Source organism: Pleurodeles waltl, chromosome 8 (genome assembly GCF_031143425.1).
Source record: "Pleurodeles waltl isolate 20211129_DDA chromosome 8, aPleWal1.hap1.20221129, whole genome shotgun sequence".
Taxonomy (NCBI): Eukaryota; Metazoa; Chordata; class Amphibia; order Caudata; family Salamandridae; genus Pleurodeles; species Pleurodeles waltl.
Window position 1 is genome coordinate 59,120,204 of NC_090447.1, and position 144,179 is coordinate 59,264,382.

At 46.1% G+C, this 144,179-nt stretch overlaps 1 protein-coding gene across 1 annotated transcript; it reads right to left on the reverse strand.

Annotated features, from left to right (window-relative positions):
• Positions 1–106,592: 106,592 nt before the first annotated feature.
• On the reverse strand, positions 106,593–107,546 carry LOC138249422 (olfactory receptor 52D1-like). The gene has a single exon (XM_069203382.1). The coding sequence runs from the start codon at positions 107,544–107,546 to the stop codon at positions 106,593–106,595; it is 954 nt and encodes a 317-aa protein (XP_069059483.1).
• Between the last annotated feature and the right edge of the window lie 36,633 nt (positions 107,547–144,179).

Genomic DNA, 144,179 nt, shown 5'->3' on the forward strand with positions numbered 1-144,179 from the left:
TGCCCCCCTACATGCCACTATGCCCAATGACCATGCCCAGGGGACATAAGTCCCCTGGGCATGGCCATTGGGCAAGGGGGCCTCCTGTCTTTGCTAAGACAGGAGTCATTTCTATGGGGGTTGGGAGTGAAAAAAAAATGGCGCAAATCGGGTTGAGGTGAAAAAATTGCCTCAACCTGACTTGCCCCATTTCTTGACGCCCAAGCCCCATTTCCCCCTACGCTGGCGCTGCCTGGTGTACGTCGTTTTTTTTAACGCACACCAGACGGCGCCGCCGGCTAACACCGGCTAACGTCATTCAATAAATACGGCGCCCGCATGGTGCTTCAGAATGGCGTTAGCCGGCGCTAATTTTTTTGACGCAAAACTGCGTTAGCGCAGTTTTGCGTCAAAAAGTATAAATATGGGCCATAGTGAATAATGTGTTGTCAAATTCACCGTTGTTGCATTTTTTCACAATTTTTCTTGTGGGGGGGTTGGGAGGAAATAATTTCCCAAGCACCATTGTGGTCAGGCTCACTATGCACTCAATGGTGGCTGGTCTGACTAAATTTGCCAGGGCTGCTGTAGACGAATAACTAATTGTCTCACTCCATTGGGCGTCTTTTTCACCCTCATTACCTTTAAGCCTCAGTACTGGCCCATGTTTCTGCTCACCTACATTAGTCCTTTATTACTGTTGGGCCAACAATAGAATGGATATCTGCTCCTGTAGTTTCTTTCTCTTCACATGTCCAGCGCTTCTTGACTTGCATCACAAGCATTCCTCTATCATTATTTCTACTTTTTTATGAAGGTAAACGCTCACCACTTCCCACAACACAGCATCTTCTTGCTCAAAGAAAACAAACACACTGATTCCCAAATGCTCCTGCTACTCTGTTTCTCAAGCCGACTTGGCAACAAACAATAATAGATGGTAAATGGCAAATTATACAGGAACAATATCAATGAAAAATCAAATCTTCTGTGCCTTATTTTGCACTTTAATATCCATTATGTATGTAATATCTAAGTGACACATTTAGTTTAATACAATCTATTGTCTCCCCACCCAGGGTGTCCACCAATTAAATGGAAAGATTGGATTGAAACTTTTGAAAACTATTTACAGGCTCCATATGTTTTAGATTTTCCACCAATCAGGAAAAAGGCACTTCTTCTGGGATCTCTAGGTAAAGAGGGACAACATGTCTTTAAATACTTACCGCCGATGGTTGATGAACTTTGAAACAACATTTTAGATGATTACAAGGAATCTTTTTCCTGTGATACAGAATCCCCAAATAGCAGAGGTTAGAGGGTTGGTCCTGTCTTACATGCACCTGGCTCAGACGGGTTAAGAAAGGTCAAGTGCTACCTTTAGTTGATGTCAGGAGGACTTTAGGACTAGAAGTCCTCTGTGTGCATGTACCGCACTGCAGGATCAAGTACTGCTTTTAAGCGCTACAGTGGTGCTAATTGAAGATCCCCTGCCTCTGCTGGGATGAAACAGTGAGGAGCTCCTCCGGCACGGATGCAACTAGGAAGATATTAGCCAGCACGTCAGTTATGTTGGACAAACTGGAGATGAGGAGAGAATGGTCCTGACGAGGGAAGGAATTGGTCAACTTTGCGCCTTGGGATTAAGTTTCACACATAATATAGAAATATTGCATTTGACTGACCTGAGTGAGCCTAAGGGGAAGATGAGCGTAAGAAGATGGCCGATGGTTCCAACAGAAAGTATCAGATGGGTTGTGTAGGAGTTGTGGCCATTAATAGGTATAAAACACTACCTCTTGAGGGTGAATGTCAAAGCTGTGTGGATGAAAGGAGTGTCTACATGTATATCATTTAAAGGGATATAGTCCTAACACCACAACCTTGCCCCGTGTCCACAGCTAGTGTGGTAGGTAAAACCAAAAAGGGGACCAATGCATTGGCCATTGGTCGCTTAATCAGCGGCACGATCTGGAGGCCAGGGACTCAACTGATGGAAAAGAGGGATTACTAATAAAGTCTGGCCTCCAAATATCAAGAAGAAAGAGCTCCTCATGGAAAATATGTCTAGGTTATCCCCGGGGAGCAAGGAGGATACTGATTCACTAAAAAACAAAGTGATGTATTAGAAAAGGCACTACTGACATTGTTATTCATTTATAAGATCAGAGCTCCATGCTGTTAAGCATTGTTCACTATCTAATGAGCAATTTGATTATAAAGCATTGAAACTGGCCAAAGAGGATCTTGTAAATGGTTTGGTGAGTTAGGACCAATACTCCTCCAAAGGGCTCATTGATTCAATTTAAGTTTAACCTCCCTCGATTGAAGTATTTAGGTAGTGGATCTGAGAAGAGTTGTAGGGATCAGGAGATTATTGATAAGGGGAAGAACATTCATACTATCCTGAAGATAAGCCCTGGTTCAAATTGTGTCAGGGATGATCGACTTGACGATGGGTTGAAAACAACAAGTGGAGAGGGCTACTGAAATTAGGTTCAAAACACTCCACAATTGTTGTGGGAAGTGCTAAAGAAGAAAACAAATGGGGTGATATAGAAGGGCAGGATCGAGAAAGTGATAACCTCATGTTAAACCATGATGTCATGCTTCAAATTAAATTGCACACATGGAATGTGGTGGATTTAAGATCTTAATTGAGTGATCCAGAGTGAGGGGCCATTATTGATAGTTAAGATTTATGGGTGTTGCAGTAAACATGGTCAGTGGACCTTATTCATAGGTCAGGCTACATTAACTATAGTGTAGAAGCCAGACTTTCAGCAACAGGCTGACCTTTGTGTGGTTTAACAATGTGGCTAAAGACTTAACTTGTCTGCAAGGTCAAAAGACTGAACATTAAAACGGGTGCTATACTGGAGATAAACATTACTTCATTTGCAAGGACCTTTGCAATAATGTTATTTAATGTATACAATCGTTTTTTTTTTACTAGACAGAATTGTGAGTCACCTACCTTACTTGCTCTAGATGAACATCAAACTATTATTGATAGTCATTACATTTTAGCCTGGGATTTTAATGTAGCATTCAAGGCACTAGATTTTATTCAAGCCCTCATTGACTAGGAGGATGAGGAAAGGGAAGTTCCGAGATAAATCACATCTCTCCTAAAGAAGTTGTCTAAAGTATCATTACGAATCAAATCTCTTACATTATCTTATGGTCTCTGCTTTTAAAGGCTGTTCGACATCTCACAAGGAAGCTGCTTATACTTTCAAAAGAAAGCTGTCTTGAAGCAGAATACACTACTTACCACTGGACCTGAATTTTTGGCCAAATATGAAAGATATGGTGATAGTCAACAGAAATGTTAATGGCCATAATGCTCTGCCTCTATAATTAAGGAATATCCATTTATTTATCAGTTTGTATTTGAGCTCATCGTGTGAAGCATCAATCTTCCATTCGATTAAAATAAAAAGGAATAAAGGGCCCTTGGTAATGACCAATACAGATACACTTGCACATATGTATTAATTAGTTTACAATGCCATATGTTTACTTGAGGATTCTGTTCAAGAAGAGGATCCCATAATGAACATTTTTACACCTCTACTTGATTCCATCAAAGTGTATTTTTAGAAAACAGTGAAAGTACCACCACACAGATAAAAGGAAACACTCTGTTAAAAAAATAATATAGGCTGGCCAAAAGAAAATGAGTGGATGATACAAAAAAGAATAGATTAAAAGTTTATAGCTGTGGGAAGGAAATATTATAGATGCACACAGTTAGCTGCCAGGAAGAGATGGGAGGAAGAAAATAGGTGGAATATGTTTTATGGTTGCAGCTCTCAATCAGATAGACTGCAAAGCTTTTTGGCATATTCTTGCATGTGGAAATACTTATACCACTCAACATTAAGATTGTTATATCCAGCCTCACATCTGGACACATTATTTTAATTTATACACTATCCAGAATAAGAGATAGGATCCAGACATGAACAGAGAGCAGGTGAACATATTGTTTGCCTCACAGTATACTCATACAGACTATTGTTCAATTGAATTTTCCATGGAAGAGACTGTAGTAGCCATAGATAGCATGAAAACTTAGAAAACCCCACCACTGGACAAGAGCCTGGGAATCTCTATCAGTTAGAACCAGTTGTATGGGGCTTTATATTGAATGTTTTATCAAATGCCATAGCCAGGGAAGCATAGATGCTGGAGTCCTGGAGCAGATTAGAAATAATCCTGATCAAACGGAAGCTAAAGATAATCCAGCTAACTACAAACCAATTAGCCTGATAGATAATGGTCATAAAATATTTAGTAGACAACTACTGTTAAAATTCAAACAAGAATGGAGGAAATTCAGATGTTGTCACACCTTCAAGTAGCCTTTCAGTCCTATACGAGCATTATGTAGTGTTTGTGGACCCAAGAGCAGCCTTTGATCTGATATCTTGGGCAAAATTAAGGGTTGCACTCAGATTATTGGGCTACCAGCTAATATGCTTGACCTAGAACTTCCCTTGTATAGTGATAATTTTGCACAAGTGAGGTGGGATAAGGAAAGTGATCTGACTTTCTAGTATTGAAACATGGTGTAATGCTATCTGAATTCAACCACCAACTAAATTTTGACCACTGATTCCATTTAGTGCTTAGCTTGGCATCAGATGCCGTCACATCAGCGGCCCAGGTATTTTCCCACAAAGCTTGTTTTGTACACTGAACATGTTTTCGCTTCTTCTCACCAGCACCGGGATGCACTGTGCAGGAACATAACATGGGGGATGTGGAAGATACATGATAAGAGAAGACTTCAGCTGGGAAAAGTTTCCATAAAGGAAAAGTACAGCTTCTCTGTCTCGAGAATACGCATCAGGAAAGGACCCGTTCCTTTGCGAGTTTTCAATGCAGACCAAGCACAGCCAGCACTTGGATTTCATAACTTACCCAGAGAGAAGAGGAGGTTGTCAGAAGCTTGCTCTTGGGTTTGTTTAGTGTATATGTGGTGGAAAGGCATGGCACTGAGTTGAAAGGAGTTCTCCTGAACGTGGGCACACAGTTCAGGGTAAAATATCCCATGTTGGAAGGATCTCTTACTGCCTCAGTTGTCCAGGGCTCCTCGGCTGTATGTTGGCAAGGAGGCAAGGAGGCAAGGATGAGGATGAAGAAATCAACCCCCACAGTGATGCCTTTTTATTCTTTATCATCTAGCTTTGCTGAGCACATTCACACACACACACACACACACACACACACATGTATATATATACAAACATATATATATATGCATATATATTAAATACATATTAATTGTTCCTATCATTGTTTAACTGTTGTGATTATTTTGGTATCTACACGTGTTTTACTGCATTCAAGTTAAATGCTCATGTTCATATTTATGTGTGCTTTCCTTTGAGATCTGGGAAGTGCCTAAATAAATTCATTACTCAGACTAAGAATGCTGCATTCTTTGGCTTCACTCCCTCTTAGTTTGAAGTTAAGCAGAACAGAGTAGTCCGTCAGGGATGCATCTTCACCTCTACACTGTTTACACTTTATATTATTAAGGTAATTGACGCTCTACATGATTGCAAAATGGCTTACCAGAGAATTCCTGTCCCACTGTTATCAGATGATATGTTATTGATTTTAAAAACTCCTATGGTGCTGCAGAACTTAATCAATGGATTCTCAATCACCTGCAACCTGCATGGATTGGAAGTCAGTGTTTCCAAAACTAAATGTTTAGCTTTTCATCCACATAAGTCTTTCAGAGGAAAGGTGAAGCTGGAGTCTTCTTACTTAGAGCAAGGTAGGGAGTTTAAGTATCTGGGAGTCCAGATTGTGAATACATTGCCATGGGCCCCTCAAAATAAAGAAAAGTCAAATGCCACTCCAACACACTGGATCAGAGATTGTGAAGAAATTGTGAGCATCTAAATTTCAACCAATATCACCTACTTTCTAGACTAAATGTGCAAGAGGACTTGGTGCAATACTTTATGGTGCAGAGATGTTGGATATGGATGAAATTATGGGCTTGGTGAAAATTGAAAATAAGTTTATTCATGTAATCCTTAAAATTCCTCAAAGTGCCTCTCTAACAGCTATTTGCCTAGAATTAGGTCTAGGTAATATAGCAAAATAGCTGAACTTAAGCATTAACTTGTTGGCTAAAACTCTGGAGAAGTAAATCTCTACACATTGTAAACAAGCAGTCTCTAACCTAAAAATGCTAGATGAGCATGGTTCCATAATTTGATTTAATTATATAAAGTCCTGGATGTACACAATGGACATACATATAGCCTGGGATAACCCTTAAGTATCTTGTTGAGTTAAGTACAGTAAATCTACACTTACCAATATAAGCTTACTTTCACAATATTGTTATCCTCAATATTCTGGTTGTGAGTAAACAGGGCTGATTGTAGAGGCCCCCTAACTTTTTGTCCCCATTTTTTACTTTTTGCTGATGTTTTCCTGACTCTGATGGTGCCCTGGGTACTGCTAACCAGTCCCAGGGCCTGTGCTCTGTGTAAAATGAGTATGCAGATTAGGCTAATTATAATTGGCTATGTCAACCTACCTATAAGTCCCTAGCATATGGTAGAGCATATAGGTTTAGGGACCCTAGTATAGGTGCTGAGGTGCCCAGGGTCATTTTAAAAGCAAGCCTGCCCTGCTGGCTGCTTATAAATTAAAGTTATATACAAATTCGACTTTGGAATTAAAAGTACTTCCAAGGTTTTAAACTACCTTATTTTTACATATGTCACCCCTAAGGTGTGCCCTATGTGCCCCTATGGTTGGGTGCCATGTAACTATAAGCAGGGATTTAAAATAACTAGTTCAGGTAAAACGTTTTATGACTCTGCCTGAAAGTTGCCAACTTCAGCTCGGTACGGCCCCTCTCTGATTACCCAGCCTCTGGCAGCCTGGCCAGGCTGCCTTGATAAGGTGTGAAGGGGCATGGGCTGAATACAAAGAATGTGAAAGGGGGAGGAGATCTGACTCAGCAAATGGGGAAGCAGAAAGGGGGGAGGGCTGCCAAACTAGTCTTCAAAGGCAGGGAAGGACATTTGGAGCAGCTCAGGGCCTCCCTCACATTCTGCAACCCCAGACAATTAAGTGCCCTCTTCATTAGATTAGAAGAGGACAGGAGAGGGGTGTGTTTAGGATTTTTAGCCACACCAGTCGATGGGCTCAGCCAGATCTAACTTCCCAAAATCACTTTCAGCCATGTTGGATTTTTGAAGACTGTTGCTCGCTGGGATTGATTTTTGCCACGCTTACCAAGAAGTGGTCATCACAGGGGTGAGGAAGCTGCCTGTGATTGGATACCCAGGACCCCTGTTTTTCACCCAGGAGCAAGGATAAATATAGTAGAGCTGCACCCACACCTCAGATCCCTATGAGGAACATGACAAAGAAGAGCAAGGATTGCCTTGCTGGAGCCCTGACCTGCACCTGGACACAGCACTCTGAAGGACTGCACCAACTGCACACTTCACCACTAAAATGACTTTGGCTGTCTTTTACTGCTTCAAGAAGGAATGCCTCATTTGCTACAGGTACAAAGGATCTGCCCATAGTCACCTGCATGAAGTCCTGCAAGCAGAGCCCAGCTGACCAGCGTCCAGTGGCCATTTGAGGATTCTGACCAGGTGCATTCTGGGAAACGTAGTCCCAACTCCGAAGGAGCAACTCAAAGCTTCTGGAACCTAGGATCAAGTTGTGGCCACTTCAAGGGCCCAAAAAGGACATATGGAAGAAGAACCAGACGTTTGGAGACATTTGGAGCAACTACAGAGTTGAAGAGGTGCATTGTGGGAGTTGTAGTCCCAGACCTCAAGAGTCTCTGAACCCTTGGCTGGTGCGGTGGAACACTTTCCTGAATCAAGAAACACTTCTGAAAGTAAGTGTAACAGTGTACCTCGTGGGTTGCCTGAACTCTGGACTTTGTCTCTTTCTAGTGTGACCTTTTTTAACTCTTTGAGGGCTAGTTGCTTCTATGTGCTAGAAAACATTAATTCTTTAAAAAGGCATATCTCCAGTTCCCCTTATCTAATTTTAATAATTTTGGTGTCATTTTAAAGAAAACAATATAGACCCTCATTATAACTTTGGCTTTCTTTGAGCGAGACCGCCAAAGCCACGGGCGCCAGAAGACCGCCAGTCATAAAATGGGTACTGCCGGATTTCTGCCACACTGTGGGCAGGAGCCATGCTGGTGGGCAGTGGAGCTCTGGCATTGCTACCACCTGCACCACCCCACCAGTAGGACACCGCCAGCCTTATTAAGACCATTAATATGGTCTGGCAGTGTCCTGCTGGCGGAGTGCTGCCGGCGGTTGCAGCGCCCCTTCCTGTTCCTTGCTGGACGACCTCATCACCGGACAAGGTAAGTCGGGCGTCAGGCAGGGTAGGGGGTGTTGTGTGTGAGTTTGTGGTGTCTGTGTGTGTGTGTGTGAATGTGTATGTGCATGTGTGAATGCGACTATGAGTGTTGTGGTGTATGTGTGGTTGTGTGTGTGTGAGTGAATGTGTGTATGAATATATATATATATTACTTACTGGTGTCCAGTAGGTAGTTATAGTTAGGACCATGTATCCATAGAAAAATAATTTTTTGACTTGCCTATATCTTTGGCACCATTAGACAAATCTTCATGGAACTTTCCCAAAAAAGTGGCCCACTAATCCTTGGTGCACATGGAAAGGTTCGGGTGCTCCATCAAGCGGGGGGCCAAGAAAAAGAGGGCTAAAAAAACATTGCTTTTCCCATTTTAATTCCCATTGGATCTGTCAACACGTCTACAGGATGACCCACTGGACGGAATTACACCAAATTTGGCACAAAGCTAGCTCGCAGTACACAGATTGTGCTTTTTGTTAATTGGTGTAAGTCGGTTTAGTACCTTTTGAGAAATGTAAGGAAATTCACATTTGTATATCTGTGGCCACAAAGTATTCATGAACAAAGACAAGCTTGTGCAGGGAAATGCACAGCTGTGATTGGCTGCCAACACTTCAAACCAGGAAGTGTTGGCAGACATCTTGGGACTCAACTTGAGCCAAGGCCCAGAAAAAAGTAAAAAAAAAAAAAGGTCTGGGTATTTTGGGGCAGAAGACAAAAAAACTAAAGCGGGCTCCTGCGCTTGTTTTTTCATAGGTTCCCAAATGGGCTGGGTCCCAAAACTTTTTGTGTGGAGTGCCCAAGAGACCACCAACTCCCCAGACCTTTCATTTTAAAAAATGCAGGGAGGGCTGCCCCCCCTGCTGCCCTGGGCACTGCCCCCTCCCATGGTCTTTCATTTTAAAAAATGTGGGGTGGTCAATGGCGCCCCGCTGCCCTGGGAACCTCCACCTCCCTGGGGCTTTAGTTTTCAAAAATGCAGGGGGCCTGTAGCCCCCATTGCCCTGGGGACTGCCATATTCTCAGGGCTTTAATTACTGTATATGTGGGAGGGTGTGTGTCCCCTGCTGCCCTGGGGACTGCCACCTTCCTATGGCTTTTATTTTCTAAAATGCAGGGAGACCCATGCACTCCACTGCCCAGGGGACTGCCACCTCCCCAGGGCTACCATTATTATAGATGCATAGGGGCAATAAGCCCCCACTGCTGCCCTGGGGACTGCCACCTCCCCAGGGTTTCATTATTATTAGGCCCACAGACCCCCCCCCCCGCTGCCCCGGGAACCATCACCCCCTAGGGCAAATATTAAAAAAAAGAAAAGAAAGGGGGTCCTTTTGGGACCCCCGAGCCCTGGGGACTGCTACCCCCCAGAGATGTGTCCATGTTGGAGGGGGTCCTCCCTTCTGGAGCCACTGATGACCCTGGGGACTGCCACCCACAAGGGCTGGCTCCTGCTATGTCCTGGGGTGCTCACCCTCAGGACACAGCTGTTTGCTGTGCCTGGCTGCAGCTCTGCAGCTGCAGCCAAGCCACAACAAACACTTTGGGTTTTGACAGCGTGACCTGTAAAGCAATTCCCTCTGTCAAGAACGGAAGCTTTCATCTCTGTCCCCTGCTGAAGCAATGGCACTGCATGGGAAGCCTTCAGGCATTTTCCGCAGTGCCAGGAAGCCCATAAGGCCATGTACGAGGATGGCTGTTCTAGACACCAGACTGCGTGGGTTTTTGTTTTAGTAGGTTTGATTTATTGGTTTGATAGGTAGTATATAGGGATCAGTCATAGATAGTTGTTATGTTATGGTAGGTTGTGGCGTCTTCTCCTTTTGGATATGAACTCTCGTCTTCTTCTTCTTTTCTCCCTCTCAGGACCTCGCAGGAAGCGTGCTGAAAGAGAAGAAAATAGATCTGGTAAGTGCGGGGTTGTGGTTTAATTTTTCCTGCTTCTCTCTTCTCTATTTACCTTTCTCCTTTCTTTTCTTTTTTACTTTTATTATTCTTTCCTGGTTCTTTCTGGGGTCTGTTCTATTTCCTTCCTCGCTATCTTTTCTCTCTCTCTGTTTTATTTTTCTTCTTTTCCTGTTGTTCGTATACTACAGTCTTCCTTCCTTTCCTGTTGTTTCCCTTTCATCTCTTTTGATTAATGTTATATATTAGTATGCATATATAGGTCTTTCCGCTGTCTTTGTCTTTCTCTCTCTCCCTTTTCTTCTATGTCTTCTTACGTTTTGGGTCTTTCCCCACAATCTCTCCACCTTTTCTCCCCGTGCTCCCCGTGCAGTGCCCCTTTGTTTTCCCTTCCCCGCCCTCTTTTTTACCTCCCGCCTCCTGCCCGCTTCCCCTTGTTCCGCACCCCGTACCTGGAGTGGCCACGCTTCTCCGGAAGCGTGGCGGCTTTTTCACAAAGCTCCCCGGGGTCAGCGGTCTTCTTCAAGGATTTCCGTCGGCTCCGACTCCGGCGGTGTTCCGCTCCTCCAAAGAGCGGCGTCTTCGTCTTTGGTGTCGGTTTCCTCTTGGTCCGTCCATTCTTCTGTGTCCTCATACTCCAGGTTCTTCCAGCTCCTATTCCCGGCGCTCTCCTTGGAAAGGAGAGGAAGCCTTCTTTTGAATCCCATCAAGTCCCACGTTGTTGTCAGGTAACCAATGCTAGCGCCGCTATCCTAGGGTACTTCCGGTGCGGAAGAGGAAGAGGCAGTGTCAGCACAAGTCCGGGGAGAGTGTGGGTCGGATCGGAGAGACCCATCACAAACACTCCCCCAAGAGAGCGTCTGCCGATCACGCTCAGTAACGGGATGCCGGGAGAGAAAATCCACATTGACCATGGCCCGGCCTGGCGTATGAAGCACCTGGAAAGAAAAAGGTTGCAGAGAAAGAAACCATCTCAGGATTCTAGGGTTGGTATCCTTATTGCGAGCTAGCCAGGTGAGAGGAGCGTGATCAGTCAAGAGGGTTAAGGGACGGCCACTGAGATAATAACGGAGAGACTCAATGGCCCACTTAATGGCCAGACACTCTTTCTCAATGGTCGGATAGTGCTGTTCTCGTGGGAGTAGCTTCCTACTAATGTATAAGATGGGCCGGGTAGTACCATCAGGTTGAGGTTGAGACAATACAGCCCCTAGCCCTACTCCGGAAGCATCAGTTTGTAAGCAGAATGGGCTATTGAAGTCAGGACAACATAAAACAGGATCAGTAGATAGGGCAGTCTTGAGCTGGAGAAAGCTACGCATTCTAGCTTCGGACAATGAAGTGAAGGTTTTTGGGGATGTGTTTTTCAGTAAGTTAGTAAGGGGCTCGGCAATGGTAGAAAACCCGGGTATAAACCGTCTGTAGTACCCGACGAGACCTAGAAAGGCACGTATCTCTTTTTTTGACGTTGGAATTGGGATATGTTGGATAGCTTCCACTTTCTCTATTTGAGGGCAGACCTGCCCCTGTCCTAAGATGTAGCCTAAATATCTTATAGACATACATCCCAGTTTACACTTTTCTGGATTGGCGGTCAAGTGGGCTTCCCTTAATGCCTGTAATACTGCTGCTAAGTGTTGGAGGTGGTCCGACCATGTTTCACTAAATATCACAATGTCATCTAAGTATGCTGCCGCATAAAGGTAATGGGGTCGTAAGACCATATCCATTAATCTCTGAAAGGTGGCTGGAGCTCCATGTAACCCAAAAGGTAAGACAATAAATTGATACAACCCGGAAGGTGTTGCAAAGGCGGTTTTTTCTCGGTCTGTTTTGGTTAGAGGGATCTGCCAATACCCTTTTGTTAGATCTAGGGTAGACATGAACTTGGCGTGACCTAGCTTCTCCAATAATTCGTCTATGCGTGAGATAGGATATGCGTCGAAATAAGTACGCTCGTTGACCCTTCTGTAGTCTACGCAAAATCTGGTAGTCCCATCCGGCTTAGGTACCAACACCACCGGAGAACACCAGGAACTATTGGACGTTTCTATAATGCCTGTCCGTAACATCTTTTGAACTTTTTGTTCCATTACCGCTTTCTTGGCCTCGGGGATTCTGTAGGGTCTTTGTCTTGCTATTGCCTCACTTTTCGTACGGATGCTATGTTCAGTTAAGGTAGTGTGACCGGGTTGTTGGGAGAAAACATCTGCATAGGATTTAACCATCTGTGACAGGGACTTTTTATATGGGTCCAACAGGTTGGAGTTGATTTGAGGTATACTGTCCTCTGGGTTTTGGGAGGGGATAAAGGAGGGATATGGTATGTCGTCTCTATGATTGGTTGTGATTTGTTGAATTTTATGTATGTCATCTGTCTCCTGCCATTTTTTTAACAGGTTTATGTGATAGATCTGGTCTCAATGGAGTCTGTTGCGAAGGGCCAACCTATATGTTATAGGGTTAATTCGTTCTAATACTTCATAAGGTCCTTACCATCGGGCCAATAATTTATTCTCGCTACTGGGGAGGAGGATCAGTGCCTTGTCCCCAACATTAAGAGTACGTAGTACACTTCTAGTATTGTGATATTTCTTCTGTCTTTCTTGAGCTTCTCGTAGGTTATCATGTGCCCTATCCCAGACTGACTGCAGATTCTCTCTTAATTCTTTAGTGTAAGTCAGGAGATCCTTTGTTTCCTCATCTGTCTCTCCCCACTGTTCTACTAACATGTCTAGGAGAGTGCGAGGAGTTCGGCCAAATAATAGTTCATAGGGGCTATGTCCAAGGGATGATTGAGTGTGTGTACGTATTGCGTATGGTACAAGGTGTAACTTTTTTTCCCAATCCTTCCCGTCTTCCGCAATACTTTTCGTAAGTAATGACTTAATAGTCCGATTATAGCGTTTCACTAGTCCGTCGGTTTGGGGGTGGTATACGGAGGTCCTAATTTGTTTTATTCCCAATGATTTACAGACCTCTCCCATAAGTCGGGACATGAATGGGGTGCCTTGATCAATCAAGATCTCTTTAGGGAAACCGACTTGTGAAAAGAACTCAATCATAGCCTGAGCTACTACCTTTGTGTGCATACTCGGGAGGGGTATTGCCTCAGGATATCGAGTGGCATAGTCAACCAGCACCAGGACATATTGTCTTCCCCGAGTAGATGGAGTGAGGGGACCAATAAGGTCCGTTCCCACCTGAGAGAAAGGAGTTTCTATTATTGGGAGGGGCTGTAACGGGGCTGGAGGTTGCGTGACTGGATTATATAGCTGGCATTTCTGGCAATTTTGGCAGAACCTACGTATCTCCCCGTATATCCTGGGCCAGTAAAATCGTTTAAGTATCGCCTCCTTGGTCTTATCCCGTCCGAGATGCCCTTCCCCTGCTCCCCCATGTGCCACCTGCAGCACATGCATTCGATAGCTGTTAGGGACTATTAACTGTCGCTGTGGATTGTCTCCCGACTGGGGAATCCTATATAACAGATTATTATGGATGTGAAATGAGGGTCCTGCTCCTGCACTCTCGTTACTAAGTGCTTTTTCCCATGCATTTTTCAATGAGGGATCCTCTCTCTTACTTTGTCTAAAGTCACTCGCTACGGTATATACCTTTCTCGTGACTTCTGGTACATCAATGTTCCCACAGTTCTCTTGCCAATGCAATTGTCTCTGATTTATTTTCTGTCTTCTACTTAAGTGGGGTTTGATAGGATGAGTTTCGGCTATCTCGGTATCATAGGGTATTTTTTCCCACCATTTCTTCATTATGTGTTCCTCCCCAGCTTTACTCAACAACCGTGTGAAGGCTGTATAATCAGTCCCACTGATAATGTCTTCTTCGAGATGTGGCAACACTCCCACCCTGATAGGTTCCTCCTCACCCCTCCACTGAAACTTGATCATAGCGACAGGATAATAGGATTGGTCTCCATGGACACAGGCGATTAACACATGGGCCTGGGGCACAGTTTGTCTTGGGCTCACCAGATCTTGTCTTATCACGCTCTGACTGCACCCCGAATCAACCAGAGCTACTTTCTCCTGCCCGTTCAGAAGTATGGGCAGAGTATATGTGGGTTTGGTCTCCCCTGCCCAGAATACCCTTCCTTTCGTGACACCGATTTCCATTGGCTCTTCTACATCTCTTTTTTGTGGACAGAATTGTGCGATGTGACCCCATTCCGAACAATGATAACATTGAGGGCCGTTTGTGGGATATACAGCTGGATTTGGATGGGGTATACAATTTTTTTCTGGTTCGTGGGAAGTCGGAGGTCGAGGAGGTAGTCCCTTTCCCAGGCATGGACACATAGAGGTTGGTACAGGGTTCCTGCTGGGACTGGCTTTAAAATCTGGGCTCCTGTGAAAGGCACATGCTAACTCAATGGCTGTTTCATTGCTTATCCCAGGATGTTGGCGAACCCAGTTCCTTGTGGAAGGAGGTAGGGCATCCAGGAATTGTTCCAGTACTACGACATCGAACATCTCCTCCCGAGTTTTTTCTGTGGGTCGCAGCCATCGCCCAGCAGTGTGTTGAACCCGGTAATATAAAGTGTGGGGGCTTTCCTGTACCATCCATTTCATGTGTCTAAATGTATTTTGATAACTTTCGCTGTCCAGGCCCACTCTTTCCAGGATGGTCTTTTTGATGTCTTTATACGGAAGGGTACCTGTAGGATTTATGGCCTGATAGGTCGCCTGTAATTGTCCGGTCAATAGCGGAGCAATATATTGACCCCATTTATCTTTGGGCCAGTTGGCTGAGTTGGCCACCCTCTCAAAATTAAGAAAGAAGGAGTCAGGATCCTCCTGGTCTTGATACTTTTGGAGCACGCTGCTGGGTACATTAGGATGTACCTTTGTGTGAGCAATGGTTTCTGTTAACTTACTCAGGGCAGTTTCGTGGATGAGTTGGTTGTTGGCCATAATTGTGGCCTGACTTAAGCGCGGTTTGCAATGCGTCTCTCTCCTCTTTAGCCTCCTTCATTTGTTGCTCCCACATCAACTGAAGATGTCGTTGTCCTTCTGCGAGTTGTGCGATGACACCCGCCATGGTAGGTTTTTCCTCCAGTCTCTCGGGAGGCGTGGGTTCGAATCCCACCACTGCCACCACTTTGTACGAGGATGGCTGTTCTAGACACCAGACTGCGCGGGTTTTTGTTTTAGTAGGTTTGATTTATTGGTTTGATAGGCAGTATATAGGGATCAGTCATAGTTAGTTGTTATGTTATGGTAGGTTTTGGCGTCTTCTCCTTCTGGATATGAACTTGCGTCTTCTTCTTCTTTCCTCCCTCTCAGGACCTCGTGGGAAGCGTGCGGAAAGAGAAGAAAATAGATCTGGTAAGTGCGGGGTTGTGGTTTAATTTTTTCCTTCTTCTCTCTCTTCTCTTCTCTATTTACCTTTCTCCTGTCTTTTCTTTATTACTTTTCTTATTCTTTCCTGGTTCTTTCTGGGTCTGTTCTATTTCTTTCCTCGCTGTCTTTTCTCTCTCTCTGTTTTATTTTTCTTCTTTTCCTGTTGTTCGTATACTACAGTCTTCCTTCCTTTCCTGTCATTTCCCTTTCGTCTCTTTTGATTAATGTTATATATTAGTATGCATATATAGGTCTTTCCGCTGCCTTTGTCTTTCTCTCTCTCCCTTTTCTTCTATGTCTTCTTACGTCTTGGGTCTCTCCCCACAATCTCTCCATCTTTTCTCCCCGTGCAGTGCCCCTTTGCTTTCCCTTCCACGCCCTCTCTTTTACCTCCCGCCTCCCGCCCGCTTCCCCTTGTTCCGCACCCCGTACCTGGAGTGGCCACGCTTCTCTGGAAGCGTGGCGGCTCTTTCGCAAAGCTTCCCGGGGTCAGCGGTCTTCTTCAAGGATTTCTGTCGGCTCCGAGTCCGGCGGTGTTCCGCTCCTCCAAAGAGCGGCGTCTTAGTCTTTGGTGTTGGCGTCCTCTTGGTTCGTCTGTTCTTCTGTGTCCTCATACTCCGGGTTCTTCCAGCTCCTATTCCCGGCGCTCTCCTTGGAAAGGAGAGGAAGCTGTCTTTTGAATCCCGTCAAGTCCCGCGTTGTTGTCAGGTAACCAATGCTAGCGCCGCCATCCTGGGGTACTTCCGGTGCGGAAGAGGAAGTGTCAGCACAAGTCCGGGGAGAGTGTGGGTCGGATCGGAGAGACCCATCACAGGCCATTTTATTAAAAAAATATTTATTTATTAAAATAAAGAAAAAGAAGGAGGGACTGCGTGGGAGCACTGGAGAAATTATTTTTTATCAAAAAACATAGCTCAGTGTGAAGGTCTCAGACCTTCACACTGAGTTTTGGGTGTTCGAGTTTCATTCCTTTTTTATTTTGTTTTTAAATATTATATTTCTTTTAAACAAATACTTTTTTATTTTAAATCGGAGACAAATAACTCATTGTAAGTGTATCAGACATCAAATCCTAAAATACTCTATCTCTCTCCCTCTCACTTTCATTCACTCTGTCTCTCTTTCAATCAATTTTCACACTCACACATGCACTCAGACACTTACGCGCCAACTCACAGACCAACTCAGACACTCATGTACCCACTAACAGAACCACTCAGGCCCTCAAGCACTCACTCACAGTCCCAGTAAGACTGTCACGCACCCACTCAGACAGTTATATACTCACCCACACACCCACTCACATACCCACTAAAATCCTGATGCGACCACCCACAGACCTGTGCCCATACTGACATACCCACTAAAACACTGATGTATACACTCTCACACCCAGACAGACACTCTGACAGCTGCTCTTACCCCCAGGTACAGCCTCTCACACCTATTCTCACACCCAGAGAGGTCCCTGCCAGCCTCCACCTTGTATGTGGAAAGGGCCGTGCCCAGTATCAGGTTAGGTGGTGGGGGGGGTTGGCTGCAGGGACTGGCTGCAGGCCAGCCTTTGAGGGCAACCCCTACTACGCACAAGAGAAGGCCATACATGGTGCAAAGTTGGGTGCTTATAAGGAGTTGGACTCAGGGCCTGGACAACTGCTGCTGTGCACAGCCGAAGGTCGTGTGTGGCAGTGGTTAGATTCATGTATAGCAATGAAAATTACTATACATTTAAAAAAAACTTGAAATTCACTGAAAAAAACAAAGGTTACAGGGACTTTATAGTTAGGTTCTGAACTAACTCATACAAAAACACAGAAAGTGGTTAGAGTTCATTCAAGTAACTAACACTCACACCCTAAGGCAACTATAACTCACACATTCGTCATGCACAGCTAATTACTCCGCATATTATGCCATTGATGACATATTCTATGCCATCTTTCTATTTTCACTGCAACATATGCAAGAAAATTATTGATTAGACAACTGTGCATGGTGAGGGTGCAAGTTATAGTTCCTTATGGCATGAGTTTTAGTTACTTGAAAGAACTCTAACTAGTAGTAGTAAATACTTTATTTTGACAAAAAAGCCTTGAAAGTGCATATCAGACATGGGTTCTCAAGTTGCCAGTCAGTTTTCACCCTGTCCAAGTAGGGACCCTCACTCTAGTCAGGATAAGGGAGTTACCCGCTCAGATAACCCCTTCTCACCCCATTGGTAGCTTAGCACGAGCAGTCAGGCTTATCTCAGAAGCAATGTGTATAGCATTTGCACAAAACACACACCACATCAGTTTTAGAAAAAAAGCCAATATTTATCCATATAAAGCAAGACCACGGTGTCAAGATCAATAAAAACGACAATTCAGGCTGGCCCTAGCATCGCCGGCCAGTTATGGTGTCGGGAAGACCCACAAACCGTACCTTTGGAATTGCAGGGCATCATGATCCTCGCAATAAGATCTGGAGAGTGATGTCAGTGGTGTTGCGGTGTCGGTTCTGGAGGTCATTGTGGGGGTCGTAGGGCCCTTGAAGTCACACACTTTGCAGAACGAACTCCAGACTGATGAAGTCAGGAACTCTGGTGTGGATGGTGTTGGGGCTGCGGTGCAAAGCGGGATAATGCAACATGAGGTGCCCAAAGGTCACAGTGCAGGCAGCGGCTTGGTGACAGCATCCAGCAATGTCCGTGAGACCAGGGCTGCGGTGTGAAGTGGGGTAGTGCGATGTACGGTGTCACCAGGTCACGGTGCAGGCAGTGGCATGGTTGTTGCTGAAGCACTGTTTTCGGTAGGCCCAAGCCGGCGGTGCGGCACGGGACAGGCTCCGTGCAGCTTCCACAGGTCGTGGTGCAGACAGGGATGCCTGAAACGACATTTGAGCCGATGGTGCTGGCATCAGTGCACCAGGGCTGCGGTGCAGGATGGGATGGTGCTTCGTGTACCACACGAGTGGTGTCCATAGGCCACGTGCAGGCAGTTGTGCTGGTGTCAGCAGGAAGAGCATCAATGGGGAATCCCAGGCTGCGGTGTTAGCAAGGCGATGCTGGAGTGCAGGGCCCACAGGTCATGGTGCAAGCAGTGGCTCAGTGGTGACGTCAGGTTGGTGAGACAAGAATTGCATTGTGAAGCAGGGTGGTGCGACTCCATGCGGCATCGTCATGTCACGGTGCAGGTCAGTGGCATCGTTAGCTTTGTCGCTGTGTTTTTCCTTCCTGAACAGCACAAAACACACAGTTCGCAGTGCTGTAGGCAGATGAAACTGAAGTCTTTGGTGTCCCTGAGACTTTCAACAGGAGGCAAGCTCTACTCCAAGCCCTTGGAGAACTCTCTCAAGCAGGATACACACCAAAGTTCGCCCTTTGCTCTCTTTTAAGGCGGAAGCAGGAACCGCAGGCCAGCCTAGCAAAGCAGCACAGAAAAGGGCAGTACACCTCCTCTAGCTCTTCAGTTCTTCTCCTTGGCAGAGGTTCCTCTTGATCCAGAAAGATTCTAAAAGTCTAGGGTTTTGGATCCATTACGTATACCCCTTTCTGCCTTTGGAGTAGGCAAACTTCAAAGGAAAATTTATGTTCTTGATAAGATCTTGCCTTGCCCAGCCTGGCCCCAGACACACACCAGGGGGTCGGAGACTACATTGTATGAGGGCAGACACAGTCCTTTCAGGTGTAAGTGACCACTCGTCCCTCCACTCTAGCTCCCTTTGGGTCACTGTCTAGAGGGAATTCACAACAGCCCAACTGCCAGTTTGACCCAGACATGGAATACACAAGCAGGCAGAGGCACAGAACAGTTTAAGCAAGAAAATGTCCACTTTCTAAAAGCTGCATTTTCCAACAGACAATTTAAAAAACAACTTTACCAAAAGGTGAATTTTTCAATTGTGAGATCAGAGACCCCAAACTCCACATTTCTATCTGCTCCCAAAGGGAAACTGCACTTAAAAGTTTTTTAAAGGCAGCCCCCATGTTATCCTATGAGAGAGATAGGTCTTGCAACAGTGAAAAACAAATTTGGCAGTATTTCACTTGTAGGACATTTGAAACACATCAGTACATGTCCCACCTTTAACATACACTGTACCCTGTCCATGGGGCTATGTAGCGCCTACCTTAGTGGTGCCTTATATTTATAGAAAGGGAAGGTTTGGGCCTGGCAAGTAGGTACACTTGCCAGGTTGAATTGGCAGTTTAAAACTGCATACACAGACACTGCAGTGGCAGGTCTGAGACATGTTCACAGGACTACTCATGTGGGTGGCACAATCAGTGCTGCAGGCCCACTAGTAGCATTTGATTTACGGGCCCTTGGCACCCTTGGTGCACTTTACTAGGGATTGACCAGTAAAGCAAATATGCCAATCATGGATAAACCAATCACCAATACAATTTACATAGGGAGCACGTGCACTTTAACACTGATCTGCAGTGGTAAAATGTGCAGAAACAATAAACCAGCAAAAACAGATCTGAAAAAATAGTATGAAGAAGGAAAAAACTTTGCCAATAAACCTACAAAAAGGCCATTTCCAACAACAATAAATAGTAAAATACAGTAAGATCATATACATCTAAAAGGTATTTAAAATGTGTACAATTTGCCATGTCGAATATTTACATCAGACAATCTACAGTAAGTTCTACAATCTTTTGAAATGCTACACCTGTAAGTTGTATCTATTTGGACCCGCCTGATTGCTGGGTATTTTACATGCTAATTCTCAGTCTCCAAGCCCAGTGCAAATAGCGAGAAAGAGCAAAAACTATTGCTTCTTAGGTTTCACTTTTTAGGATTCGTAACATTACCCTATATTGTCTCAAGCCCATTAATTTACATAGTGGTATTAACCATTTTTTCGGTGCCTGGGCGTATAGTAGACAAAAAAAGTAAAGTGAGCCTCAAACGCTACTTAAAACTGCTGAAATTCTATTGTTTTGCACAAGTAAATTCAGAACCTAACTATAACGTCCCTGTAACCTTTGTTTTTTTATTAATATATATATATATATATATATATATATATATATATATATATATATATATATATATATATTGAGGTCTCTAGTTGGTAGTGGTATGCACCCTGTCCAAGTAGGAACTATAGTCAGGGTAAGTCACAACACAATCCAAATTATCCTATGCATACCCTCTGGTAGCTTGGCAGATAGCAGGCAGAGTTAACTTAGGAGAGAATGTGTAAAGTATTTGTGCAATAACTCATACAGTGAAAACACCACAAAAAGTACTCCCCACCCGTTAAGAAAAATAGATAATATTTACCTGAATAAAATAAGATCAAAATGAAAGAAATCCAATATGCATAAATCAAGATCTCACTTTTTAAACGTTTAAACGAGTCTCAATCCTTAAGAATCAGTGGTTATCTCCTTGTAACACACAGTATCTGGGATGCATTAAAAATAATGATGCACAAGGGCAGCAGAGGAGGAGATACATTGAAAAATAAGGCGCTGTGTCGGATCTGCAAGGTGATGCATCGATTTCCAGGAGCACAGCCTTGGTTCCTCACTGCGATGCAGGGATATTTTGACACCCAGGCATAAAGCACTGACAATCCTTGATGTGCTGTTAGAAGGAGCAGGCGCTGCATCGATCCCATAGGCAATGAGGCAATTTTTCAACCACAAGGTAGACACTGTATCATTTTCTGCAGATGTTGCACCTATTTTCTGACACAATGGATTTTCTTCTCTGGGGTGAAGTCTTTGTGGCCCTGAGACTACAGAACAAGAAGCAAGCTCAATCCAAGCTCTTGGAAAGCACTTGTGGGGAAGGTGAGTCCTTCCAGCAGAGCCAGAGGCAAACAGGAAGCAGGGCAACAAGCAGGACAGCAGTACTTCTCAGCAAACCACTCCAGATGAGTCCTTTGGGCAACCAGGCAGTCCCTCTGAGAGAGTCCAGATGTAGATCCAGAAGTGTCTGATTTGGTGGGGCCAGAGACCCAGTATATACACCGAAAAGCACTTTTGAAATGTGGGAAACTTCAAAGAGTGGTTTTAAAGTGCACAGGTTCCACTTTCAGCCCAGTCCTGTCTGCCAGGGTCCCTCTGGGGGTTATCAGTCCTTTGTGTGAGGGCAGGCCACTGGCCTTTGAAGTGTAAGAATCCCTCCATCCTTCCTGCCCAGGGAGACCCATTCAGAATGCAGATAAATGCAGATGTGACTGAGTGCCCTGTGTTTATGGCTGTCTGAGTGGAATGCACAAGGGAAGCTGTCAACCAGCACAGGCCAGACGTGGATTAGAGACAGGTTGTAAGGCACAGTTGGCAGTAAGTGCAGAGAAATGCTCAGTTTCTAAAAACGGCATTTCTAAAATAGTTATATTAAATTCAACTTCACCAGTAAGCAGGATTTTCCATTACCATTCTGGCCATACTAAACATGTCAGGGCTACTCATTTCAGATCAGAATCTACCACTTAAAAGTATATAAGGGCAGTTCTAATGCTGTTCTATGAGAGGAGCAGGCCTCACAGTAGTGGGAAACAAATTTGTGAGTTTTTCCCTATCAGGACATGTGAAACACATAAGTACATGTCCTGCTATTTACCTAAATAGCACCCTGGCCTATGGGTTACCTAGGGCCTACCTGATGGGTGACTTACATGTAGAAAAAGGGAAGTTTAAGGCTTAGCACGTAGCTCTAAATGCCAAGTCGAAGTGGCAGTGAAACTACACACACAGGCCTTGCATTGGCAGGCATGAGACATAGTTAGGGGGCTACTTATGTGGCTTATGTGGTTTGCACAATCCGTGCTGCAGGCCAACTAGTAGCATTTAATTTACAGGCACTGTGCAATGTAGGGCACTTTACTAGGGATTTACAAGTAAATTGAATATGCTGTTTGGGTATGAGCCAATGTTACCATGTTTTAGGGAGAGAGCACACACACTTTAGCACTCAATAGCAGTGGTGAAGTTTACAGAGTGCTAAAGACAGCAAAAATGAGGTAGGATTATAGTCCCTATTTGGATAAGGGTGTATACCTCTGCCAACTACAGACCCCATTTCTAATAATTAATTAACCTTAATTTCACATAATTTTGCTGACAATTTGTATTATTATTTAAAAGCATAATATGCAAATATCTCACGCCCCTAATTATTATAATTGAAATATGAAAAAGTAATGACATAATAATTATATATTTTTAACATTACAATTATTGCATCATTACATCATTACTAGTTGCAAACCTAAATTGTAAATCACAGTTTGGGTTTCAAACCTCCCAAAATGTTTTTGCTGTCCATTTGCAAGCACAAAAAAGCTTAATAGGTCTGGAATGTAGTGTTTAATCACCCTCTGTATTTTTGTACAAAGGGTAAAAATGAATCCACAGAGCAAATAATTATCTCCAGTTGACCCATGTCAAGAGTGACATGTTCAGCTGTGAATGACCTGGCTCCATTTCAACTACTTGAATGCAAATAATGTCAAGAAAAATCTGTGCACCACTTGCTCTTCTCATGCCTCATTTTGAAACCTCAGAATGCAACCCGCAGGCTCCATAGACCTTGCAGACCACACACCTACCGGCCAGTGTCACACTGCTCCACCACGCATCATTCCTCTTGAGGTTACATTCATTGTAAATGGAAAGCAACGTAAGATTGTGCACGTATGTTTTCATTAACTGTGCTACACGCTGATGGTTGACTTAAAACTAATGGTTGTGGGTCTCAGAGGAGGGATGGGTGACCCTCAAGGACAGTCTACTAAACAACATTCTTCCATCTAGGTTTAGAGATGAACAACCAATAAACTGTAGAGGACAGTGTGACCGAACAAGGTACAGAGAGTGGTGTGAGACATTTCTCTATAAGGGTTAGGATGTGGTGTGAGACAGTCAGCGATACAGACTGAATACAGTGCAGGATATCATGTGTGATTGACTGTGGCCAAGGCTGAACTGGTCATAGCAGACACCAGACATTTCCCCGGGTGGCTGGAGGGGTTGCAGCAGGTTTTGATACTTGGGGCCAGTTTTGCAATGGTGCAGTAATATCAGCCACCAGTAACAAAAGCAGCAATGCATCATAATCCACTCAGTCTCATTTCCAGCCTCTGTGCAGAGACTGATCTAACAAAATTACCAGGGCTGAATTGGGCTCACAGTGCGGCCCTGGCTGTAGCTGACCAGTAAAACTACTTGTTAAAACAAGAATCAAAGTCTGGTATCAGCACATACTGTACTTTCATTTCACCTCTTGTTTGGGCATGAATATGGGTAGATGTATGTCTTCAACACACTACACTGACTAAACACTAATAAGTGTACCTTGCATCAGACATAACAGCCACTGCAGTTGCTGATTATACTGTGCACTGTGCAGGGGATTTACACCTTGTGTGATGTGCTGCAGAGGGGTCTACCTTCCTCCTGTGCTCTATATCCTACACTGTGGTTGGGATCTACACCTGGTGCTCTGTGTGCTCTTCTATTAGGTTCACCAGAGAACAACTGCCACTGCACACTGTGAGAACTGGAAGTGAACAACTCTCACCGCTGGTGCAGTTTTGGCTGTTAGTGCCAATGCAGGCACATTTGGACCATGGTGCAAGGCTGTCTGCATTGTCATCAGGACTGTTTTTGTGCAGAAAGGGGTGCCTTACCGCACAAAAACAATCCCAGGAGGCTTTTTTCCTCTTTTTATGTAGAAAAAGGGAATAACGAGGAGAACTAAAGATATTTCTCCTCCTTGCACTTTCAACGGGGAGACATAAGGTTTTGGCATAGCCTCAGGTTTACAGACTCTTGTAAATCTGGGAATGCATCATAATACAATGGTGTTGCATGGGAATACTCACTGCAACCCCCATGGAACACCTTCCTAGCACAGAGTAAGGCAATGCACTGATATGCACTGCCTTGCCTTGACATCTATAGGTCAATTGAAAGCCATGCAAAGTAGCTTTGCGTAGTCTCATGGATATGGTTGAAAGGTTTGCACTGCTGCTGCTTCACAAAAAGTGATGCAACAGTGGCACAAGCTTCTCATAAATATGGGCCCTGGTGCTGTGTCCTGTACATGGATCGCTCCCTTCTGCTATGCTCTATAGTCATCACCAGAGACAAAGAACTGAAGTTGCACACTGTACGTGGAATGCAAATCTGGTTCTATGTGTTGCATGGAGGTGGCCTCCATCTGCTGTTGTCTCTACCCTGCTCCAGAGATGAACAATTACTGCTACACCCTGTGCCTTGGGTGCCCTCCTGGTGCTGTGTGCTGTACACAGATGGCAGCCTTCCGCTGTGTCTGTAGCATTCACCAGAGATGAAACACTGCAGCTTCATAGTGTGCAAGGGATGCCCACCTTGAGCTCTTCTCAGCAAGAAGTTCACTCCTTTCTTCTGTGCTTCGGTACCTCTCGGCAGAACTAGACACCTGTCTCTATACAGTGCACATGAAATGAGATTAACACCAGGTGCTTTGAGTTGCACGTGGTGACTCTCTTTTGCTGTGCCATGTACCCTGCACCAGAGAGGGACACCTGTCTCTGCATACTGTACATGTGATTACCAACTGGTGCTATGTGGAGCATGAGAGGGACTGCTCCCTTCTGCTGTGCGCTGTATCCTGCATTAGAGATGTACACATGTCACTGCACACTATACATGTGATTCAGAACTGGTGCTAAGTGTTGCAAGGGGTGACTCCCTTCTGCTGTGCTCTGTACCCTGCAGCAGAGAGTGGCACGTGTCTTTGCACACTGTACATATGATTACCAACTGGTGCTATGTGATGCATGAGAGTGACTGCTTTTGCCTCACACCATGAATGGAATGAATGCCTGGTGCTCTGTGCTGAGCACAGATGGCTCCCTTTGCTGTACGCTGCAGCAGAGATGAGCAACTCTCACTGTGTTGGATGCCTACCTTGTCTCTGTGCTGCATGTGTTTAACCCCCTTCCACTGCTCAACCCAACCTCACCACAGGTGAACAAATGCCAATCCATGCTATGCATGGGATTAACATCTTTTGTTCTGACCTGCACATGCATCACACCTTTCTGTTGTGTTCTGTATGCTTGATGTGAAATAAGCAACTGGTACTCCCTGCATCGCATACAGACCTTGTGCTGTCTGCTGTGCACCAATGACTCCCTTCTACTCCCTTCATATTTCTAGAGAATACAGACTGCAGCTACTCGCTTATCTTTGTACCTTCCTCGTCCGACCTTCGCATCTTCTGCCATGAATAGGCTCCAGTGGTTTCCTGTGACCAGAAGAGCTGTCCTTAAATTAGTTTGGCCAGTCCCGGACTGACCATAGCAGGAATATGGCATTTTCCCCGGAGGCTGGAGGTGTGAGTGCCATTTTTAGATCGAGTGTTAGCGTTCGGCCTGCTGTATACTAAAGTATACAATAGAGTGAGTTCCAGCGTTTTGATTTGTTAGTTGCAGTGTCCTTCAAAAATCCTTTCGTGCTAGTGGTCAGTTCTGCCTCTTTGTCCTGCCTTTTTTCACTTTGGGAGCAGCACAAAGCACTGTGTAATTATCCTATGTCCTGTTTATATCTTCTGTAAGGGACTTTTTTTTGGCATTTGCCTGTTTCACCTCAACAGTTTGGGTGCTTGTTCAGTCCCTCCTCCCCACCAGCTTCCTCTGTAAACATAAACCACAGCAGAGGGGGGCTTTTCCAGGGCCAGCTCACCCTCCTTTTGTTATTTTCAACCTGTCTGGCAATAAACGTCCAGTCAGTAATTTACAATGCTATGAGCTCTAATTCTAGCAAACACGAGACTACTGCATTCCAAATGCCTTTTTTTTTTTTTGCAAGGGTCTGCTAAAAACAAAGGCATGACGGTGCCCCGCCCCAACTCTCAGACGCTAGCCACAGGGTGCATTTGATCTCTACCTCCCTCTTGTTATTTTCAGCCCATCCTCTTTATTTTTATGTTTCTGTTTGTGCCCAATGATTACGTTTTTCGTGCAGTCTTGTGACTTGATGTGTGCTCCCTGCAGAGTCACAACCCCTGTGCTGTGTAAGAAAAGTTGCGCCCCTTTCTCCATGTGTTTAAATCCCCAGCGCTCGTTCACCATCGGGGAACAAATAAAACAGCGTTGCAGCCCTTTAGGCATCGGAATTGAGCCATGGGAGGGAGGGACCGCGTGAGAAGGACCTGGGCTGGACTTCTGGATGTGCTCGTACCAGGTGCGACCAATGTGAACTCGGCAAGCAGACGCCTGGCCGGGGGTACCTCCTACATGGACCTCGTTGCAGCCCTAGGGGTGGGTCAAGCTGCTGCTGCCACTCCTCTTCTCCAGAGAATGAAGAAAACGTGAACTTTAGAGAATGTAGGGCCAGATGTAGCAAAGGGTTTTACCCATTCTGTGTCTATGGGAAAATGTGTTTGTACATATGGCCCTTTAGTTGCTTAATGGAGGTAAACTCGGCTTTAAGAAAATCTGCAGAGCTGAGTGGAACTTGCAGAATTCACAAAGGCTGCAGGGCCACTTTACCTACAGAAATGTATGCTACAGAAATAGGCCAAGGTAAAGAGGGATGGAGTAGCAACGCATGCACAGATTGTGCGACATAATCACCCCTGTTGACGTACTCGTGAAATGGTAAAATAACTAACATGAGGGAGAGGTTATAAAAATGGAAATTGTAGCAGGCAAATTATCTTCTCAATAAAATTAGGTAGCAGGCCTTCTTATTTGCTTAGGAATAAACAGAAATCCTTAGAGCAGGAAATCAAAACCACTGACTTAATGTATACATATTTAACTTGCTTCTGTAAGTGTGACCATACACATTTCCTTCTATCCAAATGATAATGAAGTGGTGGTTCGAATAGCTATGTCATTTTCTACGCCAGATGGTCCACCTTTCACGTGCACGACAACCATAAATATTGCACCAGTGCCTGTTCTGGGCTTAACAACAAAAATTGTTAGATATTATGGGTCACCTTGAAACCATCCCCCTTTTAAAGAACAGCGGCGCCTTAATTAGACTATTCTAAATTATAATGTGCTGTTGACTCAGACCCCTGTTGACAAGATTGCAGAAACTGAACTTTCCAAAAAGAATTGATTTACACCTTCTCCAAAAGTCCAAAGTCGGAGGTCTGCTCCAAACATAAACAGTAACCATCCTAAATGAGACTTCGAATTTAACTTGACACTTTATGAATATGATTCTCTGAGCGCATATTGAAATTTGAAACCCTGAATGCACTTTGCTTTTCGGCAAAGCTAAGCGGTCTGTTTGTTCGCAAGAAAGTCATCAATCCCCTCCATGGACTCCATTACCTTGCAAGGGCACGTGACTGATTTGTTCCAACTGCCCTTCACCCATGTTCACACCACTCCTGAAATAGTTACAAAAAACAGGAACACATCGTAATGGGCTCACTGGTTACTAATAAAACAGGCTGCGAGAAGGGATTGTTTCAATTCACTGGATGGTCACTGTATAGCGCCCCATGCCACCAACTGCACTTCTAGGCACTGGAGTGCATTTGTAGAGCAAGCATTTTATGGTTTACAGTACGGTGCACAGTACATCAGTGATCCCCTCCATGGTCTCCATTGCAATGATATCTGCATTTTGATGTTTGTTGGCCATAATACGTCTAGCCAGTTGGATAGCTCAGTGTGTTGAGCGCATGTGTAACATGCAAGTCAGAAGTATGAACTGCACAAAAGCTGCTCTCGAGAGGTGAACAAAAAAAGTATCATGATTTTACTAGGTAATTTTAGCAGTACTCTTTAAATGGAATTGACACATTCCATATTGTGTATTGCTCTCTATCAAATGTTAAATTTAATTTGCGATGGCTTGTCCATGTATGCCCATAGTTACCCAAAGGAGTAATGACGCAACAGCTTCAAGTGCTTGGGTGCTGCATTTGCGTGGGGAACACTTACCATCTGGCCATACAATGCTGAAACACATTGAAGGCCAATAGCTCTCGCATTGCCGAGACTGATTGGCTTTGCCAATGCTTGTTTTTGTATTGCTAAGGATACTAATGCCTCCCTGCTGATAAGTAACTCTCAGAGCCGGAGAGCCTGTTGTCCTTCGTGCCAAAAAAGCAGCAGGCTTTCCACAACATTTTCATCCTTTTTTAATTCAAAATTAGCAAGAGTCACATCAGAATGATTTGTTGGCAAAGATAATAGTTTTGGTTAAATTTAGATGGGAGTTGTTTGTTGTGGGACCTACGATGATGATGATCTACTGTTGCACCAATGCAAAGCTTCTAAGTAGGATCATGTCATGCGTGGCATCGTGAGCCATTTGTTTCAAACATGCACAGGCACCTCACCGGCCATAGATTGCAGTGGAAGCACTGCCCAGTGATCACATACACCTAATCGAACAGTGTGTGTTTTTAACGAGGACATGCTCCATTTATCATGAAAGGAAGTTAAAACAAACGATGCTTGCAATGTGTGCTCATTAAACTCACAAAAACCAGTAGACCAGGTCCTCCTCATGGCTATTCTCTCTGTATTGTTGGTGTAAGCCAAGCAAGATACCAAAAGCAACATGTTTGTGGCGTTTAAAATAGTTGTTAGTAAAGACATTGCTTTAGTGATTTCAAGTACTGCTTAGATCAGTAAGAGCATTAAAGATCCTGTTTCATTGTATTAGACTTTTCATCCTTGGCGTGGTCTCCCTTAACTTTTTGCCTCTGTTCCCCCGGTTGTTGATGTGTGCTGGACTCTGATTTTACTGTTTTTGTTACTCTGGGCACTTTTACCACTGCTAACCAGTGCTAAAGTGCAAGTGCTCCTGTTTAAAATGTGTACGTAATTGGTTCTCCATGATTGACATATTTGTTTTACTGTTAAGTCCCTAGTAAAGTGCACTAGAGGTGCCCAGGGCCTGTAAATCAAATGTTACTAGTGGGCCTGCAGTACTGGTTGTGCCACCCACACAAGTAACCCTGTAATCATGTCTCAGACCTGCCACTGCAGTGTCTGTGTGTGTATTTTTACACTGTAAATTCGACTTGGCAAGTGTACCCACTTGCCTGGCCTAACCCTTCCCTTTTCTTACATATAAGGCACCCCTAAGGTAGGCCCTAGGTAGCCGCAAGGGCAGGGTGCAGTGTATGGATAAGGTAGGACATATAGTAATGTGGTTTATATGTCCTGACAGTGAAATACTGCCAACTTCGTTTTTCACTGTTGCAAGGCCTGTCTCTCTCATAGGATAATATGGGGTCTACCTTTAAATATGACTAAAGCGTAGATTCCCCTAGAGAGTAGATGGACATGTGGAGTTTGTGGTCCCTGAACTCACAATTTAAAAATACATCTTTTAGTAAAGTTGATTTTGAGATTGTGCGTTTGAAAATGCCACTTTTAGAAAGTGAGCATTTTCTTGCTTAAACCATTTTGTGACTCTGCCTTGTTTGTGGATTCCCTGTCTGGGTCAGTTTGACAGTTGGGTTGTTTTTCACCTCGCACTAGACAGTGACACAAAGGGGGCTGGGGTGTAACCTGCATTTCCTGATTAGCCATCTCTGCTAGGAGGGAGGGGTGGAGTGGCCACTCTCATCTGAAAGGACTGTGCCTGCCTCTGACAATGCCGGCTCCAACCCCCTGGTGTGTGTCCGGCATCAGAGGCAAGGCCCTGGAATGGATCATCTCCTTCCTCTCCGGAAGAACTCAGAGAGTCCGCCTCCCCCCCTTCAGATCTACAGCCACGGAGATCATCTGCGGCGTCCCCCAAGGATCCTCCCTCAGCCCCACCCTCTTCAACATTTACATGACCCCCCTGGCGAACATCGCACGAAAACACGGACTCGACCTCATATCCTACGCCGACGACACCCAGCTCATCTTATCCCTCACCAACAACCCCACCTCAGCAAGGACCAGACTACACGAAGGCATGAAGGAAGTAGCGAACTGGATGACAGACAGCAGGCTGAAACTGAACACAGAGAAGACGGAGCATCTCATCCTCGGCCCTACACCCACCGCCTGGGACGACTCCTGGTGGCCTCCCGCCCTAGGCAGCACTCCCCAACCCACCGACCACGCACGCAACCTCGGCTTCATCCTGGACTCATCCGTCTCCATGTCCAGACAGGTCAACTCTGTGACCTCAGCATGCTTCAACACCCTCCGCATGCTCCGCAAGATCTTCCGCTGGATCCCCACCGATACCAGAAAGACCGTCACCCACGCCCTCGTCACCAGTCGCTTAGACTATGGGAACACTCTGTACGCCGGCATCACCATCAAGCTGCAGAGGAAACTTCAACGGATCCAGAACGCTGCCGCACGACTCCTCCTGAACATACCCCGCCACCACCACATCTCCGGACACTTGAAGAAATTTCACTGGCTCCCAGTCAACAAGAGGATCACCTTCAGACTCCTCACCCACGCACACAAAGCCCTTCACAACCTCGGACCAAAACTCATCAACCACCGCATCTCCTTCTACACTCCTCCGCGCACCCTACGCTCGACCGGACAAGCCCTGGCAGCCGTACCCCGCATCCGCAAAGCCACCGCCGGAGGAAGATCCTTCTCTTTCCTGGCAGCGAAGACCTGGAACTCTCTGCCCCGCCACCTTCGCACCACACCTGACCACCTCTCCTTCAGGAGGCAGCTCAAGACCTGGCTCTTTGAGCACTGACCCCCCCCCCAAATACCCCCCCAGCGCCTTGAGACCCTTACGGGTGAGTAAATACGAATGAATGAATGAATGAATGACTGAGGCCTTGTGTGAGAAAGGCAGGATTTCACAAGTAGGTGTGAGTCCCCTTTGAAGAAAGGTGACTTCAAAGACTAAAATGGGTATAAGAAGGGCACCCAAATCTACAGACTTTAGAAACACTTCTGGAACCAAGAGGAACCTCTGCCTGGAGAAGAGCTGATAGCTGAGGAAGAAGTGCTGCCCTGCCTGTGACTGTGCTTTGTGGAGCTTTCCTACAGTGCTGCTTCTGCCAGAGTAAGAGGGCAGAGACTGGACTTTGTGTGCCTTCCATCTTGTGAAGAAATCTCCAAGGGCTTGATTTAGAGCTTGCCTCCTGTTGTCTGAAGTCTCAGGGACAGCAAAGACTTCTCTCTGCCAGCACCTGGAGTCTCTGGAGAGACTCCTGCTCTGACAAGTGGTGCCCTCTCCAGTCCCTGGGCCCTTGAAAGGAAAGCTGGTGGAAATCCAAGGAAATCGACTTCGGACGACTCCGGACTGACGCCGCTGCTGAATCCGGTAACACCACCTGCACCCGACGCCGTGACCTTCGCTGGAACGCGACGCTCTTCGCAGCCCCGACGCCGCAGCGGCCCCGCTGAAGTCCGCGACTCCGTGGAAGTCGCCGCACCACGTCGTGACCGACGCCGCTCGAAAGTGCACGGATTCAACATTTCGCACAGGCGCTGTGATCCCCGACTTCGCGCATCGGCTTGTTTTCACCCTTCACCAAAGGTTCTGTACTTGGGGGTCTACACGACTCCGTGTCCGGTGCCGCTGGTGTCGGCTTGTTGGGAACGACTCCGTCACGACGCCGTGTTAACATCTCATCGAAGCATTTTGTTTCTAAGCGCTATTTTTGAGTTTAATCTCTAAAAATTCATAACTTGACTTGTGTATGTCGGATTTTTGTCGTTTTGGTCTTGTTTTGTTTAGATAAATATTTCCTATTTTTCTAAACCGGTGTTGTGTCATGTTGTAGTGTTTTCATTAAGTTACTGTGTGTGTTGGTACAAATACTTTACACCTAGCGCTCTGAAGTTAAGCCTACTGCTCTGCCAAGCTACCAAGGGGGTAAGCAGGGGTTAGCTGATTCTCTTTTACCCTGACTAGAGTGAGGGTCCTTGCTTGAACAGGGGGTAACCTGACTGTCAACCAAAGACCCCATTTCTAACACATTGTAACTATTGTTTTCTGGTCCCCACACAGTACATGCGTTAATTAGCTGAATATTGGGTATTAGCGGCCAGACACAGTGCAAACATCAATGACCTAAGAAGGAGTGATAGTGGCCCCACACAGAGCATGCATCAATAAGCTAATAAGGAGTATATGTGGCCCTGCACTGTGCATGCATCAATGACCTAATAATGAGTGTTAGTGGCTCTACATTGTGCATGCGTGAACGACCTAATAAAGAGTGTATAATGACCTAAACACTACCTGCATCAATGAGCTTACTAAGGAGTGTAAGTAGCCCCGTCAGTGCCTCTGGGTGAAAAGGTGCGGAGGCCCCACACAGAACCTATGTCAGTGGACCTGTGAACCAGCATCAGTAGCCCCACACGGTGCATGCACCAGAGGGCCTAATTAGAATAATCAGTAACCTGATAGTATACATACAAAAAATGACCTAATAATACGTAATTATAGCTTCACAGGGTACATGCATCAATGGGCTTAGTAATTAGCAGTAGTGTCTCAACAAAGTGCATGAAACAATGAGCCTTACAATTCATATGAGTAACCCTGCGCAGAGCATGCATCAATAGGTCTTCTAAAGAACATCAGTGGCCCCTCACAATACATGCACTAGTGAGCCTTGTAATGACACATTACAAGCATCAGTGGGCATAGTAACTAATGTCAGTGCCCTGCTCAGTAAATGTGCAACGTAGCTGAATAATGAGCGTCAGTGGCATTACACAGTATATGCATCAATGAACCTAGCAAAGGGTGACAGTGGCTCCACACAATCCATGCAGTAAAGGGTCTAATAACAAGATCAGTTCCTTATACCTGTGCATGTAACAAATTCTATTTTCTTAGTACAATTTAGTTATGACAATACTAAACAATTGTAATAAGAATGCACTTCTGCTCTAGAGTAATAATGATGCAGTAGAGTAGTGTCATTATAATGTCAGTTGCTAGTTGTCAGTTGTCATATCAACATTTACAGCTTTTTCTTCTGAACTATTTTCTGTGAAAAGCTGTCATGAGCTAACAAGGACACATTATCTGTCGTTTGAGATTAAGAATGTACCTACAAGTTAGTATCCATTCTTAACTTTAAGTAACATTTAAACTCCTTAATATGCAACTGCACGTTGGATATTGATGTGTCAGTTTTATAGTACAGATCTACACACCGGAAAATATAGGGTATCTTTCATAACAGGAAGGAAGAGAACAAGGATATAAAACAGATCTTCTTAAGCTTGTTTTGTTTGTCTGTTGAGCAAGTTCTGCACTGAGGTCTCTATTACAATCATAACCATAATTCAAGCCAATTTAACATCCGCATTACAACATGACTGTTTCAACACTCTTGATATGTTTGGGTGACCCTTCTAGTCTATTTCTCCTCTGTGGCTGTCTTGTGTCTTTTTTGGTAGAATTGTGTTAGCCAACCAGCCACTCTGTTGGTGGGTTAATGAAAGTGGTATTTTATTGGAATGAGCATGGCACATTTAAATTAGGATGCTCAATGGCAACATTTTCAAATTTTGCTGCAGATAGAGAAAGAAGGTGAATGGAATTGCTTTAGTCATATGCAGGGACACTGGAATAATATGGCAGGAAAAGACAACATTATGAAGCAGTGTTGACCAATTTATGTGGCAAGAAAAGTCCAGTTATGAATTCACAATGCCAATAGCTCCAACTCAAGCAAATGCGGGACCTATTGCATTGCAAATGCTTGTTGTTACTAGGGGGCAGTTTCGCAATGGTGCTGCAATATCAGCCCCTTACAACAAAAGCAGCAATCCAACATAATCCACTCAATTTAGTTTCCAGCCTCCAAGTGGAAATTGACAGGGCTGCTTTGGGTTCCCAGTCCGGCCCTGAGTTTGTTGCCACGGACCATAAGTCAGACGAGGCCTATATAGCTCCAAAACAAATGTATTTATTAACTCCCTGCCTGCCTGTTTTGCTCCGTGGACGCCAATGTTCTGAATCTACCAAAGTACAAGTACACATGCATTGGTCCCTACAGACCAGGCCTCTCATCTGAGGAACAACTCCCCCACTTCACTTTGATCTATTACATCCATCAATGTAGCCACTTGTAAGAAAGGGATGCACTGCATATAGAAGAGTGCTCTATTCTTCAGCGCATTTTCAATCTAGACCCTAGCAGCACTTTTTTGTATGTGGTGTGCTCCCTTCTCAAATTACCCTGTGAGCATCCGAACTGAGGCATCTTACTGCCGGCATTAGGACCAAGGTTTAGGGCCAATTGCCATAGGGCAGGAATGCACCGTATTTATTAAATATGGTGCATTCCTGTCCTTTCCCCCTTAGCCTGCACACAACTTGCTGCCTAATGCCAATGATGGCACCTTTGCATCATGGTTCAAGGGTTGCATGCTGGATTGTTTTTGTGCAGGAAGGGACACCTTCTTGCACAAACATAATCCCAAGTGGTGTTTTCCTCTTTCTATGTGTACTGCAGAATGCTGTACACATGGAAAGGGAAAGAAACAATGAGAAAAACTATATACGTATATTACTCCCCGTTATACCGCCCCCGGGGAGGTTTTGGTGCTACCCCAGGTTTACATCATCAAATAAATCTGGGGCAGCATCATAATCCATGGGTGATGCATGACAAAACCCACTGCAATACTCATGAAATGCCCCCGGTGCAGGGTAAGGCTTTGCAGAGACTTGCATTGCTTTGCCTTCCTCCATATCTATGAGGCCATGAAAAGCCACGTGAAAGTGTCTTTGCGTGGCCTCTTAGATATTGTTGAGAGGGTTGCACCACCGAAGCATCAAAAAAAGTAATGTTCTGGCAGCGCCAGCCACTCCTGAATATGCCCTTTGGTGCACAAGGGGATTCCATGAGTGAATACATAAGCAGACACTTCGGGCCTCATTTACAAGGCCCTAGCAGCACAATGCACCACAAGAGTGTCATTTTTTATGCTCCGTGGCTCAGTGTGCCAGTCCATATTTATAAGGCCACACAAAGCCACCTTAAGTGGCTTTTCATGGCCTTGTAAATATGGACCACTTTCACACATAACACTGCGTGAAAGAGGCGTTCCATGGGTGTTGCTTGGGGTGTTCCCACATTTAAAGTCCCAAATTTACAAGTCTGGGAATGCATCAGATTCCTACACCAGCTCAGGGGTGTTATAAAAATTATGCAACGGGGAGAAATATCTTTATTTCTCCCCATTTTTCCTCTTTCTACATGTGCTGCATTCTGCTGCACACATAGAAAGAGGAAAAAACCTCTTGTGGTTGTTTTTGTGCAGAAAGGTGTCCCTTCCTGCACAAAAACAATCATCACCACAACGCAGGTGCAAGGGTGCCTGCACTGGTGCTAGGCAGCAATTTGTACACCAGTCCATGGGGAGAGGACAGAAGAGCACCGTATCTATCATGCGGAGGAGCCTGACGATTTTAAATGTGGCATAAACAATAGCAAGAATGAGGAATTTAAAACAATGTTTGGAGGGAGTATTTGTCTAAAGGTGTCCTTGTTCTCCATACGGATACCTCTTGGAGGATTAGGTGCTGAAATATTGTATACATCGCCATTTTACAAATTTATACTCTGGGAGACAAAAAAAGATTGTTTTTGAACTATGTGTATGTTTGAAGTATGATCTTGTTTATTTGGAAGGAGAAATGCATTTTAAAAATGATTCAAAGAAACAATGCAGTACAAAATAAATATATCATCATAGACCATGACTTCCTTTTGTTTAAACCTTTTCCCTTTTAACAGTACAAGCTTTCCTGTAATCTGCGAAGGAGAGTGATAAAAATTGGTTCATACTGGTAATGAGAAATAAATTGTCCCCAATAGGAAATTGCCAACCTATTGTGTTTTCTATGAAATGCAAGTACGCAGAGTTGTGACCAAATCGAGGCCATTTTTATTGGTCGAGCCTGCGTCGCATGGGCTTGCGCATGCGTATCGCTAGCGAGACGCTTTAGGTATTAGAAAAGGGAGCCCCGTTGACGTCACGTCAGTGTCTTTCTTTGGCATGTTGGCTTGCCTGTTAGAATCTGATTGTTTTGATTAGTGGAAAGCATGCATACGTCATGCCCTTTCTGGTGGTTAGCCCTCCTCGAGTGCAGCGACCAAGTACAGAAAACATGCGATGCTCGCTGTTTCCCGTCAGGTTTGTGGACTACTTTTTCTCTATTTTCGCAGCGCGATCTCGCTGGGCAGAAGTCGAGCGCTTTGCATACTATCGACCTTGTTACACAGTTAATTGCACTTTTGCCGGTTACGTTCATAATTGCACTTTTGCCAATAGGCATTATTACGAGTGAACTGTAGCAGCGCGATTGCGCTGTTTTTTTCTTTTAACGCAAGAAAAATCCGGTTGGGAGTTTACAACTGGGAATAGTTGTAACTCCAACAAATGCGTGACCCGAATGCATTGCAAATGCTTGTGTTTGCTGTGTTGTAGCTCATGTCAGTGGGGTGATGTGAGCAAATCTTTTTCTTTCGTGACCAGATCCAATCTAGCATACCATAACATCATGGCTGCCATTCTCCTATGCATGAAGATTTACCTGTGACCCCAAGTTCACTCCCATGCTCCACTGGAGGACTGACTGCAGCCTGCTGAATGCGGCTCACAAAGGTCAGGACCAACCTATCACGGTGGTCCCCAGTCACCATCCATAACATGCCTCTCGTGTTTAAGAAGGATCAGAATCATATTGAAACACTCTAGTTCTTACTAATTTGGCGCTACACTGCTTCTGCTCCTATTATGTTATCTGCAGCTCACATTTTTCCTAACTCAAAAGACATGTTCACATCCCAAAACTGTGCAGTGTTTTAAATGGTCCGGTATTGTCAGGTAATGAGTACCTGCACGGCTTTTTTTTTTCAGGGGAAGAGTGCGTGCACTTCTCACCAGAGGTGCAATACCTTTTTTATTGAAGAGTACAGTTACTTCTGGGACGCAGATAGGTACTCTTGTATAGGGCGCCTGCACTTCCGTTTTTCCATTTCTAGCACTGATCCCACGGGTGACCTCAAATGAAGTGGGCATTGCAGAGAATGAGCCTCCGGCACGTTGTAAGGGGGGGGGGCAACCATGTATATGTGGACTTAATACTTCCCTTTTTGAATCTGTCCTCTCCGTTGATATACAGAAATGTCATTTATTGGATCATTCAAACTTCCTGTACAGAGGCACAGGGTTCATGCTCTATGAACCATCACTAACTAAAAAAAGCATTGGCAAAGCCAATAAGGCGTGCCTTTTTTAATGTGATTGTGCATTTACTGGTTGTTTTAATATTTGCACGAGTGGATGCAAACAATAGCTAATGAATGGATGGGTGAGTGACGGCATACATGGATGAATGTGCTAACTCTTATGTGACTCTCTTTCATTCATGCCCTCATCCATCCTTGCCCAGAGCACCAGAACACATTTGGGACTGTACATAAATGAATGGTTGAGCACACACATTAATTACTGTTCAGTAGTGGGTGAATAGTGCAGTAAATGAGTTAGAGGAAGGAAGGAGGGAGCTTTCATGAATGATGGATTGCAGCATTAATGAATGAGTACAGGAACGACTGAGTGTGAACAGAAGTGAAAGTTTGTAACTGTTAATGGATGCATTACCTTGTTCAGAAATGAATCCCTTAGGGTACATGAAAACATGTATGCAGCACTGAATGAGTGAGTACCCGGAAGACTGCATGAACGCACAGGACTGAATGAGTGTAGCAGTGAATGACTGAGTAGAGCAATAAATGCATAAATGTTCGGGAGTGACAGAATGAAATAACAAATTAGTGAAGAACTAAGGACATCATGGGGAGTATAGGCGTAGCTTGGTCAGTAAGTTTGGGGGGCGTGAGTTTCAGATTTCCCAATAATCACGCTGGCATATACTGTTAAAATACATTGGACCATATTTACGAAAAACTGTCTCATCAGAGCTGATCCGCCACTTTTTCTGCGCCCTCCTACCGACACCTAACGCCACCTTGTGTGTGCAGTATTTATGACACAGTGCACCATGGCACACGTTAAGGAACTATCATCAGAAATGTTGACATTAGTTTGGTGCTTTGCATGATTAGCGCCAAATATGTTGACGCTAATCCTCCACAGTGAATGGAGCATTTTAATGTCTTCCTTAGGTAGGCATAGAAATGATACTACAATTGGCACAGTGGAATCTCATAGATTTTATGCTATTTTTCTGGGCCTCCTAATGCCGGAACGCCCCCCTTGCAGATGTTATGCCTGGTGCATGCATAAAGTAGCACAAGGGTTTACAAAGTGGCAAAAAGCATGCCACTTTGTAAATATGGTTCAGCACTTTTGCAAACCTAATGCAACATTAGCGTAGATAAAACGATGCTAACGTGGTGCAAGGTGGCGCTAGGGCCTTCATAAATATGGCCCATTAAAAGACAAGCAGGGCGCACAAGAGGGGCTTAAGGGACAGCGAAAAGGGAGCAGAATGCGTATTGGTAGGGGTTCTACTGAAAGAAAGCACTGCTTTTTATGAAATAACCAATACTTTTGAAGTCTTTCCTAACAGACGGAGAGAGAGTGTGTGCGTTTTTGTCGGTGTGTGAAAATTCCAGGTCCAATCCGACAGACATCGCACCATACCCCAATGCAAGCACCTGCACCCAACTAATTATCAAAAAATACATTTATTAGGGGGGTGTAACTCCCCAAACACCCTTCCTGAAGGTACGCTCCTGGGGGTAAATGCAAAGAAGTGATTGACACAAACAACTAATGAGTGAGTAGAGGAACATCAGAAAGAATAAGGCCCATATTTATACTTTTTGACGCACAACTGCGCCAACGCAGTTGTGCGTCAAACATTTTACCGCCGGCTAACGCCATTCCAACGCACCATGCGGGTGCCTTATTTATGGAATGACGTTAGCCGGCGCTGTGGACTGGTGTGCCTAAAAAAAAATTATTCACACCAGGCAGCGCCGGCGTATGGGAAAATGGGGGATGTGCGTCAAAAAATGGGGCAAGTCAGGTCTGATGCAAAATTCAGGCCTCAAACCGGATTTGCGCCATTTTTGTTTACGCCCAACCTCCATTGACATGACTCCTGTCTTAGCAAAGACAGGAGTCATGCCCCCTTGCCCAATGGCCATGCCCAGGGGACTTATGTCCCCTGGGCATGGTCATTGGGCATAGTGGCATGTAGGGGGGCCCAAATCAGGCCCCCCTATGCCACAAACAAAATCTGAAAAAAATACTTACCCGAACTTACCTTTACTTCCCTGGGATGGGTCCCTCCATCCTTGGGTGTCCTCCTGGGGTGGGCAAGGGTGGCAGGGGGTGTCCCTGGGGGCAGGGGAGGGCACCTCTGGGCTCCGTCCGAGCCCACAGGTCCCTTAACACCTGCCCTGACCCAGGCGTTTAAGACGGCGCCCATCAGGCTGTGCGTTGTTTTTTAATGCCCGCCCCCTCCTGTGCGTCAAAATGACGTCAGAGTATAAATATGGGGCACAGGCCTTAAAGTCATTTTTTGGAAGGGAACGCCTATCTTGCATATAATTAACGCAAGGCTGGTTCCCCCTTCTAAAAAATGACGCACATGGTGGAATTTTGACGCCCGCGGGGTCGGACGTCAAAGTATAAATATGGGGCAGGGTTTGCGCCGATTGTGCGTCAAACTTTTTGACGCACATTCGGCGCAAATGGAGTATAAATATGCTCCTAAGTGAGCATACATTAGCAAGTGATAGCAGTATTGGGTAACTGATCGCATCAGTATGGAACAGAGAGTGGGGTATAGTGCAGTAGGAAGTGTGTGTGTGGTCCTTCTGACTGGCACAAAAGTAAACACATAAAAAAATCAAAAATTTGAATTTCAAGGTGCGGAGTAAATTTAGCAGTGTTAGAGAGGAGTGCACCCTGGAGCTACAATTTAATAATACGGGAGACCTGTGTTGACACAGGGCCATCTTCATGATGTTTGGGATCGTGGCAGATCAATTTTGAAGCACTGTTCAGGAGAGCTGTCCATGTATTATCCATTTTAGCTGATTTCAGCCATCATGAAGCCAAACAGAATTAAAATATACATTAAGTTTAAAGAACAGTGGCACACAGAGTGCAAAATACCTGGGATTTGCCAGCCAAATAGTACGAAAACAAACCTCGTTCAACTTTTGATAAAGCCGTTTTCGGGCTTAACTATATATTTTTCTCTTGCCAAAACAATACTTCATGTGAAATTCAGTTTCTAACCGGCTAGTTCCTCCCTGTGAAGGAAGGAAGGACGTGGTGAGAGTGACTGTGCAGATATTTAGAGTACAGGGCCATGCTATGATAATGCCACATGCGATAGCACTTGAGATTGTAGTCTCCTTTCAGACATTCTTATCCACAAACAAACCACCAGCCCTACACAATTGGCCTTCTTGCAGCACTGATAGAAATCATAGCTCTGCATTGAGGATTTTAGTCATTCCATTGGGTGAAATCTCATCTTCTCAGTGCTTAATTTGTGCTTGTTGTTTCCGGTGCTGAGCACCGTCACTTATTTTTGAGGGCCGGGGCTTAGTCTTCTGCCCCAAGCATTTGCTGCGCGCAAAAGACACACATGGGAAAGACAGAGGAACAGAAAAACCAAAAAGCGTCACAATGGGAGAAAGCAGAACGCTGCAAGAATGAGCTGAAGCGCTGGGAGTGGCTTTAAATGGATTAAAGAGGCCCGAGATGTCTTCAGGATTACGCTGCTTCAGTATTCCGTGTTCACACATTTAACTGCAGCAGCCACGAGTTTCAGAGGACAGCTCTGAGCACCGGCACTTTTCTATTTACAAATTAAGCACTGCATCTTCTCCATCTCTCCCCCTCTCCTCTCTATGTGTGCACACTTCTCATGTTAGACAGTTGCCTCCCGATCTGCTGATTAACAGAAATGAGAGGAAGGAGGCATGAAAATACCAGAGGTAACAGAAGTGACATCACACGCCCTTTGACCTCTACTTTCATTGACATACACATACTTAAAATGCAGACATTGACTAAAACACTCTCTCTCACATAAACACACTCTCACCCGCAAACACGCACACATCATACATTTAAAAGCATGTTTACTTACCTCAGCAGCCACGGAAGGGCATTTTCCAGCTAATTGTCCTCCACTTTTATTACACTAATAGTGAATAATATGCAATTAGTCTCTATTGGTGTGATACAAAATTGACAGAACACAGAGTGGAGACTCAACTGAAGGAGCTGTCCCTGTGTACATGGCATTAAGTTTGCCACCTGCGAGGCCAGGGGTAGCAAAGGCAGTGCCAGGAGTCGCAGCTGTGACCCCTGGTGACCCCCTAAATGACGTCCATAGTAGGAGGAAGCAGGAGAAGGTAGATGTAGGAGGCTGGCCTGGCTTGTAGTGGGTACCAATGGGTACTTACACTCTGTACCAGGTCCAGTTATCCCTTATTAGTGTAGAAGAGGTGTCTAGCAGCTTAGGCTGATAGAAGGTAGATATAGCAGAGCAGCTTAGGCTGAACTAGGAGACATGCAAAGCTCCTACTATACCACTGGTGTCATATGCACAATATCATAAGAAAACACAATACACAGATATACTAAAATTAAAGGTACTTTATTTTTATGACAATATGCCAAAAGTATCTCAGTGAGTACCCTCATTATGAGGATAGCAAATATACACAAGATATATGTACACAATACCAAAAATATGCAGTAATAGCAAAAGGAAGTAATGCAAGCAATGTAGAATTACAGTAGATTGCAATAGGAGCACATAGGTACAGGGGCAACACTGTATACTCTAGAAGTGGAATGCGAACCACGAATGGACCCCAAACCTATGTGAGCTTGTAGAGGGTCGCTGGGACTGTAAGAAAACAGTGAGGGTTAGAAAAATAGCCCACCCCAAGACCCTGAAAAGTAGGTGTAAAGTGCACCTATATTCCCCAGAGAGCACAGAAGTCGTGATAGGGGAATTCTGCAAGGAAGACCAACACCAGCAATGCAACAAAGGTGGATTTTCGGACGAGAGTACCTGTGGAACAAGGGGACCAAGTCCAAGAGTCGCGAAAAAGTCGAGATTGGGCAGATGCCCAGGAAATGCCAGCTGAGGGTGCAAAGAAGCTGCCACCGGATGGTCGAAGCTGTGGATTCTGCAAGAACGAAGAGGACTAAGAACTTCCCCTTTGGAGGATGGATGTCCCACATCGTGAAGAAGCTTGCAGAGGTGTTCCCACGCAGAAAGACCACAAACAAGCCTTGCTAGCTGCAAGGGTCGCGGTTAAGGTTTTTGGATGCTGCTGTGGCCCAGGAGGGACCAGGATGTCTCCACTTGTGTTAGGAGACAGAGGGGGCACCCAGCAAGACAGAGAGCCCTCACAGAAGCAGGCAGCACCCGCAGAAGTGCCAGAACAGGCACTACAAAGGAGAGTGAACCAGAGCTCACCCGAAGTCACAAAAGGAGATCCCACGATGCCGGAGGACAACTCAGGAGGTTGTGCACTACAGGTTAGAGTGTCGGGGACCCAGGCTTGGCTGTGCACAAAGGAAATCCTGGACGAGTGCACAGGAGCCGGAGCAGCTGCAAATCATGCGGTACCCAGCATTGCAGTCTAGCGTGGGGAGGCAGGGACTTACCTCCACCAAACTTGGACTGAAGAGTCACTGGACTGTGGGAATCACTTGGACAGAGTTGCTGAGTTCCAGGGACCACGCTCGTCATGCTGAGAGGGGACCCAGAGGACTGGTGATGCAGTTCTTTTGGTGCCTGCGGTTGCAGGGGGAGGATTCCGTCGTCCCGCGGGAGATTTCTTCTGAGCTTCTAGTGCAGAGAGGAGGCAGACTACCCCCACAGATTGCACCACCAGGAAAACAGTCGAGAAGGCGGCAGGATCAGCGATACAAGGTTGCAGTAGTCGTCTTGGCTACTTTGTTGCGGTTTTGCAGACGTCCTGAGCAGTCAGCGGTCGATTCTTTGGCAGAAGGTGAAGAGAGAGATGCAGAGGAACTCTGATGAGCTCTTGCATTCGTTATCTAAAGAATTCCCCAAAGCAGAGACCCTAAATAGCCAGAAAAGGAGGTTTGGCTACCTAGGAATGAGGATAGGCTAGCAACACAGGCAAGAGCCTATCAGGAGGAGTCTCTGACGTCACCTGCTGGCACTGGCCATTCAGAACAGTCCAGTGTGCCAGCAGCACCTCTGTTTGATAGATGGCAGAGGTCTGGAGCACACTGGAGGAGCTCTGGGCACCTCCCCTAGGAGGTGCAGGTCAGGGGAGTGGTCACTCCGCTTTCCTTTGTCCAGTTTCGCGCCAGAGCAGGGCTGGGGGATCCCTGAACCGGTGTAGACTGGCTTATGCAGAGATGGGCACCATCTGTGCCCATCAAAGCATTTCCAGAGGCTGGGGGAGGCTACTCCTCCCCAGCCCTGACACCTTTTTCCAAAGGGAAAGGGTGTAACACCCTCTCTCTGAGGAAGTCCTTTGTTCTGCCTTTCTGGGCCAAGCCTGGCTGGACCCCAGGAGGGCAGAAACCTGTCTGAGGGGTTGTCAGAAACAGCAGCTGCAGTGAAACCCCGGGAAAGATAGTTTGGCGGTACCGGGTCTGTGCTAGAGACTCGGGGGGTCATGGAATTGTCTCCCCAATGCCAGAATGGCATTGGGGTGACAATTCCATGATCTTAGACATGTTACATGGCCATGTTCGGAGTTACCATTGTGACGCTGTACATAGGTAGTGACCTATGTACAGTGCATGCATGTAATGGTGTCCCCGCACTCACACAGTCCGGGGAATTTGCCCTGAACAATGTGGGGGCACCTTGGCTAGTGCCAGGGTGCCTACACACTAAGTAACTTAGCACCCAACCTTTACCAGGTAAAGGTTAGACATATAGGTGACTTATAAGTTACTTAAGTGCAGTGGTCAATGGCTGTGAAATAACGTGGAAACACCCTGACATATACTCACAAACAGGCCAAAAGTGGGGGTAACAAGGCTAGAAAGAGGCTACTTTCTCACAGTAGAGCAAAGAGGTAAAGAGAGCAGTATAGCGAGAGGGGTAAGGTCGAGTGAGAAGAGAGGTGGATATAGAGCTGAGACAGAGAGAAGCAGTCATGGTTCGCAGTGCGCAGAAGGGGCGGGCAGAGAGGGGTGGCGCGGGAGGGAATAAAAATTACATTAATTTTATTTTCAAAAACCACTTACCTTGCTCACCACTGCACTACTCCATCCGCTTCTCTTCAGCACACACATGCTCCCACCCTGCCCTGCGGCCAATCCTTATGCTGCTCAGAGCAGTGTCAGGATTGGTTAGGAGCACCCAGCCAGGGTGCTCAAAGGCAGACTGTGACCCTTTGCATGGTCTCTCCAGCTTGGCACCACAGTGCTGCGGTGGAGAGAGCACACTGCACATGTGTGTTTGGCCTGCCCGAGACGGCTGGCCAAACATACATGCGCAGTGAGGGGAAGTGCTGTGCACTCCTCCTCAGTGCAAGTCACAGCCTGTGGCACCTCCCCTTTTAACAAAAAACAATAATAAATATAGTTTATTATCGTTTTTTGGTAAAAGATTTGCAGCTGCTGCTGCTGGGAAGGGGGAAACACTCTTCTGGCCTAATGGAGGAGCCTCCCCTGGAGATAAGTGAAGTCAGCGACATGTAGGGTAGAGAGAGAAAAGCAAAAACGGCAGAAAGATACAAAGAGGAACAATGAACACAAGACAGCAGAGAAAAAGAGGTACACAGGTTTTAAGTTAGTTTGCACAAGCTGGAGATAGTGAAAAGGAAATGTTAATAGAGTGAGGGGGTGGGTTGCATAAAGGATGAAGTAATATAATAAGTAGGGTGAGTTAAATAAAGAGGGCACAAGAGTTAGAAGGAGACATGCGAGGTAGTGAGAGGTAAAATAAAATAAGCCAGGGCACACCATAGTAGTCCAAAAAGTAAATCCAAATAGGAGAAGTTCAGAGTTCAAGGCCCATATTTATACTTTTTGACGCTAAACTGCGCTAACGCAGTTTAGCGTCAAAAATTTTAGCGCCGTCTAACGCCATTCCGAAGCGCCATGCGGGCGCCGTATTTATGGAATGGCGTTAGCCGGCGCAAGCAGACCGGCGCTGCCTGGTGTGCGTGGCAAAAAACCACGTAGACCAGGCAGCGCCGGCGTAGGGGGAAAATGGCGCTAGGGCGTCTTAAAATGGTGCAAGTCGGGTTGACGCTAAAAAATCGTCTAAACCCGATTTGCGCCATATTTTTTCGACGCCCATCCCCCATCAACATGACTCCTATCATTGTAAAGATAGGAGTCATGCCCCCTTGCCCAATGGCCATGCCCAGGGGACTTCTGTCCCCTGGGCATGGTCATTGGGCATAGTGGCATGTAGGGGGGCACAAATCAGGCCCCCCTATGCCACAAAAAAATAAAAATAAAATACTTACCTGAACTTACCTTAATGTCCATGGGATGGGTCCCTCCGTCCTTGGGTGTCCTCCTGGGGTGGGCAAGGGTGGCAGGGGGGGTCCCTGGGGGCAGGGGAGGGCACTCTGGGCTCATTTTGAGCCCACTTGTCCCTTAACGCCATCCCTGACCCAGGCGTTAAAAAGCGGCGCAAATGCGCCGTTTTTGGCCACGCCCACTCCCGGGCGTCTCTTTTGCCCGGGAGTATAAATACCACGTAAAGGCCTGGGAGTCATTTTTTAAGACGGGAACGCCTCCCTTGCATATCATTAACGCAAGGAAGGGGTTCACGCTAAAAAATGACGCACACTCCGGGCACTTTGGCGCCCGAAGCGTCTAACGCCATAGTATAAATATGGCGTTAGTTGGCGTTGGTTTTGCGTCGAATTTGCGTCTAAAAAAACGACGCAAATTCGGCGCAAACGGAGTATAAATATGCCCCCAAGTACTTTGTAGTAGTTGATAGAGGTTTATTCCTTGTAGACAATCGTACATCCGTGAACCGTCGACACGTGTTTTGTCACATGGACTTTCTCAAGGCCAAGGCACAAATGTATTAATAATTGAGGAATGGTGTTGGAATGTTCCGCTAGACATGTTAATCCGTATTTTGGTTGGAAGACTGTGTTCAAGGGACTATAGCCTGTAATGGCTGGTAATTTCGAGAGTAGAGTCCCGGATATCCTCCATGAGATATTAATGCAGGGCAAGGCCATGATAAGCCTTCTTAGCGCTGATCCATATAGTTGAAACTGGTGTGAGGCTAAGCTACAGTCCCTTGAACACTGTCTTTCAACCAAAATACGACAGAGAAAGAGTTTGGGTGAAGATGAGGCAGTGAGAGACTTGAAGTGAAGAAAATTGAGGTAGAGAGCGGAGGGGGAGAGGGAGGGTAGAGAGGTTGAAGAGTGAGCTCAATAGAGCTGTAGTATAGAGATAAGAAAGGCAGAGAAGTGAGCTGATCAAACAGATGAAGTTGAGGAAAAGGTGAAGTAGGCGACCAAGAGATACAGTGAAAAGAGATGGAGGCAGCAGCGAGCTCCAGGGCCAGGAGAGTGGTAGTAAGAATGCTGGGTAGAGAGGGAGGAGGTCTAGAAAGGTGGTATAGAGGTATAGGTGGGCATAGTGAGTGGGAGACAGAACAACCAATGACTTGTGCATGGGCATCCATGGAGGATGGGGCTCTTCATCAACTTGGCCCATGGTTTAAGACACCCCTGTGATCATAGGGTCTTTCATGCTGAGAAGACCTCTTCAGAAGCAGTTCCCAGTCAGCTTGATATTCCAGAGGTGTGACTTCCACACACTAGTGCAGAACAAAGGAACCAGAAAATCATTAAGTCAGGCTTGTGGTGAGAAGGGCTGCAGAGCATCGTACACAAGTGCAATGGCAGCACCAAGAACTAGGCTGATATCTACTGTGCTTAATTTGAGTGGGTGGTTGCTGGTGGGGGTCGCAGGCACTAATTATTTTGCACAAGCACTTATTTTTCCTGATCAGACATTTACGGAGAGCAAAACAATGTAAATGCGCACAAATGGAAAATAATAAAGAGAAATATGGAAAAGTGAATGAAGGGAGAAGGCCGGGACCTGCAGGAGTGAGATAAAGGCAGAGGGAGTGTCTGGCAGTGGATTAAAGAGGCCTGGGGTACATTCATGCTATTCAGTGTGCCAACACTTCATTGCACTGAGAGTGGGCTTGAGTAAGGCTTCGGGCACCGGCACTCTTCTTCTTAGAAATTAAGCACTGGATGTATGCAGTTACCTCATGCTTGTCTCATACATGCACACACTCATTCATATACTCATATTCACACATGTTCATCTATATACATGCATATGCAGACAATCAGGGGCAGAAACTCCAAGGCCCTTGTGACTAGATTGCTTTAGAGAAGAAATAAATGATACAAAAAAAATTAGTAACAGTGGTATGACTAGGATTATAGGATGCCTACGTGGAATTACACTAAAATGGTAAATGAAATAACGTGTAGATGCCCAAGATCACAGCTGAATAAGTGTGGAACTAATCATTAATGATTTGCATTTCCAAACTCACAAGAGTACATTTTCCTCAAGGGTTCTCCCTGCTCGCGTGGCAAGGTTAGGGATAAACTACGTTAATAAACACCCAATGGTTGGAATTGAATTCATAAACTGCTAGGTAGAGTCATACAGGCATCAAACATTTAGCTGTGTGAGCCATCTTTGGAAGGCTGGACCTGGGGCGGATCTTGGTCAGTAAGACTGAGGAGAGGGGAGCAGAGGGTTGGGTGGGCCGGGGAGGGATGCTGAACTTCAGATTTCCCAACAGCAGCCCTGGCATATCTTGCTGACATACATTATCTGAGAAGCAGGACTTGAGGGGGGCTTAAGGGCATGGGAGAGGGCGAGCAGTGCGGATTGTTAGTGGTATTTAAAACAAATTATTTTGTCAAATAACCAACATTTTTAAGAACTGCACAACAGAGATGTGGAGGGAGTGTGTGTGTGATTTAATCTGTGGCTGCATTCTGAAATGGAAAAGCTTCAAAGGCAATTTACTTAATATGACAACATGACAACCGGCAATAAAACTATAACTAATGAAGACAATGTGCATGATTTGGCCGGCACAGAAGCACTCCTTGAAAAAGAGCATCAACTGGTTTGAAATTAAATAGGCTGAAGGATGTCCTTTCTTTCTCTCGGTGACGTCCACTGCGCCACATTTATTTTTAGTGACTCATATTTCCTGACTAAAAGTGACTATTTTTAAGGTGGATGTGCACATTGTGCACATTGTGCACATGCAAAATGCAGTGACTCAACGTGAGGACAACCAGTGGCTGAAGTGGGTTGATCCATGGCCCAAGCTGTATGTTGTGGTGGGTGGAAACAAAGGCCCATATTTATACTTTTTGACGCTAAACTGCGCTAACGCAGTTTAGCGTCAAAAAGTTTTGCGCCGGCTAACGCCATTCTGAAGCGCCATGCGGGCGCCGTATTTATTGAATGGCGTTAGCCGGCGCAAGCAGACCGGCGCTGCCTGGTGTGCGCGAGAAAAACCACGTACACCAGGCAGCGCCGGCGTAGGGGGAAAATGGCGCATGGGCGTCTTAAAATGGGGCAAGTCAGGTTACGTCGAAAAAATCGTCGTAACCCGACTTGCGCCATTTATTTTCGACGCCCATCCCCCATCAACATGACTCCTATCATTGTAAAGATAGGAGTCATGCCCCCTTGCCCAATGGCCATGCCCAGGGGACTTCTGTCCCCTGGGCATGGTCATTGGGCATAGTGGCATGTAGGGGGGCACAAATCAGGCCCCCCTATGCCCAAAAAAATTATTTAAAAAAAATAAAAAAATACTTACCTGAATGTCCCTGGGGTGGGTCCCTCCAGCCTTGGGTGTCCTCCTGGGGTGGGCAAGGGTGGCAGGGGGGGTCCCTGGGGGCAGGGGAGGGCACTCTGGGCTCATTTTGAGCCCACTTGTCCCTTAACGCCATGCCTGACCCAGGCGTTAAAAAGCGGCGCAAATGCGCAGTTTTTAGCCACGCCCACTCCCGGGCGTCTCTTTTGCCCGGGAGTATAAATACCACGTAAAGGCCTGGGAGTCATTTTTTAGACGGGAACGCCTCCCTTGCATATCATTAACGCAAGGAAGGGGTTCACGCTAAAAAATGACGCACATTCCGGGAACTTTGGCGCTATTCGCCTCTAACGCCATAGTATAAATATGGCGTTAGTTGGCGTTAGTTTAGCGTCGAATTTGCGTCGAAAAAAACGACGCAAATTCGGCGCAAACGGAGTATAAATACGGCCCAAAATGTGAATGACAGACAAAAGACCAGTGGATGCAAAAGGCTAAACCAAAGCCCCTCTAGGTATGTATATTATGTATGAACATTTTGGGAAAACAAGAGTCTGGTGAGATGGCTTTAGCTGTCACACCAGACTAGTGTTTTCCCAAAATGGCAGCCAGAGCTATCACAAAGGTCAGACTAATAATTGAGGCAGAGGAGGTTCCATGGTGCCACCCTGAGCTACTCTGGGAACTCACACCAAAAGGTTATCTATGCTGAGAACACCAAACTTTTGGAAAATAACAATAAACTGCCTTCATGCTACCCTGACTTTAAAGAGGGGCGGCAGATACAATCACAGAACTTACAGAAACAGACAGAAAAGGGGCTTTGCATTTATCACATATATATATATATATATATATATATATATATATATATATATATATATATATATATATATAATATATTCAATTAATTGAAACAATGCAATTTGCCTTACAGAAAAACGTATTGCTGCACGTGTCCAAAAGCACAAGACATAAGTAGGGGAATGAACATTGTCATCTTAAGGATTTGTGGGGTCCTGGTAAGATATTGTTTGTGGTGATCTCTTTAGAACAGCTTTGAATGTATTGGCCCTTTCTACCTCATTCAAGCACTTGTGATACCCAACAATACTGAATTGTTAAACAGCTTGGGACTCAAACTGCCCGGTGTCACGCAGCCAAAAACTACTAAAAAAAACTTTAACAAGTATTGATAAAACCATTTCTTTTACGGTTTGGATCTATATTTTTTTACTTGCAACAACATTTTATGTGGAATTCAGTGTCTATCCAGCGTATTACTCTGACTGTAGGAAAACATGCTAAGGGTGACTTGTTAGATGCTATGTGGACTGGTGAATAACATTAAAATAAGACATGTACATGTAGCACTGGAAATTGTAGCTGTAATTGCCAAATATGTGTAATCACAAATGCATTCCACGTCAGTACTGGCGTTCTTGCTGCAACAGTGAAAATCAAAGTGCAAATCTGAAGATGTTCACGATCGCATTCCATACAATCTAATCAAGTTCTCCTAGGTTTGCTTCCCCTGCTTTGTCCCTCTTCTCCTCTATATATGTGTGTACTTCTCTAACTAGTCCTGTGACCCTGCTCAGTAAGAGAAATGAGAGGGTGCAGTTTAGAGGAGGCTGACAAATACATAAACAAACAGTATAGCCAGAGGTGTGAAGTAGAGGGAGAAGTGGCAGTAGAAATAGAGATGAGAAGAAAGATAAGTCAGGTAGGGAGACAAGTAAAGTAAATAAAGGAATGTGAGGTAGCCAGAGGGTAAGAAAAAGAGCAGAAGAAAGAGATATATGTATGTAGAGAAAAAGAGTAAGAAAAATAGGTGAGGCTCTAGAGTTCAGTACAGCGAGATAAAGAGGGGGAGAAATAGAGATTTGAGAGAGTATGTGAAATAAAAAAAATAGGCTTGAGGTGTATACAGAGGTAGAGAGTTGTGAGAGGACGGGATAGTGAGATCTATGAAGCAAAAAGCCTGCAAGAGTTGGTTGAGGTGGAGGGGAGACTTCAAATGGACAAGAGATCCAGGAACAGATGTATAATTGTGTGAGAGAGAGAGGGAAGAGCTGATTAGAAAAGGGGGTAAATGTAAAGAACTGAAGTAAGCCAGAAAGGAGACATGCATTTACAGATGTGAAGGTAAGTCACCAGAGCTCGAAAGAGAGAATCAGGAAGTGGAAAGCTGAGGTGAACTGCGAGCTTAGGTAGCTAGGGAGGCAGAGAGAGTGGTTGGGGAGAGAGAGATTTAGTAGTAAAGTAGTGAGGAAGATGTTTTGTAAACGAGAAACGAGAAAGAGATTTGGTTTGGGGTGAGTTGTGGAGTGGAGAGGTGAGGCAGTAAGGTGAGCTAAAGAAAGATGTGGTTTCATGAGAAGGGAGGCAGATAGAGGAGAGGTACAGGGTGTCAGACAGTAAACCGATCAGGTAGAGAGGTAATGTTCAGATAAGGGTCAAGAGTCAGAGATCCAGATGTTGGCAGAGAGATTGATATTGAGAGGGGCAAGGTCACGAGAAAGGTAGAGAAAGATGAAGTTTAATGAGAAATGGTGGGTATATGAAAGAGAGTTGAGGTAGACAAGGGGGAGAGCAGAGATAGAGAGGGTGAAGATGCACAAAGGGATGGAGAGGCTAAAAGAGGTAAAGAGGTGGAGTAAGGAGAGAGAAATGACAGAAAGGTTATTTTTCAATGTTATTGCCACCAGCTGCCTGGGAGTGTGAGGGCTAAGGCTGGGAAGGTCAGGCATGCACACTAAAGTGCAGGTTTATTATTTTGGTGCCCTCCCCTGAATATCAAAATATAAAAACTGAAATATCAAAGGATAAGTATACATTCCCCTACCTAATTCCACACATATGTACTGGGACAAAATATGTATCTTCACGGTATACAGATGTGGAGTTAGGAATACTACATTTATAATTCCTATGTGTGCACTCACCTTTCAACAACACGGTCTTCAATATTCTTTCCACGATATTCTTATATGATGACATTTCTGTGCTCAATATTCAGTAATACAGTCAATATTATTGTGGAGTGGCGCTATGAAGTTGCTGCATTGCACAGGGGGCAGGGAGCAGCTCAGAGGCATACTTATTAAACTAGCTGCTAACTAGCCCTGCGGTGGCTCACAACCAGGCACCATGGCGCAGGGTCATTCATGAGCCCCAGCATAAGATTTACACTTGAAGCATAAATACCGATGCGGCACAAAATTGTATGTCTTAGCGCATTCTTAAAAAAGTGCACAAGTGGTATGTGTGTGTTTAAAAGTGCAGCAGACATGTAATGTGTGGAATGTTGATAGAAAGTAAAGAAGATTCTCTTTATTAGATCCTGATTCAAACGGTGCTATTTTTTTTTATCCAAAGCTCTGTCTCCCTATCGCAACCCCCCTTGAAGGAAAGCAGAACGAAGCACTACTGATGCTGATAAAAGGGCACATTACCAGCACAGAAGAACATTTTGCACTGCAAACTAAATACCCTGCTTTGCGTTACCATTCATAACTTTTCCTCGGGCAAAACCCTTAGTAAATCTGACCCTAAATTTATGTTACTCACGCTCTACTATCAAATTAGAAAAGTAAGGAGGTTTTTTTATGATGATCAATATTATTTCAGGAATTTTGACTGTCCCACTCACTTGACATGGGGGTGTCTTGGAATATGGGGGCTCTGAACAATTGCCCACTTTATCCATGGCTTAAAACCTCTCTTGGAAAAAAAGTTAATTCAAGCTGCTGTTTAGAGCTAGAGAATGTCATGCGAGGTAAATGTTCTCGATGTGTATGAAACTTTTGCATTGATTGATGGGGGTGGAATAAACAAATATCGCCCTCACTATAAAAACAACAAAACTGTCTGTCCCGCCCTGAGGGGTCCAGAGGGAGCCACAATCTCACCCGGGAGTCTTTCCTTGTTCCCCGCGCCAGCTCTTGGGCTGGGTCTGGTCCAACGTGAACAATGGAAAGCACACACCTCTCACTACAAGCTGGGGGAAACAACACTTGAGCTCCTCAGTGTAGCTTGACAAAGTTGTCTCTTTTACAAAAGCATGAAACAATGAGGACAGTCTCTGGATTATTCACATAGGACATAACCAGTGCTTGAAAAGGAAAAATAGAAGTGCACGTACTCTGTACCAGAGTACCTGGTTGTTTCTGAGAAGTGCCGGTACTCTCTAATTAAATGCATTACGTGTTCCCAAAATAAAAAAGTGCTGGTACTCAGTACCGGACAGTACCGGCCCATTTAAAGCACTGGACATAACGTAAATAAACACAGCATAACTGTCAATCACACCACTCTGCTGCACTGAAGAGTCATCTCAGACACACATGTAAAGTAAGCTGGTTACACAGCCACATGCCTTCTCATCAAACACCAGTAGATGGCACCACAGCCTCTCGTATTCTTAATAGGCCAGACGATGCTCTCTTTTCCCTCGTTCTATTGCACACAGCAAATCATCTCTGCCACCAACTCTTCATGTTATATCTATCGTTTTCAAGATTCGCCTCGGTTTGTGCCTTTAATTATACCTGCACTTATCACAAAATGTATACACCCTTAGCTTTCAGTTACCCCAACACTCGAAAAGATGTCGTTTGTCCAATATTGTACATCATCTATAATCATGGATGTCTGCAGGGTGGGGAAGGGTAGGCGCTAGCCCCGCCCCAGGATTTAGGTACAGTCTGGTGTGCAGGCTCACAGTGCAGCCTAACACTGAGCCTTCACTAGTACGTTAAAATTATGTCCTCCACCCCCCTGAAAAAAAATCTGTGGATGCCCATGTCTATAATGCTTTCATTTGCCACACTTATCTCTACACCGTAGCGGCCTGACATCCGTTTACAGTTTAGCAGCGCTATATCAATAACTCTTACATAATAATGCATCATGGATAGGAACGTATCAAACTCACGGCCTCATTACAAGGCGCGGAGCGGTGCAAGGCACTGGGAAATGGCAGAAATGTGCTGCATATACAACATACAGTAAATTTCAAGCCTCTCCCCCTGCGCTGGTCACAAGTTTCTGCAATGCACCAACACAGGCACCCTTGCGCCATGGTGCAAGAGTGCTGCATTGTGAATACGATTGTTTTTGTGCAGGAAGGTGCAACTTCCTGCACAAAAACAATCACACAAGAGGTGGCATCGGAATCTGACGCAATCCCAGACCTGTAAATCTGTGAATGTGTCAGATTCCTTTAGGTTCCATGGGTGTTACGTGGGAGCACCCCAGCAAACACTCATGAAATGCCCCTTTCACACAGTGTTACTCGTGAAAGGAGTCCACATTTGCAAGGTCATGAAAAGCCACGCAAAGTGGCTATGGGGGAGCCTGGAAAACAAGGGCCAGCACACTGCGCCACCAGAGCGTAAAAAAAAACATGCTGCTGCGGTGGCGTAGTGTGCTGCTAATGCCTTTTAAATGAGGCCCTCAATGTGGTGCTCCAGAGTTCCACACAGAATCCATGAGGGTCACAGGACCGTGCCCCTAGGCAATTGGTCCAAATTCCTGTGAATAGGAAAACAATACAAACGCGCCACCGGAAGCCCGAACGCACATTTATTCGCTTTTATTCCTTTCTGACATAACGAAGTGGTCCCTTTAAATACTCCAGACATGACAAAAGCACATTTAAAATAAATGTGGCCACTAACGTTAAATCAGTATCTTCAAGGCATTGACGTGACGCAGACCCGGAAGCAATGTCGCAGGACACCGGCACAACTAATGCACAGCTTTCCCTAATACCTGTGGCAAGCACAGAAGCAGCGGCTGTGCTCATCCAGGGCTGCGGTTCCTGTCACGAGGCTGGGGTGTGCCAAGGCGCGCACGTGCATCTTATGGCTGCTCAGATGCCCCAGAAGAGCTTCCGGGTCAGCTGGGACCCCTCGCCTCTTTTAGCACTTGGCTACTCACCTGAGGCCAGGTAACCAGGCCGTGTAATTAACCGCTGGCAGGATTTCTTGTTGCTTTAACTTTATGGAGCTTAATGAAACGACCAGACACAAAACACGAATAAACCATTATGTTCCTTCTCTTTTCTTTGCATTTAACACATAAGTGCATTGTTTGGGTTATTACATGTGCTTCTGTTGATCCAATTGCAATATTTGCTTGGTAACAATTAGTTGCAGCGGGAAAGCTCAAGGTTGGCACCTCGATTTCTGTGATAGTAGGGCTCACCTCACCCCTCAATAGCTTTAGCATCTTTTTGTCTAATTTTTTAAACAATTAAATGTGCTTACTTGGTCAAGTATATCGATACAGACGTCTAACGACTCACCCCACTTACATATTCAGTGGACGCAACGCAAACATTGCACATAGGGTGACCACCTGGCATTGAGGCAAATTCTGGACAGGACTGTAAAAAATTCAGGACAAAGAGTCAAAATTCAGGACAAAAATTCAGAACAAAGGGTCAAAATTCACGACAAAAATTCAAGAACAAACGTCAGTTTTACAGACACACGCAAGAGAGGCCATGCCTCACTATGTTGTCAGTGCATTTATGTACTCTTTTTTAACATAGCACTATTTATTTACTGTGGACCTTTTGTGATTGCCTCCTGGTGTGCTACATTCAGGTGTCACATTACGTCCTTGTTCAGTAGTAAATTAATCCCTTCACGGCAAGGCCATCACCCCTACCCAAATCTACCCGATCTTTCCTGAAGAGAAAGTAACAGCAACATTTTGATTATGTTTCTGAACATTTCAAAACCCCTGGCAAACAGTTTGGGAAACATTAAGGTACTTAACCTTATGCTAGTTTAACCCCTTCGCTGCCAGGCCTTTTCCCCCTCCTGTGCCGGGCCTTTTTTTGCCTATTTGGGGCAGTTCGCGCTTAGGCCCTCATAACTGTTTGTCCACATAAGCTAACCAAGCCAAATTTGCGTCCTTTTTTTCCAACATCCTAGGGATTCTAGAGGTACCCAGACTTTGTGCGTTCCCCTGAAGGAGGCCAAGAAATTGGCCAAAATACAGTGAAAATTCCGTTTTTTTCAAAAAAATTGGAAAAAGTGGCTGCAGAAGAAGGCTTGTGGTTTTTCCCCTGAAAATGGCATCAACAAAGGGTTTGCGGTGCTAAACTCAGCAGCTTCCCAGCTTTCAGGAACAGGCAGACTTGAATCAGAAAACCCAATTTTTCAACACAATTTTGGCATTTTACTGGGGCATACCCCATTTGTGCAATTTTTTGTGCTTTCAGCCTCCTTCCAGTCAGTGACAGGAATGGTCATGAAACCAATGCTGGATCCCAGAAACCTAAACATTTCTAAAAAGTAGACAAAATTCTGAATTCAGCAAGGGGTCATTTGTGTAGATCCTACAAGGGTTTCCTACAGAAAATAACAGCTGAAAAAGAAAAATATTGAAATTGAGGTGAAAAAACCATCAATTTTTCTCTACGTTTTACTCTGTAACTTTTCCCTGCAATGTCAGATTATCGAAAGCAATATACCGTTACGTCTGCTGGACTCCTCTGGTTGCGGGGATATATAGGGTTTGTAGGTTCATCAAGAACCCGAGGAACCCAGAGCCAATAAATGAGCTGCACCCTGCAGTGCGTTTTCATTCTATACCGGGTATACAGCAATTCATTTGCTGAAATATAAGGAGTAAAAAATTGCTATCAAGAAAACCTTTGCATTTCCAAAAAGGGCACAAGATAAGGTGTTGAGGAGCAGTGGTTATTTGCACATCTCTGAATTCCGGGGTGACCATAGTAGCACGTGAATTACAGGGAATTTCTCAAATAGATGTCTTTTTTACACACACTCCTATATTTGGAAGGAAAAAATGTAGAGAAAGACAAGGGGCAATAGTACTTGTTTTGCTAATCTGTGTTCCCCCAAGTCTCCCGATAAAAATGGTACCTCACTTGTGTGGGTAGGCCTAGAACCCGCAACAGGATATGCCCCAAAACACAACGTGGACACATCACAGAAAACAGAGCTGTTTTTAGCAAAGTGACTACCTGTAGATTTTGGCCTCTAGCTCAGCCGCCACCTAGGGAAACCTACCAAACCTGTGCATTTCTGAAAACTAGAGACCTAGGGGAATCCAAGGAGGGGTGACTTGTGTGGCTCGGACCAGGTTCTGTTACCCAGAATCCTTTGCAAACCTCAAAATTTGGCTAAAAAAACACATGTTCCTCACATTTCTGTGGCAGAAAGTTCTGGAATCTGAGAGGAGCCACAAATTTCCTTTCACCCAGCGTTCCCCCACGTCTCCCGATAAAAATGATACCTCACTTGTGTGGGTAGGCCTAGCGCCCGCGACAGGATATGCCCCAAAACACAACGTGGACATATCACAGAAAACAGAGCTGTTTTTAGCAAAGTGACTACCTGTAGATTTTGGCCTCTAGCTCAGCCGCCACCTAGGGAAACCTACCAAACCTGTGCATTTCTGAAAACTAGAGACCTAGGGGAATCCAAGGAGGGGTGACTTGCAGGGCTCGGACCAGGTTCTGTTACCCAGAATCCTTTGCAAACCTCAAAATTTGGCTAAAAAAACACATGTTCCTCACATTTCTGTGGCAGAAAGTTCTGGAATCTGAGAGGAGCCACAAATTTCCTTCCACCCAGCGTTCCCCCACGTCTCCCGATAAAAATGATACCTCACTTGTGTGGGTAGGCCTAGCGCCCGCGACAGGATATGCCCCAAAACACAACGTGGACATATCACAGAAAACAGAGCTGTTTTTAGCAAAGTGACTACCTGTAGATTTTGGCCTCTAGCTCAGCCGGCACCTAGGGAAACCTACCAAACCTGTGCATTTCTGAAAACTAGAGACCTAGGGGAATCCAAGGAGGAATGACTTGTGTGGCTCGGACCAGGTTCTGTTACCCAGAATCCTTTGCAAACCTCAAAATTTGGCTAAAAAAAACACATGTTCCTCACATTTCTGTGGCAGAAAGTTCTGGAATCTGAGAGAAGCCACAAATTTCCTTCCACCCAGCGTTCCCCCACGTCTCCCGATAAAAATGATACCTCACTTGTGTGGGTAGGCCTAGCGCCCGCGACAGGATATGCCCCAAAACACAACGTGGACATATCACAGAAAACAGAGCTGTTTTTAGCAAAGTGACTACCTGTAGATTTTGGCCTCTAGCTCAGCCGCCACCTAGGGAAACCTACCAAACCTGTGCATTTCTGAAAACTAGAGACCTAGGGGAATCCAAGGAGGGGTGACTTGCGGGGCTCGGACCAGGTTCTGTTACCCAGAATCCTTTGCAAATCTCAAAATTTGGCAAAAAAAACACATGTTCCTCACATTTCTGTGGCAGAAAATTCTGGAATCTGAGAGGAGCCACAAATTTCCTTCCACCCAGCGTTACCCCACGTCTCCCGATAAAAATGATACCTCACTTGTGTGGGTAGGCCTAGCGCCCGCGACAGGATATGCCCCAAAACACAACGTGGACATATCACAGAAAACAGAGCTGTTTTTAGCAAAGTGACTACCTGTAGATTTTGGCCTCTAGCTCAGCCGGCACCTAGGGAAACCTACCAAACCTGTGCATTTCTGAAAACTAGAGACCTAGGGGAATCCAAGGAGGAGTGACTTGTGTGGCTCGGAGCAGGTTCTGTTACCCAGAATCCTTTGCAAACCTCAAAATTTGGCTAAAAAAACACATGTTCCTCACATTTCTGTGGCAGAAAGTTCTGGAATCTGAGAGGAGCCACAAATTTCCTTCCACCCAGCGTTCACCCACGTCTCCCGATAAAAATGATACCTCACTTGTGTGGGTAGGCCTAGCGCCCGCGACAGGATATGCCCCAAAACACAACGTGGACACATCACAGAAAACAGAGCTGTTTTTAGCAAAGTGACTACCTGTAGATTTTGGCCTCTAGCTCAGCCGCCACCTAGGGAAACCTACCAAACCTGTACATTTCTGAAAACTAGAGACCTAGGGGAATCCAAGGAGGGGTGACTTGTGTGGCTCGGACCAGGTTCTGTTACCCAGAATCCTTTGCAAACCTCAAAATTTGGCTAAAAAAACACATGTCCCTCACATTTCTGTGGCAGAAAGTTCTGGAATCTGAGAGGAGCTACAAATTTCCTTCCACCCAGCGTTCCCCCAAGTCTCCCGATAAAAATGATACCTCACTTGCGTGGGTAGGCCTAGCGCCGGCGACAGGAAACACCCCAAAGCGCAACGTGGCACATCCTAAATTTTGGAAAAAAACAGAGGTGTTTTTTGCGAAGTGCCTACCTGTAGATTTTGGCCTCTAGCTCAGCCGGCACCTAGGGAAACCTACCAAACCTGTACATTTCTGAAAACTAGAGACCTAGGGGAATCCAAGGAGGGGTGACTTGCGGGGCTCGGACCAGGTTCTGTTACCCAGAATCCTTTGCAAACCTCAAAATTTGGCTAAAAATACACATGTTACTCACATTTCTGTGGCAGAAAGTTCTGGAATCTGAGAGGAGCCACAAATTTCCTTCTACCCAGCGTTCCCCCAAGTCTCCCGATAAAAATGATACCTCACTTGCGTGGGTAGGCCTAGCGCCGGCGTCAGGAAACACCCCAAAGCGCAACGTGGACACATCCTAAATTTTGGAAAAAAACAGAGGTGTTTTTTGCGAAGTGCCTACCTGTAGATTTTGGCCTCTAGCTCAGCCGGCACCTAGGGAAACCTACCAAACCTGTGCATTTCTGAAAACTAGAGACCTAGGGGAATCCAAGGAGGGGTGACTTGCGGGGCTCGGACCAGGTTCTGTTACCCAGAATCCTTTGCAAACCTCAAAATGTGGCTAAAAATACACATGTTACTGACATTTCTGTGGCAGAAAGTTCTGGAATCTGAGAGGAGCCACAAATTTCCTTCTACCCAGCGTTCCCCCAAGTCTCCCGATAAAAATGATACCTCACTTGCGTGGGTAGGCCTAGCGCCGGCGACAGGAAACACCCCAAAGCGCAACGTGGACACATCCTAAATTTTGGAAAAAAACAGAGGTGTTTTTTGCGAAGTGCCTACCTGTAGATTTTGGCCTCTAGCTCAGCCGGCACCTAGGGAAACCTACCAAACCTGTGCATTTCTGAAAACTAGAGACCTAGGGGAATCCAAGGAGGGGTGACTTGCAGGGCTCAGACCAGGTTCTGTTACCCAGAATCCTTTGCAAACCTCAAAATTTGGCTAAAAATACACATGTTACTCACATTTCTGTGGCAGAAAGTTCTGGAATCTGAGAGGAGCCACAAATGTCCTTCTACCCAGCATTCCCCCAAGTCTCCCGATAAAAATGATACCTCACTTGCGTGGGTAGGCCTAGCGCCGGCGACAGGAAACACCCCAAAGCGCAACGTGGACACATCCTAAATTTTGGAAAAAAACAGAGGTGTTTTTTGCGAAGTGCCTACCTGTAGATTTTGGCCTCTAGCTCAGCCGGCACCTAGGGAAACCTACCAAACCTGTGCATTTCTGAAAACTAGAGATCTAGGGGAATCCAAGGAGGGGTGACTTGCGGGGCTCGGACCAGGTTCTGTTACCCAGAATCCTTTGCAAACCTCAAAATTTGGCTAAAAATACACGTTACTCACATTTCTGTGGCAGAAAGTTCTGGAATCTGAGAGGAGCCACAAATTTCCTTCTACCCAGCGTTCCCCCAAGTCTCCCGATAAAAATGATACCTCACTTGCGTGGGTAGGCCTAGCGCCGGCGACAGGAAACACCCCAAAGCGCAACGTGGACACATCCTAAATTTTGGAAAAAAACAGAGGTGTTTTTTGCGAAGTGCCTACCTGTAGATTTTGGCCTCTAGCTCAGCCGGCACCTAGGGAAACCTACCAAACCTGTGCATTTCTGAAAACTAGAGACCTAGGGGAATCCAAGGAGGGGTGACTTGCGGGGCTCGGACCAGGTTCTGTTACCCAGAATCCTTTGCAAACCTCAAAATTTGGCTAAAAATACACATGTTACTCACATTTCTGTGGCAGAAAGTTCTGGAATCTGAGAGGAGCCACAAATTTCCTTCTACCCAGCGTTCCCCCAAGTCTCCCGATAAAAATGATACCTCACTTGTGTGGGTAGGACTAGCGCCCACGAAAGGAAAGGGCCCAAAACACAACGTGGACACATCACATTTTTTTATAAAAAGCAGTGCCTACCTGTGGATTTTGGCCTGTAGCTCAGCCGACACCTGAGGAAACCTAGCAAACCAGTGCATTTTTGAAAACTAGAAACCCAGGGGAATCCAAGATGGGGTGACTTGCGGGGCTCTGACCAGGTTATGTTACCCAGAATCCTTTGCAAACATCAAAATTTGGCCCAAAAAACACTTTTTCCTCTCATTTCGGTGACAGAAAGTTCTGGAATCTGAGAGGAGCCACCAATTTCCTTCCACCCAGCGTTCCCCTAAGTCTCTCGATAAAAATGGTACATCACTTCTGTGGGAAGGCCTAGCGCCCACAAAAGGAAATGGCCCAAAACACAACGTGGACACAACATATTTTTTCACAGAAAACAGAGGTGTTTTTTGCAAGGTGCCTACCTGTGGTGTTTGGCCTGTAGCTCAGCCGGCCCCAGGGGGGGGGGGGGCAGAAATGCCCTAAAATAAATTTGCCCCCCCAACCCCCACCCTCCCCCTCCGGGAGCGACCCTTGCCTACGGGGTCGCTCCCCCTGCGTGACATTGGCACCAAAAAACAAATCCCCAGTGCCTAGTGGTTTCTGCCCCCTTGGGGGCAGGTTGACCTAAACTCAGCCAATCTGCCCCCAAGGGGGGCAGAAATGGCCTAAATACAATTTGTCCCCCAGGGGAGCGACTTTTGCCTGATGGGTCGCTCCCCATCTCTAAAAAAAAAAAACAAAGAAAAAAAAAAAGAAAAAAAAGAAAAATTCCCCTGGCGCCTAGAGGTTTCTGCCCCCCCCCCCGGGGGCAGATCGGCCTAATAATAGGCTGATCTGCCCCCCGGGGGGGCAGAAATGGCCTAAAATAAATTTGCCCCCCCAACCCCCCCCCCCCCCCCCCGGGAGCGACCCTTGCCTACGGGGTCGCTCCCCCTGCGTGACATTGGCGCCAAAAAACAAATCCCCGGTGCCTAGTGGTTTCTGCCCCCTTAGGGGCAGATTGACCTAAAATTGGCCAATCTGCCCCCAGGGGGGCAGAAATGGTCTAAATACAATTTGCCCCCCCAGGGGAGCGACCCTTGCCTGATGGGTCGCTCCCCATCTCTAAAAAAAGAAACAAAAAAAAAACACAAAACAAAAATTGCCCTGGCGCCTAGAGTGTTCTGCCCCCCCCTGGGGGGCAGTTCGGCCTAATAATAGGCCGATCTGTCCCCCGGGGGGGCAGAAATGGCCTAAAATAAATTTCCCCCCCCAACTCCCACCCCCCCCCCCCCCGGGAGCGACCCTTGCCTACGGGGTCGCTCCCCCTGCGTGACATTGGCGCCAAAAAACAAATCCCCGGTGCCTAGTGGGGGCAGATTGACCTAAAATTGGCCAATCTGCCCCCAGGGGGGCAGAAATGGTCTAAATACAATTTGCCCCCCCAGGGGAGCGACCCTTGCCTGATGGGTCGCTCCCCATCTCTAAAAAAAGAAACAACAACAAAAAAAAAAAAAAAAAAAAATTGCCCTGGCGCCTAGAGGTTTCTGCCCCCCCCCCCGGGGGCAGATCGGCCTAATAATAGGCCGATCTGCCCCCCGGGGGGGCAGAAATGGCCTAAAATAAATTTGCCCCCCCAACACCCCCCCCCCCCCCCGGGAGCGACCCTTGCCTACGGGGTCGCTCCCCCTGCGTGACATTGGCGCCAAAAAACAAATCCCCGGTGCCTAGTGATTTCTGCCCCCTTGGGGGCAGATTGACCTAAAATTGGCCAATCTGCCCCCAGGGGGGCAGAAATGGTCTAAATACAATTTGCCCCCCCAGGGGAGCGACCCTTGCCTGATGGGTCGCTCCCCATCTCTAAAAAAAGAAACAACAAAAAAAAAAAACACAAAAAAAAAATTGCCCTGGCGCCTAGAGTGTTCTGCCCCCCCCCACCGGGGGCAGTTCGGCCTAATAATAGGCCGATCTGTCCCCCGGGGGGGCAGAAATGGCCTAAAATAAATTTGCCCCCCCAACCCCCACCCCCCCCCGGGAGCGACCCTTGCCTACGGGGTCGCTCCCCCTGCGTGACATTGGCGCCAAAAAACAAATCCCCGGTGCCTAGTGGGGGCAGATTGACCTAAAATTGGCCAATCTGCCCCCAGGGGGGCAGAAATGGTCTAAATACAATTTGCCCCCCCAGGGGAGCGACCCTTGCCTGATGGGTCGCTCCCCATCTCTAAAAAAAGAAACAACAAAAAAAAAAACAAAAAAAAAAAATTGCCCTGGCGCCTAGAGTGTTCTGCCCCCCCCCCCCGGGGGCAGTTCGGCCTAATAATAGGCCGATCTGTCCCCCGGGGGGGGCAGAAATGGCCTAAAATAAATTTGCCCCCCCAACCCCCACCCCCCCTCCGGGAGCGACCCTTGCCTACGGGGTCGCTCCCCCTGCGTGACATTGGCGCCAAAAAACAAATCCCCGGTGCCTAGTGGTTTCTGCCCCCTTGGGGGCAGATTGACCTAAAATCGGCCAATCTGCCCCCAGGGGGGCAGAAATGGTCTAAATACAATTTGCCCCCCAGGGGAGCGACCCTTGCCTGATGGGTCGCTCCCCATCTCTAAAAAAAAAAAAAAGAACAAAAAAAAAAAACACCAAAAAAAGATTTGCCCTGGCGCCTAGAGGTTTCTTCCCCCCCTGGGGGCAGAAAAGGCCTTCCCAAAAAATTGCCCCCCCTGGGAGCGACCCTTGCCAAAGGGGTCGCTTTGTTGCGTGACATTCGCGCGCAAAAACATACTCCCTGGTGTCTAATGGTTTCTGCCCCCCTAGGGGGCAGATTGGCCTTATCAAAATAGGCCAATCTGCCCCCAAGGGGGGCAGAAATGGCCTAAATATATATTGCCCCGTAGGGGAGCGACCCTTGCCTAAGGGATCGCTCCCCACCTAAAAAAAAAGAATTCATCTCCCTGGTGCCTAGAGGTTTCTGCCCCCCCTGGGGGCAGATCGGCCTAATAATAGGCCAATCTGCCCCCAGGGGGGGCAGAAAAGGCCTTCCTAAAAAAATGCCCCCCTGGGAGCGACCCTTGCCCAAGGGGTCGCTCCCTTTTGTCAATTTCAAGAAAAGAAAAAAAAATCCCTGGTGTCTAGTGGGGTTTCAAAAGCCGGATTGCAAGCAATCCGGCTTTTGAAACCTGTGAGAGACTTCAAAGGGAAGGAAATACTTTGAAGCCTCTCGGGGCCTCCCCCATGGGATTGAAAAAGAAATGCAAAAGCATTTCTTTTTCAATCGCGCTGGAAGCTCTGCTTCCAGCGCGATGGGGGAGACCCTGTGACTAATCAGCGCGCGCTCGCGCGCTGACGTCACAGGGGGGGTTGGGGGGGTCGGGGGTGGGAGGGGAAGGGCTTCCCCTTCCATCCCTGACTTGGGGGGGGTGGGGGGGAACCCCACAGAGGGAGCGAGAGCGCTCCCTCTGGGCTCTGTGCACAGGACGTAATGGTTACGTCCTGGGCACAGCAGCACTGTGCCTCAGGACGTAACCATTACGTCCTGGGCACAGAAGGGGTTAAACAAATTGAACAAAAACATCTGGCTTACCCCAACCGCCCATGGACTTTCAACCTAATTTCTTTTTTAAAGGCAGGGCAGATGGTGTGGGTGACAGTCTCACACCTAATGACAGGATGTGATTTACCCATAACTTGTCTGTAGTCTCACTGCACTAGAGTGTATGTTTGGGACTCTACATTTATCTCAGAAATGGGAGCCCGGACTACCAATCAAAGATAATAAAAGAGTAGGATGAAATCGAGATCAAATGGGAGATCCACGGCAAGTAATTCAAAGGGTTGTTGCTAACAACTGGATAAATAAAGAAGAGAAGAACAAGGTGGGACAATTCCTAAAATCAGACAAGATGGGTCCACCAAGACTATTTGAAGGTATTGGGTACCTGGGGAGTTGTCTGCACACAGGAGCGAAACAGAAGGGGCACTGTCAAGTGGTTGAACAATCAACACCCATCCACCTTGGCAAACTCTTCTGGTGCAATGGTTCGCTGTTAGTGCTTGGGAAGGGTGAGCAGGGGCCAGACCCCTTTCAACGTTGTGCAAGGCAATTGCCCGCTTAGTCCATGTCTATATATGGTTTTGAAATTGAGCAAAAGCCAAACTAGAGATCTGGGTAATCCCTAAGTATCAAGTACACATAGAATCTTCAAAATATTTGGGATGTAAATTGCACAAACAAAATTTACAAAATTTAAAATGTAATTAGTGTTTCTTTAACATATGGCACTGTTTTCGCCTTCATACACAATTAGATCTCAGATTGAACTGGGAACCAGTTACCTTTTGATACCTAGTGATTATTATCTACCATTCTTACACTGATTTCCAGGATTAAAATCTCGGCAGAGCCAACGGTCCCTCCAAGCCCAGTTTGCTTTTTGGTCTTCTCTTCTGCTTTCTGTAGAGGCCATGTGGCACTAGCGAAGATGGTGTGCTACCCCAATGATGGTATTATTTTGCAAACCTTCCCCTGCTCGTCCTTCATTCCTTCTTCAGACAGGCCACACATCTGATTTGGCCGCTGCGGCGCCATCGGGAGCTCTTTCCACTCTAAAGCTAACTGTGACTGCGGTGGATTAGATCTTCTGGACTTAGAATGCTTTTATTCAGCTGCAGATGTCCAATGGGTGGCTCACTGGCTTTCTGCCCACCTCCCTGCATGAGATGGGGTTTACCAGTAAAGACTTTTAAGGAAGGATTAAAGCACTGCTCATCGTTTCCTACTGACCATTCTATGGATCACCATCCGGGGTTATCATGCATGGCTTTCTCTTACCTTGCCAGAACCTGTAAACTCACTGACACGAAGAAACCCTATGCTCCTGCACTACATTTGCTAAGCCTTCCCACTCGCACAGGATGGCTGTGCTCAGAGCAACTCCATCAGTGCCATGTTGCAGGTGTCTTAAAATTGGGGACTTTGTTTCTGAACAGTGAGCTACTAAATTTCCAAACCCTTGTGGCAGACTACCATCTTCACCCCGGTCAACTCCTTACTTACAACCACCTTAAATAATCATTAAATGCCCTATTTCATGTCTGCTACCTAGCACTAACCCTACAAGAGGTGTGCCAGAAGCTCTGTACCATAGGAAATGGTGGCAAACTGATAGAATGGGTGTACAGACCTATCCTGCAACATGGAAACCACTCCAGGTCTTCTTGTCATACTACCTGGGTGATTGATGTAGCCAAACCTCTGCAAGATATGGACTAAAATACTGGACTTCCCCCACAAAGTATCCCACAGCTGTCACTTTAAGTAAATTCATAGTGCTTCCTTGTGAATGCATTCTGCCCGTTGCTTGCCATTGGCCTTGTGGTTTGTAACTCACAATTTGTTGCTTTCAATTTGCTGGCTTTATTTGTTTTAGGCTATGCAGCTTGAATTCGTCCCTTCCCTTGCCAAAACCTTATTTACAGTATCTTGCCGAGTGCTCCCTTTCTGTAAACAGGCCTGTAAATCTTGTTCTTATCTTATCATATTTGCTGTGCATTCAAATAACAAAGTCAAATGTCAGGCTCTGTCTTCGGTGGGAACTTAGTGTTTACTTTCCTTTTTCTGACTTCAAAGTGAGAGGATTTATGCAACAACCTTGCTGGATACTGGGGTTAGGAAAGAGTTTTTTCTATCACATGACAACATTTAAATAGACTTCAGAATATATCAGAATTGCACCCTACTCTGTATCACTCCACGTTACGCCACTCCATGCCACTGTTCTCTTCTCCATTCGGAACCACTCCACATTATGCCACTGCTCTCTATGCTACTTCACACTATGCCTCTCTACTCTACTCTGTACTACTCTACTCTAAGCCACCGCACTTTGCGCCTCTCTACACCACTGTGCTCTGCTCGTCTGCACGCCATACCACTCCAGTCTAGGCAACACCAATCTAATCCGCACAACTCCACTCTCTGCCACTCTGCAATGCTGCACTGTACGCCACTGCACTCTAAGCTAATACACTCTATGCTAATGCACTTTACTCTGTAACACTCAACTCTATGCCCCTGCACTCTACATCAATACACTGTACATCATTCTAATCTACTCTGAACCTCTGCAGTCTATGCCACGGCACTCTACACTACTTTACTCTATGCCATCACACTCTATGCCACTTTATGCAACTCCACTCTAACCTGCACTTCTCCACTCTAAGCCACCTCACTCTACTGTTAAATAATCTACTGTATGCCACTGCACTCTGTGCCACTGCATTCTATGCCACTGCACTCTACCCTGCACCTCTCCACTCTATGCAACTGCACTCTACTCTGAAACAATCTATTCTACGCCACTGTACTCAATACCACTCTGACCACTGCACTCTAGTTCAATGCACTCTACACCACTGCAAGCTGACACTCTGCAACACTGCTCTGGCCGCCACTATACTCAAAACCACTCTGCCCTGTACTACTGCATTTTGCACCAACATACTCTATTCCACTGCATTCTATGCCACTCTACGCTGCCCAATGCCACTCTATGCAACTGCACTCTACACCAGTGCACTCTAAACAACTGCACTGCCCTTTACTCTGCACCACTGTACTCTATGCCACTGTTCTCTGTACCACTCTTCTCTGTACCACTCTACACCACTGCACTGACACTCTACTCTGCAACTCTGCACTCTACACCACTCTACTCTATGCCACTGCACTCTAGGCACTATACTCTACTCTACACCACTCTACAATATTCCACTCTGCACCACTCGACACCACTACACTCTATGCCACATGAGTCTACTCTGCACTCTGTGACACTGCACCACTGCATTACTGCACTCTGCTACTCTATTGTATGCCACTCTACTCCACTGCACTCTATGTAACTCTACCCCATGCCACTCTATGCCACTGCACTCTGCGCCAGTGCACTCTAAACAACTGCACTATACACCACTGCCCTCTATTCTGTACCACTGTACTCTACGCCACTGCTCTGTGCCACTCTACTCCACTGTACATCACTGCACTGACACTCTACTCTGCAGTGTTGCACTCTCCACCACCGTACTATACACCAATGTACTATGTACTACTGCATTCTATGCCACTCTACTCTGCATCACTCCACTCTACAGCACTTTGCCCTACTCTGCACCACTCTACATTACACCACTGCACTCCCTGCAATGTGAGTCTACTCTGCAATCTATGCCACTGCACCACTCTACACTACTGCTCTCTCTGCTACTCTATTGTATGCCACTCTACTCCACTGCACTCTACGCCACTCTACTCTGTCCCATGCCACTCCATGCCACTGCACTCTACGCTAACGCACTCTAAACAACTGCACTGTACCCCACTGCACTGTACTTTGCACCACTGGGCTCTACGCCACTGCTCCTATGCTACTCTACTCCACTCCACACCACTATGCCACTAGCTTTAAGCCATGCTGAACAGCAGCTACTCTGGTGTATGACATGGCTAATGGCTAAAACACATTAGCAAAGCCAATAACTCTTTCGTAGATGAGATCTATTGGCTTTGCCAATGTTTGTTAGTACTATGAGGTACCGAGGTACCTGAAAGAACTGTGAAAAATACAATTACATCATAATAAAGGCTGCTACAAAATGCGCAAATACATTTCGGTTAAATAAAAAAAAAGTGCTTCTCAAATACAGATTTGAATAATATACAGTTTATACCTAGGATAAAAAAAATTAGAACACTCCATTAAAACCACACACTCCACAGCTCACCTTGGAGCACCATTACAATACCTCTCTGAAAGAAATATCTTTGCCACCAGAAAACTTCAAATGACTCCTTTTAGTAAAGTCAATGCAGGTTTTCAAGCCCCTTTTTATTTGCAGATTTACCAGTTGCCCACATTTGCATGTCTTTAGGGAAGGAGACCCCCTGGCAAGAGGGTCTGATTCCTATCTGTCTGCCCCTCCCTCAGAGCACAGGAGACCCCCTGCCTTCCAGCCCAGCTGGGGAAACTCCTCTGCCCGTAATTTCGCGCTGCCCCCATTGCCCTTTATGTGAAAGCCTAAAATTACGGACAAATGCCGTCTGTTAAAGCTTTCATCACGGACAACGGACAGCAGGGCGAAATTACGGACAGTCCGTGAAATTTACGGACGGGTGGTCACCCTAATTGCACAAGAAGATTAATGCAATCGGTCAGGTGTAAGGATGTCCTACACAGGTCTACCCGCACGTGCTTCACCCCAGAGTTTGTAGGTACCCATTGACTTGCAAACCAGTTAAATTTAATTTAATTAAGCGTTTAATATATCTTTTTAGGATTCCGTTTGCCTCTCTGAGCAATTATGTTCTAATTGGTTTCTTTTGAGTCTTGGAGATATATTTACTAACCTTTCCCGTAACGCAGTGCAACAAATGAAGGCCCGTATTTATACATTTTTAGCGCCGCATTTGCGTCATTTTTTTAACGCAAAATCAGCGCAAACTTACGAAGTACAATTGTATTTTGTAAATTTGCGCTGATTTTGCGTCAAAAAATTACACGAATGCGGCATGAAAAAAGTATAGATACAGGCCGAAGTTTCTGCGTTACATTGCATGAAAGGGAGACAGCAGAACCGTGCCATATTTTCAAAGATGTGGCGCAGTTCTGCTCTCTCCTACCGCTGGCACACTTGTGACTGCCTACCGCCAAAGCGGGCACCTTTGCATCATAGCACAATGGTACCTGCGTTAAGGTCAGAATAGATTTTGTGCGGGAATGACAACTATCCTGCACAAATACTATACTTTGAGGCTTATTCCTATTTGTATGTTTGCTGCAGAATGTTTAGTAGTATATGTGATGTGTTTGAATGAAATATATGTAAGGTGCCATAATACCCTTTGAGGTTTTCCGACATATTATAGTTTCCAAGATCTCTTTAAACAAAATATTCTGTTGTAAATATCATGATGTGAAGAATATTATGAAACAGAATACTGAAAAATAAGATTATCATTTTTTTCATATTTTTAATATCTTTGCTAGAATCATTTTCATGCATACTTTTGTTTTTTGTGTCTCCCTATTAGGTTTTACAGTTTTATCATTTTAACAGCAGTATGTTTATTTTATTGGAAAATATGGTGTGGAGTACATATTTAAATTTGTTTTTGAAAAGATTGTTGTTTCAAAATTGTTGCTGTTATATATTTTTTTATAAGCACATTTTTATTGTTTTGAGAAAGAAAGGGGAGGGGAAAAAGGTGGGGAAAGAAAGCTCAAAACAGCTTACACAGGTAAGAACAGTGAGGTCCAATTCCAAACCACATTGACATTGACATTAAACCAATCCAGGTGACAGACTTCAATCCATTTCTTAACATAATAATGGGAGCTGTGACCCCCTTTGACCTACAGCAGCAGACCTAGCCACCCTTGTCCATACCTTCTCATGTTTCCGGGGGCAACCCCTAGATTTAGACACCAGTTTTTCTTGGTTTGCAGACCAGTCCTCTCCCAGTCTCCATTTCCTGAGGGACGGGCCGTAGATGAGTTCCAGGTGGCAGCAATATCTCTCTTTGCAACCAGCAGGGCCGTACTCACAAAGGCACGGCTCGCTCGTGAGCCCCCCATTTCTTCCAACACACCCAGTAATACTAATTTGGTGGACATCTGCTGCTCCCACCCCAGCACCATGTCCAGTTTGTGTATTACTTTAAGCCAATATATCTGCAATATTGGACAGGACCACACCATATGAAAAAAATCGTCCGGTTCCCCTGCACATCATAGACACTCATCTGTGGGGCGAAGCCCCGCCTGATGCAACCTGTTAGGCATTAGATAAGCCCTATATAAATAGTAAAATTGCACTGCGCGAAGCCTCGCCGACGCTGCCAGTACCCTAGGCGCTGTCAATGTCTCCCTCCAATCTGTTTCCTCAAATGCCCACACCCATGACTCCCACTTATTCCTAGTTGGGTTCAAACCTCCTGGGGCATTGTTAACTAACATTTTATAAACCCGGGAAACACCCTTCCCTCCCAGATTGCCCATGAGCAGCTTGACCTCAAGTGGACTGAATTCTGGCATAGGGCCAGAAGTGGGCATGTGAGCCCTTAGAGCATGCCAGAGCTGGAGGTATTTAAAGAACTGCATCCGGGACAGTTGAAAATCAGCCTGCAGTTACTGAAATTATTTCATTTCATCGCCTTTCCATACATCTCTCACTACTGACATACAAAGCAGATCCCACTCAGCGAACCCACCTACTGCCACCACTTCACTCAGCCACCTCCCCTGCCACAGCGGAGTCTGATGGGTGACAATAGCATTCCATTGGGTGTGCCGCAGTGCAGCGCGCCACACCAGGAAGACCACTTTGGGGGAGAGACGCACCATAGAGCAAACCAAGGATACGAGGGAAACCCAATATTTCCAGTTCCACCTGATAGACCCGGTCTGCCCAACCCCGGTAAACCAGTCATGAATCACTAGGCGCTGAGTCACCAGGTATTATAAATAGGGATCCGATGCGCCTAAACCCCGTTGTATACTCCTCTCCGGCAGTGCTGCGCAGCCACCCGATGTCTCACCCCCCTCCAGAGGAATAAAGTGGTTGTGCTCTCCAGAGCCCTGAACCACAAATGTGGGATCGGGAGTAGAAAGGTCTAAAATACATATAAGAGTCGTGGTAGGACCATCATCTTGTACAGGGCTACACGGCCCATCACGTTCAACGGCAATGAATGCCACCTTTGCAAGTCATCTCTGGTGCGTGCCAAGAGCAGGGCCAGGTTCCTGGACCACGCAAGCTCGGGAAGAAGGGTCACCCAGACACCGAGGTATTTAAAACAAAGTCTGTGCAAGGGTATCATATCCTGCCAATCAAAGCAGTCTTGTGAACTCGCCAGGGGCACCAACACTGATTTAACTGGGTTCCTTCTGAGCCCTGAGGCTTCTTCGTAACATTGTAGAAGGTGGAGGCTTCGTGGGCCCGTTATACTGGGCTCTTCCATGAACAACAGGACATCATCCGCGTACAGGGCTACCCTGTCCTCACGGGAATGCCCCCATCTCCATCCACGATACAATGGGTCTATCCTGACCGTCTGTGCCAGCGGCTCAATAGCCAGAGTAAATAGAAGGAGGGACAAAGGGCAGCCCTGCCGCATGTCCCGATCGACATCAAGGTCTGAAGACAGGGCACCATTGACCTGCGCGCGTACAGAGCCCGGACCAGGCGGCAAAACCTTGGTCCAAAACTCGCCCACTGAAGCACCAAAAAGAGAAACCCCCAGTCCACTGTGTCAAAGGTCTTCTCAAAATCAATAAATAGGAGAGCGAGGTCCCAGGGCAGCCGGTGGAGTTCGGCCAGGGCCACATGCAATCGATGGATACAGTGTAGTGTGCAGCGAGTGGCCATAAACCCACATTGGTCAGGGTGAATTAGCTGCAGCAGAACCCTCTTGAGACGGGTGGCAAGGACAGTGGCGTGGATTTTTACCTCACTATTAATCAGAGATATCAGCCTGTAGTCATCACAATGCAGCGATGGAGGCTGTGTTTTAGGAAGCACCACAATGAAGGCGGCATCCAGTCCCACTGGGAAGAAACCCTGGTGATTCACCTCCATAAATAATTCAGAAAGGCGTGGCACTAGATCCTCCTGCAACGCCTTATAGTATTCTGAGGGAAAATCATTAGGTCCCGGGGTCTTACCCGTCCCAGCACAGAGATAGCTGCCCGACCTCCTCCACACTGAGAGGTTCGTCCAGGTGCTGCACCTCCATCAGGGGCAACTTTGGAAGGGGGACATCTTCCAGAAGCCTGCGGGCACGGTCTGGCACGATCGCTACCGAAACCTAATAAAGCGTCTGGTAATACCGGGCAAAAGCGGTAGCTATGTCTTGGTGTCCTGAGACGCGGACCCCCTGTTCGTTATAAATTTAGGGAATAATCCTAGAGGCCTGTTGTTGGGATGTCAGCCAGTATAGCAACTTTCCAGTTTTGTCCCCCTAGCCATAAATCCTAGCAGTGGTAGCCCACCAAAGGTACTATGCCGCTTCCAAAGATTGATCTCCGATTTCCTCGCGGATCAATAGTAGTTGCCTAGCTACCCCTTCGCTGGGCCTCACGTCTTGTTCAGCTTCTAAGCGCTCTGCCCTTGCCTCCAACTGCTCAATATTGCATGTCTGAGATCGCTCCCGAGCTTGTACAAGGCCTCTAGCCATACCCCGCAGGACCGCCCTGCTTGCACCCCACAGGGTTTCAGGGGATGTCACGGACCCTTCATTAAGAACAAAATATTCACAAAGTGCCTTTTGCAGCTGCTTGATGTAGGACCCATCCTGCAGATACCATGTGTTCAGTCGCCACATAGGACGGATTAAAGACTGGGTAGGTCCCACAGTAAATCAAACAGGCGCATGCCAAGATTTCAATATGGGTGAGGTAGCTGCAATCCGTGTTCGGCAGAAGCACCAAGTTAATTCTAGATTGTGTGCCGTGGGCCGCTGAGATATGTGTAAATTGCCGAAGCCGCGGATGCCATACTCGCCACGCATCGCAGAGACCCGCAGCAGACAACCACCCCATAAGCCCCGCTGCCATGGCCTGTCTGTACGTCAAAGGCGGGCCAGTCACGTCCAAGTCAGGGTCCGGGGCTGCGTTAAAATCTCCCCCCAATATGGTGAGTCCCCGGGGGATCCATGTACCATCATCGACGGGGTATAGACACTAACCACATTGTTCGTGATGCCCTCGACCGTCCCAGTAATGGTCACATAACGTCCCTGCCGGTCTCTTCATACCTGGATTACCGTTATGGGAATTGAACGGTGCAGCAGTATCGCTACTCCCCATGATCCATGCTCACACCCTGCATGATACACTCTGTCAAATCCCTTACGGGCTAAAAAGGGGCAGTGATCTCCCAGGAGGCACGTCTCCTGCAACAGGAGAACATCAGGTTGGCATCGGAGTATGACGGTGACAGTAGAAACGGCGGTGCGCTTAATTTTGTCTAAAAGACCGTTAAGGGTCCACGAGATAACCTGAGTTGGGGCTATTGGTGTTGTAAATTCTAGCTACTGCAGAGTTGCTTCTGGACTCTGCTGTGTCGTGGCCCGGGCTCCCTCCTCTGCTCTGCCCAGTCTGCCTCTTAATGAGCGATTGCACTCTGTCAATTAGCTTCCTGGACCCCATTTCCTGTTCAGTGGCAAGTAAGAACACATGTACCAATATGTCAGTGAACAAGAACAAACACCTTAAAACAAGGTCTAAACTCTCATACCCCCCAACTCCCTCTCCATCCCATACTTCCCTCCAGAAGCATCTGTCGCCCTTATATATCATCTCACTCCCGAACATAGTGAGTTGAATTTCAGTGATTGGTTGAGCAGTGGTGGACCCCTCCATAGTGTCGGATCAAAAAAGGAAACACATCAAATGGTAAGCAGTCTCATTATAGCAGTGTTCTCATCAAGGCATGCAGCACCCGCCCTGTTAGACTTTTCATCCTTGGCGTGGTCTCCCTTAACTTTTTGCCTCTCTTCCCCAGGTTGTTGATGTGTGCTGGACTCTGATTTTGCTGTTTTTATTACTCTGGGCACTTTACCACTGCTACCCAGTGCTAAAGTGCAAGTGCTCCTGTTTAAAATGTGTACCTAATTGGTTCTCCATGATTGGCATATTTGTTTTACTGTTAAGTCCCTAGTAAAGTGCACTAGAAGTGCCCAGGGCCTGTAAATCAAATGTTACTAAGTCTGCCTGCAGCACTGGTTGTGCCACCCACATAAGTAACCCGGTAATCATGTCTCAGACCTGCCACTGCAGTGTCTGTGTGTGTACTTTTACACTATAAATTCGACTTGGCAAGTGTACCCACTTGCCAGGCCTAAACCTTCCCTTTTCTTACATGTAAGGCACCCCTAAGGTAGGCCCTAGGTAGCCCCAAGGGCAGGGTGCAGTGTATGGATAAGGTAGGACATATAGTAATGTGGTTTATATGTCCTGACAGTGAAATACTGCCAATTTCGTTTTCACTGTTCCAAGGCCTGTCTCTCTCATAGGATAACATGAGGGCTACCTTTAAATATGATTAAAGTGTAGATTCCCCTAGAGAGTAGATGGACATGTGGAGTTTGGGGTCCCTGAACTCACAATTTAAAAATACATCTTTTAGTAAAGTTGATTTTAGGATTGTGCGTTTGAAAACGCCACTTTTAGAAAGTGAGCATTTTCTTGCTTAAACCATTCTGTGACTCTGCCTTGTTTGTGGATTCCCTGTCTGGGTCAGTTTGACAGTTGGGTTGTTTTTCAACTCGCACTAGACAGTGACACAAAGGGAGCTGGGGTGTAACCTGCATTTCCTGATTAGCCATCTCTGCTAGGAGGGAGGGGTGGAGTGGTCACTCTCATCTGAAAGGACTGTGCCTGCCTCTGACAATGCAGGCTCCAACCCCCTGGTGTGTGTTTGAGGCCTTGCCTGGGCAAGGCAGGATTTAACGAGTAGGTGTGAGTCCCATTTAAAGAAAGGTGACTTCAAAGACTAAAATGGGTATAAGAAGGGCACCCAAATCTACAGACTTTAGAAACACTTCTGGAACCAAGAGGAACCTCTGCCTGGAGAAGAGCTGATAGCTGAGGAAGAAGTGCTGCCCTGCTTGTGACTGTGCTTTGTGGAGCTTTCCTGCAGTGCTGCTTCTGCCAGAGTAAGAGGGCAAAGTCTGGACTTTGTGTGCCTTCCATCTTGTGAAGAAATCTCCAAGGGCTTGAGTTAGAGCTTGCCTCCTGTTGTTTGAAGTCTCAGGGACAGCAAAGACTTCTCTCTGCCAGCACCTGGAGTCACCGGAGAGAGTCCTGCTCTGACAAGTGGTGCTCTATCCAGTCCCTGGGCCCTTGAAAGGAAAGCTGGTGGAAATCCAAGGAAATCGACTTCGGGCGACTCCGGACCGACGCCGCTGCTGAATCCGGTAACGCCGCCTGCACCCGACGCCGTGACCCTCGCTGGAACACGACGCTCTTCGCAGGCCCGACGCCGCTGCAGCCCCGCTGAAGTCCGCGACTCCGTGGAAGTCGCTGCACCACGTCGTAACCGACGCCGCTCGAAGTGCACGGATTCAACGTTTCGCACAGACGCCACGATCCCCGACTTCGCGCATCGCCTTGTTTTCACTCTTCACCAAATGTACTGTACTTGGAGGTCTACACGACTTCGTGTCCGGCGCCGCTGGTGTCGGCTTGTTGGGAACTACTCCGTCACGACGCCGTGTTAACATCTCATCGAAGCATTTTTGTTTCTAACCGCTAGTTTTGAGTTTGATCTCTAAAAAAATTCATAACTTGACTTGTGTATGTCGGATTTTTGTCGATTTGGTCTTGTTTTGTTTAGATAAATATTTCCTATTTTTCTAAACTGGTGTTGTGTCATTTTATAGTGTTTTCATTGAGTTACTGTGTGTTGGTACAAATACTTTACACCTAGCACTCTGAGGTTAAGCCTACTGCTCTGCCAAGCTACAAAGGAGGTAAGCAGGGGTTAGCTGAGGGTGATTCTCTTTTACCCTGACTAGAGTGAGGGTCCTTGCTTGAACAGGGGGTAACCTGACTGTCAACCAAAGACCCCATTTCTAACACGCCCCAATATCTCTTCCCTTCATGCAGAGTCAAAGTGTCGGGCTTCGGGATAGATTTGAGTCTTCCAGTGTCCCCAAGTGGGCCTACATTGATCTCTATAGTTCCGGGCTCCCCCCGTCGCTCTCCTGACCGGCTTGCGATCGTTGTCCTAGTAGATCCGTGGACGGGGATGCCAAGGGGGAGCTCGAGTGGGAGTCTCGCCGTGCTTTGCGCCTCCTTGAGCGCTTCCGATGGCGAAGGCCAGATGGTTGCTTCTGCTGGCTGTTCAGCGGCACTCCGTCCCGGGTCAGCCTTTGTCTCTCACTGGGTGGGCCAAGCGGTACCTCTTCCTTCAGCCAAGCCCACGCCGTGGCTGGATGCTGATAGAGCGGAACGGGGTAACAAATTTACCTACGTTCGGACGCTCTTTAGGCCGATGAATCTTTTGACTTAGTGGGAACTCTCTGTACTCTTAATCGGTCAATCTCATCAAAATCAATAATCAATAACGAACATAAGCAACACCTTGAACAACATAACACTTTACAATTAATCCAGAATACATTTTGGCGAACCCTGACCTTTCAGTCAGGAATAACCACACCAGTTTATTGCGAAGTTAGTGAATTTATTTCCCTATATTAACAAAGCTAGCACAATATAAATGTGTCTCAACACCAAATGATAAACATATATGAACATTAATAGCTGTCCATAACGTCGAAACAAGTGTAATCTATGAAGCATTTGAATCACGAGGCATTCTATAATGGCAATGCAAATCACTAATACGATAATCTGTAATGAACTAATAGCATACATTTAGTCAGCATAACAAGATCTCAAATTGCATCGTGCGACATATGGAAACCTCGTCTAACCTCAAATTAGCATCGGCATGTGGGACTTCATGCAAAAACAATTTAGCAACATTAATTTAGAAAACTCCTAACTAGGGCTCTTACCAAAATCAGCAGTTGGTTACCTAAAAGAAACACAATGCAATTTTACAATTTCTTTCATATTTACCAATTACGATCAGCATACAAGGAAGTCTTCGTCTCACAGGTACCGTTCTTCGGTCAGCATGGGTACCATTTCTCGATCATCATGGGACGGGACAAAGGGGCAGGGGTGAACGGGGCAATTGCCTCACAGCGGCAAGGTAAAACTATTACTTCATGCAAAGGGATCAAATCAAAGTTACAGTCTCTAGGGCAAGAATCATTTAAAGTCTCTTTCTCTCGATTAGAGAAAGCATCAAAGTTTTTCAAAATGGCGTCGCAGCAAAGTGGGCCATAATAGCTACGAAGTCAAAATGGCGGGTATCGAGCTGGTAATGGCTGCAATGCACACTTCTCTTCTCGTGCACCTGATTTTTATAGACAACAGTTCAAGTCATGTAGGGTCTCCATTGGAGGGTTCATAGGTTAGCTTCAAATTGACCAATCAAAAACGACAGTTCTCAAGCTTTTACTTAAGCATACATTATCCTTGGAGATGGGTACGCAGATCGCAACATTGTTTCCCAATTAGCTTACTCTCAGAGCCTCCATTGTCCGCACCTGCAAGTCGACCTTGAATTAAAGAGAAAATATGCCAGGCTGGCACCAACTTTAAGATAAGCATGTGAACAGTTTCTGTGGAAAAGTACAGCTTCAAGCAAAAATACACGTTTAATAGCACAGTGGAAAAATACGAGCATCTAAACCGTGAGACCAGGCAACTAGGCCAAAGCCTCTGCTAAAGTAATGCTAAGCTAAAACATTTCAAACAAGCAAATCGTAGCACACGTTTATGATTATGTCGGATTAGTGCAATTCTAATTCACCACGTTATATAAAGCACGCGTATAAATGATGGCAAACTACTCTGAGGGCACATTTTGTCCCCGTACAATCTTTATTAGTTCGGTTAATGTCACACATGATTATTTCAGCACTACGTTTAAGCGTTAATAAATCAAAACCTTCATTTCCTGCTTCATCAATCCCTCCTCTGATGACTACTAGTCATCACACCAAACCACGCCCACAAATTTTATTCCATTAAAATTCTGTCAGTTCCCTTTTTCTTTTAATTCCCCTAGTTTGCGCTTTGTATTCTTCTGCCATTCTTTTCATAATTTTCTCTTCTTTTCTTCTTTTAATTCTTTCCATTATCATTATTATTCCCCTTTTTATTCCCCAAATTCCAAATACACAAATTATTACTATTAATATTCCTTCTATTATTTTCAATAATATTCCATTCCAAATTCCCCCAATCCAATGTCCCACTGAAGCTATTCCCTTTCCAACCTTCTCCCACACTCCTGGTTCTTTCAGTTCTTTCAAATCTGCACTCTCTTTTGTTAGATTAGCAAGCATAGTTTTAATCTTCACACTATTATCCGGTATATAGGTACAGCAGTGACGTGCACCAATCATTTTGCAAACGCCTCCATCCTTTGCTAAAAGAATGTCTAAAGCAAGCCTATTTTGAAGAGTCATAGCTCTTTCCGCTGCAAGCTCAGCATCTATCAGGATTATAGCACCTGAAAACTTTGTCAGCATGTTATCCACTATAGTAGACAACTTTCGTATCTTGATGGAATTCAGCACGACTCCCAATGAAGGAATCATGGCTCCAAATATATCACCTACCACAGCAGCTGCGGTCTCTCTTTTCTGGATACTATGAGATCCAGATGTCTTTTGAATCATCGATACGTCATCCAGTTGATAAACCTTTGGGAACACTATACCCAAATAACATCTCCCCGACCATCCCTTGGGAAGACGATAATAAGCATTATGCCCACAAATGTAATACACCCCTGGAATGACAGGGTCAAGTTCCTCCATCATGAATGTCCATTTGGCCTTAAAAATAAACGTATGTTTGCACTCACTCGCTCCTACAAAAATATTGTCGTAATAAGATTCACCTCGATATATACAAAATTTCCCTACATGCCAAGCGTCTAAAGCTATTTTCCCTTGTGTCTTTATAGCAGCAAAATCATAATTATCTACTGAAGTCCTCTTATGTAACTCTTTTTCTAATTTCGCTTTCATTTGAGCCCTTCTATCATCTGTGCGATCTAAAAAGCTTATTTCTACAGCAGAGACTGAGCAGGTAAGGTTTTCCCTATGAGCATGAGCCGTTTCAAAAGGTTGCATTGGCTCGAAAAAATCCCTCATAATTTTGTAATCCCAATATCTTGCAGTTTCGCTTAGCTGCGCTATTATAGGAACATAAGCAAAGGTAACATCATAATTCGAGTAAAAAAATACTGTATGTTAGTTTGACCATAAAACCTAGACATTACTATACTACACGTAATCCCATATGTAAGAGGCATGTGGTGATAAGTTACCCCTTCCTTTACTGATGTCGGTATCTGTGTACACACATAACAATCCTTCGCATCCATAGTCTCAACATACTCTGTTAGCAAGCGATAGAAAACGTTATACGAAAGCTCTTTCTTATCGTGCAAGAGCCTCTCATCCATTGCTAATCTTTTCAATGGTGTTAGTTCAGTGACAGTAACAGGAGCAATAGTAGAAGCAGTAATAGTCACATTCTCACCCTTTCCATGCATTCCAAACACAATTGCCATTATTATTATTACACATGTAATTACCAAGCCTATACACACATATTTACAAAATTTCTTTCTATTGTTTTGCGTCATGATCTGTATAGAATCAGAGAGCTAGAAGCACTTATAAATGAAACTATTTAGCAATTCAGTTGCAAAGCTGAACGAGCGCAATGTTCACACCGTCTTCTTCAAAAGGCCAGTCACTTATCGGTTAGCAGCATTTGTCTCAATTCGGCAATAACTCAGTCTTTATCAGTTTAGCAAATGTCTCATCCGGTTTAACAATGTCTCAGCTGGTTGTTTCTTTCACGTTATATTGTAGCAAGCGATATCATTTACTCTTTCAATTGACAGAGTCTATGAAACTTTTCTTTTCTATTGGTATCTCTTCTTCTTCTTCGTTCTCGATGCTTAGAGATACAAACTCATCAGTCCAATCATCATTGACTGCATATGCCCATTCAGGACCGGAATACCTCCTGTTCGGTATCCTTTTCCTTTTCAATTTAGCTTCCCTTTTCGATTCTGCTTCGCTGGTACTTTCCTCTTTTGTCAAGTCTTTTTCTTCACTTGACGATTGATCCACAACAGTCACTTCTTTTCTTTTCTCTTTCACTTTCGGCCTTCCTCCTTCGTTCAAACTTTCTTTACCCTTTTCTTTTATTGGTGAGATACTTAGTCTTCTCTTTGCACCATGTCCATTTGATGGACCTGCTATCTTTTCTGTAGAGGCTTGAACTCTTTCGTTCTGTTCTGCCTCGTTCTCTCCTTCTGGGGAATCAATCACGTTCTCTTTTCCTTTTTCTGTATCGTCTGCTTCTGGGAAAGCCCTCCTCTGATCAGGCTCTCCTGCCTCTGCACCTTTTCCGAGCCCTTCGTCACTGTTACTTTCTTCAGGCTCTTTATCACTTTCAGCTGCTTCAGGCTCCTTGTCACCTTCAGCTGCTTCAGGCTTTTTGCTACCCTCAGCTGCTTCCGGTTCCTTGTCACCTGCAGCTTCTTCGTCGCTGTCTGAACTTTCTCCTTGGTCTCCCCCAAGTGAGTTGGTGTCTTCGTTGTCGGAGAATATCTCCTTTTCTCCTGCTTCTGCCTGTTCGCTTTCAGTTCGCTTTTGTTCTGTCTCAGCACTCGGCACTGCTTTATCAGGCACTGGTACTTTCAGCGCTTCAACTTCCTCATCTGTGGGACACAACACCTTCTTTGTGTGACTGGCGTGAATCCAGTTGGGAACCCCCGCACACTTCACAGCGGTAGTTGTTGTCAGGATCACTTGAAAAGGGCCTTTCCAACGGGGTTCCAGACACGATTTTCTCACGTGCTTCTTTACCACGACCCAGTCACCTGCTTTCAGTGCGTGTCCTGGACCTTGGATCGGTGGCAAGGTGGTCGCTTCCACCTGGTGAGAGAAAGAGCGAACCACGTCAGCCAGTCCTTTGCAGTAGTCTAACACCATATCATCTGTAATATTCAAAAGCATGTTTGCGGGAACTGCAGGAAGTCTCATAGCCCTGCCCATGAGAATTTCATGCGGAGACAATCCAGTTTTCCTATCAGGAGTGTTTCTCATTGACATTAGCACTAAGGGCAATGCGTCGGGCCATTTCAAATTTGTCGATGCACATATTTTTGCCATTCTCGATTTCAGCGTACCATTCATCTGCTCCACCAGTCCTGATGCTTCAGGGCGATAGCTACAGTGCAGCTTTTGCTCAATGTTCAGCGCTTCGCAAAGTAACTTCATCACCTCGTTATTGAAGTGACTTCCCCTATCTGATTCTAAAGAGATCGGGAATCCGAAACGTGGTATCAATTCCCTCAACAATAGCTTGGCAACTGTAAGGCTGTCATTTCTACGTGTAGGGTATGCCTCAATCCAGTGACTAAAAATGCACACAATCACCAACACATATTTCAGACCCCCATGCACAGGCATCTCAATGAAGTCCATCTGCATGCGGCTAAAAGGACCACTTGCCCTACCAATGTGACTCGCGCTCACAACTGTTCCCTTTCCTGGGTTCATCTGCTGGCAAGTGACACATCGATGGCAAACTGCTTCTGCAGCTTGGCGAAATCTGGGGTTAAACCAATCAGTTTTGAACAATCGTATCATGGCATCTCTCCCTAGGTGAGCTTGCCCATGATAGAACCGCGCAAGCTGTGATAAGAGACTATTTGGCAAAACAAATTTTCCCTTATGTGAAACCCATAACTCGTCCTGTCTCTTTATACATTGTGATTTGACCCAGGAATCTCTTTCATCCTCCCTGACATTATTCTGTAGTGCTTTCAGTTCCTCTATTGTATCTACAACCTTCAAGGCAAATGCTTCAGCTGGTTCGAGTTCTGGCTCATTTATCGTATTCCAATCATCCCTTAGTAATATACAGTTCAAGGCACAAAATCTTGCAACTTGATCTGCATATGCATTTCCCAGAGACACATAGTCCTGTCCTTTCGTGTGAGCACTGCACTTTACCACTGCAACTTCAGCTGGCACTTGAATGGCGTGTAACAATTCCCTTATTCTCTCCCCGTTCTTTACTGGGGATCCTGAAGAAGTCAGGAAACCTCTCTGTGACCATAGTTGTCCAAAGTCATGCACAATCCCAAACCCGTATTGACTATCAGTGTAAATGGTGACTTTCATCAATGCAGACAGTTGACATGCTCTGGTAAGGGCTACAAGTTCTGCTACTTGTGCAGAATAGACTCCTTGAAGCCATCCCGCTTCCAAGACACCTGTCACAGTACATACAGCATATCCTGCTTTCAAAATTCCCATCCCATCTCTTAGACATGAACCATCAACAAAAAGAATTTGGTCATTTACATCAAGCTTAGTATCCTTGATGTCCGGTCGGGGTTTTGTGCAAAATTCAGTCACCTGAAGGCAGTCATGCTCGACGTCTTCAGCGTTCTCAATTTCAGCATTTTCTCCAGGAAGCAAGGTAGCTGGATTCAACGTAGTGCACCTTTTCAGCTGCACATTCGGTGAGCCCAGAATTATCGTTTCATACCTCGTGAGTCTTGCTCCAGTCATGTGTTGCGTTCGGGAGCGGGTTAAAAGTATCTCAACTGAGTGAGGGACCATGACTGTTACTGGGTGTCCCATCACTATTCCTTCACTCTGAGTGAGGCTGATACCAACTGCTGCTACGGCGCGCAAACACCCTGGGAGTGCTGCTGCAACCGGATCCAAAGTAGCTGAAAAATACGCTACTGGTCTGTTCACGCCACCATGGGCTTGGGTCAAGACAGACAAAGAACATGCATCACGTTCATGGCAAAACAATGTGAAAGGCTTCGTGTAGTCAGGCATACCTAAAGCTGGAGCCCTGCACATGCATTCCTTCAGTTCAACAAAAGCATCCATCTCGTCTCCTTTCAGCTCAATTTCATCCAAGGCATCCTTTTGTGTCAATTTCAGTAGGGGCTTCGCTAGAGACGAAAAGTTGGGGATCCACTGGCGACAATATCCCACCATTCCCAAATACTTCCTCACCTCCTTCCTTGTCTTTGGTGGACTCATTTGGAGTATACTTGTGACTCTTTCCTTCATTATTCTCCGTGACCCTTTTTCTATTTGGTGACCCAAGTATTTCACTTTCTTCTGACAGAACTGTAATTTGGAAGGAGACACTTTATGTCCATTCCTTCCCAAATGGTTCAACAGAGCAATGGTATCAGCTGTGCAGCCATTTTCTGTCTTTGATGCAACCAGTAAGTCATCAATGTACTGTACTAGAGTTGACTCGAATGGCAATTCTAATTCTTCCAAATCTTTCTTTAGAACCTGATTGAATATCGACGGTGACTCAGAAAACCCCTGAGGAATTCGACACCAACTGTACACTCTGTCTAGGAATTTGAAACAAAAGAGGAATTGGCTGTCCTCATGAAGAGGCACAGAAAAGAATGCCTGTGACAAATCGATGACTGAGAACCATTCAGCATCGCAAGGAACTTGAAACATTATCACAGCTGGATTCGGTACGACAGGGCAGCACTTTATTATGATGTCATTTATTTTCCTCAAATCCTGCACGAGTCGGACCTTTCCACTTGGCTTTATTAGTCCCATTATTGGTGAATTACATGGACTGCTTAGCTCTTCTTTCAGTACCCCCTGCTTTACAAATTCGTCAATGAGTTGGGCAACTTTCATGAGGGTGTCTTGTGGCATGTGGTATTGTGGGGTCTGGGGAAAGATCGCATTGGGTTTTACCATCACTTTTACTGGTTCCACTCCTTTCATCAATCCCACCTCTTTCCCTGTCATGTCCCACACTTCCTTTCCGACTGTTTCCCGTAATTCTGCTGGGATATCTTCTTCAGTTTTCATCGGGAAGAGACAAATCAGAGGATACTCTTCGTCGACCGTCTCCATTTCATCCCCCTCTACACTGTCCTCTTCTTCCCCATCATTGCTCGTTTCTATTGTGATTCCTTCGTTTGAACACATTATCGAACAACCCAATTTGCACAATAGGTCCCTCCCTAACAGTGCTATCGGACTTGAGTCACACACCACAAACTGATGTACCCCTTGATAGTTACCGATGCTGACTGGAACCGGATCTGTTATTGGGTTCGTCAGATGTCTGTTTGCTACTCCCACCACTTGAACTGTCCTCCCTGAGAGTGGCAAGTTTGGTACTTCACTACTCTTGACTGTTGAACGTGTGGCTCCCGTGTCAACCAAGAATGAGACACGATGACCCATTACTCTTCCCTCTACGTACTGACCCCTTTGATCAACTTCCAAGGATGCCGCAAGCACACAATCTCCTTCTTCTCCTGAACTTTCACTCTCCCATACGTTGTTTATTCCACTTTCACTGTGTAAGGGGAACTGTTGTACTGTGCCATTTGTACTCATTACCTGACCCGTTACCTGTGGAGGAACCATCACTTGCTGCTGACTCATTGGTGCCAAAGGTATTTGCATTTGCTGATTAGGTACCATAGGTAACTGCTGTTGCATCAACTGCATTTGCGTCATCTGCATACGGGGCATCTGCATCTGCTGCGTCTGCATAGGTTGTATTCCCTGCAATTGATTTACAGTCTGAAAATTTGCGTTTGGACCTCTCATTTTCGGTCCTCTCATTGTCTGTAATGCATTGACATCATTGTTTTGCTGACCAACACCTGTACCTGCACCTGCACCTACACCTGCACCTACACCTGCACCTTCCTGCACCACCATCGGGCACTCGCGTTTCCAATGACCGACGATTCCGCACACGTGACACGGCATCACCTTCTTCATTGCCTGCACACCCGTCACAACAGTGTTCAAATCCGGACCATTATTCACAAAACCTCCTCTGCCTCTGCCTCTGGCCTGTGGCTGAAACGCCATGTTGCCCTGCAACTGCAACTGCTGTTGCGGTACCTGCTGTTGGAACCCTTGCATCCCTTGCAAACCTTGCAGACCTTGCAAACCTGTCTGAGCTGCCTTAAGCTGCATCATCATCACCTTCTCTTTCAGCCTTTTCTGTTTCACTTCAATTTCGTCGCTACAGTATTTCGCATAAGTCAAGACCTCGTCAATCGGTTTAGACTGCCAACAAATCAAATGCGACTTTATCATCTGACTTATCTCTGGCCTCAGCCCTTCCACAAATCTGAACACAAAATGGAGCATGTCCTTCGCCTCTATTGTTTCCGTGCCACTGTAATTCTTGAACGCCTTCAACAACCTCTCATAGTAACTATGAATCGATTCTTTAGTCTCTTGGGCAGTTCGATCAATCTTCTGCCAATCCACGTTTTTCGCGGGTACCTTCGTTTTCAAATGCTCAATCACCGTATAGTACAAGCTCATCACCATAGGTGATGGTGCGCCCGTTTCCCTGTGTCTCTCTGGTTCACTTGTCGGCCAACCTACAGCTCTTTTGCAGTCCTCCCACAAATCTGCCGGAACCACAATCTCAAAGAGAGTGTTCAGGTCTTCCCAGAGACATTTTGCAAGCTTCACAAACCTATCAGTCTGTTGGTACCATTCAATTGGTTTCTCTCTCAGTTTGGGAAAATCATCCGTAAAGGACTGAATGTCGCTTCTGTGCCATGGTACATGTACTAATTTTCCTCCTGCTGTCTCCCTCATTGGTAACATTGTTACTGTATCACTACTCTGCGGTCTTTTCTCATTGTGCTCTGTAGCACTGTCCCTCCTCTTGTCCTTCCTCTTTACCCATCTGCTTTCCCATTTGTCTAGGCACCTCCACACTTGTGCACTCTGCAGCAATTCTCTAAGGTGTGTCTTCATGCCTGCTGACCTCATGTGTTCAAAATCTGTGGTCCCAAAATCTAACCTGTAGCACCTGCTCAAGTGTTTCGTCTTGTCTATGTCAACCCCGTTTCTGTCAGCTGCTTCCTGCAAGCTCTTATGTATCTTGTTCACTTCCTTCGTAATCCTGGGACATAGATACCTCAGCTCTTCTTCCGTGTAGGACTCTAACCTGTTCACGCCCATAGTCCCTTCCACCAATTCTTGTGCTTCCATATTCAACCTGACCCTATTCATGTAGTCTTCTCCTTTCCCACTAGCTGAATTTTGTGTGGAATTCAGACTGTTGAACCACTGTGTCAGCTGTTGCGCATTCACCCCCATCAGGGTAGCGTTCACATCAACTGCCATCGATGGCTGTGGCAGCTTTTCAGTGTTCGATGTGAGAGGTATTATCAGTGGGGGGCTCGACCTCACCAGTGTTGACTGAGCACATACGGGACTGAACTCCATCAAGGACCCAGATCCAGTTGGCTGAGCCGCTATCGGAGTTATCCCTGGAATGTTTTCTATGCACCTTCTTTCTGTCCCATTTTGCAGCATTGATCCCTGACTATTCAGACCCGAATTAGGCTGACTATACAGAGGTACCACTGGACCTACAGTAATGGGTAAGGATATCGCATCTGGGTTCTGTCCATTCCCCATGTTCTGAGGCATGTTCATTCCCACACCATGGGTCATCATTGCCGGCATGCCCATCTGGCTCCCTGTCATTTGAACATGTGCGTTTCCTCCCTGCATCTGCTTTTGAGGCATCAAAAACTGAGTTGATTCAGCTTGTGCCATTGCTTGGTTGTAACCATTCTGTACTCCCCTTACGGTTGGATCTAGAATCATTCCTGCACTGTTATCACCGTTGTAGTACCCTGGCATCTGCGGCTGATAATTTTCTGCTGGTTTCAACACGGGCACATCTGGATATATTCTCCTATCCTGCGGTATCTGCGGGGTGAGCAATAAACTCGGGTCCTTAGATCCCGATGACGCTCCTGGACTCTGTGTTTCATTGTTCTGTATCGGTGCCGGAGGGGCAGAACTGGTACTTGGACCTTGTCCATTCTCTGCATAGGGCGGTGGACGGTTGTTCAGCAGTTGCATTATCAACTCCTCATCCTCTAACTCCTCTTCTCTTCTCAACTTTTCCTCGTCCTCTCTATCCTTGGAACACTTTCTGTCTGTCTTACAGGTGGCTTTCTTACCTGTCTCTTCTCCTTCCTTAGTAATTGCGGGGAACAATTTTATCCCCTGCAATACATCTGACCTCCACACCTTCTGTGCATTATCCCACCTAGCGTCCGCTAGTGTCTTTTCTACCTTCCTCATTCTGGTCTCGAACTTCTTTTGCTGTTGCTGTCTGGCCATTAGTTCCCAAATTGCTAGAGCCTCAAACTGTGCTGGTCTTGGAGGCACCTTCATGTCATACATCGTGAATCTCAAATTTTCTAAAATCTTTATATTGAATGTCCCGTATATCGGAAACGCTACGCTCCCATGTTTTTCTGTCAACTTATGCCATTGCTTTAGCCAAAGGCACGGAGCTACCCCCTTTTCTTCCATTACAATGTAAGCCGGTGTACCCTCAGGCGGCGTCTCCTCTCCTACGTCCGCTTTAATGTAAGACTCCCCCTTCATTGCGCTCCTAAATGCTTTAAGGAATTTCATTTTTCTCGTCTTTTATTTAACCAAGTTTATAACCAATATTTAACTTTAATTCCACAAACTTTAGTCAATAGGTAACTTGAATTCCACAAATTTTTTAATCAATAGGTGACTTTAATTCCCGGAATACTCTTCACCTGCCTTTCCCCTTCCAATCGAGTCCCACGGACTGCGTCCAATCCGTGCGCGACCCGACTCACCCACCAACCTATCCCAGCGCGGCTCCTAGTGACGTCACACTCACACACACTGCGGCTGACAAAGCCTCGCGGCTAGTCTTCCTTCACTCACCTCCTCTCGTAACAACTTCTTGCATATATTGCGAGCTACCAAAAATAAAACAGATCTGTCGGTTTACTACAGGAGGGGTAACACAATCGCTTCAGGACCTTAGGGACTTTTCACCAGCCTCGACCACTATTCGATCTCTTTCACCAGCCTCGGCCGCTATTCGGTCTTTCTCAGTCCCCACATTCGCAAGCAAATCTGACCCGCAGACCTACTCTCAACTTGTCAATGATCTGTTCTAGTGCACTTAGAATCTCGTCAAAGCCCGAAGTCGAAATTTCTTTCACTCCCTAACGCACGTACCCGACTTGTTGACCACGGCCGATCAACCTACTAAACCGCCCAGACCACAACATGGATCAACATACTCTGGAGTCTCTTGACCTCGCAGGGCCCGTCTCAACAACAACAACCACGTGGACCTTTTTATGCACAAAGCGCCACACTCACATGAAGTTCGACGGCTTCCCTACTCTCACACTCGGAGCCGCACCTCCGTTATTTCTATGAAGTTCGACGACTTCACTACTTCTACACTCGGAGTCGCACCTCCGCTACCCTTAAAAGGGAAACACTCGCAACCTTTTCACACACCCTGTGGCAATAAGCTGTGCAAGCGCAAAACCCTAACTTCACTCATACCATCACTAGTACCGCCAGCGCTGATTCCACACCTCCGTTCTCTCCATTCGCAAGCTCCGAGATCCCGGGAAAGTCGCGGTGGACCTAGCCCATCATCATCTTGTCAATCTGTTTTATCCAAGAAAATCTAATTCAACCTTTCGAATGGGGTCTCAAAATGCGTAACCGTTAATTCAACACCATGTACTTTAGGAGTACAGGGTCCCAAAAGACGTAACCGTCCTCTGCTACCATCTACTGATAGAGCGGAACGGGGTAACAAATTTACCTACGTTCGGACGCTCTTTAGGCCGATGAATCTTTTGACTTAGTGGGAACTCTCTGTACTCTTAATCGGTCAATCTCATCAAAATCAATAATCAATAACGAACATAAGCAACACCTTGAACAACATAACACTTTACAATTAATCCAGAATACATTTCGGCGAACCCTGACCTTTCAGTCAGGAATAACCACACCAGTTTATTGCGAAGTTAGTGAATTTATTTCCCTATATTAACAAAGCTAGCACAATATAAATGTGTCTCAACACCAAATGATAAACATATATGAACATTAATAGCTGTCCATAACGTCGAAACAAGTGTAATCTATGAAGCATTTGAATCACGAGGCATTCGATAATGGCAATGCAAATCACTAATACGATAATCTGTAATGAACTAATAGCATACATTTAGTCAGCATAACAAGATCTCAAATTGCATCGTGCGACATATGGAAACCTCGTCTAACCTCAAATTAGCATCGGCATGTGGGACTTCATGCAAAAACAATTTAGCAACATTAATTTAGAAAACTCCTAACTAGGGCTCTTACCAAAATCAGCAGTTGGTTACCTAAAAGAAACACAATGCAATTTTACAATTTCTTTCATATTTACCAATTACGATCAGCATACAAGGAAGTCTTCGTCTCACAGGTACCGTTCTTCGGTCAGCATGGGTACCATTTCTCGATCAGCATGGGACGGGACAAAGGGGCAGGGGTGAACGGGGCAATTGCCTCACAGCGGCAAGGTAAAACTATTACTTCATGCAAAGGGATCAAATCAAAGTTACAGTCTCTAGGGCAAGAATCATTTAAAGTCTCTTTCTCTCGATTAGAGAAAGCATCAAAGTCTCTCAAAATGGCGTCGCAGCAAAGTGGGCCATAATAGCTACGAAGTCAAAATGGCGGGTATCGAGCTGGTAATGGCTGCAATGCACACTTCTCTTCTCGTGCACCTGATTTTTATAGACAACAGTTCAAGTCATGTAGGGTCTCCATTGGAGGGTTCATAGGTTAGCTTCAAATTGACCAATCAAAAACGACAGTTCTCAAGCTTTTACTTAAGCATACATTATCCTTGGAGATGGGTACGCAGATCGCAACATTGTTTCCCAATTAGCTTACTCTCAGAGCCTCCATTGTCCGCACCTGCAAGTCGACCTTGAATTAAAGAGAAAATATGCCAGGCTGGCACCAACTTTAAGATAAGCATGTGAACAGTTTCTGTGGAAAAGTACAGCTTCAAGCAAAAATACACATTTAATAGCACAGTGGAAAAATACGAGCATCTAAACCGTGAGACCAGGCAACTAGGCCAAAGCCTCTGCTAAAGTAATGCTAAGCTAAAACATTTCAAACAAGCAAATCGTAGCACACGTTTATGATTATGTCGGATTAGTGCAATTCTAATTCACCACGTTATATAAAGCACGCGTATAAATGATGGCAAACTACTCTGAGGGCACATTTTGTCCCCGTACAATCTTTATTAGTTCGGTTAATGTCACACATGATTATTTCAGCACTACGTTTAAGCGTTAATAAATCAAAACCTTAATTTCCTGCTTCATCAATGCTCGAATAAGTGAGTCTTATTTCCGTGTACTACTCGGAGTTTCACTAGAAATAGAAGACATTTCTGGTATAGTCGGGAAAGAGGAGGACCTTCACCCCATTACAGAAGAGATCTTCCCTGGAGCTCACCTCCTGCAGTACAGCATCCCTGTCTTTGAAATTGAAGAGACGGAGAATCACCGGCCTGGATGGGGAGCCCGGCGGGGGCCTTGACTGAGGAGCCCTGTGGGCCCGTTGAATCACGAACCATGGGGCGAAGCGGTCCGCTGGCATCCAAGAGCGGAACCAGTCCTCCAAAAATGAGGCCAATGATGATGTTGCTGTGTTCTCCGGTAGGCCTATAATGCGAAGATTGTTGCGCCTGGACCTATTCTCAGCATCTTCGACCCTCCGGTAGAGCTCTGACGTATGGACTGATAATTTGGGGACTTGTGCCTTTAGGACAGTCATGTCGTCTTCCACTGTATATATCCTTGATTCCGCCTCCGTGATTCAGGGTGTCGCGTTGCAGGGGTCCTGATGAACCAGAGCCCCATCCACTCTTACTTCCCTGATCTTGGCCTCTACAGCCATCTTGGATGCCTGGATAGCTTGAAGAATTGCTGCCAGGTCGCTGGACGCTGGAGGTGGACCATCACCACCACTGAGAGCGCGATCCTCAGCTTGGGTCCCACCAGAGCCCGTAGTGAATTGGTCTATTGGCGTCTGTGCCATCGATGGCCGCGTCTATTTGTCCTTGCCCATTGCCGCCCCCCCAGGCTCTGCTATAGTTTTTGCCACCCTGGTCAAAATGTACACGGGAAGTCCAGCATCCCGTCATAGCCACCCTCCATGGCCTCAGATCTGATGCACACTGTTTTACACTGCAGGGCAGCAGGTTAGTCTCAGGGATCCTGAGGCCGATGGTCTGCCAGCCGACCACACTGACCCAGCGCCACCTATGGCAACCCGGCGTTGAATCACCAGACACCGTTTGTTCATCTTATGAGCTGCTAAGGTCACTTTTCTTCATCTGGCTCCTCTTCAACTCCCCTGGGCAGCGCGCCTCTTCTTCTGCCTCTCTGTGGGTCCCACAGTCCTGGGAGGAGGCCAGCGATCTACCACCAGCTTGCCGCTACTCGCCACCAGTTCTCTCATCCTCATCGTCCCAAAAGTCCAGGTATTTCAGTCAAGGGAGGAGCAGGAGGGCCCTCTTCCTTACTGAATGGACGGCCCCCCGAATCCTCCACCCAGCGCTGCCTCCCTCAGCTCACCTGATTTCTAGGCCTCGGCTCCTAGGCTGTCTCCCTCCTGATGCCCGGGCGGCCAGGTCTGCTCCTCCGCCGGCTCCTGCACCAGGCGCACCAGCCAGCGACTTCGACTGCAGTCCCCTTCCAGTTTGCACCACTACGGAGGTCACTCTCTCTGTTCCCGGGCAGCCTCTGACCAGGTCCGACACGGCGCCGCCGCGATCACCGATCATCTGCCATTTTGACCGCAGACTGCCCCGGGCCACACTGCCGAGCTGGGTGGTCGGATGGCTCCTCCGATTCCTCCGGGGGGGCAAAGCAGCCCCCGAAGCGGGTAGTTGCTGCCAATGAAGGCAGATTAGATGTGCAGCTTAAGGCAGATGATGGAGGGGTCCGGAGCACTACAAGAGTGTGACCATCATCTTGACGCCTTGGCCATGCCCTGTTGCTCTTATATTTAACTCCTTTGCTGCCATGCTTTTTCCCCCTCAGCTCACGTTTAGGTCCTCATAACTTTTTGTCCACATAAGCTACCCATGAAAAATTTGTGTCCTTTTTTCCAACATCCTAGGTATACTAGAGGTACCCAGAGTTTTTTGGTTCCCTTTGAGGAGACCTAGAATTTAGCCAAAATACAGCAAAAAATGTTGTTTAAAAAAGAAAAAAGGGAAAAAAGGGCTGCAGAAGAAGGCTTGTGTTTTTTTCTCCCTGAAAATGGCATCAACAAATGGTTTGTGGTGCTAAAATCACCATCTTCCCAGCCTTCAGGAACAGACAGATTTAAATCAGAAAACTAAATTTTTCAACACAATTTCGGCATTTTACTGGTACATACCCCATTTATACTATTTTTTGTGCTTTTAGTCTCCTTCAAGTTAGTGACAGAAATAGGTGTGAAACCAATGCTAGATAATGGAGAACTAAACACTTCTGAAAAGTAGACAAAATTCTGAATTAAGCAAGGGGTCATTTATAAAATAACAGCTGAAATAAAAAAATATTGAAATTGAGGTTTAAGAAGCAGCCGTTTTCTCCACGTTTTACTCTGTAACTTTTTCCTGTGATGTCAGATTTTCAAAAGCAATATACCGTTACATCTGCTGGACTCATCTGATTACGGGCATATATAGGGCTTTTAGGTTCATCAAGAACCCTAGGTACCCAGAGCCAATAAAGGAGCTGCACCTTGCAATGGGTTTTCATTTGGTGAAATAAAGAGTGAAAAATAGGTATCAAGGAAACCTTTGTGCTTCCGAAATGGGCACAAGATGAGGTGTTAAGAAGCAGTGATTATTTGCACATCTCAGAATTTTGGGGTCCCCATACCAGCATGTGAAATACTGGGCATTTCTCAAATAGACGTCTCTTTTACACACTGTCTTACATTTGGAAGGAAAAAATGTAGAGAAAGACAAGGGGCAATAACACTTGTTCTGCTATTCTGAGTTCGCCCAAGTCTCCTGATAAAAATGGTACCTCACTTGTGTGGGTACTCCTAGTGCCCCCGACAGAAAACGCAACATGGACACATAACATTTTTACATTGAAATCAGATTTTTTTTGCAAAGTTCCTAGCTGTGGATTTTGGCCTCTAGATCAGCCGGCACCTAGGGAAACCTATCAAACCTGTTTATTTTAGAAAACTAGACACCTAGGGATCCAGCATGGGGTGCCTTGTGGGGTTCTCAGTCAAGTCACTATATAAACCTGTGCTCAAACCCCTGGTATCTATGGTACAGAACAGGCAGGCCTACGTTAGAGGCATTGAATAAAGAATATATGCAGTACCAAAGCAGTAATAAAACATAGCACAAAAAAAAAACATTTAGGAAATACAGTACATTTAATCAAACAAAATAGCAGCAAAACAACAAAAATCCAATAAGGGAAAGCAGAGTTATTAAAGTTTAAAGTTTAAATACAAAGAATAGTCCTAAAAAGTGTTAAGCAACAAGCACAGTCATCTGCGCTTGGCAGTTAGATAGATGCAAATTAAGGTAGATGGGGATGTTGTGCATGTTGTATGCAGAAACAAGGTTCAACCCGGTTGGAACTTTTACCTTTGGAATTAAAAAAACATCAGTGGGGCAAGGCATCAGGCTGTGTCCCATTAGGGTTCACTGGGTCAAGTGCTTGTGAAGCCATTGACATTTAGCTGGAAAATTCCAAGCTGTAAAAATTTGAATTTCATATCAGGAAGGCCCGTGGAAGGCCTGATATGTTTGGTACCTTCACCCAGTGAAGATTTCTATGTTTGGATTCAGTCATTTTGTTAGAGTTCAGATTCTTCCAGCATGGCAAGGATTCAAGCTATAGCCAACGTGGGCTCTTTGAGGATGGATACCTTCTCCACTAGGTCCAGCTGAACAACATTTGCTGCTGCCAAACAGCTCTGAATAAGAGAAACCTGAATCTGTGCCCCAGCTGCAACACACCTTTGTCGGATCGGCTTGACAGGTTGGTCCTGGGCCTCTGCAGGTTCTTTCAGACAAAACAGCTTTAAGTCGCAGGTTTCAGGAGAGGATTGGAAGAGTACACTTGGACACCTGTCAAGGGTCTCGAACCTTGGGAACAGCACTTGGGGGCAACACATACTCCAACAGAGTTCAGTAGCAGGGCCCATCACAGGTCAAGTAGGAACTGTTCAGCTGGGCATTGCCTCTTGTATCTTGTGTCCCTGTAGCATAAACAAGAAGTAACCGTTATGACCACTTCTTTGTCCTAGGCACCAGAGAGGGAGAAGAACCAATCTTCTAGACACATATTAGGTCACAGACAGAAAGTCCACTCCTCTTCTATTCTTTCACAGGTCCAGAAAGTGTTCTAAAGAAGGTATTGTGGGTGTCACATTTATACTTGGCACAGGCCAATGAATGAAGGTGATTCCTGGCTCCTCCCTAGTGAATGGGAAAACGTTCTTAAGGGCAACACCCTACACTTTTGCAGCATTTCCTGTGGCCCTAGTGCCAACAATAACACAGGGTCCTGCTCTACCTAAAGCCAAGATGCAGAAAATATACAGCCACTCCTCTGTGATCACTCTAAACTAGGTCTATGGGCAGCTCCTCTCCCACTGGATTGGTGCCTGTCTGACTGGGGCAACAAAGGATGTCAGCTGACATTTGCTTGAGATAGGATAACATGATAGGCCTCTGAAGATAATCAAGTTCCTGGGCACAGATCAGATGCTCATCCTGTTAGAGGAACAGACCCCCGCCACCCATAACACTGAGGCTTTTGTCCTACTCTGTGAGCAGTTTCTCACACCTCATGAAGGGGACTATTCAGGTGACAGCATCTTATTCAATGCGGCCTACGAAGGCTTCGGGTAGGGAGGAACAACATTTCTTCAAGTACATTTCCAGAATATGTAATAAAAATCCAACTTCACCAGTGAATTGGGCCTTCAATAAATATTTTTAAAAAGTGGTGTGCCGACAGTCTGACTGTGGCGCTTTCGCCACGGTCATAATGTCGAGGTCGGACTGCCACCTTGGCAGCGGTCCGACCCCCACGGCGAATGAGGGCCTGAGTATTTATTGACTGCGACAAATACAATTCATCGAGTACCTATTTTAGTAGATTGATTGATCAAAAGAGATAAGTTAATGCTTCCATGAATTAAATAATAACGCAAGGCAGCACAGACATAGACAAATAAATGAAACATATTCATAGGAATACAAAAGGTTCCTCGTCGTATTGAGCCCTTTATTGACTGCTCTGAGTTGAATAATCCACTTGCTCTTGAGTTGGCTTAGGGCTAACTTTCTGCCTCCACCCAGGGCAAAAGGTTCCATGACATCCAAGCCATGAAATTGAATTTTAATTACTGCAAAGTCCTGATGAAACAAATTTAAGTGAACAGTGAAAGGATAGGTGGTGTTATTGTTCCGTATAGCACAGAGATGTTCTTGGATATGTTCCTTCAATGGTCGTACTGTGCTACAGCTATATATAAGGCCACTTTGGCAGATGATACAATACACAATGAACAAATATAGCAATTAATGAACCGCTCAATAGTGTATTGTTTCTTAGTATTATTCATAAATCACAACGTCTCCTTGGCAAACTGGCATACATTACATATATTACAGAATAAAACCCACTGGGAGGTGACAGCAACAAAGTACTAAAAGCAGTTCTTAGATAACTGTGACATAACATGTCCCATAGTGTTTTGCCCCTGCTACATACAATGGCAGTTTTTTTGGCAACATAGTTTTTTAAGATACCATTCATATGCAAAAAACACCAATATTTGTCCATAATTTTGTAAATCTCATGACTCAGTGGCCTGTACAAAGTAATGAATTAAAGCTTAGAGTGAACCTTACTCTTTTGTTTAGAAGTGCAAGATAGAAGTGCTTCACATTTCATGTTCAACATCCTACTTCTAGAAACTGAAAGCAGATTATGTGGGTAATCCCTATTTCTGAATCTTTACTCCAGTTTGTTAAGCTCTTTAAGGAAACTGGAATCATAGCAGCAATTAAGTCTTAGCTGGCCATCTCACAGAGTGGTATTGCTGTAATCTGTGATGCAGGGTGGGCAGTGGTAGCATGTAGAATAGCATTACATGCTGTTGTTTTTGTATAATGATTCTAGCAAATGGCATTCCCTTCTATAAAGGGTGTGATATCCAAAAAGTCAATCTGTTGTAGATCATATTGATATGAGAAAGAGATTTTATAAGTGTCATACAAAGAGACCCAATTGGTCAGCACTTCTAGACCAAAACAAAATGATAACATCAATGTAGTTGTCCCAACATATGATATGCTCAGTGAGTTCAGTGAAGTAATTGGACCACACATGCATTTTTTTGAACCAACTCATGTACAAATTAGCAAATGATGGAGAAAATTTAGCACCAGTCACTGCACCTTAAATCTGGCGATACCATTTATTGCTTTGTGTATAGATAATATTATCAAGCACAATATCGATCAGGTCTACTAACATCAGAGAATGTTCATGTAGGTTAGTGTTCCTTGTTTCTAGAAAACATTGTACAGCTTAGAGACCCTGTTGTTTAGGGGTGCACGCATATAGAGAATTTACATCCAGTGTTACTAGGAGATCCCACGCAGTTTGTTCAAAGTCAGAGAGTTTGCCTATTAAATCTTTAGTGTCCCTAATGTAAGATGGTAAATTCTGTACAACAGATTGCAAAAACATGTCTATATTTCGTGAAATTCTGTCTGTAGGGGAGCCAATACCTGATCTCCCAGGGGGAAAACCAAATCCCTGTTTGTGGTCCTTGGGTTAGGCATACAAACATGGTGTCTTAGGTGTGGAATTATAACGATATCTAAATTCTGTGTCAGAAATGAGGCACTGTCCTTTCCAGAAGTCCAGTTTGTGTTTTATGAATTTATTGGTATCATATATGGGGTTGTGAGACAATTTTCGCTAGGCATTTTCATCCAAGAGCTGTCTATCTATTTCAGCTATATAGTCCCTTAAATTCATGATAACAATGTTGCCACTGTTATCTGCTTCATCTATACCAATGTTCTTGTTGTCAGCTAAGCCCTGTAAGGCCAACTCTTCCTATTTTGAAATATTGTGTAGTCATATATGTTTGTGTCCTGATGTGAAGCAATCCTCTAGGTTATGCAAGTCCTGGGTGACAACTTGGTGAAAGAGATCTACCATGTTCACAGGAGGTAGTGAAGGAATTAATTTTGATGTTATCTTAGGACCACTATCTGCATCCAGGTTATGAACTATATTAAGATCTTAAAGCACTTGCGTCATAGGAACTTGGTCATTGGTTGAGTCCTCTAAGGATATCAATAACTGTACATCCCGTAAGTTACTAACGGACATATTACACTGCATGTGCCCATTGTAGGTTTAGTGTGTGCAGCCAATGTGTTGTGAAAGAATTTCTTTAGCTTCAGTTTATGTGCAAACTTAAAACAGTCAATATGTATATTAGCAAAAACTGGTAAATTAGTGGGGCAGAAACCCAAGCCTTTCTTGAGTACTTCAATTTAAATATAATTTATTACATGATCAAAGAGATAGATGCCAGAAACATCTTCATGTTGGTTAACTGGTCCTGATACAGTATTCTGAATTATCTCCTCTGGCTGAGAGAAGTTGACCTCATGGCCATTCCTTCTCTTGTTGTAGAGTCTTCCCTGTTTTCTTGGTTTCCCCCTCCTTGTCTTTCTTTATTGATATCTTGTTTCATAAATTGCTGTCTTGTCCCTTTGTGGTATCTTACTAACTTTGCTAAAAAGGAACTTGAATCTGGCACATTTGTTGTATCTTTGAAGTGAGTTGGTAACAGCATGACTGGGGACTAGAGATTTCTGATTCACTGACAGAAGTAGTGGGGCCCTCTTCTTTGTTGGTATGTGTTGATAAACATGTTTGCAGCTGTGTTCAAACCTATGTGCATGAGAAAAGAGTCACCATTCTTATAGTCATAGTTATCTCCATGCAATTTGCACATTTTCTTGTCCTTGATGTATAGCTGATGTTTCTGTAAAACCCCTTTGAGAAGGACATAATTTTTCTCTGTCGACTCAGGTAAGTTAATATCTCTGATCTCTTTCTCAACATTCTGAATCTCAGTTAGCAAACTCCCTTTTATGATTAGCTTCCCTGATAAGGATATTCATCATTTTGCATGAGGAGGAAAGTAGGAGTTCCTCCCACTCTTTAAGGAGATTCTCACTTAGATCATTAAATGATGGGAAAATAACCACCTTCAAGCCTCCTGGGATTTGTTTGCTGTCTATGTATGTATTTTTTTTTTTTTAAATAGTAAAGTTACACCAGTGGGACAGTTCATTCTTATGAGGGTGCTCTGGTGTCTAGTATCTGTATGTTCCCGCTTTAATTCTAGATCAGGCTGCTCACTTTGTGGCAGGGTGTTTCTCACCAGATTATCACTCATTTCTGCATTAGTATTGCTTTTCTTATTTTTTCTTCTATACTTCCATTACATTAAGTTACATATAGATGTGCGAACATTGGGCACTGTCACCTTGTTTGTTGTAGTCACTTTGAAAAGAATGACTTCTCATTGCCCCATTTGCAACTGCATGTTATATAAATATACGGAAAACACAACACATGTCTCATTATAGTGTTTATGAAACTCCACCCACAGGCCATCACTGCAGCATTCCTTACCGCTAGCTAAGCCATGCATAGCAGCAAGGATCTCCTCAGGTGACAGAGGACTGTTGTGCAATTCCACTCACTTATCGTGACCCTAACAAAGGCCACATGTTTAAGATACTCAGTCATCTTTTGAGAGTAATGTGGTGAGTGATATGCCTATAACCACATATAATATTTTGTAAAGGCATTTAACATCCCATTCGGGGAGAATGTGATCTCTCTACTCTCAGTGGCCAAACTCACTACCTGGCTGTTACTTAGTTAATCTCAAAGACTACATGCAATTTTTCTACTCAGTCTCTCACCCCCCTGGAATTCTCTAGCCCAGCTAGACTTTCCCAGGTATAGTGTTTCGTGATCTACCACCTCCCTGAATGTCCTAAAAATATATTGTGTGTTTGCTAGTATTGTCCAATCCTTCAGCTGAACATATTTATTTTCCAGCTGTCACAAATCTTTACCTATTGTATTTAAGTGAGTACACAGCATCTTCAATAATCCTGATCCCTTCCCTATATACACATCACATGTAAGCATTAAATTCTTCCCATAAGGCATTTAGGGGCATATTTATACTCTGTTTGCACCAAATTAGCGTCATTTATTTACTCTAATTCGGTGCAAAACTAACTCCATATTTATACTTTGGTGCTAGACCCATCTAACACCAAATTTATGGAGTTAAAGTCATTTTTTGGAAGTGGAAACCTACCTTGCCTTAATGAGATGCAAGGTAGGCGTTTCCGCCCAAGAAATGACTCTATGGCTTTAACGCCATATTTATACTCCTGTGCAAAAATGGTGCACAGGAGGGCTCAAAAAATGGTGCAAAGCTTGCTTTGCCCCATTTTTTAACTCCTGGTTCAGGGCAGGCGTTACGGGACCTGTGGGCCTATTTCCATGGTGGAAAACTATGGAATAAGCCCGCAGGTGTCCTCCCCAGGCCCCAGGGGCTCCACCAACCACACCAGAGGAACTGCGGAGGATGGGGGACCCATCCCAGGTAAGTACAGATAGGTACAGGTAAGTATTGCATTGTATTTTTTTAAGTGCCATAGGGTGTTTTGTAATGGGCCCCCATACATGGCGCAGGGTGCAATGGCCTACCCTTTGCACCAACTTGCACCATTCTATAAATATGGTGCCCGGCTGGTACACAGAAATGGTGCAAGCTGGTGCTAAACTTTTTGGTGCAAAACTGCTTTAGTGCAGTTTTGGATCAAAGAAGTATAAATAAGGGCCTTACTTCTTCAAACAGACCGTCATTCAAGCTAAAACATGCAATGATGCATGCCCTAATGTCAGATTTAAATATCAGTTCTAGTGACTCTGATCTATTCAATTACCAGCCAGTCAAATTTGTTACTTCACATGCAACCTTGAAAACTTGCGAGATAACCTTTTTAGTTGGTCCTCTTTCTTTCAAACATTTTTATTTTAAAATAAGTTTTAATCCAAGTACCTCTACAGACCTCCATCAGTATCAAAATACATCCAGTCTCTAGGTAGGGCCTCTTAAAAGTTATAGACATAAATTTTCAGTTTTTCATAGTATTAACAATTTAGATATTCCATGTTTTTGTTGGCGAGTATTTATTTTTGAGTGCGTTCTCAAAGATTGATACAATACATTTTAATAACTTGGTGTCAATATTTTTCACTTTTTCTGTTTCGCATGTTGGCACTTGAGTTATGCAAGATGTTCAAAAAGTACCCTCATTGAAATCTGCTTACTTCTGTCAACTCGACTGTGGGTCATTTGCCAGGTGGCTAGATTTTAAACATTTTTTACAAATGTCTTAAATTGCAGGTGATATTTATATACAAATGTGAATGCAGTACAAACATATGTCTACCACTTCTTTTTGATAAATAGGTTTTCCTCCTCTGGCCTTTTGGCTATTCACCAGGTCTGTCTGGCAATTGATATATGTAATTTCAATGTTTTAATCATGTTTCATTATGTTTTGTTCAATATTCCATTGAAAAAAGAACCTTTGAATTGTGTGCTTAATAAATATATTAATGGCCCAATATTTAAATTGACCACATCTTGAGAATAAGAAAGAACCTAATTTTTCTGTATATTCCACTTTTTTTTTTATCTCTTAACAATGACTACAATAAGAATAAATTAGTGAGGTGGAGGTCCTAGTTTAACATTACACTCACTTCCACTCTCGTGTACACTGATAAAATATCTTCACCATAGGCTTTTAGCAGCAAACCAAGCAAAAGAACTTCTGCAAAGATCCCAGTTTGAGGGGCTCACCTGGCATTGCAATGCTGCCCCAACGAGGAGCTGGCCAATTATGAATCATGCCACCTAGTTTGGTGGGTGAGGGCTTTTGCTCCCAAATATATTTTCCCGACCTTACCTTCCTAAAGGAACACCAGTTGTGTTTATCCTTAGGTATTAATTTTAACTGCATACTCTTTGTTTGACTTAACAAATATATTTACCACAACATTATGCAATGTAACATAAATTAGTACAGATAAAAGACTGCATAATTTTGTTTAAGTTCAAGCATGTTTTTACTAACAGAACAGATATATTTTGAAAACTAGCTATCCAGTGCTGCAGTTGCTGCAGTCTAATAGCCCTAACTAATAGAGAACTGATTAAAATGCATTTTCTTTCCAAAGCGACACCTTAACTACATGATGATGAAAATGTGAATCAAAGCTGATGCTCTTATTAACAAGTACAGGACATCTCTGTCTACATACCTCTTCACATTGAATACATTACCCCTACTACCTTAGAAGACACACATTCTGCATAGAATACATTGAAGAAGAGCCAACAAGGAAATTGGTAGTTCAGAAGCATCACTTTCTTGACGATAAGGAGCAACATTAATTAGAAACCCCTGAAGTCAATAGACCCATTTTAAATAGAAACCAAAGTACTTCTAACCAATTTTGTGAAGTCTTCAATGTAAAACCATGTAAAAGAAGTGGAAGCCCATGTCAAAACACATTAATGTGGTTATATAAAGGCACTTGTTATAATTATGGTAACTATCATTTATGAATATATTTGTAGTTTATCCACTGATGCGTCCTACCATCTACGAAGCCTAGTAGAATAAATGTGAAACTGTAAAATCTCTTAGGGTATCACATTTACGATATCACAAATATCCATTGCTTGTATCTGTATATTTCCAGTCTCCTTGGATATTGGTTTGGAAAAATAGATATATAGACATTGGTGTATATCACATGGTCAGCTAGGTCATCACTCTCTATGACAGGTCATCATGAGTTTATGGCATTTACCAACTAAATATCTATATACTTCTTGATGGCAGCTGAATAAAACATTGCACTGATCTGCAGCCACATAAGACAAGAAAATGATCCTCAGCTAACTCACAGTGATGCCGGAATCCTTCCGGAGGCAGGTCACCTTCAGATGTTTTCCAGTGTGTCAAGTCCACCATCTGAAGGATCAGGAATCAAATGTGTTCTATGACTGTAGCTGTTGTTATTTTTGTTGCCGTCCTCCAAATTTTGGATCATTTCTACTCAAAGAGCATCCTTGATACCAGAAATCTGCACACTATGTATACATTGCTTTCATAATCAGTTTAGATTGAATGAGGGCCCTACAAAGTAGGACCAAAAAGATTGGCTCCAGCTTATAAATAAGCACCGGGGTGATGGGAATGATACATCTGACCATGCAGAATGTTATGCAACTCATAAATACTGCCCACAACTTGTAGTATATGTTCAAGTGTATATGTTCATGCCAAATTATATGTTGCATTATATCTGATGCCATTTTGGAACAAAGATATTGATGAATGTACTGTGACTCTTTCATTCTACATGTTTCTGAAAGCTACAGATGCTATTTTTTCATCATTGACTCCTCCCTGGATCATTAGCATTCTCCAGCACGAGACAGGATGGATTTGGGCATAGAGGGGGTCATTCTGACCCTGGCGGTCATGGACCGCCAGGGCCAACGACCGCAGAAGCACCGCCAACAGGCTGGCGGTGCTTCTGGGGCCATTCTGACCGCGACGGTACAGCCGCGGTCAGAAAAGGGAAACCGGCGGTTTCCCAACGGTTTCCCGCGGCCCCAGGGAATCCTCCACGGCGGCGCTGCAAGCAGCGCCGCCATGGGGATTCCGACCCCCTTCCTGCCATCCTGTTTCTGGCGGTTTTCACCGCCAGAAACAGGATGGCAGGAACGGGTGTCATGGGGCCCCCTAACAGGGCCCCATTAAGATTTTCAATGTCTGCTTGGCAGACACTGAAAATCGCGACGGGTGCAACTGCACCCGTCGCACACCAGCAACTCCGCCGGCTCCATTCGGAGCCGGATTCCTCGTTGCTGGTGCTTTCCCACTGGGCAGGCAGGCGGCCTTTTGGCGGTCGCCCGCCAGCCCAGCGGGAAAGTCAGAATGACCGCCGCGGTCTTTTGACCGCGGTACGGTCTTCTGGCGGTTCCGCCGCCCGCGGGGGTCAGAATGACCCCCAGAATAATGCCAAACTTGCCTGTACATAATATGTTCACATGTCATTCAGTCATTTATGGATAATGTTTGCTGACATGACATTGCAAAAAAATATGAAAACAAATATTTATGAGGAGTATTAATTGATTTAGATATGAAACAGAATACCCGTGTATGTTAACAATGTTTTATATATTTGGTTATTGAAAACAACAAAATATTTCAGAACCAGGGCATGTTCAATATTCAACATAACGCCAAATTTTGGATGACAAATTGCTGCTGACCTTAAGTGACAGAGTCAGAAATGGATTTGCTCAAAAAAGTGTACGTAATGTTTTTTGGCACAGTAACAGGAAAATCAGAAAATGTGTGCAAATACTTTGAAGGCAAGAACAAGGCACACACCAAACCAAACATCCCACCTCAAAACACTTTTATATTCTGATATAAAATAAAAGGCTGGATAGTGACATATATGAAATGCTAACATCAAAGTGTGAAGTGCCTTTCTCTGGAATAAAAGCTAGAATTAAAATTTAACATCCCATGACAGTATATTATCAATCAACCAAGCTTTGGTTACTAAATACAAAACTCCCAACGCTCTACACAATTGACTGTGCCAACTCACATATAAAAAAATTGAAGCTGATGTGTTCTTTTAGATTAGATGTACAAAAATTGGCTGGAAATTGCCAGAATTTGTTTGTGAGCAGTGAAGAATTTTATGAACCAACTAGTGTATTAATAGGTCGGTTTGTAAATTTCAGAATCCTAGTGTGTCTTAATCTGCTCTATCTCATGCATATTAATGAGGTATGTTGCAAATTGCAAATCACTACACCTGGATAAATCTCAGGGATGGTGGACTGCTAACGTCCATAGATTACTATGTCTGGGATTACTTTTAACTAAGTTAAACATTTTTAATGCAGTCCGAGTTCCTTAAAAAAAATGAGACTGCTTTTATCTGAGAGTTGGTAGTGGTCCATGTTCCCTGTTGTTAATACAATTCAATTCCAACTCAGCAGTCAGTAATTTTTCAGAGTTTTGAGACTCTATTTCAGTTGCAAAATTGAAAACATATCATACCTATTCAGTATGTGGAAGGGATGCCTACATCACGCCCCTTTGAAATAGCACTTCGGTAAGTACTTGCAGTCCCATTTTAAGATCTGTCTCCTAAAATGGCTTTAGTAAAAAAGATACATGTCACACACACCTAATTGGCGGTTGCAAAGTCTGTAAATTACTAAAGCACATTTTAGCTACCAAATAACAAACACTACTCCCCTGGTGATGAGTGCCCCGATTGTGGTTTAGAGGTTTACCACGCCCTGTCAGTGTCGACTACATGGGATAAGTCAATTACAAGGTATAGTACGAACCTCTTAGTCCTACTCACTGTAAACAGGGACTAATGCTGTGCACTTGGTAATCACTATACCAAAATTCACATTTTCCTGTATGTTCAGCATTTAAATATCAGCATGATCATCCTCTCAAAATCTACCCAGGGCCAATTGCAGGAGTGTGATAATGGCTGCAAAGCTTGAAATTCCAATTACTGTAGTAGTAGTATTAATTAGCATTCATTGGCCCACTTGTAATCAAGGCTCAATTTCCAAAGTAAAAATTGATATATTGTGATACCAAAATTTGAATCTCAATATTTACAATGGAAGGAACTAGCAGCCAAGTGGCAGAACCCTTCCTATGAATCTCAGTGCCTTGTAACCATGCTTTGCAACTGCAGTTGTAGTCATAAACTATTGATATCTTTATTCTAAGGGTGTGTTTTGGATTTGTAAAATGAAAGCAGTCCTTGAGGGGCATTGTTCACCCTGTGAATATGGGCTTGGCTTTGGGCGTCCAGCAGATAACTGCATGACCCTCCTAAGGCCTTTTACATCATGCCTTAATTTCACCTAATCCTTTAAATAATAGGGTGCACAATAATAAAAATCTTATTCATTTGAGAATTCAGGGATAGATGTCTGCTCTTCCAGGCCTGGATCCATTTCAAATTTGCTCATAAAGGTGCTTTTCCCAGTAACTTGTATTCCAAAATTGTAGTTGTTTAGTTCTATGAATTAAGCATCCTGGATCATTATACCATGAAAAAGTGTTCTCATTCAAAAAATGCCACAAAGGCTTTCACTAGTAGTAAACCCAATAGAAGGACATTGAATGCAACCCTTGATTAAAAGTTTGTTTTCAATGCTCATAAAATATTAGGATTTCCACTTGATTTCTAAAATATTGGCACCAGAACCAGAGGAAGTAATCTTTTTTGTACCTTTCTTGCAGCATCAATTTTAGTGCTGAGTAGTTCTCCACTGGCACAGCCTCTTTAAACTTGTCCTAATGGCCTTTGAGTTAACCCCATAAACTACTGGATTTAACATTGGCGGGACTTCCATGTAGAGATTTGCAAGTAGGATATGAATGTATGGTGGTATACCCATGCCAAGCCTATGTATAAAGAAAGAAAAGAATGCCAGGATGTAAAATATCAATATAATGCAGACATGGGCAGCACATGTGCTTAGTGCCTTCAGACGAGCATCCTTGGAAGGAAGGGCAAATACAGCTCTTAGGATCAGCACATACGACACAATAATGAAAACAAAATCCAAGCCAGTGGTCAAGAAAGCTGCAGTGATGCCGTACACACTGCTTGAACTTATGTCTCCGCAAGCCAGTTTGGCTACTGCCATATTTTCACAATAAGTATGATGGATCACTTTATTGCTGCAATATTTTAGGTTCTTTAAAAAATAAATGCCAGGAGCAACAAAGGTAATGCTCCTAGTGACACAAACAAGTGCCATGTTTCTAATCACCTTGTTGGTGAGAATCGTTGTGTATCTCAGGGGCTTGCAAATTGCCACATACCTGTCAAAGGCCATAGACAGCAAAATGACAGATTCCAGCAGAAAGTAAAAATGAACAAAGAAGGTCTGAGTAAGGCAACCCATAAATGTCATCCCCCCAGCAGTGAACCAGAGAATGGCCAATGTCTTAGGTAATATAGTGGAGGACAGCATCAGGTCAGTGACAGATAAAATACAGAGAAAATAATACATGGGCTCATGAAGCCTAGGCACAGAGACTATTAAATAAATCATGGTGAAGTTCCCCAAAAGAGCCACCACATACATGAAACAGAAGGGTATAGAAATCCAATGGAAGATGGAATCCAGTCCTGGGATGCCCATCAAAATGACTGTTGAAGGTGGCACAAAGGTGATTGTAATATTACCATTCATTGGGACATGCTCTGATTACTTTACTACCTGAAAAAAAACAGAAGGAGAAGAATTTGTCAATGATCAGTCGGATAATATGATGTTGCATCAATGGACAACCTGATTAATATTTAAAGCACCATCAGTTTAATGCACACATAAAAAGCTTCATTTAGAGGCTAAGGATGTCTTTAAAAAAAACGAAGTATCATAATTTCGTGTATGCTGTACTTTTCAGAAGTTGAATAATGAGACAAGGAGTGATGCAAATATTATTATAACGTGCTATATAATCAGGTCAGAGTATATCTTTATTATTTTTATTGGCAGTATTATATAGTGCAACTGAAAAAGCAGCATTAGAAGACCACTTTACAGGTTTTGTAACGTTACAGGAAACAGATTCATAACTGTTCAAATTCTTTATTTGGATTAACAAATCCATAAAAGAAAACCACAGTAAATACAAATACAGTACTCATATATCATACTATGTTAAAAAAAATGGGATTATCTTTACGAAGGTGCATAATGGTCAATAGTGCTCTTAGCATGTGTGTAAAATTTGCACAACACAAACAACTTGAAATAGTCATCTTGCAATTGTCAAGGCACAGCCTTAAAGTGTATAATCACACAAATATTTCATCAACATCATTATTAAAAAGAATAAAAGCCATAAGTACGATAACAATACAATTCCTAAAATCACATAGATAGTAAAATTAGAAAAAGACAGTCCATTCACAATCTCTATAAAACACATAAATCATAAGGGCCCTTCATAAAGTTTGGTACCCCCAGAGAAGTAAGTCCCAAGGTTTTGAGGTCAAGAGAGATCTAGAGCACAAACATTATCAAAAACATATCCATCAGAGAACTAACCTTTTATTTCTGAGTCTCCATATATTCAATATAGACAGCAAATATGGCATTACATCACTTCTAAGAATCCAGATTGCAGTTCTACAGTCTCTAAACCCCACGTTGTGACAAAGTGGTAAGATCCACTTTCTTCTATACCTGCATAAGATGGGCAAGACATTACAGCATGAAAAATGGTCTCAGATAGCTCGGGACAGAAAGGACAGTTCCCATCTGATTTGTTGGATGTATGAAGCCACTTGACCATTGCTGATTGCAAAGGCAAGGTCCCAAACCGACATTTCATATATAAGATTTTGGTTTTGGGGGGATCAATCACTTCTAAACATCGCTCTTTAATGTAGCAATCTTTCAATCTTTATATTCAAGAAAGGCAGAGGTGAGGGAGCCCACTCTAGCAGAACACAATAACAAATGATCTATGTATTGCCAAAATATGTGCTTAAGTATCTGATTCAACATCTCTTTAGCTTCCTACACCCCATCTCACTCAATTTGCATTGGAAATACCTAAGCCAGGAACTTCTAGAGGCCCCAGAGCATCAAAATGTCCTGCAAACCCTCCCATTATGGTAATAGTGCAGACGTCACCCAACTCCTACACCAATACAAGATGAGTCTAAGGCCCACTTTATCAGAGAGAGGTTGAAGACAAACCTCAAGCCGCAGGAGAGTTAGGGGGGTGCTTATACGGAGATTAGTGAGTAATGGCAGGAACCATTTTTTAACTTTTTCCAGGCTTCTGACATCCATGTTACCCCAATTTTCCCCTCCATAGAGAGTTGCCCCAAGTATTCAATGATTATATGTTTGGAGTGGGGGCTACTGGGTGTAAAGGGGAGCCTTTGTGGAACCATAGGATGCCCCCTATGTTTTGCTCCATCTTGAGCCTGCACTGTTGTACATATGCCATCCAATCCATCTGTTCAGTAATCATGATCCCTAAATATTCAAATGTGTGAGCTCTCTCCAAAGGGACACCATCAAGAGTCAAAGGGGAGCGAGTTAATGAACAGAGATTGAAGACCATATACTTGGTTTTGCTAAGATTGACCTCCTTGCCTCTCTGTTTGCAGAATATTCCAAATTGATCCAATAGCCGCTACATCCCCATAAGAGCTTTGGAAATCCAAAGCACATCATCTGCAAACAAGAGGGCCAGGACCTTCCTACCAGTAAGATGCGCGTCATCATTGTCACACAATCCAAGTTGGGATACTAAATCATTTATATAGAAGAGAAAAAGGGTGGGGGCAAGCACATAACCTTGTCTCACACCCCATGTAACTGGAAAAGGAGCAGTCAATTTTCCCTGGAGACACATCTTCCCTGTGCTTAGTTGTTGGAATGTAGTCTGATAATATTATCAAGGAAGTACCCCTAGGTACCAGGTCAAAAGCTGACCGGAGGTCAACGAAAACTGCAGAGTCATGTTTCTAATAAATCAGTTGACATGAAACACCTGGTCTATGGTGCTAATTCTATGCCCAAACCCTGCTTGCAATGGGGTCAGTAATCCTGCATCTGTCATCCAATCATGCCACCTCTCCAGTATGAGCCGACTAAAATGTTTTGGAGAACTGTCACTCAGGCTGTTGGGCCTCTAGTTGGAAGGAAGGGCCCTTGACACCTTTTTGAATACTGTAATAATCTCAGCCCCAGCCCATGTAAGAGGCATGGTTGGACCACTCATTATGCAGTTAAAGATCAAAACAAACTAAGGGCTCCAGATATCCTTCTTGGCCTTGAAGAGGTCCCCAAGAATTCTGTCTAGACCAGCAGTTTTGTTAGGAGATATCCAAAGAATTGCTTTATTAACTTCATTGACTTATTAACTTCATTGCTTTATTAACTTCATTGTTTATTAACTTCATTGACTTCAGCAGCATCCCTCCCTGGGTTGGTAATGGCTGAGGAATGCCTAGCAATAACGTTTTTCCCAACGGCCAAAGATGTACCACTATCCTCACACACAGGGGGATCCATAGTAGTGTCAGTAGACTAGAGATTAGAAAAATGGTCAGCCCAAGTCCTAGCAGAAATATTGCTATCAAAGAGCAAGTTAGTATCAGGATTACTATATGCTAGTAAACGCCAAAAGAAACGCTGATCCTTCCTCTTGAGAACATTTAGTACGGTGGCCCACATGGCAAGCACCCGGTCTCTTGGCCTTTTTTTATGCTGGCTTTGTAACACGACCTAGCTGCATGTATCGAGCTCCTGTCCTTATCTTTTATAGGGGTGAACAGGGCTCGCCTCACATATCTGCAAGAATTGGAATACCAGCATGCCTTTTTCTCCCTCTTAGAGAAAGCCCTACATTCCACCAAGAACATGTTCCTAATATAGGAAAACATTGTTTTATGGATGTTACTAAATCTCCTCAAAGATATGCATGCAACATATTCCAACCCTCTGTCTGTGCCATCTATAAGCTAGAAGCAACCACCTCATAGACCTGAATTAAGATGGCCAGGGAATCAGCCACCAAGCTCCATGTTAGCCTGTGGTAATTACTGGAGAGGATAAGTATCCAGTCCAAGAGTTCCATAACGGAGCTAGGGCTGCAGGGACCAAATCATATCAAAGTGAGACTCAGTGAGTTGTGCCCACTATCCTAACAGGGCGCCACAGATATGCCAATTATCATAGGCCACGGTCTAAGTTTAAGCATAGTATAGTCTATAAGGATGGACCTTTCTGGTGAGTATATGTGTGCCTCCACGTTTTGTCTGATGATGATCTTCCATTACATGCTCGGACACCGTTATTCAGGGTGAATGCATTGAACTGTAATATTGCAGCTGTCCACTTCTTTGCTGGGACCCACCATGTTGTATCCTCCTCCCCGGACAAGTTCTCAGAATCAATGCCAAGTGGCTCAAACTTACAGTTAAAATCACCTGCCACAATTTTGAAACACCCTGCAGGTATGATCATCAGGTGGACATTAATTAAATCCATGATAAATATTTCATCTTTGCCACTCCATGCCTACAATAAATGTTATATACACAAAGAGATTCACTCAAAGGGAACTGTAGGGTGGCACTCAGGACAACCCACAAACCTAGGCTAATACCTTTGGACACACATTGTAGGGTGAATTTGATCCAGGCTGCGAACCCCCTTTACCTGAGGTTGTTGCAGCTAGATCAAAATAAATAAACATAAAGTAAAACTGAGGGCACAAATCCCATGTCTCCTAGAAAAGACCAATGTTGTATGTGTCTATAAACTGGCTCCAATATGGGCGCAATAGCTTAGACACCATGCCAGCAAGCTTCCAGGAAACTAGATTGGCAGATAAAACAAACTGGATCCAAGGAAATACTGGAAGACTACAAAACTTGACTCTTAGAGGGAACAGTCACCTCATCTGCACCCAGGGGTTGTCAGTCTAACTCATTTAAACCTTCCAGCGGTGAAAACTTATTATGGCATGGGGTACTCAGATTGGGCCTCTGTAGTACAGGTTGTAGGGATGGGACATGTGGAAAATCCATAATTGTCTTTCAGATGCCTATAAAAGAAATCCAGGGACAAAACGTTAACAGACCGATCGCTTTGCAATCTAAGATGATGACTCTGAATTCGCTTAGCAAGCAATGGATATCTACAATTAACAAATAATGCATTCCCTTGAATAGATTTCTGCAAAGGTCCAGTCCAACCCACATGCCTCCCTATCATGATGTTACAATAGTCTTTCATGGAAAAGTATGAGTGATGGGATAATAAATGTGATACTTTGTTTTTAAGTTGGTCAAAGGTCTCTCCAAGTCAGGCACACTGCCCAGAGCAACAACAAATGGACAACACTTCGAGGATAGGTTGATATGGGGAACGATGCTCTTACTGCCAGGAGTAGAACGCAAGGTTGATTATTGACCTAGTTGCTCCTCAGACCATGATTACAAGTGGTACAAGCAGGTAAAACCATCAAGTAGAGAAACGTTGGTATAAACCACATGGTTGTTACTGGTGACCACCACCACCTCCATCCACAGGTTTACACAGAAGAACACTTAGACACACTTCCACAAAGCTTTAAACCTCCAGATGACTTCGAGTGTCTTTCTCACTGGCTTTCTCCACAAATCTCCAAACATCTTCTCAAAATTTTCACAGAGAGACAACAACATCTCTTGCCTACATTTTTATCACTCCGTCCTATGAGCAAGGGGGGGGAGACAGTCTGAGGATGGTTTGAGGATCTCAAGACCCTCACCTTGCTCAGTGCCCCCACAGATGATCTCCCCTGCCCTGTACACTGAAACCTGACCCAGCCCCCCAGTGCAAGATCACCCGTCATTATGTCGCACACCCAAATCACAGCTTCCAGCGTGTCAAACACAGTGTCAGAGCGATACCAGCATGATGCAGTTGAGGAAGGTTGGCTTCTTTGGATTTAGGTTGGGCTTATTTTGGGCCTAGTTGGGCAGAAAAGAACACAATTTGTGGCTACCAGAAAACAGTGCAGGGGTCATCCTCGTAGGCAACCTAATAGACAGCTTCAGTGCAGCCTAGATATGGGTAAAATGGTCCATGGTAAGAAACAGCCTCCATGACAGACTTCATGGGTAGAGGAGTGGGGTAGTGATGGGACACCTTTCTACCACTGCATCGCCTCCTGCATGACTTCAATGCAGCACAGAGGTAAGAACCTGCTCAACAGCGATTGGCAGAGCGTCCTAGTCTGTGGGCGAATACGGTAACCAGGAAGGAGCTGTTAAGTTCATAGCATATAACAGTATAAGTGTCGTGGAGAAGAGGGGAGGGGAGGAGATGGAGATAGAATGGAAGGTCAGTTACAGCGGCTGAAAGGGCTGAGGAATGCCGGGAATGTAAAATGCAGTCTATTTAAGGGATCCATTAGGGAGTAGTCAGTTTAAATGGTTTTTGATCCAGGTTGATGATCAACTCCTTTGATTGAGGCTCCCCTTGCAGTCCTGTCACTCTCTCTCTCTCTCTTCTATTCTATAGTGGGAGGGAGGAGAGAGAGGGAGAGATTTTCATTGCAATGATCTCTCTAGCCAATTACTTCAAAGAGTAAGACTAGCATGATGTTTGGTACCAATGTTATAGTTACATTTAGATGCACAGTGGAGCAAAGTCACTTCTGGGCTAATTGTCAAGGTCTTGTCCTGTCACTCAGTAGGCTGAAGGTACAAATCTTAGTATCGCTTGGCAGTGTATTTGTTTATTTACTGGTGTTTGACCTAGTGATGGAACTTTCATGTTTCTTTCCAATCGCCTGTGTGGTGTGACTGTCATAGCTGTGACTGGGAGCTTCACAGTAAGGAGTCACCTGTTGCCTAAATGTTAAGGTCACAGACTCTCGCACTGAAAGTTGAGGGTTCTACTCCAGGTGCATCTGTGGTCCTTTCCCTTATTTAATTAATTTAAGTATATCAGTCATCAAAGCCTAAAAAACTCTCTCTCTCCCTCTCATTCTCATTCTCTTTCTCTCTATCTCAATTTATCTTTTTATTCTCTTTCTTCCACTCACACACCCACTCAGATATTCATGCACCCACTCACAGACCCACTCATACCCTCGTGCACCCACTCATAGCCCCACTCAAACCGTCATGCACCCACTCACAAACCCACTCAGACACTCACACGCCCACTCAGGGACCTACTCAGACTCTCACACACCCAACCACAGACCCAATGAAACCCTCATGCACCCACTCATAGACCCACACAGACACTGATGTACCCACAAAGACAATGATGCACCCACTCTCACACCCAGACAGACACTCACACAGCCACTCTCACACACAGATACGCCCTCTCACATCTATTCTCACACCTAGAGAGACAGTCTACAGCCAACTCCTGCTGTGCACAGCCAAAGACCATGCACAGCATGGGGTTGGGTGGTTAGGAGGGTTGGCCACACTGTCTGCCTGAAGGCCAGGCCTTGCAGGCAACACCCACTGCACAAGGTATAGTAATAAAAATTACTTTAGGTTAAAAAAAGTTAGAAATTTATTGGAAAAAACAAAGATTACTGGGTTAATTTAATTAGGAAATAGAATTTAAAAACATAGAAATTCACTTAAAAAACCCAAAGGTTACTGGGTAATTATAGTTAGGCTCACATTTTAAACGTACAAAACCATAGAAATTCACCAGTTATAGTTAGTTATCTCAAGTAACTATAACTTGTGCCTTAAAGAAACTATAACTCACGCCCTCACCATGCACTGTTAATTACCTCAATAATTACTGCACTCATGACATCCTTGATACCATCATTGAAAATATCAATGTACTAATTGCATTAAAATTTTCCACAAAAAACTGCACTTAAAAAAAAAACATTTTTAAGTAGCCGATGAATTTTGAGCTATTTCTGCCATACTATGTTGAATTTTTTTGTGAGTATTTAAATATGTTAAAAAAGATTTTTATTTTCTTCAAGTACAGTGGTACCCCTGAGGCAGTACTGTTGTACTCTATACACTTTTTAAAAAAAATATAGAAACATATAAATATTTTTCGCACTACGTCAGTAAAATACTGCAAAACACCATGCAATTTCCATGCATGTTTTGCAAAAATTACAGCTACAACAGATATCACTAACTTAAAAGGCTTATAACACACAAAATATTTACCCTACTTAACTGTAGTACCCAAGAGAATCTACACACCATAATGTGTTATCCTGCCAAATTTTAGGGAATCCGACTGGGCGTTTGGCCGCTACGCATTAGTAAAAAGTGCAGTGGATCCTATCTAGTTTTATTGGGAATCAGGAGATAGCTTAGCCAACTGGCCTGTAGGCCTGTGCCCGGTCATCTAGTGACTTTTAACCTACTTAGCCTGCTCTGTTTTAGTGCATTTATTTAATCATTTAGTTAGGAAAATGTTTCTATTTCACGTTATCAATGCCACTCTGTGAAGGTGTCACTATAAGCGTCAAAGACAAGTGATGTATGCAGGTATTCATATCATGTCCCTTTCCCACTTATGTGTGACAGGAACATAATGTACTTTGGAAAGAATTGTTCATATAATTGCCTCCCCAAGCATGCCTTCTTATATATTGTTTGGGAAAATACCTGCTTCAGGTGTCCTACAAGATCTGTATAAATACATCTCATGCAGACAAGCTTATCAGAGGGATTCCTACCAGATGCCATCAATGCTATCTATGTTACACGTCGCCTTGATGCAAACCCAGTCTTCGTGTCCCCACGGAGTCTGATCTAGAGACCTCATGCCAAGGTAATGAGGATTGGAGGACTCTTCTCTTGGCCATGGTACTGGCAGATGAGGTTTAACGCACCTAGCTCTCATTAGGTTAAAGATTAGGTTCATCATGCTAGGGTATTGGGGCCTAGTTCACATATCATGTTATTGCAAGATGTTGGGGGTCTTTATATTCACGACTCTCCTTTTTACAATTCTGTTTCTTGCACTGTCCATTATCCTAATCATTGCAGCCCATTCATTCTAAAGTAGATTGATGTCTTGTTAATAAAACCTATTGAAAACTTTAGTGCATCTCCTTTATTGCCTTTGTGTGACTGAGACGTGTTGCTCATGTGAGAAAAGGGTAATCTCCGTTTAACCATGACTCGTCAGAGATGTCGCACTCTTGAGTCCGTGCTTAAAGGCTGCAACAAATCACCTTTTTCTGTTTGGGTTTTTGGTGAGGTACTGCTTGTGAGCCTGGAGGGTTGGGTCGACCGTTGCGACTTGTTGTAAGATTGGCCTAGTCGCCTACAAACAAAAGTGGTGGCATCCCTAAACCAGCAGCCTTGTCTAGAGCAAGAGTCCAACTATGACCTGGCGCCACCAATGATGGTGTTTTGCCACTAATTTACGGATGCCCTGAGGATCACTGTCTCACGCACAAACACACAGAACAGGTACCCCAAGTACCATTATACAGAGACGTCTGTGGTCTTTGTGAAGATCCTCCTCAGCTGAACAGGGAACACCTAACTTGGTTGTAGGTTGTTTGAGCTTAAACTCTTAAAAGTACTTGCTCCCCACTTGGTGTTCCGTCTCTTTACTGATTCCATATTACGGCTAACACCTTAGTCATTCCTGAGAATGTCAGACATGCATTAACACTCCACCTAATAGTGCATGGCTTTCAGATGAAGGCAGGGATGTTACATTAATTGTAGAAGATAATGAAGCTTACCAAACAGAAACATTCTATTCCTGGGTTACCTTACCTGAGGAAGCCAACACTACAGTCACATTCGTAGCATACAGAATTGCAAACGTACCAAATTGGTACCAAGCATACCAGTATCTTGAAATACCAACAACTTATCAGGAATATCAGAACTGGTTTAATGCCGTCCTACCACAGGTAATACAACCCATGAGATTAGGTCCCCTAGGTAATGACGGACCAACATGGGCAATGTTTGCCACATATACACCACACCCCGGAGTACAAAACATGCAGGCAGCTGATCTGCACAATCTTTATAATGTGCTAGTAATACTATATAGATGACTCCTTCAGTTCAAAATGCGTACTCTGAAAACAACACCAGCGTGTCCAGCACTACCAGCACCTGCTGGATATCACTTGGCTACTATTGGGATTAATCTAGAGACAGTACATTCTATTATGGGCAAAGTCACCAAGGAATGAGAAAAAATCCCATGCTGGAAAGCTCAGAAAAGTAATCAGCTGGAAGCTGTTTTCCTCATACAGGGCCACAGGAAAAACAGAATTATTACAATGTACTTTCCATTCAGAATGGTTCCCTCAGTGGAGGACTGCTCCACATGGGGTACAGGATTCGCTGGGATTTATACTACCACACATGGTACCCCGGCACTTGCCAAGTGTTAAAAACAACTTCAGAACTAACACAGGGCTGCTCCAGCCCTAGACTTGGGGATGAAATTAAAGCGTAACTTTGATGCAGTCTCCTCAATAATGCTTAATAATATTATAGGGGAAGCAATAGCGTTGGCTATTTGCCAGTCGGGTGGAGAGATTCCACACTTGAAACAGAAGAAACTGCTACTGAAAATTATTTATAATACCTATACCAGTATAGGACAGGATAGTTTGGGAGCCAAGCCGAAAAAGCCTGAAATTAAGAGTACAACCCCAAAGGAAGGAACTAAACAAGCACAAGAGGGTTCTAATAAGCACTGGGATAAACAAACGCAAATTAAAAGCAGACAAAGAAAGAAGATAAAATCTCAGAAATAGAGAAAATATAAAAGCTCCTGACATATACACTGATTCACGTCCCTCTCGTTTCTTCCAGGACGCACCGGATAGACCTAGCGAGAGAGTGAGGCGGTCAGATCAACGTCCTGACTACGTGAAACAGAAGAAAGACGCACCATGGTCATCAGACAAAAAAGAAGACAAGTCCCCAAAACAAAGCCACAGCTTAAAAAGAAAAAGGAGGCAGCACTTTCAATTAAAAATGCCAGTAAACTTGAGAGCATTGCTAAAGAACTTGGGCAGTGACACTGCTGGACAGCACGGCAGAAGTCACAATATGTCACCAGAGTCTGAAAGCAACTAGTAACCTTACTGCAGTTGAGACTGCATACGGGCACGTTCTCCCACCCAGCAGGGTTTATGATTCAAATATCCAAATTGAGGGAGACATAGAGCACACTATTAGTGTAATATTCTGGGATGAACTTAGTTGTGATATCCTATTGGCCGAAAGACTGGCCACCTGAGCTGTAAGCTCCCTCATGGGGAAGATGTCATTTTGCCTTCTTTCTCCGATCTTGTTCCAGAAGCCAAGCCTTTGCTGTTGACTGGGCGTTAGCACAGACATCTGCGCTATAACGCAACCATGTAGGTTAGGATAAGGATTTTCCTTGCCATGTAATATTGATTAGGTCGACACCCCAGCCCTCAGCTCCAATATCCTGTTAAACTCAAAGCCAAAGCTCCAGTGAGGGAGATCCTCACTCAACCCTGTGTCTGCAATGAACAACCCGTCATTCCCCGTTGCAAAACCCAACCATTCATATAGAATAGTCTTAGATTACAAACACTTAAACAGTCATACACACACATACGCAATACAAAATGCACACAGCACAGCACTAATAAACAACATAGTGCGTAAAAAATACAAAACAACATTGGATATCTCCAACCATTTTTTTCTGCCAATACTTAGCAGACGAAAGTCAGGACCTGAGTGCTTTCTCATTTGGCTCACAAAAACGCTTTTGTTGTGTGGCCCAAGGCTATAAGAACATCCCAGGGCTGTTCTCAGCCTGTGTTACATCAATGTTCCATGATATTGATCCCAAGGTGTTATCCTATGTGGATGACATCTATCTCACAGATGACGACTTCAACATTCATCTTGCCAGCGTCGACCGGATCGTTCTGGGATTCGCCGCCCTTGGTTACAAATTTAGGCAAAGTAAAATGGCCTTTCTCAGTGTATTGTTCCTGGGATACAAGCTATCAAAGGAGGGAAAGAGCCTGGCCCCACACAAATACTATCCAGAAACTACAGTCTTTACTTGGTTTCTTCAACTTTGGCAGAACATACATTCCTGACTATGCACATACATTAAGGCCCTCATTACAACTCTTTTGGTTAATGCCGCCTACCGCCGTGCTGACAGCCGCCAACATACCCTGAGGTTGGTGGTAATCCGCCAGGGGTATTATGACCCACACATTGAAATCTGCCACAATACAGACACCCACACAAGTCCGCCACACCAAAGGTCAGTGATAAACTGGCGACAGCAAAATCCACACCGTTACGCCAACAGGAATACACCCACAGTATCACAACCCACGAATCACCACAGCAGTCTTTCAATCGCGGGAAACCATTGGCGGTACATACGGCCGCGCTGAAAATACACACACAATCACAAAACTACACCACATTGGAGAATTCAAAATACACACACCTGACAAACATAAACACACCACACCCACACACCCACACCAATATAAAACACACACCCACATTACCCACAACCCCTTACAGAGAAAAAAAAGAGACCAAGCACAGAGAGACAAGCAAGGAGCACAGAACACCGTCACCCATTCACCATTCACGCACATCACAGCATACAACACATCACCCCACACATCACCCCACACATCCTCACACATCACTCACACCACATCCATGGCACCCCAAAGACACCCAAGGTTTTCTGAGGAGGAGCTAAGGGTCATGGTGGAGGAAATCATCCGGGTAGAGCCACAGCTATTCAGATCACAGGTGCAGCAGACGTCCATTACAAGGAAGATGGCGCTATGGCAGCGAATTGTGGACAGGGTCAACGCTGTGGGACAGCACCCCAGAACTAGGGATGACATCAGGAAGAGGTGGAACGACCTACGGGGGAAGGTGCGTTCCGTCATTGCAAGACACCAGATTGCTGTACAGCGGACTGGCAGTGGACCCTCACCTCCTCCCACACAACTAACAACATGGGAGGAGCAAGTCTTGGCGATCAAGCATCCTGAGGGCCTCGCATGAGTAGCAGGAGGACTGGACTCTAGTAAGTCAAATCTTAACTACTTTTCCCCACCCACCTGCATGCCATCACAAACTCCTACCCCTACCCTCACCCCCATCACTCCATCACCCCACATATACCCCACCATCACAACCCACCCATCCCAATACCAAACCCTGCATGCAACAACAATGCATGGACACCACCCACAGACCTGCATGGACACCCATCACCAAAGCATGCCCAGTAGGGAGACTCAACCAGCCCACAAATTCACCACCCACGCAAGGCCAAGATGACAGGGAAAGCACAATCATATAGGGAAACACACCCATGTACAAGATGGCACATGCAGATACATTAACAATGCATTTGCATCCCAACGGGACCCCTACTCAACGTCACCGAGGAGGAGGTGGCAGATACATCCAGTACCCCCCCTGAAGAGGCCCACAGTGGCAACAGCAGCTCTGCACGCCTGGATCAGGATGACCAACCTGGCCCATCAGGGGCCTTTGGACAGTCGGTTCCCCTGCCACAGCCCCAACCCACCACAGAGCGGCCTCCCTCAGGAAACACTAGCACAGCACCCACCCAGTGGGCCCATGCCACTGTCCCCAGGACACAACAGTCAGCAGTGTGTCCACTACTACAGGGACCCCAGGCAGCCCCAGAAACCCAGAACGATTAGAGACCTGGGGTCAGTGGCAGTGGGCACACGGTTCAGAGGACAGAGGCACAGGACAACAGGGAAGCTAGGAGGACTGCTGTGTGACAGGGGGAGGACAGGCCCAGGGAACCCACTCTCCACGAGGCACTCTCAAACATCCTGGGAGCATACCACCATTGCCAGGAGACCATGGGCCAGGTACTGGACAAGTTGCAGGAAGCCCCGCGGCTGCAGGAGGGACAGTACCTGGGGATCAGGGAGGACCTAACAAAAATATACACCATCCTGGTAACCATTGCAGGGGTTCTGGCTGACATGGGCAAGACCATGAGGGAGGCAGTGGCACAACAACGGGCCCCTGATACTAGCCATAGCGATGAACAGCCCTCCACCTCCGCCGGCACTAGTGGACTGGAGGCCGCCACTTTAACAACAGGCCACCAGCACCCCTCCCCCTGCAGAAGGAGAACCACCCCGCAAACAGTTCCTGCGATCCAGGCAGAAGACAGAGAGCATTGCCAAGACCCCCGCCAGGAAATAGGACTCTCCTGATAGTCACCCTTCTGTCCCACAATGTCACCCTGTCCATCTTGAATTGCCATTGCTCCCCTTCCTATGCCCCCTTGGACAATGCACCTGTGATACCAAGAGACTGGACACTAACTGGACATTCCTCCACCATCACCCCAGCCCATTGCACATCCCCCTCTATGTATGAGCACTTAAATAAACACCCTTGAAACAAATGCCATACTGGAGTCAGTGTAATGAATCTCAAATGTATTAGTACAACATTTCCAAAGCATTGCAACGTATATGTACAGTGAAATCTACTACAGGATGACCTTTGATGGGCAGCAGTTCAGATAGCAGGAGCCAGAATGGGGCACAGAGATCTGAAAATAGAGAATCCAAAGGGAACAGTCAGTGGCCATAGACATAGGGTAAGAGGCTGCCATGCACAATGTCCAACAGTTACTGAAATGTAAAGTGAAGTTACAGTGTCTTACCTGTGTGTTACTGGAAATACTGCTGTATAATATGTATTCTGTTGTCAACATCTTCCTTTACCTCCTCTTCATCACTGTCCACCGCTGCAACAAGACCATCTCCAGGCACATCCTCCTACAGAAAAGGCACCTGGCATCTCAAGGCCAGATTATGCAACATGCAACGATGATCTGGCACACCTTCTTGTGTGAGTAGTACAGGTATCCACCTGTCAGATGGAGGCACCAGAACCTGGCCTTCAGGAGGCCAAAGGTTCTCTCAATTATCCTCCTTGTACGCCCATGTGCCTCATTGTAATGTTCCCCTGCCCTTGTCCTGGCATTCCTCACTGGGGTCAGTAGCCATGGGAGGTTGGGGTAACCAGAGTCACCTGCAAATATAGGGTGACAACTCTGAAATACACACTAACCCTTTGGGGCAATCCCACACCCAGACACCAACTGATACTCTGTGGGGACCTTTGGTGCCTCTGGAGTTGACCCATCACATATGGGATGCTGCTATTCCTCAAGATAAAGGCATCATGAACAGAGCCAGGATATTTGGCATTCACATGGGAGATGTACTCGTCCCCCAAACACACCATCTGCACATTCATCGAGTGATGGCTTTTTCTATTCCTGTAAACCTGTTAATTTCTCCGGGAGGAGGGACAAATGCCACATGTGTACCATCAATGGCACCAATGAAGTTGGGGATATGTCCCAGGGCATAAAAGTCAGCCTTCACTTTGGCCAGTTCATCCACCTGGGGGAACACGATGTAGCTGCGCATGTGTTTCAGCAGGGCTGACAACACTCTAGTCAACACGTTGGAGAACATTGGCTGAGACATCCCTGAGTCCATGGCCACTGTAGTTTGAAAGGAACCACTTGCCAGGAAATGGAGTACTGATAGGACCTGCACTAGAGGGGGGATACCTGTGGGATGGCGGATAGCTGACATCAGGTCTGGCTCCAATTGGGCACACAGTTCTTGGATTGTGGCACTATCAAATCTGTATGTGATAATAATGTGTCTGTCCTCCATTGTCGACAGGTCCACCAGGGGTCTGTACACCGGAGGATGCCGCCATCTCATATTCTGCCTCAGCGGTTAAAGCCTATGGAAGAGAACAGTGAGCAGAGGGTCATATTTCCACGTATATTGCACTAATGTGGATTTGTTTACTTTACAGAAACAGAATGTGAACTCGAAAGTCAGTTGATGTGCCAATGTTCACTGTGACGCAGTTAGGTGCCATGCCCTTGCCCCCCTGAAATGGCGCCTGCCTGACCTGTGAGGAGGGACAAGTGGAAATGAGGTAAGTGCGCTGGCGTTGTGCGCCGTCGCGGTAAGCGGTCGATGACCGCCGTGCAACTTCGCATTGGTTATCATTGGGCCCTATGGGTTCTAGGAGCCAATGGCGATGTACGCCGGTGGTGACGGTATGCACCACCGCGGACGTCACTGCCATTTTCTAACTATTCACTCACTTGCTACCTGACCCTCAACAGGAGAGGACCTACACTGCAAGTGCTGCTGTGACCTGTGTCTGGAAGCGACAATGGCTCATGTGTCTGGGGAAAGGGCCCCTGTCTTCACTGCGGAGGAGTTGGAGAAACTGGTGGATGGGGTCCTACCCCAGTAAACATTACTCTACGGTCCTCCAGACAAACAGGTGAGTACACTGTGAACATAATGTGTGGGCAATGCATGTTTTGAGTGGTATGGATGTGAGCCACATGTTGGGGGGTGCTGAGGCGTCCTGGCCTGAGTGCTGCATGAGAGGTGGTCAGTGTATGTGCGACAGGGCATGGGTGGGAACTGGTGGGCAATGAGTATGCCGGTCGGACGGGTGATTAAATTCCTTTTCTGCTGTCTTTTCCCTCCAGGTCAGCACCCACCAGAAAAAGGGAATTTGGCTTGTCATCGCCAGGGAGGTGCAAACCCTGGGGGTCTATCACAAGCGGAGCACCCGCCGCCGCAAGAGATGGGAGGACCTGCACAGCTGGACCAAGAAAACGGCAGAGGCCCAGCTGGGGCTGGCCTCCCAATGTGGAAGGGGTGCCCGTCGCACCATGACCTCCCTGATGTTCTGCATCCTGGTGGTGGCCTATCCTGAGTTGGATGGGCGCTTGAGGGCATCACGGCAGCCACAAGGGGGTGAGTACAGATTGTGAAAGCTGACTTTGTACACTTAAGGAGGTACCTGAGTGGGGGATGTGGGCTGTGGGTGCCCCTAGGCCAGGGCGATCATGGCAGGGTAGGTCCTTTGTTGGGCAGGCTCTGGCGCACTCCTACCCCAATGGTGTAAGTGGCCAACTACTACTGTGCAGGGTCCTGTGGGTTTCAGGTGTGCAGATGCTGGCGCTAGGCATTGTACCCCATGGGCTGGTGACTGTCTCAGTAAATGATTGGGCATGGCCTAGTGGATAGGGCGGCTCCCTGTGTGTTGTGTATGCCAACGGTAGTGGTGTTGCTGGCATTGACCAAGTGTATCCTCTGTCTCTTCCCCCCCTTTTTTTTTCTCACCCTGACCTTGTGTGCATTAGCATCATCTGGCGGAGGAGCAGAGGCATCGGCGACTGAGGAAGCTGCATCCCACATGGGCCTGGAGGCAGAATCCACCGAGGGTGAAGGCACCAGTGGGACGGAGGGCAAAGGGAGCACCACGATTGGGAGAGGAGGGGAGACCACAGACAGCGACCCCTCCTCTGATGGCAGCTCCCTGGCGGTGGCAGACACCTCTGTCCCTACCCCAACAACAGGTACAGCCGCCACCCTCCCTACCAGCACCACCCTCCCAGCAGCCCCTCAGCGTGTTTCCCGTGCCCGCTCACCCAGGAGGGTGGGCATCTCCTTCGCCCCAGGCACCTCAGGCCCTGCCCCAGTCAGCCCTGTTGCCCTCAGTGAGGAGGCTATTGACCTCCTGAGATCCCTCTCTGTTGGGCAGTCAACCATTCTGAATGCTATCCAGAGTCTCGAGAGGCATTTGCAACAAACAAATGCATACCTAGTGGGCATTCACTCTGGCGTGGCAGCCCAACAGAGAGCATTTCAGGCTCTGGCCTCAGCACTGATGGCAGCCATTGTCCCTGTGTCCAGCCTCCCCCCTCCATCTTCCACTACCCAGACCCAATCCCCTCTACCTCAGACTATCCCAAGCACACCTACAGACCAGCATGCACCCATTTCACCACAAAAAAGTGGCTCAGGCAAACATAAGCACCACACTTCATTTCACAGGCACTCACACAAGCACCATGCCCATGCAAACACACCAACATCCACTGCCTCCACCGTGTCCCCCTCCTCCTCCTCATGTACCTCCCTCCCTGGTCCATCTACACTCACACCTGCATGCACTCCATCTTCATCCACTACCTCAATCACCAGCACGCCCATCACAACACGGCCCACACGAGCAGTCACCACCCCCACAACTATGCACACATCCCCTGTGTCCTCTCCCAGTGGGTCTGTGACCCCTCCTCCCAAAGTACACAAACGCAGGCACACACCCACCCAACAGCCATCCACCTCACAACAGCATCCAGCCCATGCACCTTCACCCAAACTCAGCAGTCGTACACCTCCTACAACCACTGCCTCATCCTCCACTCCCAAACCGTCTCCATCTTCCCGTCCCAGCGTGTCTAAAAAAAATTTCCTGGCAAACATTGACCTCTTCCCTACGCCTCCCCCCCCATCCTTCCCCTCGGGTCAGGGTGTCCAGATCCCAGGCCAGCACCTCAGCCACCAAGTCGGCAGATGCTGTGGTACCTGCAAGTCCCAGATGATCAAAGGGGGCACCCGTCAGGGCAGCCAGTGTGCCACTGACACCTGCAAAGGACCAACCCATTCCACCACCTGCCAAGGTGGAGAAGAGGCAAGCATGCAGCACGGCCAAGAAGCACGATCCACCCAGCAAGGCCTCCTCCAAAACTCAAGCTGCCAGTGCCAAGGTCCCAGCAGCATCTGCCAAGGTGGGGAAGGGGAAGAAAACCCAAGGCAAGACACTTCAGGCCTCGGAGTCTCCAGGTAAGGGACTGGTGCCCACCATCAGTACCGACAGCCCAGCAACCTGTTCTGCGGTAGGCACCGCCGCAGGCACCGCCACCTGCACCGCCACCTGCACAACTGCTGCCACAATAACTGTCAGCCTCATCATCCCCAGTGGGCAGCCGTCCGAGGCTGCAGCAGTCGGCCTGGTGTCTCCCTCCATCACTACCAGCACCTACACCACGCCCAGCACTGGCAGCATCCCCGCCGCAGACACCACCGCAAGCACCGCCACCTGCACCGCCACATGCCCAGCCAGTAACACAACAACTGTGAGCAGCAGCATCCCCAGTGGGCAGCCATCCAAGGCTGCAGGAGAGGTCCTGGAGCCTTCCACCACCACTTGAAGCACCCCCACCAGCACCAGCACTACCACCAGTTTGCAGCCTTAGTCGCCGTGGGCATCTCCTTCGCCCCAGGCACCTCAGGCCCTGCCCCAGTCAGCCCTGTTCCCTGCAAATCTTGTGCCTCAGACACCCAGGTGAGGGAACATGAACATCCATACCCCAAGTGCAGCATCACTGGGCACAAAGCCCCCTCCAGAACCAGTGGAGAAATGCATTCACTATCTCTATCCTTGGCAGGATGAAGCAGACTGGGCACAAGGCCCACTCCAGAACCAGTGGAGAAATGCATCCACTCCCCAAGTCCTTGGCAGGATGAAGCAGACTGGGCACAAGGCCCCTCCAGAACCAGTGGAGAAATGCATCCACTATCTCTATCCTTGGCAGGATGAAGCAGACTGGGCACAAGGCCCCCTCCAGAACCAGTGGAGAAATGCATCCACTCACCCAATCCTTGGCAGGATAAAGCAGACTGGGCACAAGGCCCCCTCCAGAACCAGTGGAGAAATGCATCCACTCACCCAATCCTTGGCAGGATGAAGCAGACTGGGCACAAGGCCTCCTCCAGAACCAGTGGAGAAATGCATCCACTCACCCAATCCTTGGCAGGATGAAGCAGACTGGGCACAAGGCCCCCTCCAGTACCAGTGGATAAATGCATCCACTATCACTATCCTTGGCAGGATGAAGCAGACTGGGCACAAAGCCCCCTCCAGAACCAGTGGAGAAGCAATCCACTTGAGAGACTTGAGAAACTGTGTCTTTGCACTCCCCAGGACAAGCAGTGGGCAAACCACCCACTTGAGAGACTGTGGCTTTGCACTCCCCAGGACCAAGCAGTGGGCATACCACCCACTAGAGAGACTGTGGCCTTGCACTCCCCAGGACCAAGCAGTGGGCAAACCACCCACTTGAGAGACTGTGGCTTTGCACTCCCCAGGACCAAGCAGTGGGCATGGAGCCCCCTCCAGGAGCAGTGGCATTGTACCATCATCCGGCTGAGGTCCCCCCCTTCCCCTTCCCCCTGAGGTGCCTGTGTTTTTTCGACCTGATGCCCCTGCAGTGCTCTCTCCGAAGCAGGAGTCAAGTGTGGGCTTCGCCCATGACTTTTTGGCCCAATGGGCCATGGACATTTGCAAGAGACAGTGTACGGCCTTCTGTACATATTGTAAATATTTGTATATACTGTTTTTCAAATCGTTAACTATATCTGCATATTTCAAAATATCACTGTTTGAACTCAATTCCTTTTGTCCTTGCGTTCTTCCAGGGAGTTACGGTGTGTAAATGTAATGTTGCTGCATGTGTTTGTGTGTATGGTGTTGTGGGTGAGGGTGGGGGTGGGAATGTTGCATGAGTGTTTCACTCTCTTCTTCCTCCCCCCCCTCTGTGCTAGGTGCAGTACTCACCGTGGTTGTCGCTGCCGCCCTTGATATCCTTCGTGTATGAGGAGGTAGACCAGCATCACCAGGACCTGCGGCTCGGACTCCATGGCGTCCTGGTTCTTCCTTGGTTGTTGAGAGGTGAGTGGTTTCCCTTCCAAGTCCAGTTTCTGCCGTGCTTTTGATCGCGTTGGTACCACCCCGGAAAAGCTGGCAGATTGGCGGGTTGTGATAGGGTGGGCGGTACATTGTCTTCCGCCTGTCTGTTGGCGGTGACCGCCGTGGTGTTTTTGCTTCCGCTGTGGCGGTGGGTGTGTTAAAGTGGCTGTCTATGTTGGCGGTTTCGGCCGTGGTCATGATCCCATTTGTTTGTACTGCCGGCCTGTTGGCTGTATTACCGCTGCTTTATCACTGACCACCAGGGTTGTAATGAGGGCCTAAGTAAGAGTATGACTTAATACACCCTGATTTTTGTAGCAGACATTGGATAGTAGAACATGTACGCATCCTTAGAGGATCGCAACAGTACATGCTAGAAGCAGAACACTTACACACCCGTGACAACAAAACAAATTTGGTCATCAGAATAGTTGCTGGTGCCATAGGGTTTACTTATGTCACCTTTAACAAGGGCGACACAGTGCCCATAGCATTTATATTACAATGCAGACCAACTTTTTGCACCAACAGAAACAATTCTAACAGCACTACAGATGGCTGTCATTAAAGAGAGGACACTTGCCCAAGGTAAACGCATTATTGTCGTTACCAAGGTGCCCACATTAGAGGCCATCACCAAAGCAAGCGCTCCTAACACTAAAGCATTACATTCATATTGGATTCAATGGCCAACCTCCCTGTCTGCCACCGATGTTGATTATATCTTTGATCCAAAACTTCAAAGACAAGAATTCCGCCTATACGAACAGGAGTACCCTGCACGGCTAGACATCTTGTCACTTAACAGATGCCATACTGTCATAGATGGTTCAGCACAACCATCCGTAGGTACTAGACATCAATACTCAGCCACTTGTGCAGCTGTAAGTGGAGTGATGAGGGATAGTATATTCTACCACACAATACCTACACTAAGACCCTGGGGGACTGCACAGCTCAGCTAGCTGAACTTAAAGCCCTTATCCTAGTGCTAGAACATACGGATACAGGACAATTCACATTGATTTTCTGTGATTTATACTACTGTGTCCAGTCCTACAATGATTATCTTAACCATTGGCGATTAAACGGGTTCAAAGACTCAAAGGGGAACACCATCAAGCATAAAACTTTGTGGGGGAGGATAACTGATCTTAAGGATAAGCTACTTAATGCTCATCAAGTCCATATATTGGACCACCGAAGTATTGGAGTAAACGTTATTGGTAACACTTTGGCTGATGAAGCAGCCAAATCCACAGTAGCTACGGCTTCTGTTGCTGCAGTGACTCGTTCTCAGACTAGATTGGATAATGATATTCTGGCTGCATGAAAAACCTTGGCTGAAGGCAACCCTCTCCCAAAAGCATACCCTGCAAAATATTCATAACACATCATTGCACAGAATGTTGCCTTTGCAACAATTCCTGGTTTTGGAGATCAAGTTATCCCCAACCAAGACCAGAGATTAGATCTAATCAAAGAAGCACATGAGGGTGTCATCTCTGCACATGCTGGTGTTGCAGCCACAATAACACTCTTATAGAAACACTTCTGGTGGCCAGATCTATACAAGCAGACCAATCAATCTGTTCTTTGCTGTGACGTTTGTCAGCAAATAAAGGGCTCAAATATAAAACGCCCACTGCAGACATCCCTATTAGTGTCCAATAGGCCACTGCAATGTGTGTACCTTGACCCTTCAACCAAATGGTGCATACAAATACATCCTAGTTGCTGTAGATTCTTGTTCTAGATTCCTGTGGGTATGGCCTCAGCGGCCGGCTGACGCTTGAACTGTTATAAAAGCCTTGCTGATCTTTACTGGTACATATGCGGTTGCAGCTTTCTATTCGGCCCAGAGCCCTGCCTTTGCCTCTAAGGCATTCAGGGACACCATGAGGATGATGGGTGTTGAACTCCATTACTTCTCACCCTACCATCCCAAGGGTAATTTGGTTTTGGATAGGAGGAATAGAGATCTAAAGCAGTCCTTAACAGCTAGAGCATTAGGTTATTGCCGCACTTAGCTTCATCACCTATATGGGGTCCAGAGAGCACTGAGTAATCTGCCAAGACGGTCTTGGGGGACGCACTCCTTATAAGGTTCTCTGTGGGATACCTTTGTATCTCCCAGATCTAGATGGTCCTGGTTTGGTGGCAGCAGACACACCGTTTGACATAAATTAACGTCTCACTGTCTTACAGGAGCTTCAGCAATTTTGTGATGATAACTCATCCGCCAGTGCTGCTACCTTAGGAATAAAGGATTTGGCAGCAAATTTGGGGATCTGGTTCGTGAGATTCGGCTCGTCCTACAGAGCACCGGTCTAAGGCTCTCAGGGTAAATGCAGCGGTCCCACCGCCAACAGGCTGGCAGTGAAGACTGTCACATTATGAGTGCCCGCTACATCTCCACTCATACCACCACAGCGGTCAGAGCTGCCTGGCCGTAGATTATCATCTCGGACCCAGAGGTTCACACAAGACCACCGGCAGTATTAGGAGCCGCCTGTCCGCCATGGTTTCTGTGACGGTAGCACCACCACAAAAACCATGGCGGAAAGACTACTGGTGACAGGGAATTTCTTCCTTGTCACTGGTAGATGACTCCCCCACAGCCCCCCAGCAAGCACTAAACCCCCCTCCCTACACAGCGCACCTCACTCTCCTCCATACACAGTGCCCCTCCACCCCCCTACATACACAGCGCCCCACCTCCTTCCTCACATACCAGCACAGGCTCACAGAAACCCACACGAACCACGCATACACTAATTCACCTACACTTACATACATGCATTCACTCACATGCATACAAACACGCATTCACTTCAACATTCGTACACACATTCACTGACACGCATACAAACACGCATTCACTTCAACATTAACACTTGCATTCACTTATATGCATACAAACATGCTTTCACAACACTCACACTCACCTACATACACCCATACACACTTACATGCATACACGCACTCATATCAACATTCAGACATGCATACAACCATGCATACACACATTCATGCACACACGCAGACACCTCACACTCACAAACACCACCCCAACCCTCCCACCCCCTTCCCTGTCGGACGATCACCTTACCTGGTCCAGGGAGAAGGTCGTCCGGCAGGGAACAGGAAGGGGCACTTCCACCGCCGGCAGCGCCCCACCAGCAGGACACGCCAGGCTGTATTATTGCACATAATATGGCGGGCAGTGTCCTTCTGGAGGTGTGGGGCCAGTGGTGGAACCACCCCTGCACCTCCGCCCGCCAGCACGACTACTGCTGGATTTCTGCCCAAAGTGTGGCGGAATTCCAGCAGTACTCGTAATATGGTGGGCAGAAGACCACCAGGGCAGTCTTCTGGCACCCGTGGCTTTGGCAGTCTTCTGAGAAGTCAAAGTCGTAATGAGGGACTAAGTCCTGGGAATACAAGGTAGCAGAACTGTCAGCTGACCACTGCTGCCTGGTTCCAAAGTAAAAAGATTTGTCTACTTTGACAACATCAAACTACATCATGTGGCCGAACCTGCACAGTAGACCCAGAGATAATTACACCTAGTGTTGTTTCTGATGGCTGAAATGTTCAAAAAGTTGATTCCATGCTAGTTGAATTGCAGGGTTATACTGTATTTGGAAGTGATGATGTGTACACTAACACAAAGAATTACGGGGAGATGTTCTGTTTTAATAATCAAGGACATTTCTACGTGCACTGAGCAACTAGACATAGATCAGTTTTTAATTACACATAGTAGGAACACTATTCAGCTCCGCTTGTTGGGAGCCCAAATCATTATTCAGATACATTTACTTATTTTTGTGGTCATGACATCAACAATACAGAATCCTATTACTTCAAGTTACCACCTTTTCAAATTAGGAAAAAAACAGAATTGATCTATTCAGATTTCTTTGTTTCCCGACTTGTAGTTGACGAATATGAATACTGGAAGAACACTATTGATGTCAAAAGTGTATGGGGAACACAAGATTGACAAATTCAGGGTAGGGAAGCTTTATTTAAAGCATGCCTAGTTCCTGTTCAAATGATCTTTTTGAATTACACAATTCAACACACATCCTGTCTAGGGTTAGCAAAAATAAAGGAAATGAATGCACTCAGTATCCCCACACTGGTGAAATTCACCAATTGGCAGTCCTTCCTGAACGTCACAGAGGAAGAACTAGATGGAAAAGTTCAGACTGGTACCTATAATTCTTCACTTTCCAGTTCTGGCGGGTGGTTATTGTGGCCAGTAGACACAAATGGGTGTCAGGCACATTTTGTTAATTCCTTAGGGGGTTTCAAGATTAGCTGGCCGGACCCTTGCTTCGTCTTGGGCCAACACTCAGGTATCGTTACTACATACAGTGTGGGTAAACTGTGCCAGCAATGGTTGCGGACTAACACCTTAGAAGCAGTTAAAGAACATCTTAATACGCTATTTGAAGACATAAGGGGTCATTATGAACATGGCGGTAAACACCGTTCCCCGCCATGGTGACGGTGAACAGAATCCCGCCATTGGCGGTGAACGGAAACCCGCCATATAAAGCTGCAAAAATCAGAATCCTCAAAAACATTTCCTGCCACCAGTCACTGCCAGGGCTTTGTCTGCGAAAATGCAGGACATCCCACCCCGCCACCGCCGAGCACACAAATTCCCCGCCCTCCAAATAATGAAGCACAAATCACTGCGGCGGTACAGACCGCCACGGCTAGCAATGGAACCCAACAGTATGAAATGCACACATTGGCAAGTTAGAAACCCACACACCTGACACACATCCACAACACTATAAAACACTCACAGACACACCCCACAATTCTTTGCATCCCCAATAGGACAACTGAGACTGAGAACTCCACAAGCAGACACTAAACACCACAACATACGAATCACACACCCAACCACACAACATCAGCTTCACCTGGATCCACACAACACACCACACACAGCACACACCATGGCATCCACCAAGCACCCACGCTTCACAGAAAGGGAGCTAAGGACCATGGTGGATGAGATACTGAAGGTCGAGCCATAATTATTTGGGGCACAGGTCTAGCACACACCCATTGCCAGGAAGATGGCATTATGGCAGACCATTGTCAACAAGGTCAATGCAGTGGGAAACCATCCATGCACGAGGGACGACATCCGCAACAGATGGAAAGACATGCGTGGGAAGGTGAGGTCCATGGCATCCTGGCACATCGTTGCAGTCCAAAAGCCTGGTCCCAATTACACTGACTGGGAGGAAATGTTACTGGCCATCCTGAGGGCCTCACTGGATTCACTGGAGGAATGGACTCTGGTAAGTCATCTACAATTACCCCATATCAACCACACCTGTAATGCATGCACCACCACACCCCTCCAACAGCCACCAGGACCACCACCCCACCCAGGCCACAATCACAACATCCAGTCACCCTGCATGGCCACAGCCCCACCAACAGGCCCACATCCCTCCCCCTGTGCACAGACACCTACCCCTGCAAGGAATCACAATGGCACTACACCACCCACAATGCACCTCCACATCCCAAGCAAAATGCAATGGCAACCTCACAAAGGCACCCTGGGTGGCCCAACAGTGGAAAACCTGCACAAAATAGCCCAGCCCTGTGCACCCCATCAGAATGTTTGCAATTGTAACAGACATGTCCATTCCCCCCAACAGGCACCTCCACCCATTCCATACTGACGGACAGGACAAGGAGTGGCAGTGCCCCACATGGAGACAGAGAGACCACCCAGTACACTGGAGAGGGAACTCAGGGCAGTGAGGAATACCCTGGCCCCTCACACAGTCCTGGACTGTCACCATCCAGCAGCCCGACCCAGGACACCACTGACACCCCTCCACCCAGCCACCAACATCAGCCAAAGGCAATCAGCCCCACACCTGTGTATCCAGGCCACAGACTGGTGGAACGCAAGGACAGAGGCCACAGTCACCACCTACCAACAGGTAGGAAGACAATGGCCCCAGTACAAGTGGTACTGCCAAACCTGTGCAGGGGCAGGGGCACAGGGGGCTAGGCCCAGTGGGAGGGCATCATTGGCCCAAGGGGGAGTCCACAGGATGGATGCTGCAGCCCAGGATGTAATCTCAGAGGTCCTGGGAGCATACCACCATTCCCAGGACAGGATGGGCCAGATTGTGGCCACCCTGGAGCAAAGTCAAAGGCTGCAGATATCCCAACAGCAAGAGACCATGGAGCAGTGGAAACTGTTCAATACCACCATGGCCACCATAGCAGGTGCACTGCTGCACCGTGTCCCAACCCAGCCTGAGACTCCCACAGACCAGGAAGCCCCTATCACAGACCAAGATACAGACCAGACAGCAACAGGAACAGCAGCAACTGGACTGGTGCCACCATCTGAGGACATACAGGAGACCAGCACCTCATCCCGTAAAGTCCAACAGCAGGCAACCAAACAGTCCCTCAGGCCCAGATATGCCACTGGAACACCTGCCAAGACCAAGGCCCCCTCTAAGAAGTGACTCTGACAAGAACTGTCCCCCAAGTGTGCCACTGAACCACCATCCCCACCGTGCAATAGCACCCCAAAAACTTGTAAATAACAGATTGACATATTACCACTGCCAGCAATCGCTGAGACGATGGAGCCAATATGGACATCCACCATTAGCCCACTCCCATCACTGTAAAGAGAACCATGGCATCCCTGACACCAAATAAAACAAATGTCACCAATGTTATTGTCCCCTGTCACTTTGTTGAATCAAATCGAAGTGTGCATGCAATTGTCATTGAAATCATTTATTCATACCTTTATTACATGAATGGCACCCCACGCATAACATGGGGTGGGGTCAACAGAAATGCCTAACAAGTTGTCCATCATGTCACATGTCACATGCAAACCTGGTCACAGTGACAAGGTCTATAGACCCAACACCCCCATAGAGGCAAAGGCATACCGACAGTATGCAGCACAGACAACAACAGCATCAAATAGTACCTCTAGTCACTGGAAGTACAGTTGGATCAGTTGGCTCCTGGAGTGTACATCTTTCCCCTCCTCATCATCACCATCACTCATCTCCTCTCAGAGGAAGCAGGTCTGGATATACAGCACCCTCCTCCTCCAAGAGGGGAATAGATTTCCTCACAGCCACGTTGTGCAGCATGCAGCAGGCCACCACTATTCTACACACCTTCTCAGGGCTATAGGCCAGGGATACCTCAGAGATATGGAGGCAATGGAATCTAGCCTTCAGGAGACCAATAGTGCGCTCTATCACCCTCATAGTACGTCCATGGGCCTCATTGTAATTCTTCTCTGCATCTGTCCTAGGATTCCTCACTGGTGTCTTGAGCCAATGTATGTTTGGGTAGCCAGAATCACATGCAAAAGTGGGCAAAACAGGACTGTCACTGACAACCCTCAGTTGCAGACAGCCTGGCTCTCAGCTATATGCCAAAAATTGTCAGACACACTTACCTATGATCCATCCTCTGACCCCTTGTAGTTGTTCCATCATGTGTGGCACACTGCTGTTCCACAAAGGAATCATGGACTGATCCAGGGAATATGGCATTTACATGTGAGATGTACTGGTCTGCAGTACACACCAATTGAATGTTCATGGAGTGAAAGTTCTTCCTGTTTCTGTACACCTGTTCACTTACTCTTGGGGGGATGAGAGCTATGTGGATGCCATCGATGGCACCTATCACATGGGGAATGTTGGCAAAGGCATAAAAGTCTGACTTGATGGCAGGGAGTTCAGCACTTTGGGGAAACCTCACATAGGACTGCAGGTGTCGTACAAATGCATTCAGGAATCTGGACAGTATGAGGCTAAACACTGGCTGTGAAAAACCTGCACCCATGCCCACAGTCACCTGAAATGAGCCTGTGGCCAGGAAATGGAGTGTGGACAGCACTTGCACTTCAGTAGGGATGGCATGCTGATGCCGATTAGCCGGGCTCCACATGGGTCTGTACCTAGGTGGAGTGGAGAACACATGTGAGGAACACACATTCATCTGCTCAACATGTTGAATATTCAGCACTGCTGGCATACAAGCCGATGACACATATGCATAGTAGGACGTTAAACTGGAGTGACATGTCCTCAATGATGCATCTGGACTGTTGTGGTGAGTAAATGTATATTTGTTAATGCATTTGGGGGCTGGGGACAATAGGGCCTGCATGGGGCCAATGAGAAATTATTAACTGCATAGTAATATACAAAATGTCTGCCACCTGTCATCAAGATATGTTGTAGTGGAAGTGACCTCATACCGCTAGCATTTGTCGTAATGGCATAGGGCGGTGTTCACCGCCATGCAACCATTCATTGGTTAACATGGTTGTCAATGAGGAATATGAGCCTATCATGATTGCCGCCAGCGGTAACGGTGCACACCGCCACGGAGCGTACGCCATATCATCACCCCAACTTCACTTGACTCCCGGTTTACATGCATGCAGGTACTCCACTGAGTGTGCTGCTGTGTCCTTACTCTGGTCCGGGAAATGGCAATAGTGGCAGGGGAAAGGGCCCCGGCCTTCACCACCGAGGAACTGGACAAGCTCATGGACGGGGTCCTACCCCTGTACGCCAAGCTCTATGGTCGACCAGAGGTACAGGTGAGTAGGCGGTTTGTGGGGCATGGATGTGTGTAATGGTGGTAGATGGCTGTAAACATGTGTGCACAATTTGACACTGTACAGTCGTGGAATTCATGCCATGCTGCATGTGTGAGGTCCTGTTATGCTGTTGTAAGTGTCTGTCCCATAGGTAATGTATAGCCAGCTGTATCTAATGGGTATTGTCTGACCTCTGTGTTACTTTTTCTGTGTGTCCCATATAGGTCAGCGCCCATCAGAAGAGAGGAATCTGGCAGGACCCTGGGGGTCTACAACCGGCGGAGCACCCACTGCAGGACCTGCGGCGCTGGGCGAGGAAGACCTGCGAGGCCCAGCTGGGGAAGTCCTCCCAACGAGGAGCACTGACCCCCTAATGTGCTGCATTCTGGCAGTGGCGTATCCGGACTTGGATTGGCACTTGAAGGCTGCACAGCAGACACAAGGGGGTGAGTACAGAAATGATTGTATGCCTCCTTGATGCTGTAGTATGTATGCTGTCTAGTGGCAGGGACTCTGACTGTTGCCATTGTACATATTGGCCCCCATGGGAAGTTAGATTGTAAGGGTCTGCAGTACTTCAGGTCCTTCTGTGATGTTGGAAATGTCTGTAGAGAAGGGTTGTGGCCACTAGTCAGGGGTATAGCCATGTGTATAGCGGTAGGTGCTACATTGTGGTATATTTGCAGGGTGGGAGTATGTGTGAACCAGTTATGTACCTCCATTCAGCTATTTACAAGTGTCTCTCCTGTTTTGTCTCCCCATCCCTGTTCTCTTGTGTTGTCTGTATACATCAGCATCATCTGGTGAGGGAGTAATGGCACCGGTGAGTGGGGATGCAGCGGCCCATGGTTCCAAGGAGGCAGAGTTGAGTGACGCCAAGGGGACCAGTGGGTTGGAGGGCAAGGGGAGTACCACAGGGGAGGCAACTACCACTGGAGTTAGTGACTCTGATACCTCCTCCAAAGGGAGCTCCCTGGTGGTGGCGGACCCTAGTGGGCCCACCCATTCTGCGTCATCTTCCGCCACCCCCATACCATCATCGCCCTCTCAGTTGCTCCCCGCCCAGTTTCCCGTGCCCACTCACCCAGAAGGGTGGCCATGTCCTTCTCCCCAGGCACCTCATCCCCTGCCCCAGTCAGCCCTGCTGCCCTCACGGAGGAGGCTATTGACCTCCTGAGGACCATATCTATAGGGCTGACAACCATCATTAATGCCATCCAGGGGCTAGCATCGCAGGTGCAGCAGACCAATGCATACCTGGATGGCATTCACGGTGTTGTGTCTGGCCTACAGAGATCTTTTCAGGCTCAGGCCTCCTCTTTGATGGCAGCCAGTGTCCCTGGTCATTCTGTCCCCCCTCCAACCACCTCTACCCCTTCCAGCACTCCACTCCCTTCACCCGTCCCAAGCACACATTCTGACAGCCATGCACACACCTCAACACACAAGAAGCACACTGAAAAACACAAGCACCACACTTCCCACCACAGGCATACACACAGCCAACATACAAAGGCAAAGACACCATCATCCACTTCCCCCAGTGTGTCCACCTCGTCCGCCTCCCTGTCTGTCACCTCTACATGCACACTCACAAGCACTGCACCCTCATTCACTGTTGCTGACCCCATTCTGGCAGTCACCACAACATCAGACATCCAGTCATGCACCCCAGACACCACACCTGCACTCACCACAACAACTTTGAGTAACACATGTAGCATACTCACCAAACTTACAGACACACAGACAACATACATTTACACTGGCAGTCTGTCTTGTCCCACTGTGTCCACCTCCCTCCTCCTAAGACACTCAAACGTTCCCAGACACCCACCCAACACACATCCACCACACCTCAGCATACTGTCCAGTCACCTGCATCCATGCCACGCACACCTACACCTGTTACGACCACTCCCTCTACCTACACTCCCACACCTTCCTCCAGGTCCACCCTGACTACCCTTAAAAAACGTTTCCTATCCCGTGTCGACCTATTCAAACCCATTGGCCCACCCCGTCTCGTCCCTAAACGTGACCACCCCCTTGCCCTGTCCACTCCACCCCATCCGCCCTTCCCATTCCCGTGCTACCTCCCCTGTGAGCAAGAGACCCCGTGCTGGCCCAGGTACATCTGCCGCACCCCAGTCCAAGGCTGCTCCACCACTTTCAAAGGCCAGACCCAAGCCCCCTCCACCTCCCAAACGTAAACCCAAGCCCCCCCAGAAGTAAGTCCCCACCCCCACCACCCCCTGCTCCTGTTCCATGAGGTGCCTGGATGCCCCTTTGATGCCCCTTTATGCTGGAGTACCATTTGCACTTGTGGGAGTCAAGTTGGGGCCATTTGGGCTATGAACTGCCCATTGGCCTTCTGATGGACTTCTGTTGCTCCTGGAGCTTAATAAAAGTTTATGTGGGCAGTGTTGGTTTTGGCACACTCTGGATCCATGGTTCATCATTTCTTTGTGGGGGGTGTTGTGCACATGTGTGTACTTTGGGCAGATTGTCTTGGCCTCTTGTTCAGGTGTGTACGGCTTGTGCTATTGTGAGGGGTTGTGGGTGCATTGCTGGGTGGGTGAAGTGTGTGGGTATGTAACTGTGCCCTTTCTTCCCTTGTTTAGTAGGTTTCAGTACTTACCGTCATCGTCATCATCGGCGGTCTCGGTCTTGGAAGTATATGGCAAGGAGCAGGACTGGCATGATTTGCAACTCTCTCTCCATGCCTGCTTCGACATGTTGTGTGAGCCTATGGTGAGTGTTTCTTTTTATTTGGTTTGTTTCCACCTGGCTTTGCGTGGCGGTGGTTCCTGCCCCAGGACTGACAGTGGTCTAGTGTTTCATTATTTGATGGGAAAGTAGGGCCTTTCCGTAGACCTGTGGGCGGCCTATTCCGTTTTTGTTGGCACTCCTCTGCTGGTGGTGTGTGGTTTTCAGGCTGCCTGTTTTTCATGTGCTTCATTATTTGGTGGCCCAGACTGCCTGACTGTTGGCGGTAGTTACCGCCACCGCCGGCAGTGCGGTCTTTAACGCCGTGTTCATGATGAGGGCCATAGACTTGCAAGATTTCTTGTTAGATCCAAGTCTGCCACGCCCTAAAACATTTGTCTATGTCATATACAATGAGATCGGGAAGCTTTCTCAAATGGAAGCAGCTGCACGTTTAAGAAACATAGATAAGGAAAATGTGGAAAATACTTCAGCTGTTGTAGATAATGGCATGAACACTCTGTCCAACAGACTATACTCTTTTAATAACATAGGTGCTCATTGAGACATTGGCGGTGACAGTTAAAGTGGCTGTAATACTGCCAACAGGCTGGCAGTAATTACCACCAAATGAATACCATGGCGGTGACAACTCCCATAGACAGCTAATGAACCACACCATTCGCCAGGGCGTTAACACCATGCACCATAGCGGTAGCCACCAACAGCCAGGCGGAAGACAAGGTACCGCCCATCATATCATGACACTGCAATCCGCCACGATTTCCGGGCGGTACAAACGGCATCAAAAGCCTGGCGGAAACACTGCACAGAAGACGAAAGACTCCCCATCGGAGACATTCAGAGAAGAACAAATGCCGCCATGGAACCGGAACCGCAAGTCTCTCCTATGCTCTTCTACGCCATGCTCCAGCTGGAACATCAACTTCGATGAAGACTACGGCGGTGAGTACAGCCGTCTAGCACACAAGGGAGGGAGGGAGGAAAAGGAGAGTGACACACACATGCATAACACACACCAGACACACACACACCAAACACACAACCAGTTGCAGAGGAAAAACAATGGCACACGACACACGTCATAATAATGCAAGGACTACAGTAAGGCAGTACTGAGAATGTATTGAATGGGAACAGCCACCAAATGAACCAATTGGATAACAAAGAGATATGTACAATTGTCCAGAAAGGGCCAATTCCCAGTACAAAGTACAAAGGGCTCACATGGCCACAGCCCAAAACCCAACTTGTTTCCTGACAACATCCGCAGAGAACTGTGCAGGGGCATCATTTTGGAAGTGGGCAGGCACCTCAGGGGGAAGGGGGGTGGGGGGCACCTCAGCTGAGTCAGGAACTTGCCCACTGGTTCTAGAGGGGGGTCCATGCCCATTATCCTTTGCTGGGGGGTCAAGGTCACAATCTCTCAGGTGGGGTACTTGCCCACTGGTTGTGGAGGGGGCTTATTGTACAGCAGTCTCTGGAGGGTGGTCTACATGCCCTCTGCTGGAGGTGAGGGCTGCATTGTCTCAGCTGGAGGTGAGGGCTCAGTGACCACTGGTGGTGGTGGTGTTGGTACCCTGCCATCCTCTGCTGGAGGTGAGGGCTGCAGTGTCTCAGCTGGGGAAGATGCCTCCTAGGCAGCCTCTGCAGGAAGTGAGGGCTGCTGTGTCTCAGCTGGGGAAGGTGCCTCCTGGGCAGCCTCTGCTGGTGGCGAAGGTTGCTGTGTCTCATCAGGGGATGAGGGCCCCCTGCCCACTAGTGGTGGTGGTGTTTGTACCCTGCCAGCCTCTGCAGGAGGTGAGGGCTGCTGTGTCTCAGCAGGGGAAGGGGCCTCCTGGGCAGCCTCTGTTGGAGGCGAGGGCTGCTGTGTCTCAACTGGAGGCGAGGGCTTCTTCCCTTTCATGGCAGGAGGTGAGGGCTTCTTCCCTTTCATGGCAGGAGGTGAGGGCTTCTTCCCTTTCCTGGCTAGTGGAGTGGGTTCCTTCCCCTTCCTGGCTGATTGAGTGGGTTCCATCCCCTTCCTGGCTTGTGGAGTGGGATCCTTCACCTTCTTGGCTGGTGGAGTGAGATCCTTCAATGTCTTGCCCCCACAACTAGGAGGTGCCTCCACTGTCCCCATGGACTGTTTGACTGAGGTGCTGGTCTGGGTCGTTGGGACCCTGCTCTTACGGGCAGGACAGGGGGAGGGATGTGGAGGGGAGAGGTCAAATTGGGCAAGGAAAATCTTCTTAGGGACAGTGGGGTGGGATGAGGTAGGAGAGAGGAGAGTGGAGGTTGAGGGAGTGGTTGCTGAAGCAGTACATTTGCTGGACTTCGGTGCAGGTGCATGGGCAGTGTGCTGATGTGAGGTGGATGACTGTGGGGTGTCTGAGTGCCTGCATTTGTGTCCTTTAGGAGGGGGGCAGACAGGGTGGGAGAGGACACAGGGGATGCATGGATGGATGTTGTGGAGGTGTCTGCTAGTGAGGTGTGTGTGCAGCTTGGTGTGGTGATGGTGGTGGTGGATGTTGAAGCAGTGCATGCAGTTGTGAGTGTGAACGTGACTGTGAGGGAGGTGGAGAGGGAGACAGTGAAGGCAAAGGATGTGGTTGTGTGTGCAACTGACTGGTGTTTATGTGAGTGCCACTCTTGTATGATGTCTTGTTTGCATGCTCTTCTGTATGTGTGCATGGGATACGTTGGGGTTGAGAAGACTGGGAAGTGGTAGTTGGAGGGGGGGCCAGGGAACAGGGACAATGGCTGCCATCAGAGAGGAGGCCAGAGCTTGAATCGATCTCTGTTGGGCCGCCAATCCACTGTGGATGCCTTCCAGGAATGCATTGCATTGCTGCATCTGGGATGCCAGTTCCTGGATGGCATAAACAATGGTTGACTCCCCTACAGAGATGGATCTCAGGAGGTCAATAGCCACATCACTCACGGTGGCAGGACTCACTGGGGCAGTGCCTGAGGTGCCTGGGGTGAAGGAGATGCCCACCCTCCTGGGTGAGTGGGCATGAGCAACTCGCTGAAGGGCTACTGTGAGGGTGGTGCTGGTACGGGGGTGGCAGCTGTACCTGCAGCTGGGGTGGCCACAGAGGCATCCGCCACCACCAGGGAGCTTCCATTGGAGGAGGCAACTGAGTCAGTGGTGTCACCTCCTGTCTCCGCCGTGGTGCTCCCCTCGCCTTCCATCCCACTGGTCCCCTCGGCGTCAGTGGACTCTGCCTTCTGGGTCCTGTGGGATGCAGCTCCCTCTGTCGCCGGTACCCCTGTTCCTCCGCCAGATGATGCTAATGCACACATGAACAGGATGACAGAAGGAGAAAGGGGGGAGGGAGAGAAAGGGAGCACTGGGTCAATTACAGCACCAACACCACAGTTGGCATACACAGTACCGTCACACACAGGGATCAGGATTGAGCACTACGCATTGCACTGCCATTAGATTGGCTAGATACGACAGCTAGATGATGGCCAACCACCACCAACTGCACCTCTCCTGGGACCCAATAAGCCCTGTCTAACAAAGAATGCGACCTAGCTAGGTTACCTGGATTTGGATACACCCATTACCCTTCAGCTGGATCACGCTGCAATCTCTGATGTGGCATTAGGGGGCACACACTAACTCACACCCACCACCCGGATCCCATACCACCTACCAATTATTGTTGTAACGCCCACTGTACTCACCCCCTTGTGGCTGCTGTGATGCCCTGTAGGAGGCTGGCCTGGCTTATAGTGGGTACCTAGTGGTACCTATACCTTGTGCCAGGTCCAGTTATCCCTTATTAGTAGATTAGAGATGTTCTAGCAGCTTAGGCTGATAGAGGTAGCTATAGCAGAGCAGCTTAGGCTGAACTAGGAGACATGCAAAGCTCCTTCTATACCACTTATATCACTTAGGGCCAGATGTAGCAACAGAAAATTTTGCGAGTTGCAAATTGCGAGTCTGACCGACTCGCAATTTGCAACTCGCAAAATTGTATGCAGAAAGGTGTCTCAGACACCTTCTGCGACTCGCTATGGGGTAGCAAAGACCCACCTCATGAATATTAATGAGGTGGGTCGCATTTTGCGACCCCATAGCGAGTCCATGCATTCACAGGGATGGTGGCCTGCTGCAGACAGCAGACCTCTATGTCTGTGACTGCTTTTTTGATAAAGCAGTTTTTTTTTTTGAATTGCAGCCCGTTTTCCTTAAAGGAAAACGAGTTGCAATACAAAAAATAATGAAACCATTTGGTTTCATTTACCACTGCCTGCTCTGAAAAATTATTTTTAGCGACATTCACAAAGGGGAAGGGGTCCCATCGTTTGCGAATGAGTTACCACCCACTTCAAGTGGGTGTTAACTGCTAGTTGGTTTGCGACCGCTTTCGCGGTCACAAAGTAACTCAGCATCGCGGTGCGAGTCGCAAATAGGAAGGGAACACCCCTTCCTATTTACGAGTCGGATTCACATTTTGCGAGTCGGTACCGTGGTTGTGTGTGCAACTGACTGGTGTTTGTGTGAGTGCCACTCTTGTATGATGTCTTGTGTGCATGCTCTTCTGTATGTGTGCATGGGATACGTTGGGGTTGAGGAGACTGGGAAGTGGTAGTTGGAGGGGGGGCGAGGGAACAGGGACAATGGCTGCCATCAGAGAGGAGGCCAGAGCTTGAATCGATCTCTGTTGGGCCGCCAATCCACTGTGGATGCCTTCCAGGAATGCATTGCATTGCTGCATCTGGGATGCCAGTTCCTGGATGGCATAAACAATGGTTGACTCCCCTACAGAGATGGATCTCAGGAGGTCAATAGCCACATCACTCACGGTAGCAGGACTCACTGGGGCAGTGCCTGAGGTGCCTGGGGTGAAGGAGATGCCCACCCTCCTGGGTGAGTGGGAATGAGCAACTCGCTGAAGGGCTACTGTGAGGGTGGTGCTGGTACGGGGGTGGCAGCTGTACCTGCAGCTGGGGTGGCCACAGAGGCATCCGCCACCACCAGGGAGCTTCCATTGGAGGAGGCAACTGAGTCAGTGGTGTCACCTCCTGTCTCCGCCGTGGTGCTCCCCTCGCCTTCCATCCCACTGGTCCCCTCGGCGTCAGTGGACTCTGCCTTCTGGGTCCTGTGGGATGCAGCTCCCTCTGTCGCCGGTGCCCCTGTTCCTCCGCCAGATGATGCTAATGCACACATGAACAGGATGACAGAAGGAGAAAGGGGGGAGGGAGAGAAAGGGAGCACTGGGTCAATTACAGCACCAACACCACAGTTGGCATACACAGTACCGTCACACACAGGGATCAGGATTGAGCACTACGCATTGCACT

Coding starts and splice junctions, on each gene's coding strand:
- LOC138249422 (XM_069203382.1), bottom strand. CDS start 107,546: ATGAATGGTAATATTACAATCACCTTTGTGCCACCTTCAACAGTCATT.